General features: G+C 40.8%; 2 protein-coding genes across 3 annotated transcripts; both read right to left on the reverse strand.

Moving 5' to 3' along the window:
- Positions 1-40,337: 40,337 nt before the first annotated feature.
- On the reverse strand, positions 40,338-68,817 carry RHOBTB3 (Rho related BTB domain containing 3). Of its 2 annotated transcripts, none has more exons than XM_021546204.3 (12): positions 68,234-68,817; positions 67,872-68,088; positions 59,692-59,884; positions 57,724-57,875; positions 56,803-56,914; positions 55,667-56,035; positions 53,278-53,390; positions 51,630-51,741; positions 49,083-49,256; positions 47,743-47,909; positions 46,550-46,646; positions 40,338-43,920 (listed from the first exon to the last, which is right to left on the reverse strand). In XM_021546204.3, the coding sequence occupies exons 1-12, from the start codon at positions 68,635-68,637 to the stop codon at positions 43,805-43,807; spliced, it is 2,226 nt and encodes a 741-aa protein (XP_021401879.2). In that variant the 5' UTR covers positions 68,638-68,817; the 3' UTR covers positions 40,338-43,804. The 2 variants fall into 2 exon arrangements, with proteins under 2 accessions (XP_021401879.2, XP_021401880.2); XM_021546205.2 differs by having other exon boundaries at positions 68,195-68,336.
- Positions 68,818-95,715: 26,898 nt separating this feature from the next.
- Positions 95,716-98,515, reverse strand: RFESD (Rieske Fe-S domain containing). The gene is made up of 4 exons (XM_021546207.3): positions 98,333-98,515; positions 97,389-97,569; positions 97,264-97,298; positions 95,716-97,057 (listed from the first exon to the last, which is right to left on the reverse strand). Exons 1-4 carry the CDS (start codon positions 98,408-98,410, stop codon positions 96,764-96,766), a joined length of 588 nt encoding a protein of 195 aa, XP_021401882.1. The 5' UTR covers positions 98,411-98,515; the 3' UTR covers positions 95,716-96,763.
- Positions 98,516-144,179: the final 45,664 nt, after the last annotated feature.

Raw genomic sequence — 144,179 nt, forward strand, 5'->3', positions numbered from 1 at the left:
GAAGGGAATTCTCCCATGCAGTGCAAGATTTAGGCTCATTTTGATTCCCAGTCCTGCGCTGAGCTGGCTGGGCACAAAGCATCCCTAAGCACTGGTGCCTCCTCTCCAGGCTTCCTGCAATGCCTCTGTTGACAGGGTCCAGTCAGCCAGGCTGGGGGCAGGCTCAGCTGATGTTACAAAGCAATGCTGTCCAAAAGAAAAGAAGACAAAAGGCGAACCAGGAAGGATGTTTTAGTTCCCATGCTGAGTTCCTCACAGGCAGAGGCAGGATACCTCTGGTTCCAGAAAGATGCAGAAACAAGACACAAGGACATTATGTGCCCTTTAACTTAAGATCCAGGACCTTGCTATTGTAGGCCAATGTAGTCACCCCTTTATCCAGGTGTCTTCAGCTTGTTGGGATTTTCCCCCTGAGAGCAGCCTGGGAATGCTGCTTGCTGTCACAGGGCTTTGTTCCTCCCCGGAAATTCCACAGACTCACTTTGCTTCTTCCTTTCAAACACATAGCTTGGCTTAACTGCCAAGAGGATAAGCAGTGTAAGCCATTGGGGTTTAGGCCCAAGTGTTGTTCTCAAGAGCACTGAAATTCAGGGTTTCAGCAGCAAGACAAGAGCAGGCAGCTTGGCAGGCGTCCACCATCTCCAGCACTCCCCTGCCTTGCAAATTCCTCTGCTTCCTGTAGCCATTAGCTGAACTCCTGTTTTTCTGTGCAGCCTTCTCCTGTTACCCATGAGACTGGTACCTGATGCACTGAGGCATATTATGAGGAAGTCAGAATGAAATGATGGAGAAGAATTCCACGGAACCTGCTTTGCCCTCTTTGGAGCTTGCAACTGTCCGCAGCAGACATGGAGTTTGTGGTTCAGTGAGCTATGCGACCCAGAAAAGAAAAGACTAAGTTAGCTCAGGAAAACCAGGATCAATTACTCAGTTCCTGCAGGCCAGAAATAAGAGTGCAGCAAATGACTGAAAAATGCAGTACTATGCAGCACGTATCCACCATGGGCATGACAGAGATTTCAAACCCACATCCATGGAGGATTCTGACCCTACAGGTTTCCTACAAACCAAAGGGACTGGGTTTTTGCAAAGGCACCAGGAGCTCAGTGTTGGACAGAGAACTTTGTCAGGAGAAGGGCTGACTTGGGAGCTGGTAGAAGTGGAGAGAATGATGGGTGCACCCACACTGTGAGGGCTGCTCCAAGGCCACCCCCTGTCATGTACAGGATGTGGGCACTGCCCTGTGCAGAAGACATGTCCCTGCCATATTGCCAACACAAACGCTGCTCCAGTGTAATGCAAACACATATGGGTGATTTATTCCTCAGCATCTTTTCCCCACTAAAAAATTGTTCTTCCCTCAGTGAGCCCTACAGTTTGCAGGTTGATGTTAGCCATGCAGTAAATGGGCAGGCATTCCAATTTAGGGAATTAGTTTTAGTTAGAAGCACTGGTGGCCAAAGTACAGGGTGTGTGGGCTTGGTTTCTGTTCTGCATTACTCTTGGATCCTTTGAGCTATGGCATGTGCACTGCAAGCAGGTTTTGTGCTGCTTTGGGACAGTGTGTGCCCTATCAATGGAGTTCTTCTTGTCACCTGATGCTGTAAAGTCTGTGGACAAATGCAGGCATCCCTTTTTTTATCCCCTGCAATTGTAGGGTCTGCCAAGATGTGCAGGTGTCTTTTGTTTTTGCCTTCTTCTTATACATTCGGCCAATTGCTGCAAGTGTCCCTTTATTCCTTTTTGCTTGCATAGTCTGGGGACTTGTGCAAGTGGGTTCCTTTTCCATTTTTGTTTCCTGACCTGCAGACTCGAGCAGCACTGATCAAATGATGGAGTAAATCTATAGAGCAGTTGACAGGCATTTCTTGTTGGTGTCATCCTGCAAAGTTTTTAACAGCCTGACAGGTAAGTAAAAGTTTTTTTGCTGTGGCAGCATATTGACACAAAACTGGCATAAAGATGGCATATGTTTGGTAAAATTCCTGCCAACAGCTTCAGCTAAAAAGGGGGCATCTCTTGCCCAGCAGGGCATCCTTTTTTTTACTCTGTGCTTCTAGGGTCTGCAGACACATGCAAGTGTCTGTTTTTCTACCTTTTTCTTGTACAGTCTGTGAATTTGTGCAGGTGCTTGTTTGTTTGGTTTTTGGTTTTTTTTTTTTCCTGTTTTGCTGTACAGTCTGGGAACTTATGCAAGTGTCCTTTCATTCTCCATATTTACACAGTCTGCAAAGCATCACAGTCTGCAAATTCATGCAAGCATCCTTATTTTTCCATTTTAGTTGCATGATCTGGGAACTTTTGCAAGGTCCTTTTTTTCATCATTTCACTCCACGCTCTGGGCATTCTTACAAGTGGGTGATTTTTCCTTTTCTGTTTCATGGTCTGTGGACTGGAGCAGCATTGCTCAAAGGATGGCGTGAGTCCATAGAGCAGTTGGCAGCGCTTTTTCCTTGGCAGCCCTCGCCATACTGCCTGTGGCGCTGCCGGGCAGGCATCAGCAGCTGCGTCTTGGTCAGCATCGCCACCCCTTGGCTCCGTCTGTCACAACTCCGGCCCTGACTCCGCTTCTGTCTCATGGAGGACATGCACGACAGGGCGTTACCCCCGCCTCCTCTGTGGATTCGCCAGACCGAGCTCAGCCGTTCGACAGCATGGCCACCTGCCCCGAGCCACCGGTGCCCCGTTCAGATGGGAATGTCTGGGCCAGGGTGCTTGGGGGGACATAGCGGGGAGGTCGGGGACTGTTCCCAGCCCCGGCCCAAACGCCGACAGCCACGTCTTGCCTGCAGGAGGGCCTGCAGGTGCGATTCCGCTGGGTTACCTGCAGGCATGCGGTGCCTTCAGCACTGTCTACTTGGGGACGTGCCGGGTGGACAGCACCCCGGTGGGTGGTGGGGCTGGCGGGGGCTGGAGTAGGGGGAGGGCGGAGGAGAGGGAGGGCGTAGCTTGGCAGGGTGGGATATAAGCTCAGCCCGCTGGTTCGCAGGTGGCCACCAAATGTGTGTTGCGGGATCACATCCATCATTAGGGCGAGCTGGTGAGTGACTTGGGCTGGTGGCAGGAAACAGCACGCGACAGGCTGGGTAAGCCAAAGCCTGGGAGAGTGAAAGCCACCAGGACACCTGGAGGGAGAGCTGGTGTGAGCTCAGTGGAGGGCTCAGAGCATGCTGGGCTGGGTGAGGGCTTCCCAACCCCTGGCACAGCACCAGCCCCACTGATGGCATTGTGGTCTTCTTGCAGCCTGACGGAATCTTTGTGCCCCTGGAGATCGAGCTGCTGGACAAGGTGTCCACTGGGTTCCATGGTGTTGTTCAGCTCTTGGATTGGTGTCAGCTCCCTAAGAACTTGGTGATGGAGCACCCTGAGCAGTCTCAGGACCTGTTTGATTTCCTTCTGCCAGAGGAGGCGGCTTTCAGGGGTCACTTGCTGCTGTCCCCCGCCTCTCCCCGGCCCCCCGGGACCCTCCGGCTAGCTGTCCCCTCTTGGGGCCGGGGTTTTCTGCGGTCCCACTGCCCTGGGCTTACCAGGTAGCGGCTGGGTTAGCACGGTCCAAGCGGCAGTGTTGCCTCAGTCGCCGCTAGGGTTCGAGATAAAGAGACCAAGAGAGACCAATGGTATGCTTGTCCAGAGAGATTGTATTGCCTGAAGCATTGCAGGGACCAAAGGCCCCGGGCCACTGCCCAGATACAGTTTTTAAACAGCAAAATTAAGAGATAAGGTCTAAACAATGGGGATACTGTCCAGCTAAGGCACATCAGAATCACCCCAGGGGCCGGGTCCAATGGGAACTGCTCAGGGGTGGGGAGAAGGGGGGTTTACAGAGGATTGCTGAAGTGGAACTTTCCTGAAACAGTGGAGCATACATAAATGTATGTTTTCCCTCAGTCTCCCATTCCCAAGGCCTTTCTAAAACAATGGGGCATACATGAATGTATCTTTTCCTCAGTTTACCATTCCCAAGGCCTTTCTAAAAGAATCCTCCACACTACCATGCCAGCATGATAGCAACAGTGGTGCAGGGGCTGTTCCTCCAGGTGCTGGAGGCCATGCAATACTGCAGCAGCTGTGGGGTCCTGCACTTGGACATCAAACCAGAGAACATCCTCCTTGAACTGATTTCCATGGTATTGTTCAGTTCTTGGATTGGTGTCAGCCTGTAGCACTGACCTCCAAGATACAGTCTGCCCACACTTTGCAGATGAGCACACCCAGGGCTATGCTCTTGGTTGATCCCAGCATCTCGTGGCCCAACCTGGCTATGGCTCAGGGCATTCCCCTGTTTGCTGCCAGTCAGGGGCACACCTATGAGCCACAGAAATCTGCCTGTACAAGACAGAAGGAAAGATCAGAAGAACCATTCCACCTTCTCTCACTGCTAAACCAGTTCTTCTCTTCCTCATAAAGACAAAATGCAGTTTTTCTGTGCATCAGTGGCAGCTTAACACACCTGCAGAGCTGAAAGGCTTTTTCCCCTGCTGCTGTACTATAGGCAGATTTAGCAGCTTTACCTAAAATGGAGATCCATAGAGGGACCACAAGCAATTGACTTTGTGCCACTTAAACTCAAAGGTCACCACTCTTAGCAGACATAGATAGAAGAGACTCGCACACTCCCTGTTTGCTCTATTGATGCACACCTGGCCCGCACAGCTTTCCCTGATGGAGAATAACAACAGGGGACAGCTCCCTCACAGCCGTGCAGCCCAGAGATCTGCAGGGTGCCATCAGCACCCAGCTTCATAAGTGGCCAGTTCTGCTGGGATGGAAACCAACCACCAAATCCTCGCTTCAGTGGTGGCAGCAGCAGTGCCTGCATCTGATCCCTAGGTCTGGGTCTGGGCTGGACAAAGGACACACATGGCACACCGCCCCTGAAGGATGTGACTTTGGAAACATCCACCTACCACTGTCTCCTGTTGTTTGTGGTAGGGCCACACCAGCCTGAGGCACCAGGCAGCCCTCAATGCCACCTGGGACTGCAGATGACAGGTCCTGGCCTCTGGGACCAAACACAGGGAGGAAGTCACTCTCCAGATGGAGCTTGCAGACTGAAACGGCTGCTGTGAGCAGACACCTCAAAGGGCAGACAAATGAGACTCTCCTGCACTTTAGCTGTGCAACACAGCTACACAGCCCTGGGTAGACACCACAGAGTACAGGGACAACAGAAAGCACAAAAAGATGGACAAACCCAATCAAGCACAGAAACTTTTCATGATTGCTGGGCCCCAGACAACCCCAAAGATGCCATCACCCACCAGTCCTTTTCTGTTGACAAAAAGCAGGTCCAGCAGGTGCCTTGTCTCACTGGCCAGGGTCCTGCCAGGCTGTTTCCTCTCTGCTCTCTTGTACTGCCAGCAGACATGCTCACCTTCTTTATTCCACTTGCAGAGCCTTGTACCTATTAGCCATGGCCACGTGGGAGGTGGGAGCAGTCACAGAGGAGATGTGCAAGCTACACTGAGCAGGAACCAAAAGCCTCTATGTCCTCAGCTGAAAGCCGGTATCTCCACAGGATGTTTTGGCTGCCCTGCTCTTCACTGGATTTTGACTGGAAATGCAATTGCCCTTTCTTCCTCATCCAGAAATCCACAGCTGGGCAAAAGCTAGCCAATGGGCAGCTTTCCAAAGGCAGCATAGGCTGGAGCTGATAAAGGAAGGAGATAGTTGCCAATTCCAAACCACACCAGAATGCCCTTAAGAGGCACTTTGCATCTTTAAGAAAGAAGGCCCAATTCAGAAGTGAACGCAGAGCCTTATTGCATGGCTGACAAGGAAGAGAATTGTCCAACAGGCTTGAGGGTGTATAGGACTTCTATTGTGAGTTCAGCTCCAAGCTGCCTTTGGAGAAAGTAATCCTGAAGTGGTCCTGGTCATCTCTTCCGCTTCCTCAATTGCTTCACCACAAGTTTCCTTAATTTTCATTTTCAAAGCCCTTGGAGTGGGGATTTAGATGGCAGGGGCTCATGTGATCTGTAGAAGGAATAACAGAAGTACATTCATAGAAACAACAGCAGTATGAAACCAGCCTTACAGCCAGTCATTTTCTTGGGAGTATTTTATCTCAAATGACTGGTGAAAAGTCAAGAATCTAAAGGGAATCTAGGAAACCAAGTGTTCTGCTCAGTTTGGCCAAACTAGCACACATACCTTCTCTGAGTCATTGGCTAGGTTGCAGCCTTCTGCTGCTTGTGAAACAATCACTGCTTTTGTCTTTACTGTAGAGGGAATCTCAGGCAAAGCCCACCCACACCCAGCTGCCCTCAAAGGCAAAAGGAACTCCCCCAGTGCTCCCTGCCTTCATCCGAGCCCCACAATGACTTCTTACAGGAAGTCCAAAATGTCTCTCCCAACACCAAAGCGAGGAGGAACATGTGCTACAGCTCTTTCTGAGACACACACATTATAATACTCTGCTTGATTGGACAAAGAATGCATAGGACATTCTCAGCAGCTTCAGGTACCTCCTCAGCAGTCTGACAGCCAGCCCTCTCCCACAGCTCTAGCCTGGCTCTGCAGGGGGCTTCCCGTGGGACCTCCCTCCTTCTGACAGGAAGCTCTGGGTTTCCCATTCTCTTTGGGCCTGCAATGCCATACCTGCCTTCCTCAAACCTGTGCTCTGTTAGCCTCTCACCAGATCATTCCCTGAAGACACAAAGGTCTCTCCAGCACTGTTTACCAAGGGCCAGCTGAGAGACAATGCCACCCAGACAGACAGTGTCCAGAGAAACAAGGCCCGTAAGGAGCACAGAGGAGTTCAAAACAACACAGAAATTGTCTTTTCACTGCCTTTGCCTTTTGATTGGCTTTGCTTTGTACCTTTCTTGTACAGCTTGCATGATGGCAACTTCCTGCTTCATTTCAAGCGGCCTGTTCTGCTCCTTATTGGAAGGGAAATGAGGAGATTGAGAAGCCATGGGAGGAGACCATTGTATGAGAAACTACACCCCTTTTTCTGTCCATCAAGTTACTGTTCAGTCCCATGTTCTAGAAAGTTCATTGTTCTGTGTTTATTCACTGGCCCCTGTAAATTGTTATCCTCCCCCTGCCCCTCCATTGGTTGTTTCCTGATCACCCCATCCCTGCTTCTCCCCTTGCCTCTTCCCTGGTTGGCTCCCTTCCTCAGTTACCCCTCCCACCCTTTCCCAGTTACATACCCTAGACCCTCCCTCACTCGGGGCTTGCTTTTCTTTGCTGCCTCTGACCTCTTCGGCCTGTTCTGTTGATCCTCAATAAACAGCTGGAATTTCAAGCAGCTGGCCTCTCTTGCTTCACTGGTCATCCTTCATTACTACACCTGCACCTTCAGCGTGGCTGGCACCCAATGTGGGGCCAACTCGGACAGCTGACTGTCAGTTGTCTGGTCCCCCAAGAGCGTCTCCTTGGCACCAAGACTCTGTGAGCCTCTGTGCCTGGATTTAAGTGCTGTTTGGGCACAGCTCTAGGAGGAGCTGCCCCTTGGTTGTGCAAGGACTATTCTGCCTGGTCTGCTGGCAACTGCCTGGATTTCATCACTGGATGAGGGAGCCTTTGGTGAACCAGGAGGACCGGCAGAAGCTGACCAGCCCCCACAGAGTCCTTTCCTTTCGTGTGTGTGTCTACTTGGGTGAGTGCAGGATGCCAGGGGAGGGGCGGGGGGGCACACACACCCTCAGAGGCTTGTTTTGTTCAGTTCTTCCTTTGCTTTTTGGGGGGATTTTTGAGTGATGGGAATTCATCTATCCCTTACTCAGGGAGAGATATATCTCCAAGTTAAGGGTACCCTAGTTCAGGGAGATGTTTCATTTTCAAAAAGGGATTTGAAATATTTTGTTCATTTTCTGTTCAAATACTTCCTGGAGGTTACTCAGGAAGAGATCTTATCACCTCAGTTTTGGGGAAAAGTGGGAAAATGCATATATAGGGAACAACTAAATAGGAACTTTAGGGTGGGGAAATGTTATCCATTATTTCATTCAATTTTTAAGTTATTAAGAGAAAAGGAGGGAAATCAGGACCCCAGTTCACCCCAGTTTTCACATCCCTCCCTCTCCTTTCCTACCTCTTCTTCCCCTAAGGGTGGGAGAGGACACAGACCCTGCCTAAAGGCACAGGGCTGCCACCAGCTCCCTGCTGTCTCCTGTCTTCCCCTGTCCCTTACTCAGGCTGGTACTGGCCACACCAGTCTGAGCCCTGCCCACTCCTTTAATCCTGCAAACCCCTGTCCTAGTTCAGTCCCCAATTCTATCCCCAATTCTATCATTGCTATAGGACAAGATGGTGTCAGCCACATGGTTGGCTCCTCTATTTTGCAAGCTAACCCTGATCAGACTCAAAATGGTGTCCCTTCACTTCCACCCTCAGGTGTTCCCACCCTTTTGCCAACCATCTCCCAAGCATCGTGCTCCGCCCCCACGTCCTTCCCCTCCCACCTTGTCGATTATGTATGTGTCAAGACCTGCCTCCTCCTTTCCCTTGGCCCCTCCCCTGGGTGGGCCTTCAGGGGGTGGGACAGGCCTCCGGGAGGTCCACGCCCCTGTGGGTGGTTCGGGCCTTGCCTCTGACCATGCCCTTCCCCCCACTTCCAGTCCTCGCCCCATCGGAACCGGAAGTGGGTCTGGCCAGAAGCCGGCCATCTTGGCCTGCCGGGGCTCCAACCATTGGGCCCTACTGGTCAATTGGAGGCACCATGCTGCAATGTACCATAACTCATTCTCGGATGAGGATGAGGGCAGCAACTCCCCTGACTGCCATCAGACCGGGAGGAAGCTGCATTACTACACCTGCACCTCGAGTGTCTGGCGGATTGCAGGAGCTAGCCGCACTGACCAAGGAGTTTACTCTTGGAAGACGACCCTCAAGGCGACATCTGCCCATGAGGCCGTGGCTCCTTCTGTACCTCTGCCAGGAAATTTTCCCATTGTGCCAGCAGCTGCTGTGCCTCAAGTGCTGCTCTTCCAAATCCTGGTGAGGGGAGGAAGACACTTCTACATGAAGTGCCAGCCAAGCTCCCCAAATAATCAGTGGAAGCTTCATGCCTCGCACCATCCCCCACCTGAAAAGTGCACATAAGTAGTGACTTTGTGCCCTCCAGAAATGCTGTCCTAAGTAGAAATTCAAAAGGAGGATCAGCAGGTGGGAGAAAAGGAGATGCCACCTTCCTTTCCTGCTCTGATGGCTGCCTGTTTCCTGGCCTCTCTCGCCTTAGGATTTCTACCTGTTCTCAGTGGTTTGTTTCTCTAAGTGCTGAAGTGGTCCTTGACATCTCCTTTGCTTCCTGCATGACTTTGCTGCAGGGATGACAGCAATCAGGCTGTCAGAAGAGGCTTAAGAGAGGCTTCGCTGATTGGAGTAATGCATGCTGCCCAAAGGGATAAAGAAACAAAACAAACCTAATTAAAGGAGACCAAGGACAAATGAACCATTATTTGCCAAATTAAGTTCATAACAGGGTCGAGCTGGATTCCTGTAGCACCCAGAAATACACAAACATAGGACTGACGGCACCTTCAGCACATGAGCCTTCATGTCCAGGATGCTGCTAGCACAGGCAGACATAGCTGAGAACTGCACTAGTCCATTCCTCAAGGTGTCATCACTTGCTGGGATTTTTGTTCTGACAGCACTGTGGGATTGCTTCTTGCTGTCCAAAGGATTTGTTCCTTTCAGGAAACTCAACAGACTTATTCCAGCTCCTCTTTTTTACATACATGGGCTATTTGAGTATCCAAAAGAGATGTGGGGCATAAGACATTCCTCAAGAGACTCCGAAGGGCTCTGAAAAATATTGATCCCACGTGTTGTTCTCAGGACCACTGGACACACAGGTTTTCAGCAGCAAGCCAGGAGCAAGGACACAAGCAGCAGGGCGCAGATGTGCTCAGCTTGGGCTTGCAGAAAGAGTAGACTCTGCCTTGGCATGCCCCCCCCCCCCGCCACACCCCCGGCCCCCTGCCCCATTCTGGCTAGCATCTTCCTTCTCAGCAGGAACAGCTAAGGAAGTGGCATTGTCTGCCACAAAACCTGGCAGCAAAGCCGCGATTCTCATCTACTTGACTGGGCCAGGCAGCACATCTAATCTGGCACAACTACTGCTCAGCTGTCCCCGTTTGGCTGGCAAAATCCTCTGAGAGTGTGGCAGGAGGGACAAGCTGAGTGCCTTCAGATGCTCACTGTGAGCTCCCACACAGCCCCCCCCCTTTTCACAGACCAATCTAGAACCACTTGGCAGGAACTGCTTTTATTGTGTTCTTCAAGTCCCCATTCCTTGACATTACAATATTTCAGTTCCTTTGCTACCAGGTAAATCTGAATACACCACCTTGTGGAAACCCAGGGCACTGGGAATATTTCTCTGTCTGGTCTAGGGTGTCCTGACCCCCAGGGGAGCTTTGACTTTGACTCTGAATCATGGATAAAACTTCCAAAGCCTCGAGGTAAACTAAAAAGCACAAAAGTGTGAAATAGATTGTAGAGATTGTAGATAGTAATGTAGTATGTCACATGGGTGAGACATTTAGGTTTTAGGATTTTTAGTATGTTATAGATGGGTACAAGATGGAGGGTACAGGGTGTTGTCTCGAGTTCCTTTCTTCTTCTTCTTCCTCTTTCTTCTTGGGTTTAGGTGGTATTTTGTAATGGGGTAGAAAAATCCACATTGCGGGTCTTTAGGGGTTAGTTATTGGGTTAGAAAGAGAAATATTCTAGGTGTCACTTCTTAATTGGGTAGCTTAGTTTTTGATTAGACTTAAAAGTCCTTTAACAAGAGATTGTTTAATGTTTTTCTTCAAGCCAGGTCTTATAAGCTCTCAGAGATAAGCATTATACCCTTGATATCTCAGCTATCTCAGGTGGCATAAAATAAGCAGGATGGCTCCTATGACACTGTTGGAAATAAAAAGTATTAATAAAAGGTAAAAATAAAAAAGCTCTTTATAGAGAAAAGCCGAGTCAGGGCAAGAGGTTCTTGCTCCTGCTAAAACACTTCACAAAAGCAATTATTTCTTCTGTTCTCTTTCTAGTGAATTGCTTTGGTGGGACTTTTTGCCTTCTGTCCCCAGAGAGTTGCCCAGCTTGGGGCCTGCAAACTCACACCACCTGAGAGCAAAAGAGGGCCACAGAAATGACAAGAAGGAAGGGGCTGTCCTCTGAGGAATGGCTGTGAGAGTTGTACTTGTTTAGCCTGGAGAAGAGCAAGCCCCAGGGAGACCTTTCAGTATCTATAGGGTATTCTAAGAAAGATGGGGACATACCTTTTAGTGGGCCAATTTTAAGAGGACAAGGGTGAATGGTTTAAGCTAAAAGACTCCATTCAGATTGGCCCTAAGGAAGAAACTGCTTGTGAGAAGAGTGCTGAAACACTGGCACAGGCTCCCAGAGAGCTGGGAGAAGCCCCAAGCCTGGCAACATTCAAGGATGGGTCTCTGAGCAACCTGACCCACTTAAAGATGTCTTTGCCAGTGGCTGGGGTTTTGGACCAGATGACCTTCACTGGTCTCTTCTAACCTCAACCAGTCTTGGGTCCTACTTGGTTTTCATTGCAAAAGCACCCAGAGTGGATATTATGGGGGAACCTATCTGCAGCCATGGAGTTTGGCCAAGGAACAAACCCTAACATGGAACAGCTGTTTGGGTTGCAGCCACTTTGCCTTGTACCTGCAGAAGTTCCTCAGCAGAGCCTTGCCTGTCCATGTCCATCTGCAGGCAGCAGCCCAGAAATTCACACAAGCCAGAGGGCAGCCTGAGCTTGTGCAGATCTGGTACCCCTTGCTTGCCTATCAGGTAGTTAGCCTGAAGCAAAAGGATACATGAGACTATGTGATTCTTCCATATCCTTCAGTGCTCACCTAGAAACCATCTTTTAAGCTCTAGTCTGCGGTGTCAATTTCTTGCCTAGCAGATGGTTAGAGATGAGCCTTCTCTCCCAAAGGAGAAAAGGCTCCAGTGCAGCCCCAGCTATTCCAAGCTGCAACATATCTTCCCTTGACAGCTGATGTGAGCCCCGGGGATGTTTTTAGAAGTGGATCTTGGTGGAAGCACTCCAAGCTGTGGGCATGGGAATTTGTCTAACGGACACAGACCTTAAGGACGCCTCTCTCTGAGAAGATTTGCACCTTTCCCTGTCACTGGTTTCTCGAATATAGGGAGCCTCTCCTTTGGCCATTTCTATTCCCACAATGCCAAGGGACCAGGTGTCCACTTTGGGGCCATATGGCTCTCTTCTCACCACCTCAGTTGCCATCCAGCAAGTGATACCGACCATCGACCTCTGTTCAGGAGGCTGAGCAGAGCACAGAGGCCAAAATCAGCTGAGAAAAACAAACACTGCTTCAAGTAGGAAACCAAGGAAGAGGCTTCCTCACGCTTCATCTCAAAATGCAGTGCCGAACTGAGCTGGAAAAGCAGCAGGGCTCTCTTTCCTCAGGACTGCAGCCAAGGACATGGGCAATTGTCCACTTAGCAACCCCTCCATGATTCCCACCATGGCTTTTCTTCAGTTACCGGAACCTTTACACTGAAACTCTCTCCCTTTGGAGGGAACACACACACAAACCAAAGTTACTCTTGCTACCTTGTTGCTCTCTAGGCCACTCAGCATCTTACAGCTGCGCCCTGGGCTTACAGAGTGCTCCCGGCCCTCTCACCAGTGCCACTGCTGGGCATCTGGCAACCACTCAAAAGCATCCCCACACTGCCTCCCCAGAGTGCTGCGCCTGACCAAGAATGCCCACCCAGCTTGATGGAGCCATCCTGGCTCAGAATGATGTTGTCACTTTTGATGTCTCTGTGGATCACCTGGTTGCCATGAAGGAAAGCCAGGCCTTGCAGGCACTGGGTGAGGAAAAAGAAACAGGAGGCCAAAAGTTAGTCTGATCTTATTCCATCACACAGAAAAGGAGATTGCTCCTGAAGATTCACAGATCTCAAAGGAGCAGTGAGTGCTGGCAAGAGGAAGAGCTTGCTGCTGTGACACTAGGAGAGCAGGATCTTTCCAAGGGAAGGTATATTAACACTTGAGGGAGAAACATCAGTCATTGCTTGAGACTGTCCTCTGCAAATCCAGTCAGAATGATCCCTGCTGCAGTGGACATGCTCTCCCCGTCTGGAGGACAAATAATTGTTTGCCAAAAGAGAAAAAGTCCCTGCCTTGGGTAACAAGGGGATCAGTCAGGTGAGAGATTGGAGGACAAGGGTTATAGGGCTTCCTTGACAGCAGACTTGGAAGTAGCTCATTTATCAGTTTTCAGTAGCAAGCACTATGGTGGGTGCCATGCCATACTTTCAAGTTGAGACGGTGACAGATGAGTTTCTCTTTGGCTTTGCTGCTGGTTTAAAATTTGGACACCATCATCTTTGTGCTTACAGGCAAAGAAGGTATTGCAGAAAGGTTTTGGGCAAAGGCTTGGAGAGGCAAAGTGCAGAACAGAAAATATAAATGAAATTTAGACAGATTTCAACAATGGTATATAAGAGTAAAGAACAGACTATAGTAGGGGCAGGGACACTAGCAGGCAGATCAGTCCAGATGCTCTTTCTTCTCTGAAGCATAAGAGCAACACAGAAAGAAAGCTCTGAACATGGAACATGGAATCACTCACTTTGCAGCGTTTTCAAAGGACAAGCCTGTCCAAGCCATCCCAAACACAAGCAGTACCCCTTACCTCCCGACACAGCCATCCTTTTCATGCTGACCACATCAGCTAAGGAGCCTCCTTCCATATACTCCAACACCAGCAGGACAGTCTAATTAACAAGGTAGCTACAAGATTGAAAGCAACTGAGCGGAGCTGAATGTGCACAGCTAAATTGCTGTATGGAAGAAAAGACTACAGCTGAGTTTTGTTTCCAGGTCACTGGTAAATGAAGATGGAATCATGTGAAGACACACTCCACCTAGGCTATCCAGTGCTTGCAATCTGTATCATGTAAATGAGGAAGGCACATCTGTGGAAAAGGAGACAGCTTAGGTGGCAAGCAGGGGAAAATGGCAGTTTTGTGATGGCAAAGATAAATCTGGAAGCGGACACATCCCAGCAGCTGCTTCATCATCTTCATATACCAATTGCCCCATTAACTTCAGCAGCAAGGAGGCACAGTTTTCACAGCTTTTACTCAGAGCAGGTGGGTGCGCTGTACTGCCAACACCCTTTGGAAAACCTTGCAGAGAGGACAGTCACAAAGAGGAAAAACAATTTCAAACCTGGCAAATTATGTCTCTCCTAGCCTAGTCTTTTGGCATGCAAGGCAATGTAAAACAGTGGGAACAGTGCAAGGGAAATAATTTCTGTGATGTTTTCTTGGCACTTCTCCTCCAACACTTAGAAAAAATCACGCCCCAAAACAGCAAAACAACATGCAGCGAGTGAACATACATGCTGCTGGCTTAGTAAGAGAGCCAGGTTTCTGAGATCAATCTTCAAGTTATTTCTGCCAGGAAGCATTCATGGGGACAAAATACAATCTCCTCCCATGCCTTGTACAGGACTAGATTGATGCTAATTGAGAGATCAATTTTCTGCTAGAATACTTACCCTTCTAGGTAGGTGTGGGAGGTGGTCCCGAGAATAGCTCCCCTTGGGAGACCACAGTTGTGTGAAGGAGTCTGCTTTAGGATTCCTGCCTCTCCAATGTCCATCACATGTGGTGTCTTCCCTAGTTCATGTCAATCATTTTTTATGCCATCCCTCAGTTGTGGAAAGTATCCTGTTCTCTGTTTTCCCATTGGTTCCCTCCAGTTAACTACTCCTTCCCCTTGTTCTCATTGGGTCTGTTCATGTCACCTCATGCCTGCTCCTCCTCCAAGTCTCTTCCCAGGGTCCACATGTACCCTGACTCCTCCTGTCCTTTTCTGGTTCTATACCTTGACCCCTCCCCTGAAGGTGCTCTTGGAGCCAGCTCTCCTCTTTTGTGGTTGTCTGTCACTTTCTTGGTTTGCCTCACCCTTCAATAAACCCTTGAATTTGAATTGAAGCTATCCAAGTGTCATCCCGTCCTTCGGTGGAACAGTGAATTAAGCTATCGAGGGCTCCTGTTGACTGTCCTTACAGTGGTCCTCCCTGTGGGACAAAGGTCCAGGGCAGCCACAGGTAGGTGACAATATTGGGGTTCTTATTTTCATTCATGACCAGGATTTCCTTCAACACATCCTTGCAGCCCTGGCACTGGAGATTAAGTTGCTTTATGGCCACCTGCAATGACATTAAAAGCCATTAGGAGCAGACATTACAAGAGTCTCTTTCTCCGTGAACTCATGGGCCTGGATGCCTTGTCAGCTTGGTAGAAATGGACTCTAAACCATCAACCAAAAAATTCTAATAGCACTCTCTGCACCTGCAGACTTCTCAAACAGACTTTGTTTATCACTACTATCATCATTTACACATGTTTTGCAAGCCAAACTTGATTTTGCTCCTGTGAAGATAACTTGAAACTGGAAATACATTAGCATTTCTAGGGGCTTTGACCTGCATTTCAGAGATGGCTGCCATTCTTGATTGTGTGCCAAAATAAATACACACATACATGATGGGGAAAATCTGTCCAAAAAAGAACTCCAAGGCGACTCAAAGTAAAGTTACAATCCTAGCACATCCTAAGTTCTTCAGTTTGGGTTTTGCAACTCTGAAGAACAATCTTGAACATGGTTTAGACTTGAAATCATTTAGTGGATTTCAAAATGAATAACCCTTTCTGTGGTACGCTATGGATGTGCCCCAGGCTTAGGGGTTTCGGACACCACCTCGACCTCTTTCCAAGTGCAGTTCCTGAGAGCAGCACTGCAGGTGGATAAAGAACTAGGAGGAAGATGGAGTTGTATTTGCTGAGAGCCAAATATGAGAATTAAGGACTTTGAACTTACAGCCCCAAAGAGCAGCAGGACTCTCCAAGACACCACCATGTCTGTTCCGTACAAATAGCATCTCTGTAGTGGAATGTCTCTGACACAGGATCAACACAAGGTTGTATTATTTAAGGCTCTTCATCAATTTCTTCTCATTGGTCTGTGCATATGTGTATGTGTGTGTGAACTAGGTTCCCTAGGACTGAAAGGCAAAACTGTGCTCCAGACAAGATCTCTACTACTTTAGGTCTTGCATTATATTTTCAAACTGAACCATGTGATGGGAAACAATGGAAAATCCTTTCTGTGTCTGAACCTGGGCTTAAGAGGAACTGGGCTGGAATGAAGGCTCCTGCCATCAGCTAATCTATGTATATTTATGCAGAAAGTCCAAGCCAGCACATCGTTCTCTGAAAGACACACCACCTTCTTTGCATTCATTCAGGTAGGGATGAAGGACAAATTCTGTCCAAAATGCATTTTGCAGCCTGCCTCTGAACAGGCTGCTTCTGTGGAACAGCCTTTGCAGCAAAGTCAGTCAGCCCAAAGCTTTGGCCACAGATCATATCAGAAGGGAAAGCATTCAAGAACTGCAAAATCTGCATGGGCTGTTGGCACTAACTGCTCATCCTGTGGCAGCATCAAAGGCCTTATAAATGGTTCCAAACCCCCTTGAAACAGAACAGTGTCAAGAACAGAGAAGTTGTTCAGTGCTGAGAAGCAAAAAGCAACCCATGCAGGAGCTCTCTACTGCCTGCAGTGTCTCTAAAACACCAGGAGTTGTCTACTCTTCAGCCAATGGCACAGCAGCCCAGCAGCCTTCTGCCATGCAGAGTGTCCAAGAGAAAAGCTGGCTGCAACAGGAAGAAAAAGGGCTGCTACAAATCTGAAATGTACACACTAGATTATGCATGCGGGGGTTTTCTTTGCTGTTCTCTTGTTGTGTCTGTGCCTGTGGGGTGCCTTTCCAGGCAATGAAACATACAGTCCTGCTGGGTCTTCTCACTGCTCTCTTTTAATCCTACCTGTCAAACTCAGGCAACACCAAACAGCCTTTCTTATTTTCCTGACCACTGAAAATTGTTTTCAGCAAACTACTGTAAAGAAATGCTACTGGAAAGAAATGCTACTGAGAGCTGTTATCTGACAGCTGTCAGGTGGGAAACTGCTCTCTCAGGTTTTTCTTCCTTCATGAGTGTGGCAATATATCTTTGAATCATACAAAACCATGTCTCTTGGGAAAATAGGCAAACTGGTGCCACCTGTTTGAGGGCTAGCAGGAGGGCTTTTAGGTCCTGCTGCTTGAGGCAGGCAAGACATTGTCAGCATCCAATTATCTTTCATGATGTCTTGTACTGCCTCAGCACTGAGACAGGGACAATTTAAAGCCAGGGCCTGAAGATGCTTGTAGTTTGCCTGACTTCCTATGTGATACTGCACCACCAAAATACCTGGCCCATGGTTCTGTAGAAGTAAACATGGCTGCACTCACCCACTGCTAATATGTTTCCATCCAGTGTACTTCTTCTCTGGATCTCCCACACTCACCACACGCCCTGAAAGAAACAAAACGCAAGAAGCAAACTTCAAAACAGAGATCCTGACTTCCAGGAGATTTGAAACGCAGTTCCACTCTCTGGGGCTCTGAGCAATTTGGCTAACAATAAAATCAACAAGAACAACAACAACAGCAGCCCCAGCAAGTCCTGGCCTGCACAGAGTCTGATTCTCCACATTCCTTTGAAGGGTTGCCTTGAGGGGAAACTAAGCCCATGGAAAAACCATCAGAACAGAGACCAGAAAAGAACAGGCACCAAGCAAGTCGTTGTCATCTACAAATGGGAAGGTGTGCTGAAAAATCAGGACACTTCATTTTCTTGGGAAGAAACACTCTCTTGTGAGATTCAACAAAAGGTTTCATACTTCCAAAGTTTCAATGTACCCTGGGATCTGGATTAATTTTTATCAACAGCTGCTTTTTTCAGAGCAGAAAGAATATTGCAAAGGACAGGAGTGGACCTTCTCTACCTCTCAGCAATTTGCCAAAAGAATGCCTTGACATTTTTAGAGACCTATAACCAAGAACAATGGCTCTAAGAATTAGGACCCTCTTCATTTATGAGCAGGCTAAGTTCTGGAGACGACTTTGCCCATTCCCCATTTAGTGAAGAACTACAAGTCCTTGTCTTCAGCCTGGGGTGCAGCAGTCACTAGTAACTGGACTCAATCCCTTGAACACCACTCATGTGCCCCATCTTCCTAAATAGGTACAGCCAAGATGGGTAACAAGGACAACGCCACTCCTCAGGTTCTGCCGTGACAGAGACACCTGTACAAATGAGATGCTGATCCTTTCACGAGTCCAGGCGAAACTGCAGCAACAGGACAGCAGCTGAATCCTCACTGCTCAGGAAGGCTCCAGTCTCTGCAGTCACACCAGCTGTCAGTGGCAGGGGAGGTATGACAAAAAGCTTGGCAAAGCCCACAAATGGCCACTGACAGCCACTATGAAGAAACCAGAGCCAGACTGAGCCCTGTTACAAGGTGTTGACCCCACTCAAGACAGAACATGATTGTCTTTGACTTCAGACCTATGGAGGAGTAGATCAATCCATCTTTTGTCCCAACAGCTGATGGCAGACACTGAGTAAACAGGGCTCTGTTCTGTACATGACTGGTTATTCTCTGACTACACTGCACTGGCAGCTATTACCAGTTGCAAGAAGCAACTCAGTTGTACTGCAGAATCAGCAAGGCCTTGGTGTGTTTTCCTAGAGTACGATCTGTGCAGAGATTGAGGCCAATGCTTAGTATTCCAGGAGTATTTACCAGCTGGGCATTAGCAGTGACAACATGCCTGGTACCAGAGGAACATGCAGCAGAGGGGCTGCAGGCTTCATCCTGAGAATTGCCTGCAGGGCAGTTCTATTTGATTGTGCCACATAGATGTGTCTCTTTAATGCACCTTCCTAAGGATACAACTAAAATATCAAACAGGGATTGTAAAAAATGTATTCTGTTTTTCTTCTTTTGGGGCACTTTGGAAAGAACTCTTCCTCTCTGATTTCTTGAGATTGTTCTAAGAATATAATTTTTTAACTTTTAGGGCATACTGAAAATACCTCTTCCTCTCTTATTTGCGTTTTCACCTGATGTTCTTTTCAAGGAGGTCAGGCTAACCAAAGTGTAGGATTCTTATCAAAACCAGCTGTAGAAGGAATAGAAGTACTGAGTCATAAAAACAACACCAGCATTAAACCAGCCCCACAGCCAATCAATTTCACTGAAGTATTTAGTCTCCAATAGCTGGTGACAAGTCAGGAGTCTAAAGGGAATCTAGGAAGCCAACTGTTCTGATCATTTTGGCTAGACTAGCACACACATGTTCCCTTGGTCATTGGCTGGGTTGCAGGCTACTGCTGCTCAGGACACAATCCCTGCTTTTGTCTTTATTGTACAGAGAAGCTCAGGCAAAGCCCACCCATGCCCAGCTGCCCTCAAAGGCAAAAGGAATGCTTCAAGCACTCCCTGGTGCATCCAAGCACTACAGTGGCTCCTATAGGGAGTCCAAAATGTCTGTCTAACACCAAAGTGAGGAGGAACATGTGCTACAGCTGATGCTGAGGCACACACACTGTAATACACTGCTCGATTGCACAAGAAATCCCCAGGATGTACTCAGCAGCTTCAGGAACTGCTTCTGTCTCTCCTGGCTTGAGCAGGGCGAACTGCTCATGCTCAGGTTTTCAGGCTGCAGAGAGGAGGCTTCTTTGGAGAATACTGCTGCAGCAACAGCTTTGATGGCAGATCCTGCTTCCATCTGGGACAAGAAATTTGTTTGTGTCAGAAAGGTGCCTGGCAGAGATGCCCCAGACAGTGTTTCAAAGGCAAGCCCTTAGGAACAGCAATGGTGTTAGGCCACAAGCGGAGCTGTCAACTCTTCCGCCTCCAGTCAAACCCAAACAAGCAGTCAGAGGCTACAGCTTGTCACAGTCAGCCATAGTAGAGACTGCAAAAGGGAACAAACAACTTTACACTTCACTCCATTCTGAGGACTGCATTCACCATGGACAGGGACGACTTCTTCAGAATCTTTGTGAGTCACCATGCTCGTCTGAACAAACCCATCAAAAAACAAGGAGAGCACTAAGAGGCCAATAGAAATACATTCAGAGGATTGCTGGCCCACCGGCCAAAGCACTAGCCCTGCTGCCCAGGGCAGCAGCTGAGATTCAGCAGCCCTGTATGTGTTATTCTGATCAGCTGCCATGGAGACCACAGAGCATCATGGTCAGACACATTGACCCCATCCACCTGCTGCTCTTCAGGGGAAAGGCAACAAAAGCAGAGACCACTTGTTGCATGACTGCAGTGTCTCCTCCTCTTTCACTCACCTGCTTTTGTTCAGCCAGCCTGTACTGCAGCAGGACCTTGTGCATCCTTTCCATTTCTTCTTTGTGCTCTGCCTGCAGCTTGTCCTTGGTATTCTGTCAAGAGGAATCCTACTGGCATCTGCAGTCTCGCTCAGGTTTCCTATTCTGCACTCTTAAAAGCACTGGTGTTCAGCCACTTCCTTCTGCTTCTCTACTCAGCTCTAACCCTTCCATCCTAGCTATTCTTCCTGGTGCTCAGTGCTGGAGCCTGCCAAGCTCTGTACTTTCATTGCCTGCAATCATCCTTGCCTTCCCCTTTCCTGACATTCCCAGTTCATGCCCCCATCACTGCCCTTCCCTCTGCTACCTGGCTAGTCAGGCTCACCTGCCCATTCTACTGCTTCTCATTCAGCTCCTGCCTCAGCTGCTGTAGCTGCTGCTGGCTTTTGTTTAGATCTCCCTGCAGCCGGCACACCTTATCAAACAGAGCAACATTCTGGCACTGGAGCTGCACAGAAACAAAGAGAGGATGGCTTTGAAGGTCACACACACCACTTGTGTGGCAACCAAGATTGACGTGCTGACGCTTTCCAAAAGCAGTTTGTTCTCATTCCTGTATTTACCAAGGATCAGCTAAGAGACAATCCCAGACAGACAGACAGTGTCCAGAGAAGCAGTGCCCATAAGGAGCCCAGAGGAGTCCAAAACAACACACAAACCCTCTTTTCACACTCTGTGCCTCTTGACTGTCTCTGGTTCTTATCTTTTCTCATTCAGGTTGCATGATGGCAATTTACTGCTTCATCTCAAGCAGCCTTTTCTCCTGTCCCTTCTGTACCTCTGCCAGGAAGTTTGCCTGTTGCTCCAGCTGCTCCTGCACCTCCAAACTCTGTTGTTCCAGCTGTCTGTCCTTATGAGAGGAAGAGACACTCCAGATGAAGTCCCAGCAATGCTCCCCAAAGAACAAAACAGAAGCTTCATCCCTCCAACAATGCCTGCACCTGAAGAATCCACTCTAGTGGCTTTGTGCCCTCCAGCAGGTAAGAGGAGGGCCAACATGTGTAAAGAAAGGAGAGGTCATCTTCCTTCCCTGCTCTGATGGCTGCCTCTCTCCCTTTACTTGAAAAAAGTCCAGGACGGCTCTGTCTCCTTCACAGATACTGTCTTTTCAGAATGTGGTCTTCCACACACTTCCAACACAGAAAAGAGCTTGCGACTACTCCCCGTTGTAAAGTGGGCAAGAGTTAACTGCTATTTTACTTGAATGGTCTGGTTGTTCCCTTGATGGTACAGGTTGTATGGAGGCAGTACAAGTTGCTTTAAGTCCTGCAAAAAGGCAGAATTTTGACACTTGTGATAAGCAGATGTTGCATCCTAGAACACAGATGCTAAAGCAGGGATGCCTTGGGAGGAGACACCCCTTTAGGTCAGAGTGAGACAAAAAGATGCTCTCCCACAATTCCTTTGCCATTATATGTTCATTAAGCTACATCATCCCTGTTCGCCTCCCCAGTTCTAGAATGTTTCCCATTCCTGCTTTTCCTATTCGTCCCCATTCCTTACAACTCCTCCGCTGAATCCCAGCTAGTTGTCCCTTTGAAACCCCGCCTTTTTACCACCCCTATTCCCTCTACCCATTGACCCTCAGATCTGATTTTCTGCCTCCCTTGTCCCATAAAAAAATCTAGATCCTTCTTTTTTCTTAGTTCTTTTTTCCCTGAAGCCTTTCAGGATGTTGGCCAATAAATCGCAACTGGAACTACAAAGAAAGAACCCTCCCCCCTGTTTTTTAGCAGTCAACTTTCAAGATACAACATGTAGTGTGAGTGTCTGGCGCTTGCTGAGCTATCCCTTTCCTAGAGGAGATGCTCTTGGGAAGGCAGCAGCTTCTGCCGCACTGCTGCAAGTAGATCTTTAAAAAACCAAAGAACACCAACTGTGTGGGGTTGAAAAAGTCCTACAGAGTTTTGTTCACAGAATAAAGTACTTGGAAGAGCTGCATATATTAATAATAGGGCTCACATGAGCTTCTCTATAGTTGTCTGTCCCTGGTTTTAGACCTAGAGCATGGCTGGAATATCAATAGTCACAGTATATTCGGTGTAACTTGTAAGAAAAACTTTACTAAGAGTGTTTCATTTCCAGAAGTGCATTTGTCGACACAACTCAGCCCACATGAAAGTTCCCACATAAGCACCATCTTGCAACACATTACAGATTTCGGGAGGATCTGAATTATCCTCTCTCTCAGAAACTAGTGGCTCTCTACCTATCACAACAAATGCTTAAATCAAATTGGTGTCAAACCTGTTCTGGGCAGATCTGTTATTATCTCAACACCTAGTGCATGCTGGGTATCAATTAAGGCTGTGTAGTTTACAAATGGTGCTCTCCAGTTTAGTACTCCCACTAAAAACACTGCCACATCACTTCCACATCCCTTCCCTCCTCCAGCTGAAAGCACAAAAGGTGAAGATCACAGGTCGAGATAAGGACAGTTTACAGGAAACAGCAACGAGGTAAGAAAATTACCAGTAATAGCACTGATATAATAACTAAAGGTGTAAGAAAATAAATTAATTACACAGAAATGCCCTGACAATAAATACATGCAGGACTGCTCTGTCCACTACATTTTCTCAGCCAGAAGGGACTTCCTCCCCAAGAAGAGAGAGAGTCATGTCCCCCACTTCTGGCAAGGACATGAGGTGGTCCTGAAAGTAAGGTGTTACTGATTAACATCTGGGACCCAACCAAGCCCCATCCTGGATACTGCAAAAATTAACCCTGTCCTGGCTGAAACCAGGACCTCTCCTTCAGCCACACAAGTGTCTTCAACAATATCCTCTGAAGTGCCTTTGTCCACATTTTGCATCACCAGCTGGAGATCCTCATCAACAAGGGAGGTGAAAGAAGAAAAAAATGGCCTAGAGAAGAATATACACAGCTGAAATACCTTATGAAAAAAACTACAGTTAAGTTTTTTTCTAGGTCACTTGCAATTGAAGACAATATATTGGAGACATTCCTTTTTGGCTAAATACTACTTGGTGTGGGAATCCTTAATCAGAGGGTTTTGGGCAAATTGTGAAAGGCAGGTGTGGCTTTTGGGGGCCACTTGTGGCTGTCCCCCGTCCCTCCCCATCCCCCTGGGACCCCTCCAGCTAGCTGTCCCCGCAGGAGACTGGGGTTTGCTGCGATCCCACTGCTCTGGGCTTACCAGGCAGTGTCTGGGTTGGTGTGATCCAAGCAGCGGGGTGCCACAGTCGCCACAAGGACTCAGGATAAAGAGACAAAGAGAGGTCAGTTTGTATGCAGTCCAGAAAGATTGTCTTGCCTGAACGGTTCAGGGACAGAAGACCCTGGGCTGCTACCCAGATACAGTTTTTATACAGCAAAATTAAGAGATAAGGTCCAAACAATAGAGACAGTGTCCAGCCTGGGCACATCAGAATCACCCCATGGGTTAAGTCCAATGGGAATTGCTCAGGGGTGGGGAGATGGGGGTTACAGAAAAATGCTGAAGTGAAACTTTCTCAAAACAGTGGGGAAATACAGAAATTAATATTTTCTCAGTTTCTCATTCCCAAAGCCCTTCTAAAGCCCTTCCCCCACCAGGCCAGCGCAGTAGCAACACACTACTTCTCATTAACTTGCTAGAAACAGTTGCCCAGAAAAGCTTCCCCAGAATCCCCCTGAGCCCTGTTAGTTGTATTGTGGAAGAGCTCCAGTGTTCTGGAGCAGACACTCACTGCTTTGTAGTTTGCACTTCCTTGCAAAGGGAATCACTATTTTAGCACTCACTAAAAGGTAGACAGTCAAAAGCTAGACAGCCAGATCCTTTCATGACAAAATTTAGAGTAAATTAAGCTTTCCCCCAATTCTGGGGAGAACTACAAAGTCTTTAGAAGGCCTTCTGAGAAAGCCTCCCACTCTGCATTTTGGAAGTTGTCCTGTTTGACCCAGCAAACTGAGGAAATGACAGACTCTGCTGCGTCAGACTCTCCCGTGGAGGGAGCAGAACCCCTACAGGTTCCCTTGCAAAGGCTGCCGCTGTGGCTACAGACACCCCCTTTTTAGCTGAATGTCTTGACAGGAGCTTTACCAAACCAGTGGCACCGTAGTGCTCTTTCTGTTTCAAAATCAGGAACTCAGTCATTAAGAAACAGCAGGAACACATATAAAAGCCAGGTTTGGTTACACCCATGGAAAATCTCTACTTACATGCCAGGTTAGCCATGTAATAGCCAGAATAACAAATGCCATAAGCTGTGAAAAGTGCAGCAGTGAGTTCCTCAACCATTGTAGTACTGCTGTGCAAGTTTGCAGGCTGTGCTCCAACACTAAAAAAACAAGGCTCTTGTCAGTGTGCAGCTGCCCACTGACAAACGCCTCAACCAGGAGGATACTCCTGTCCTGAGCAAGCCTTAGGGCTGCTCTGACACTGAGGCCTTCCGTGCACCAAGACAACCTTCTGATGTCACCATGACCACATGGCAACCATGCCCTGACATCACAATGCAAGCACTCTATATTGGCCTGTGAATTTTGCAGAGCAATAACCAACCTTCCATACAGCAAATGCAAAATAGCCAGGGAAGTTCTCCTCTATCACAAAGCAGCACAAATTCACTTTGTGGGCCAAACCCTGTTGTTCAAGGGATCCAAGAGTAACTACAAGAGTTCCCCAAGCACCTACAACCTGTACCCCAACTGAGCACTCAGATGGGACCCAAGCAAAGGAAACTAGACCAAAAAAATGGCCCAAAGCATTGCACAGAACCAGGCGAGAAAGCGCTGTTGGCATAGCAGCTGAGGTAATTCCTAACAAATCTCCCCATGTATTTGCATGTGTATTGGATGTTCCCACTGCACTGTGGTCTCTTTCCCCTATCAGAGCTGGGCACATGTGGGAACAAGGCATGACAACTTGTGGGGAAACCAGAGGGTTTGTGGGGGCTGCCTTTCTCTGCACATATCCAGGCCACCTGCAGCACAGAACCTTGGACCCCCAAAAGGTAAATGCGGCTTTTGGGGGTCACTTGCTGCTGTCCCCCGCCCCTCCCCGGCCCCCCGGGGCCCTCTGGCTAGCTGTCCCCTCCGGGGACCGGGGTTTTCCGCGGTCCCGCTGCCCTGGGCTTACCAGGTAGCGGCTGGGTTAGCATGGTCCGAGCAGCGGTGTTGCCTCGGTTGCCGCTAGGATTTGAGATAAAGAGACCAAGAGAGACCAATGGTATGCTTGTCCAGATAGATTGTATTGCCTGAATGGTTGCACGGACCAAAGACCCCGGGCTATTGCTCAGATACAGTTATTAAACAGCAAAATTAAGAGATAAGGTCTAAACAATGGGGATACTGTTCAGCTAAGGCACATCAGAACCACCCCAGGGGCCAGGCCCAATGGGAGCTGCTCCGGGGTGGGGAGAAGGGGGTTTACAGAGGAATGCTGAAGCGGGACTTTCCCGAAACAGTGGAGCATACATAAAAGTATCTTTTCCCTCAGTCTCCCATTCCCAAGGCCTTTCTAAAACAATGGGGCATACATGAATGTATCCTTTTCCTCAGTTTACCATTCCCAAGGCCTTTCTAAAAGAATCCTCCACACTACCATGCCAGCATGATAGCAACAGGTAAACAAGATGGAAACAGATGGAAAAGGTTTCATTTTAACCGTTCTTTATGCTTCAATACAAATGACTAAAATGAAAGTTATCAAGCAGGGCCTGATCCACACAGCACAGGGTTAGAAATGAGGCATTGCTTTATTTCAGTGCTGAGTGCGTGGGGAATCACTTCCCTGAAACATGCACACCCATGTGTTTCTATCCATGGAACTAAGACACATTCTTACTTTGCTCAAACTCACAGGCCGAACATTGCCACAAAGTATTTGACATGTTTAAATTCCCCACAATTATTGACATTTAGCGAAGGGGTCTCTTGAGGGTCTCTGGTGGTCTTTTGGTGAACATCCCATTCCTCACATTCTCCTTCCATGGTTCAGAGCCTCCTAAAACCACTTTCTTCTCCTTGAATGAATTACAGCTACGTCCTCAGTAGGCCCACTCTTTATTCTCAAAGCTAAGATATCCACTTGCACACATTAATCACTGGTGTGAGGAAATGCAGGACTAAGCAATTTCTGTTAAAGTTTAAAGAATTCACAGGTTTTTGCAGGTAAACTAGTTCCCAACACCTCTAGTTCCTTTTCTGGGAATCAAGCACAAGCATTTTGTGATCAGAGCCCAAGGCCACCTCCAACTATCCTGTCACCCATCAGCCCTTCTCTCTTCACAAACAGCAGGTCCAGCAGTGCCTTCCCTCACTGGCTCAGCCACCATCTGTGTTATAGAAGTTCTCTATCACACACTCCATGAACATTCTGGACTTTTTACTTTCTGCTGCGCTCCATTGCCAGCAGACATTCCCACCTTTTTCCATACCCCTGCACCTCCTATCCATGGGCACCTGGGAAGGGGGGGCACTCACAGAAGCTGCACCCTCTGCACTGGGGAGGAACCAAACCCTCTCAAGTTACAGCTGCAGGCCTGTATCTGTACAGGATGCTCTGGCTGCCCCACTCCTCATGGACTTTTGGCTGGAAATGCAATTGCACTTTCTGCCTCAGGTAGAAATACCAGTGCATTCTTCTGTCAAATTGCTGCAAGATGGAGAAGATAGCAACACTTGGTAATATTCTTCCTGTTCTGAACTTGGCATCTATTCAGAGGAAATGATTCTAGATATCAAGGTGCATTTAATCTTAGCAGGTAGAATAGGAACCTTTTGTTGAATCTCATAGTGTTTATTCCCAGGAAAACAAAGGCTCTGTTATTTCCAGCTCTCCTTAATGTTTCTAGATGACAAACTTACTTGCCTTTGTAGCTGTTGTCTTCTGGTCTCTGTCTCCTCTGAATGTATCTCCCTGTACTTCCCTGTGTATCTGCTGTCAAGAGGTCTCTCTGTTCAAAGGATGCTAGAAAATCAGTCTCTGTACTGGCCACTTGTGCTGTGGAGCTGCCTGTCTTCTTGTTATTGTTCTTGTTCCTGTTGTTGTCAGCCAGCTTACCATAAAGGGCTCAGAGCCTCAAACAGTGGGACTGCCTTTTGTATCTCCTGGAAGCTGGGATCTCTGCTTTCAAGTGCGCATCTTGCATTTTGTTTCCCTCAGGGAGAATGACGAAGATGGAAAATCCCATTTTAAAATACATTGAACTGGAAAATATTGGCAGTGGTTGAGTCCAATAATGTTAATTTTACAAAACTATGCACCAGGTGTTTGATGGTGGAATATCCATCAAGTGTGAAGTCAGACAAGCTGCAAACATATTCAGACACTGGGGTTAGATTGTCAGTGCTGATCAGAATTTTTAAGTGTGTTCAGAAGGCATTGCCAAAAATATGTCCATGCTTCCAGTGTCCAGCAGGTCTTAGGCATTTACAGCAGAGATCTCCTGTGTGGGCTGTCTTTCTCTGAAAGATGTAAATGGCCTCTTCTTTCTTTGCTGCTATTTTGTTTGTAGGACTTTTGGAGATGTTTGTAGAGCACTTGACACTGCCACAGGAGGACAGGAAAATGTCAACAGCTGCCACAGACTCTGCTGCACTCAAGGGCTTTCACCTCTGGTTTGATAAGCTGGGGCTGGAGCTTTGGGTAGAGCTGTGCAGCAAAGGCACAAGAAGCGCAGACTGGTGCCAGCATGCAAATTGCACCTGGGACAGGCTTTGTCCTTCTCAGCTGCCAGAAGGAAGGCACAAAAGGCAGCAGTTCATTTCAGAGAAGGATGTGCTCACTCGCTCTCAAGTGCTAAAACAAAGGTGGTGCCTTTGAACATCTCACTGCTCTTTGGGGCTACAGCTTCAGAGTCCTGAATTCTCACTTCTGGCTGCCAGCAAATGCATCTGAAAGTTACTGGTAGTTCCCTAGCCACCTGTAGTGCTGCACTTGGGAACTGCACATAGGGAGAGATTTGCAAGGCGTCCCATTTAGCCCTAAGCCCTGCCCACAGCCCAAGATGTATCCACGGAGTATTAAGGCATGGATGACTGTTGCTTCTCTTTCAACTGCCACTTTGCTCTCGGGGGTCACTTGCTGCTGTCCCCCGCCCCTCCCCGGCCCCCCAGGACCCTCCGGCTAGCTGTCCCCTCTTGGGGCCGGGGTTTTCCGCGGTCCCGCTGCCCTGGGCTTACCAGGCAGCGTCTGGGTTAGCACGGTCCAAGCTGCGGGATTGCCTCAGTCGCCGCTAGGATTTGAGATAAAGAGACCAAGAGAGACCAATGGTATGCTTGTCCAGATAGATTGTATTGCCTGAAGCGTTGCAGGGACCAAAGGCCCTGGGCTATTGCCCAGATACAGTTTTATACAGCAAAATTAAGAGATAAGGTCTTAAACAATAGAGACAGTGTTTAGCTAAGGCACATCAGAACCACCCCAGGGGCCAGGCCCAATGGGAACTGCTCAGGGGTGGGGAGAAGGGGGTCTACAGAGGAATGCTGAAGCGGGACTTTCCTGAGACAGTGGAGCATACATAAAAGTATCTTTTCCCTCAGTCTCCCATTCCCAAGGCCTTTCTAAAACAATGGGGCATACATGAATGTATCCTTTTCCTCAGTTTACCATTCCCAAGGCCTTTCTAAAACCTTCCTCCACGCTACCATGCCAGCATGATAACTACATTTTTGAGATATTCTTTTTGGTGAAATGTACCTGGCCATTTGACTTATGGAGCTTGGTCAGAGCTGTTTTGAAGGTATATACTGATTTCCCCAGCAAAGCTGGCATTTAATGCTGAAATTTGTCCTTAGCAAGAAGATAACCAAATGAGGGCCAAAGGCTGGAATGGCATAGAAAAGGCAAAAAAACATGTTTTGATTGAATTGAGAGAAAGAACAACCATCTGTAAGGCTCCAATCCACTTGCTGAAAGGGCTTTTGAAGGGGGTTATTGTGGTTCTTGTACTCTGAGTTAAAGGCATGGGAGTAAAACCAAACAGATATTCTCAAGAGGTACAAAAAACTTTACCAGCAAACTAGAAAATCAGTGAGGTTTGGCAAAAGGTTTGGGATAACACTCAATCAACATAAAACACTTCTCAGAGCATTAACTTGACCCATTTCACTTCGTAAACTTTAAAAGTTTGATGTTAAGTTACTCAAAATGTTACAATAAGAGGGGAATTAGAAGAAGAAGAGAAAGAGAGAAAATATACAGCAAAGCACACACATAAATGAAAACTCCTGAGTTCCAACAGTGTTTAGATAGACATTTCAAGATGAAGGTAGCGTCAGGACATGTGGCCTCATGCTGAACCTTACATACCCCTCGGCTTTCATGGACCCAACCCCCCAGGTGGGACTTCTGGTCATTTGGCCACTCAGAAGCTGGGTCGGGGCTCCAGGCCTGGAGTGTGGGGCATTTCCTCCAGTGTGCCAATGAATGGTAGCTCAGCCATTTGGTTCAGCTGCAGGGGCCACACAAGCCAAGGATGATATTGGTAATACCAATAACTGCAGTGATTGTGTGCCAGAGCACCCCTTTCTGCACTTGGAAATGAGCTGAGTCAGTCATGGGATAAGGCAGGGCATTCCCCACGTGTGCCATTGTGCATTCCCTGTGCCCCGAGTGTGTTGCGTCCTGCTCCTCAGTGACATCCTGCCCATCCTGGAGCATGGAACTCCCTGTTTCTGAGGACACGTGGCCATTGTCACCAGCACACAGCAGGACTGGTCAGACCCTTCGATGGCTGGTTCAAGAGCAGAGGTGTCAGAGCAATAGCGAACGTTGTTCCAACTTGGTTGGTTCTAGCACATGTTGTTCAAGAGGCCGATCCACACATTGAGTGGAGGTAATTATTTACAGTTCTGTGCAGAAAAGGGAGGGCTCAGGGACAAATTCACAAAGCCAACACCACAAGAACCAGAGTGCCTTAGTATTCATTTTGGCAAAGAAAGGAATTAGTGTTCATTGACTGCAAGTTCCCTAGTTCTCTTCATAATTAGTATTCTGTCTGCTGTTGGGTAATGATCCTCTCACTTCTCATGTTCATTAGTCTGCAGGCTCAGTCGCTCCCTTCTTTTATGTCAATGGTTTCTTGAGTGGATGGCCATGGTCTGCCCCTGCTGGAATGGCCTTTTACCTCACAGGAGGTGATCCAGCACAGTTTCTGCATTTGCTTTATCAGTTTGTTTCCTTGGGGGTTCTGCCAAACGTCCTTGTGCTCATAAAGTCTCCATTCTTTGTGTCCACCATCAGGGGTACATCCTTCTTCCAAAGCCTTGTTAACCTCCCCTGTGTCTGAGGTAACTGAAGCCTGCCAAGCCCTCCACCTCAGCAAGACAATTCAGCCAAGAAGTAACCTGCCTTTCAAAGGCCTGGCCGTAACTTAGAGCTTGTTGGCTACTTCTTGTTTCATCTCCCTTCTTGTTGATGAGCCTTGAAAGCCACAAAGGACAAACATCAGAAAATCAAAGAACACATTTTCCTAACATCTATTTTGCATTTAGCAGATTTTTCAGCAGGATCAGTGGCTCTGTGGGAGCCAGAGCACCTGAGGCTGAGAGGGATGGTGGAGCAGTGGCCTGGGCATGATCCAGAGTGTTTCACAGGGCTCCAATCCACACTGCATTCTGCAGGGCCCCAACAGCACTACAATGCCCATCAGGGTGACCCAGAGGTCTCAGGACCAACAGGTGAGGAGCAAGTGTTGGGCTCTGTGGGTTGCCAGCGGGGGGGGTCTTGGCCATGGTGTTGGTGTCAGGTGCTGCTGACCCCACGGGACCTGTTGGGCAGGGCTGCAGCCCCACTGGTGCTCCAAGGGCCCTTTTGAGGCAGCTGCCCATGTGGAAGTGATTCACAGGCATGGCATGTAGGAGGCGCCAGTGGAAGTGGGATGTTGCCCATGTTGTGACATTCAGGAAATTCATGTTCTGGGAATGGCTTGTGGCCAAAATGCCTGTGTTTCTCATTGTTTTATATTTATACCAGAGTCATCAAAAGTGTAAGGATAAATGAAACCCTCAAACAGTAATTTTTTTAGAATTAGGAGTAGGCATCACTTTATTCCTGGCACTGGTGCATAGTGGAAAACTCCAGCTTACATGCACACCACTTTCAAAGCTTTTCCACTTATTGATACATTTTTAGCAAACAAAGAAATGACTGTTCATTGGTTCTAAATTACATCATTCTCCTCATTAATTATTATTCTATCTTGTCTTGGATATTGATGTCTCTTTTCATGTTCTAATTAGTCCACATTTTTCAGTCTGTTTATTATCTTTTTCTCAGACAAGTTGTTTTGAGTTCTGAGGCTGAAATATCTTTATTAGCTTCTTCTTTGTCTTCTGCTACATGTTCTTGGAGGGCTATAAAGTCTAGATTCCAGGTTTCTGTAAGGTTTTAAATTTTTACACCCTCAGGCTTTGTTCATTGAAGGTTATCAGGGTTACTTCAGCAAAACTAAAAGTTTGAGTGATCTAACAATCCAACAACAGACTGTGAAAAGACACTCAGCTGCCTTCTCTCTAAAACAGAAAATTGCAATGCTTAAGACTAATACACTGCTTGTAATCAATATACTGCTTATGATTAATGAAACAATTAATGACAAAGTTAATTAAAATAATAAATTAGGAAAGAAAAAGTGTGCTAAACAAGCAGTGAAAAGCTGCATAAGTAATCCAAGCTGATGAGTTTGGTACCTACATGATTTTTTCCCATTCTTCTATCAAATGCACAGATGCTCTTAGAGCATACTAATTTGTTAAGGTGACATGAAAGTGTTATAAATGAAAATTTATCCAGCCAAATTAATATGAAAAAATAAAATATTTATTTTGCAATCAATTTCTATCTAGCCAGCCACAAGGAAAGAACAGAGCCAAGCCTGGGGTCGGCCCTGGGTGTGCAACAAAGAGGTCAGCCTCAGCAGAGGTTTTCCTCTATGCCCACACACCTCCATCCTGGGACAAGTGGTTTTGATAGGGAAAATTCTGCCTGAGGCCAAGATTTCAGCCATCAGTCTTTTCTTCTATTCAGAGTCTATATGTTAATAAGATTTTCCTTTTTGCAATGAAGGAGAACAATTTGGTGTCCGGAGTTTGTTGAATCCCTTGATGAAATTTACAGGAATTTGGGAACACTGCATTCACATGTATCTGCCTGAGGATTTTCATGATGTCTATGATCAGCACCTGGGGTTCCGGTATCTCCCCAGACATGGCCCATCTCCTGGCGAGGTGTACCTTCTTACTTGTAAATTAGTTTCCACTATACACCCAGTCTCGCCTGCGAAGGTTGGGGGAATCCTAATATAAATGTGTATACTCTAACAAATATTCAATATCATATATATCATATTAGAAATGATGTGAATTATATCTACTACATATAACAAAAGGATGTGAAGTTCAGGTGATTCCCTATTCTTCTTGTCCAGCCACTGTCCTAAGCTCTGCCAGTAGTGATGATTGAAACAGAAATATTACTGGACTTTGTGCAAATGACAGCAACATGGATGAAACCTGCCAATCCTTCCTTGTTCTCATACTGCTTGATGGGATGCAGTTTGGAGCATTGAGGTCAAGGTTTGGACCTTAGATTATTGAAACTAATTAGACTAATTTGGACTTAAATTCCCTGCCTTGGTAGCTAATGTTTTGATTTTGGGATACCTAGGCACTGTCATTATCCTTTAAATTTAATTGGGAAATTGAAAGAAAATGACTGTGAGGAAGCCTCATAGAGAATTTCATAAGGTCATTATGGGAAACTTTGCTTGATTTAATTTTTTCGTCTTGGTTGTTAATAAGTGATTGTTGCCAGAACACTGTGTTAGGTTCTTTTCAAGGAAATTGAAAGGAAGTTATTGATGGAATCTTCCCCATGGATTCCATAATTTCCCACAAATCTCAATGATTCCATTGTTGTTCATTGAACTCAGCCTTTTTATGGAAACTCCAAATGCTATAAAACCTGGGCTGTGGTTTTCTGGAGTTCTGCTTTGAAGTGGGCTGTGAGTTCTCAGCATCCTAGCTGCAGAATTTCTTTCTTCAAAAGTTGTGGAAGTGGTGAAGACTGAAAACAACATTGAAAAGCTAAATAGAAATGCCCGGTTTCTGATGACAGGGACACATGCAGTACAACAGAGTTCAGCTGCTTTGTTAAACCTGTGTGTTTGTCTCTTGGAGGTTGACCTTGTAAAGTACAAGTTGGGTTTAGCTTGGAGGCAGGTGTGCAGATGCCTTTTACAAGTGGTGGTGTGCTTGTAAAGACAGGTGCTTTGACATGGTCTTTCCACATTTCTTCTGAACATACACATTGTACCTGCAAACCTTGGGAAGATTTGGAAGGATTTCTGCTTGAATCTATAAAGAGATGACCTGCTTTCTTCAGGAGCCAGTAACAAAATTCTCCCCAGCTAGCGCAGAAAAAAAATCTGTTCTGTGCTTTTAGTTGGGGCTTAGGCTGAAGCTTTCACGTGGATGGAGCCATGAGACCAAAAGCACTTTTGGAAATGAAATGCTCACAGCAAAGCTCTTCTTCCAAGTTGTATTAAGCATACTGTGACTATTGGTATTTATGTCCAGTTTTATCACCACTTTTACACTTCTTTTTATACTTCTGCTTTATCATGAAATGATTTTAATTCTAAAATCAACTAAACCAAGTGGAACATGACACAATGGCTGTTTCCTCAAGAATTAAGGCTTAGAGAGCTTAAAGATTGGCAAGGATGGCTGAGTTTTAACAGGACTTCTTTGTGTAAACAATGGCAATGGAAGATCCTTGCCTCAAAACCTCAAATGGAAAGCAGAGAGAAATTACCAACATCCTGAGTGCTCCTTCCTATTTTAGATCACTTTTCCTTATGGCAGCTCTTTTTATTATGATCATAATTCTTCAACATTTCTTTGGAAAGAGGGCTTTGAGGTTTTATGCACAATTATTCCTGAATGCTTTTGAAAAGAGGCAAAGGCAACAAGTGTAGGGCTGTTTCCAACCCCATCTTGCCTTGTTATTGAGGAGCACTCAGTTTTGGCTGCAGGTTATTGGAGCCTTAGTGCCAGTAAGCCCTGTAGAATGGAACTGGCTTTCTGCTGACAAGAGTGCAGACACTTATCCGAACCTTGGGCCTCTGGAACTGGAAGGGAAGTGGGGATAAAAAAATGGCATGAGAAGAATTTCAGCTTTCTTCTTTATTTCTTGTTAGAACTTCAATGTTGAACTCTCTCAAGCTGTTGTCTTTTGTAAAGCTGCATCTGTTGCTGCATGACTTGAATGGCTGTGCAGATGCCACTTCATGCTTTCAAATAAGAAAAGCTGAGCTGGGGCTAACATACTGGTAATGCACAATCTGTAGAAGAGAGTGACCATTCCCTCTTTCTAAACCCTGGGACTGGCTACTGTGGAGAAGGTTGTGTTTGCCCTAATATTAAATGTTATTGGTTCTTGTGAGTAATTTACTGTGAGAAGAAAGCTCTGAAGGACATTGCCAAGACTCTCCAATGGGATCTTTTAGCTTTTTAAATATCTCCTGATGAAGAGTGCCAAAATTCGTCTTTTCTGCAGGAAATGGAAAAGATACTTCCATTGCTGCCACATGATCTGCAACAAGCAACCAACCAGACTATTTGAGGTGAATAAAATAGCAATTAACTCTTAACACTCTCAGTGGGGTGCAGTGTCAAGCTCTTTCCTGTGCTGAAAGGATCATTTTCAGAAGGTTTTGTTGGGCCTCCAAGGTTCAGAGCAGGAATGAACACTGAGGTGGGTTAAGCCTGGACAGGCTCTCCCTCCCTGCAGTGGAGTTGCACAGGCTCAGCTGCAACAGTGGTGCTGCATCCTCTCATCGTATTTGCAGTGCAGGAGGGGAGGAAGAATTGTGTGTGTGTGGTATAAAACACTGGAAATTGCTCCCAGCTTGTCTTAGAGCAGTGATGTTGGCAAGAACAGTCAGGACTCCTGCAGCTCTGGGACTCTGGGACAACTGTGGCCTTTGGAGCAGATGTGGCAGGGCCCTGGGTCACACTGGATACAGCCAGGGATGCTCTGTGGAAGGCTGAGGGCAAGCCTGGCCCTGCAGGGGAGCACTGGAGTAAGGCCTGTGCTAGGGCTCTTTCTAGGAAATGTCACTGGGCAGAGGCCAGTAGTCCAAGCTACTGCTTCTCAGAAACCTCTCAAAATGTTGAACGGCATCTGTAGTTTTCAAACTTATCCTGCACAACAGTCAGGTTCATTTGGCCTGGGATGCATCTCTGGCATATGTTGTTGTCTGTCTCTACTGAATTTTAACTTGTTAAAAATTTATTGCTTGTAAATATTTATCTCAGGATGATTTGAAGGATTTATTTCCATGTGGATGGATATTTTGTTATTCAAAGAGAACCAGATCTTCAGGCTCAGAGAAGCAGAAGATTTGGTGTGACAGTGTTGGGATGTGGCATCTACGGTTCCCATTGCCACTTCATCTTGGATTTGTATCATGAGCTTGATAAACCTCACACCTGTTGATTTGAGGGAGAACGGGTTGAAGAAGGTTTGACTCCCATTGGTGGCTTTTAGTATTAGTGAGTTTTGCCCTCCTCAGGAGTAGATATTGTTTGGGTATTTCTTGTTGTAGTTTCAGACTTGTCTAGAGTTTGTTTTTGTGGCTGTATTACAAATGCCTCAGTTCCATGGTCAGTGATATAACTGCTGTCCACTAGAAGAATCAATTATCATTAACTCTGCTTTGCTGTTAGACAGACAAAAATGTAGCTCAAAAGTCAAATTCTGTGCACTCAACTCCATTAATGCAGTCCCTGACAAAAATATTTTGCAGATGAATTTTCACAAATAAATGTAACTTAATTTTTTCCTACATAGGAAGAGAATATAATTTAGTTTCCTGAAGTTGCTGTGTTTGTTTGTCATTTGACATTTCAAATGAGGGCAAATTTTTTCTAAATGTGCTCCACTTGCTAATAAAGAAAACCTTTACAATGTAAACTATTAATAACTAAGTGTCATAGAGATGTGGCAGATTCTCAGTTACCTGACTACACTCCCTTGAAACACATGAGCTTGAAAGTAGAATCTGTCAGTCATGATGTGGATTTGAAGCTTGCATGACTGACTTTGACATTTCCCTGTGCTTGATGTAAAATTACATGTGTGCTTTATGGTATAGAAATAAACTGGAATGTTCTCTTAGAGTTCACTCATAGAAAAATGGTCTCATTTTTTCCATTAGAAAATATGTAGACTTTGTCTCCTTGGAGCAATGCCAGTGCTACAAGGATGACTTCAATGCAGAGTATGAGGAATACAGGAATTTACATTCTCAGATTGATGAGACCATAAAGAAGTTCAGACAGTTACAGGAACAATGGAAGTCTTTGACTCCAGGCTCCAAAGCCTACCAGGTAAAGAAGGATAAAACCATGAAGATTGTGTGTCTTGGTTTGGAAAGACAGGTGTCTGCTAAGAAAGGCAGGAGCCTCCCCTGAAATGGAAAAGTGTGGACCCCATTCCCTCCAAATTGTTATAAATTTGAAATTAAGGGGAGTTCTCAGACAAAAATATGGGAGCAGGAATAACAGTTCTAAATTAGGAAAGAATATAATAAGATAAAATAAGCAATGCAGTAAACCAAAACAACACTGGCAAAGACAGAATAAAACCTGACACCCTGTTGGACGGGTATTGGTAGCAGTCCAATTGGAATTGTGGCTGCAGTCCTCTTGGAGTGTCAGGTGTGGTTCTGTTGGAGTAGTGATCCTGTAGAAAAAGGGTGTAGTTTTCCTCCAAAAAGGCAGTAGGAGAGGCAGCTCTTCCTCTGGAAAAATCCAGCACCGAAAAAATAGCTGTGCTGGTGGGCCAGAATCTCAAGACTATATGCAGGTAGTCTTCATATTTTCTTCATTTTTTTTCCCTTCATATCTTTTTCTTGAAGAATCTGGATCATCTTATCCTAGCAGATTATCAGCAGTTACAACAGGTATGTGTGACACCAGACCTGCAGGGTCATGGTAACTGCTGAGTCTGACTCAAGGATTTTTAAAGCAAAGGACATCAAATTCTAGGTTTTGCAAAAGTGTTTGCATGCCCTAATTTTCTTTTGCTTTCTCCTTCACAGGGTAGCCCCAGCTACTCTGAAATGAAGAGCAGGTGCCAGTAAAACAGAAGCTCCACAAAAAGCTGTCCCATATTCATAGCTGCATTTCTAAATTTGATCAGCAGTAAGTGGAGTACTGGCACCAGAAACTTGCTTCAGCAAGGAAACATCTATGAACTCTAGATTTTTATTTCAACTAAAAGGTTAGGTTGTTTAGGATTTTATAGATTAGTATTGGACAGTAAGTTATTTTAGCACTGAGCAGTACATAATTGCTTAAAAATGTAAGATTAGTTCAAAGAAGTTTAGTAAGTTTAAGAAGTTGAAAGATTATAGTATTGAATGTTAACAATAAAGAAATCTCCCTATTGGTAATTTCTTCTCTCATTGTTGCTTGTGTCGTATTTGTAGTAGGTTTTTTCTGGTCACTTCTTTTCTTCAAGTCTTAGGTTTGTCCACTGAAATAAATTGATCAGTATAGGATGGAAGCCCACTACCTCTACCATGAAGTTGTGCACGTTTTAAGAAAATATTGTAGCAAATGGAAATGCTTTATGATAAGTATAGGAGTGTTTTTGACCTTTCTTTTTAATGCAAGCTCTTTGCATAATGTGGTGAAAGGCGTAGAAGTTTGTACAACCCCGTCCCCAAATCACCTTGCTTTGGAGGGTTACAGAGGAGTGCACATGGGCTGCTCTAAGCTGTCAGCTGAAGCAGCTCCCAGGACTGCTTGTAAATCACAGCCTCAGCTTGTCAGTGAGCCAAGGAATATTCAGATCTTTGCAACAGTTTTGTCAAACACAGGGAGAAGTGTTGGAGGCAAGGTACTTCAATGAGTTTTAAAGAGAAATTCAATAATTATAGTTGCTGGAAAGCTGCTTTATATGGCCATTAAAAATTACTGTATGAGCTCAGGAGGCTTTGTGAAGCTTGGATCCAACTCTGTAAACTCACAGCTGGAGAACAAAGCAGGAGCATCCCTGAAGACCAGAAGGATGCTTGAGACCCCTGGGAGTGGGACAGGGCAGAAACCCTGCTGGTTTCACCAGAAGCCTGTCACCACTCCTCTGTCCCATGCCTGCTCACAGTTGGGATAACCTGTGGTTCAAAACAGATGTGAGCATCCCAGCTTGCAGGCTTCATGGAGTGGTCCCCACCCGCTGCTGCAGAGATTTTGGTGTAGGAAAAAGCAGAACTCATCAGGTTAATGAATAAAAAGATGTCCCAGTCTTTAGAAAGTCTTTCTATATGTACTGGAATATCCTTGGTCTTCAAAAGGATGGGTCTGCCATGGCCCAGGCTTGTCCAGCTGATTTCACTTGTTAACTGAGCATGGCTGAACATATAAAGGAATGTAGGTAGTTGTTGTTTTGCATTTACAGCATATAACGAGGCCTTCAATGTTTATCCTTTTGAGCAAAGAATAGTGAGAATTTAATGTCTTCAGCTTGGAGTTCCCAGGTGAATCTTCAGGTCACGTGGAAAGTCTTTCAGGTTAAAAAATCTAAAACAGTCTTTACCCTTACAGCCACAAAATAATCAGGGCTTGTTTTCCTCCACCAAGTCTGCTTCTCTGACACAAAGGGCTTGACCAGTAGCCTGCACAAGATGAAAATGGATTCTTGTTGTGCTCAGCCATTGTTTTCAGCTGTCCTTGAATAAGAAGCTGGGAGTGGAGCAGAACTGAGAAAAGGGATGGATCTCAATACTGGAGATTTGAGTGTTTTTCCCTACCACCTGACCTGAACCTCCTCCTCCTTTCCAAATGTGACAGCCACATATAGAGGCTAAGAATGGCTTCAAGACTTAATACGATACATGCTTTCATAATAGCTATTTTCATAATACTAACATTGATTGCGAAATACATGCAGTAAAAATTTAATTCTGTGAGGACATCACTTTACTGGAAAGTGAGAAGTACTAACCCAGAGAGGAAGAATAACTGCAAACCTTTTAAACTTAAAGCTGTCACCAGAATTCAGCCTTCCACCACAAACTACCCTCTGTACTTGGGCGAAGTGTTGCTGCCTTAGGTGTTTGCTTCTTTGTTTTCAATCTGAGGCTTTTGGAGCAGACTTGGACTAGCTGATACGTCTGTCTCTGTACTGACACCACTTTTTGCAGTGTTTTGTAAGAGATGCTGTGGACTTAAAAGGACAGCAAATACTGCATTACTTGCTCTCCACCAGCAGAGCTTCCTCTAATACCACTGCAGTGAAGCAGGCACAAACCGAGGTAACCCATCATGGCTGAATACCATGTCACAAGCCTGGAATGAGGATGCCATCTACAGCAAAGTTAGTGCCAATCCTCTACATGATTTCTAATTATCCACCTATCCATCCCTTCCCACAGTAAATTTCTTGCAATTCTGCACTTGCCACAAGATAGTAAAAATTTCATCAGACAAGCATTTAGGAAAGAGATGAGGAGGTTCCCACAGATTTACAGTAGTGTCAGTGAAGATGGGATAAGAGTCATAATAGTGTCCTTGTTGCCTCCTGTTTTCAGAACCACTGGAAAAGTCTGACAGGTAAAAAAAACATGCAGGGAGCCTACATATACTTACCTATAAAAAGGTATTCCCACAGAGCCTGGGTGGGGAACTGGCTGGATCAATGTTGGACCTTTAAAGACTGGTGATCCACTCCTGTCTGATGTCCCCTTCCTTGTTATCTTTCTTCCCTCTTTCTTCAATGCTTTGTAAACCAAACCCTTCCTCCCACTGCTACCTGAACACACTGGCTTTTTGGACACTGCATGCATCTTCCATCAGTGCTCAGTGCTGCTGTTGTGGCTCAGTGGGTGCTTAGCTGAGGATCTGGGTGTCCAAGGTGAGGCTGACCAACGTGGTCTAGTGGAAAGTGTCCCTACCCATGACAGGAGTGTTGGAACAAGATGATCTTTAAGTCTCTTGCCACCCAAGTCAATGGCTCTACCCAAGCCAGTATGGTTCTATGATACCAATAAGCTACAAAAAATATCACCAGTGTAACACTCAACTATGCTAATACATATCCATAAGTAATCACATGAGACCAATTAGAGATTTTTTTTTTAATTTTGTATCAAAAATTTTACATATTCAATCTAAAAATGTGTAATTTAGGTACACTAAAAGAAAAACATACAAGAGTTTCAGGACATGCCTAATAAAATAATTACTTTTTTTTCTAACAGTTTGGTTTTGTTTTCAAATCCACCACACCATGGCCTAAAGACAATAGCAAAAGTTTTATGACTATCATGTGGAAAACATTACTAGTGTAGAAAACTTTTTTTAATCTATAAGTTTAGTGCTAGTTTGGGACAAGAACACATATAGGACAGCAAAAATTAAGAGTGTAATCCATTATTCAAAAAATTATTTGTTAAAAGTTAATTTTGAGAGTTAGTTCTAATGACGGATTCAGGAGTAGCATCTCTACTTAAACTTAAGCCTAAATATATAATGTCAAATGCTATTGGTACTGCCTAGGGACATCCAAATTCACCACTGACCTCTTCCTTTGATCCCAATGCTGCCAGTGCCAGGGGAGTTTGGGAGGTGTTGGAATCAGTGCAAGCATTCCAGAAACATTTTATTTTTTCTAAACCACTTCCTTAAATAACTTTTTTTTTTTCCAATTGGCTCCTGATCTTTACTTTATACCATAGTATAAGGTAGGGGGTTTATATCAAAGCAGTTTTTACTTTATGCCATACACAATTATAAATAAATACCTAATTCAGTACTGCCCTAATTCCTGACTATCTGTGATGGATACAGTCGTAAAGCCTCCACTAAAACCAGCTAGGAATAGCAACTCACAAAACATCATTATCTACTTTCAGTCATGTTTCCAAATGCTAAAAAGGTTTAAAAATAGCTCTAAGATACATATATTTCTACAGAAAATCATCTTAGAGAATGAAAATAAGAATGTCTAGTAAGATTTCTTTTAAGACTTAAAATTTATCAGATGGTCTACATCTGCAAGTACAACATATCTGCACCAGATACAGGCAGCATTATGGGGCTACACAGTAAAATGGAAACTTGGTTTATTGTCTGAAAAGTGGTAAGCATCAATCTCTGAATCTCTGAATAAATACGAAATGTTTTTACCTGCATTACTTCTCTGTATAAAACCTGTAGCAATCACTGACTAAAATGCATAGTAGTAAAATATTTCTCTGGTTTGGATATAAAGTGTTTTATAATTTCATTAAGCCTATTTTTAAAATTTTTAAATTCTAATCTATAAAACATTTCCAGAAAATTAAAACCAGTACTTTCTTATGTATTATCTCTACACAAATAATTTCCTAGTGAAAAAACTGGGAAAGCTTTCAAAATATTAAAAATGCAGGACTACATGAAGCTTAGACCAACATTCACAGAGCTTTTGTGTCACTTTTACACAGGATGTCAGTATGAAGCATTTAATCCCCACTTTTGGTAATTGAGCTGGATTCTGGTAGAAGCACCCAAAGATGCTATCAGATGTCTGGACAAACTGTAGTTTAACTGTATGCACAAATTTTTCCATGACTTTAAGCTTCAAAAAACTTACTGAAATTTTATTCATATCTATCCAGTAATTTAATTTTTACTTAAATTTTTGGTAACTATATGACTATAAAAACTACTTTTTTCACATGCAAGTTCCATACATATTACTTTCCTGCTAATTTTTTTTGTTAAATGATTTCAGTTTTCTTTTATGATTTTGAAAAAGCATTATCATTCTGTATATTTTAGGCTCTATATGCAAGATGTAGATAGGTATATTAATCTTTTAAATAACTTTAGGATCTGCAGATGCAAAGTTTGGTTTTTTTTTGTTTTTGGTTTTTTTTTTTTTTTAATCATTCTTGCCTAAAACTAACCTTGGAATTCTGAGTCTGCAGCAGCCATCTGAGTCATAAACTCTTTTTTATTTTGTGTGTATACAAAAATAGGGAAAATATCACCAAAAAAAAAAGAAAAAAATCTCAGTGACTCCAGAATAGAATTTGAAAAGAACAATTTATCTATAAAATGGTATTGAAAAATATAACAATTCTTATACTTAAAAAAAAAAAAAGATTCAGCTCCAGCAATTTGTTTTTCCACCTTCTTCTCACAAGTGCAGTTTCTAGGTACATTTGATGTGGTAGAAATGCGACAGTCTCAGGCTACAAACCACATTACAAAGGTAGATGATAAACCAGAATTGAAAATACAAGAATGATAATGAGGCATCTAGTTCCTTGATTAGATTTTAGTTCTAGAAATGTACCTATGCTCAGGAAAAGGCTCAGTTCATTCTGGCATTAGCACATACTATGTACACACAAGTCAGCAGCATGACAAGTTATTTTGGTCAAGAAAATGCTAAATAGCAACTGCAAGGATCTTGTAAGTCATAATATTCTGTGTTTTTCTCTCGTATCTCAGAAAGGATCCACAGCTACGTTTGTCTCACATGGTGTAGCTCATGAGCACATGATGATAATTAAACTTGAACTTAATCCCTGCTGGGGAGGTTTGATCTCAAAGTTCCATCTCACAAAAGCCAACATCCGTGGCAGCACTTGCAAATCTGTGAGGGTCATCTCCTTCATGACCAGCACATCTAACATCTATTGTGGTGACTATGATTATTAGACACACTTTTCCCAAAAAAAGCCATTTTTGCTAGTGGCTTTTTGAGATTTTTGCTCAAACCCCAAGAAAGACTGTTAAGCCCTCTGCCTTTCTTCCCTGCCCATTAGTACCATACGGATATGCTCTGAGCATATGTAGTTTTCCCTCTCTTTATTCTTCATGGGGAAAAATACAACATGACCACACTAACAAAGATGGTGTTCTGAAGATTGTGAAAACAAGCTTTCTTCTACCTACTGGCAGGAAAAATCATGTCATTCTTTAGATATTTGGAGGCTCTAGAGAATACTGTGATGCAATGGCATTCCTCTGGAATTAAAACACTTAATCAAAGGGTTGTAACAGAACAACAGGCTTTCTCTGGAGTAATAAATTAATAGTAACTACAATCCTACCCATTATATTGTGAACTAATAAATGCTACAGAAAATTTTTGCATCCTGAAGTATATGAAAAAATTATGACCTGGCTTCTCAGCTTCCCTGCACTGTTACTGTAACCCTATGCTTCTATTATGCACAGATACACAAAACCAGTCTATTTTCAACAGATTCAGTTTAGCAGCCACAAATAACTATGAAAAACAATAAAATAAACAAAAAGGAAATTAGAAGGGGGAACAGATACCAGTCAGAGCACTGTCCTGTAATACATTTAATCCCCATGAATATGAAGTCCTTGTGCTTAAAATAAATCTTCAACATACATTTCTCAATGCTTCAAGGTAAAAATTAGAGTGATTTGTTAGCAAAACAAAGAACGTAATTCCCAGAGGAGGTTAGCATCAGGTTTCACTCTTTATGTGGTTTTTATATTCTAGATAATCCCCAATCTGAAATTTTGCAATTGAGATGCACTTTGTGTGTATTCAGCCTCTTTACATTACTGTGCAGTGGCATTTCTGAGAGTGGATATAGTTCCTGTAATCAGCAAGCTGCTTCAGGTACAAATTTGAAGGCCATCGGTGCATCTCTACAAAATTGCGCTCTTCCACTAGAAAAAGAAATAAAGGAATTATATATAATTTATAGATATAGAGCATATGTGCACAGGCTGCAAAAAAATATTTTAAAATAGATAAAAAACATGATTCAAGATATAAATACAGCTACAAAAGTAAAGGTAAGTGCTGACTGTTTTGCATTGAGCTCTGCTACGGCACAGAGATAAGAATTAACACAAAATGTTTCCTTGTTAGTAAGTTAGTAATAAAAAAGTTTTTTTGAAAAATGGAATACAATACTCATTAAGGAGAGCAAAGAGATATTTCTAAAGACAAGCATATTTTATCCCTAGAGGATAGTCATATGTGGTATGCAAGGATTTTTCTAAGCTGCAGAACTATAAAGCAGTATAAAGCTATAAAGGGTATATAAATTCCTGTACCAATAGTTTGATTTGAGATCAGTGAAGAAACCAAGGTGATGAGTGAAGCTAAGATTCAGTAAGATATTAATGTCCTATTGCATGTGCTTTTTATCACTGACAAAGTTGTATATGAGTCTTTTACCAATATTTTTTAGATTAATCTCCTCTACATTTGCAGAAAGATTCATTTTCATCCCCTTAAACCCAGATATTCCAGAGTCAGCTTGCATCCATTGCTCCTGGCTCCTGAGGGCTGCAGACCAAGACACAGCAGAGAAGCTCACAGCTGGGAGAGCCTGAGGGCAGGCAAACTGCACTAACCTGGGCACAAGGCAGGGCTTCAATCCTCAGGGGAATATCCTGCTAGTCAAATCTGATTTCTTCTATGGCAAAGTAACCCACCTAATTGATCAAGTGAAGCCAGTTGGTGTAATGTTTTTGGATGTCAATAAAGCTTCTGATACTGTTTCTCATGGGATCTTTCTTGACAAAATGTCCAGCCCATAGTAGGATAAACACATCGTGTGAAGGGTGAACAACTGGCTCACAGGCACAAAGGGTTACAATGACTGGGGTGACATCAGACTGGGGACCTGTCACTAATGGGGTTCCAAAGGCTTCCATCCTTGGTCCTGTGCTCTTCAACATCTTCATAAATTACCTGTATGGAGGACTGGAAACACTGAGCAAATTTGCAGATGCCAAAAATCTGGGAGGAACTGTTGACTTCCTCAAAGGCAGGGAGACCCTGCAGAGAGGCCTCAATAGATTAGAAGACTGGGTGATCACCAAGCATAGGAAGTTCAAAAAGGGAAAGTGCTGGACTCTGCACCTGGGATGGGACAACCCTGGATGTATGGACAGACTGAGGAATGAGATGTTGGATAGCAGTGCCCTGGAAAGTGCCCTGGGGGTTCTGGTCGATGACAAGTTGAGTCAGCAGTGCCCTGGCAGCCAGGAGTGACATTTGTGTCCTGAGGGCACCAGGCCCAGCATGGCCAGCCAGGCAAGGGAGGGGACTGTCCTGCTCTGCTGGCCACTGGGATGACACCTCCTCAAGTCTGGGGCAGACTGGGTGCTACAGTATAAGAATGACATTAAACTATTAGTGTGTCCAAAGAAGGGCAGTAAAGAGCTTTGAGTGGAAGCTGTGTGAGGAGCATCTGAGGGCACTTGGTCTGTTTGGCCTGGAGGAGATTGAGGAGAGACCTCAGTAGGGTCTGGAACTTCCTTGTGAGGGAAAGAAGAGAAGCAGAACAGAAAAGGAGGGGAAGACACTGATCTGTTCTCAGTGGTGACCAGTGAAAAAAGATCAGTGTCTGCCCCTCCTTTTCTGTGAGAGGATTGAAGGGTATGGCCTGAAGTTGTGTCAGGGAGGTTTAGGCTGGATTAGGGAAAGATTCTTCCCCAGTGTGTATTTGGGCACTGAACAGGCTCCCCAGGCCAATGATCATGGCACCAGCCTGACAGAGTTCATGAAGCTTTTGGAAAATACTCATGATTTCACTCTTGGGGATGGTGTTGTGCAGGACCAGGAGCTGCACTCATTGATCCTTGTGTGTTCTTCCAACTCAGCTAATTCTGCATTTCTGTGAAGGTCTCAGGTCTTGGAAAGCCCCTGGAGAGCCACTGCCTGCTGCTGTGTTGCTGTCCTAAACCTAAAGGTGATGAGGTGTCACAGGTCAAAGAAATGTATCCAGGTCAAAGAGATGCAACCCTCATCAGGGTGAAGGAAATCACACAGGCAATGAACAAAACTTTCTAGTTACACCACCAGAAGCAAATACAAATGTTTGGAAATATAAATACCAGATCCCTGGAAGAAGATGTATTTATTTATTTGAACAGGCCATCATTTTTTTATTTTATAAGATCTGCTGGAGCATACTGTAAGAATCCTATTTTTTTAAAGGAAAACCCCAGCACTTGAAGAAGTCTCAAAAATGACCCATTACCTTGATTTAAATTAGTAAGATAACATGAGGACATTGACATACGATGACCAAACTGTTCCAGCAAATTCAGTTATGGGTGGGAACCTGGCTATCCCAATAGGAACCATAAAAATAGTGATGCAGGGCTGGCTGTGTCATGTTGTATGCTGATCCCACAGCAGGATGGTGAAACATCCTGCTGAAATATCCTAAAGAAACCCTAATTATTTTCTCATGCACAAATGGTATTATCCAGAACATCACTTTTCATCTTGGAAAAATATAAAACATGTGTCTCTTCAAAATGAACAGAAAAATACCTGAAAGTTCTTGAAATTCAGGCTTTTGACTGAAGATGAGGTAGTTAGTGGCAATAAAATAAAGAAGCCAAGTTGAAAGGCAATCAGAATTGTGAAACTGTGGGAAGAAGGAAAAGACAAAACATCTAAAACATAACCACATCTCACATATAAAAATATTTTTCGTTTAAGCAATTTACTAAATAAAGTGTTGACTATGGAAGATAATGAAGGAAAAGTTATTTAATGGAAATACGTAAACAGGTGAACACCCAAGAACAAATTAACAAAGTCCCTCTCACAGAGATAGAAAAAACACCTGCGATATCATGCATCTTGGAAATTTTGACATCTGCACAGAGGCAGAGCTTCGCAGGACTGGAGGGAAGGAATGTGGCATGTTGGTTTTGTGGTCTCCTGTTTCAGCAGAAAATCCTATTTGATTAAGGCAATATTCTGCAATTTAGTTTTTGTTTTCCTCTTCTGTTTTTCAAATCTGCCTTTATTGTTTTTATTTTTTCAGCCTCTAATCTTTTCTTTTCCTGCTCTTTTGCATTTCTCTCAATATTCTATGCAGTTGGATCTCCTTTGTCACCTGCATGCCACATAATTTAGTTTTTTGACTAAAAGTAGAACGAGTGTTATCTTTACTTGCCTAAAACCCCTCTTTTCTGGAAGAAGCTGTAGTTAAGTTGAATTACTGCAGTGTGTCCATGATAAAGGAAATTCCACAGATGAGGGTGTGACTAGAGGATCTGGAGCCCAAATCTTATGGGAAGTAGCTGAAGGATGTGGGGATTTCATTCGGGGAAAAAAAAAAGCGGCTCTGGACGACCTTATCACTCTCTACAACTCCCTTGAAAGGAGGTTGTGGACAGGTGGGGGTCAGTCTCTGCTCCCAGATAAAAAGTGACGGCACAAGATGAAACAGCCTCAGGTTATGCCTGGGAGGTTTAGGTTGAATAGTAGGAAAAATTTCTTTGTGGTAAAGGTTGTCAAGCTCTGAAGCAGGCTTGTGTACAGTGGAGGCAATTCTATGATTAAAGGCTAAAAGATTCTTCTGGCCACCCTTGTGTCACCAGTTATCCCTAGTAAACAAATTTTATACCAATATGTTTCCTTGGAAACAGAAATTGCTCTAAATATTTTTTAAATTTCTAAAACAACTTATTAAATCAACATATATATTCTCATTTGATATATACAATAAGTACCTTAGCTTTTTTGAGCAAGCTAACAATACTGAGGCTTGTGGAAGCCAGTTCCCTGCTAGGCATGCTCTGAAGCTGCGTGATGATGTAAAGCTCACAAATGTGCTGGAGTCTCATCACTTGGTACATCTCTGCACAGATCAGCAGAGACATCGCTTGGAGAATATTGTCTGAAAACCAAGAAAACAAAAGTTACATGTATTTTACCTTTTTGACAAGATGACCAACACTACTTTCACCACATTGAATTTTAAATACCTAACAACAAACACAAAATCAGACTGCTGTGATCACCTTGTTTTATTTTTTTATTATCATAAATTTTTGTTTGCTGTATCCCCTTATTTTTCCAGATAAGATATTCAATTAAGAAGAAAAATGTGTTAAGAACTTTCTGGCAGATAGATGTAGAGAATTGCTGTCAATATTGTGGATCTTGAAGACGATGAGTCAAGTGCTGCTGATCTATTTAGAGTAACTGAGAATTAATGTGTGGATTTTGCTAAGTTCTCTTTCAGAAAAGCACTTTTATGATAAAAGAAAATATAGCCAAAGTCCAAAGACAGAAAAAGAGAGGCATTTTTTTTTTTAAATATAGCACAGTGGTTGCATTTTTAAACTGATAAACAAGGAAATATTAGGTGGAGTGAAAAGAGAAACATGAAATATCTAAGAACAAGCTAGAATAACTATTTCAAAAGAAAATAAAAGCAAAACTACATATTTTGATATGTAGTTTTATTCATTATATAAAGGAAAAATTAGTGACATTTAAATTATGTTTTAGATTTAGTATTCAGATTTCCTTCTCATAAGAAAGATAAAGATTGGGACATAAAGAATATTTTAGCTCAATTTTTCTTGCCAAACACTCCTGTTGGCATATTTTTTCTGGGCTTACATACACATAAGATAACCATGTGTATAAGTAAGGTATTCCTGCAGTTTAACCTTGTTTATTATAAACTCAGCTCTATGCATGTTCAAGAAGTGACAACTTTTAAATATAATGCAGAATCCAAACTAGAAAGCAGTAATGCTGTAATGTAAAAAGAAAATTATAAATACTATAATGGATCAGAAGTGAAATTGCAACTTCTTTGAGTCTTGTTTTGTGAGCACAAAACAAATAATTTTATTAGAAATATTTCTTCTATTTTACTTGTATAGGACAGATTTCTTTTTTTATTGCACAATACAAAAAAGTTATCTTTCTTGAGACATTGCACATTCAAATATTGGCATTTTTCAATTAAATAGGCACTGCTACATTACTCTTGATCAATGCCCTGCTATGGAAAAATAAGTTACAGATATAGAACTATATTTTACAGTTTCCTTACCTGGGCAGCAAGAATCAGTGTAAAGGTACTCTAAGAAGGACAGGAAAGTGTCTTTGGAAACCCCATACACTGGAACCAGAATGCTATTTGCTTCTAGATAATTGCCACTAAACATAGCTGCCATAACCTTACAGCGAGCCACCAGAACTGCCCTGTGGGCTGGTACAGTTGAACCTGCAGGATGCAAGACAAAAATAAATATACAATGACTTTATATAACACAGAAAGATCTTAATTTTAAAGCTCATGTCTTCTTAGGAGGTTTTCATCTCACTGAAAATGATTCAAGTGTTGAAAGTTGGCAATAACTAAGAACACACTCACTCCATACTAGTTAAGATGACTAATGAATAGTAAAATAAAACAAAATCAACAAACAAAAAAATTAATTAAACCAAAATGCAATAGACTAAACCAACTGATAATAATCTGTTCACACTAACTGAACCTCCAGCCCACTTCATAATATGAAGTGTTATGAATTGTTATGCAATAATTTCCAATATGAGTGATTCTATGAAGAGTCATTTATGTTTACCAGTAACCCTGCTGATAATTAATATTTGTACAGAATGACCACACAAAGCAGAAAAAGGCAAATTTTTCCAGATGAAATTCCATTGAGTTCAGTAAGTAAGTATAAATTTAACTAGGTTAAATACAGTGCCTAAGTGAATTTCATTAATTGTAGTCTCATGAAAAAAACACTGATGATTTTTTTCTAGAAATTTATTAATTTTCTACTATTTGCAAGTGAACTCTTTGCTTTACTACAGCATTTGGAAGACCTGGAGAGGCCAAAAGCCCAGGGTGGCAGAGGCCTTTCAGGCTGCAGAGTCCACCTGGACTGAGCAGTCCAGCTCAGTATGCAAGGAAGTGCCAAGCAAGTGCCAGTCAGGACAGTAACCAAAACCAAAATAAGCATTTGGAGTTGGATGTAAATGTTTTAATCAAAATTATAATAAACAGATCAAGTGACATGCAATATACTGTATGTACTTAGAAAGAAGTTAATTATATCTTTAACCACAACATTGACACCTGAGTAATTCTTTGAAGCCTTCTGGCATTTTTTGTCTTTTGTTCTGTTTCTACTCCCTGTACTTCTACTTTCAAAATGTCTAAGATGCATGCTATGTGTCCTCTATGTGCTTGTGAATGGACATTTATCGACTAGTTAAAATCTTCAGTCACATTCTATGTATTTACACAGACATAATGGGCTCCTGTTTTTCCTGGCTCTCATACTTCCCTAGGCTAGAAAACTCAAAGCAGTGCTAAGTATCTAAGAAATTGCTCAAAAACGTACAAATTTGTTTGTCTAGTTAAGATTACTGCCTTCATTTTCTCTTAGTAGTTATTTAATTTTGAAACAGTTACTCGAATTAGAGAAAAAAATTTGTCATCAATTATTAGAAAAACAGTTCACATTTTATTAGTGGATAAGCATGCTTTGTTAAAAATACTTGTCAACCCATTCAGAGATTTGGGTTTTCTTTCTCTAAAATATATAGTGTTGTTCTGGTTTCATCAGCTTTCCACAAAGACTTTCTCAGAAGAGGGACACTGAGGTGAGTTGTTCATGTCATTGAGCTCAAAATCAGTATTTTCCTCTCCTTTACAAAGATATTTTTGTGGCGTCTTTCCTAAGTGTTAAACAGAACACCTAGAAAGAGTCTGCTTGTCCTTCTGTGCTTATGTTTGAGGAGTTAATGCTTCATATTTGTCCCTGAGATATACATCTGAAAAGAATTAAAACATTATCTAATTCTAGAAGGCCATTTCTGCATGAAGGGTGAGTATGGACAGATGGAGAATAGTGTTAGCTTTTAAAAGCCATCTCATTTTTATTCTCACAAAAGTATGCAACACATTTCTCATACTGCATCTTTCATTGCAACAATGAACACATTTAATTTCCACACAAGACACTGAATCCTGACACTGCAGAACATCAGGCAGTGAAATGTGGTAGGTGTCAGTGGCACCAGATCTGCAGTTCACCAAACCCTGGTGGCAACGACAGTGAAGCAAGTCCCTGTCAGCTTCTGAGGGGACAAGGGCAATGTTGGCAGGAGCCAATAACCACCAAATCTGCTCTTTTCAATGGGGGCAACAAGCACAGAGATAAAGCTCAAGCCTTTCCCAGGTCTGATGTTAGGGAGAGCCCTTTAGTGTGTCCTAGTGCTTGTGCAGCTGGGAACAGGATTGAGATTAAAATAAAATAAAATAAAATACTGCAAAACACAATGGAGTAAACAAAAATATAATAAAAGAGAATAAAAAATAGTGTAAATCAGGGAGGGACAATGTTCCGTGACAGGGAGAGGGAATTCCTACAGGATCAGCCCACATGAACAGTGCTAGGAGTGGACACTGCTACAGGGCATCCATAGTGACAAGCTTTCCCTGCTTTCCACAGTGACAGCAAAGCACTCTTATTTCCTTAGTTTTGATGCTATGGAACATGGTCACCTCTATATCCTACATTTCTGAAGAGGGGAACAAGGATAAAGACTGGAGGCTAAGTGAGCAGAGGTACTGTACCTTGTATTTTGAAGATTACATCAGCTAGCACAGGTGTGTTGAAGAATAGCCTGAGAGAAGTATTATACAGACGTTTTATCTGGTGAGAGTTGCAGTCCTTTATAGTGTTTACCTGAAAAATAAATCGGTAATAAAGTGCTGTCATGTGTGGATGCCCACAGAACTAAATATTATGGGACATCATTCATATGGGAAAATAAACAACAGCTTCTGGCATGTGCATTCCTCTGCAATCACCTTTTGTCTTCTAATTTCCTATTCCAGGAAGTGCAGCATCTCTGAGGGGTCTCTTATCCCTCACAGTCACATCTCAGCTCTATTCTTGGTAATCTTGACCTCTGACAAAACTCCCCCACCTCCCTACAGGCAGGTCGGGCTTCATCAGTTTTCTGGAGTCCAAACCTTTGCATGCATTCCCTGTCCAGACCCAATGCTGCAGCAAAAGGTTTGAGGGCTCAGGGAGGAGTAGGGATGAGATACACATCCACCCCACAGTGTGATGTACAGAGGCAAGACAGCTGGAAGTTCCATGTTTATATTGCCCTGGAATTGCTTTGACAGAGGCAGGGGGAGCTCACAGGCTGGAGCACAGACTCCTCTTACAATAACCTGGTAGTGTTAAGACCCTCCAAGACCCAGTACTCTCAGTTAGTTCTTAGTTTTGTTTTTCTTACCTTAAAAATGTAATCTAAAGCTGCTAAAAGAAACAATATTAATCATGCTGCTAGATTGTGACAAGTGAAATTCAGATGAAGTTGAATTTATGGTTAAAATGCTAAATTTATAAATTCTTTAGTTTTACTAAGAAAAATCATAATTCCTTCCTTTTGGCCTCCAAAAAATGCTTAAATGTGAAATAAGAGTACCCTGAAAGCATAAAAAAAGAATAAAAGAAATGACAACAGTTCAGGCTCACTATCTTAAAAGTCTTCAGGCTCTCCAAGGCCAAACCTATAAATGTTTTAGCTGTGGGCTGGTAAGCCTAAGACAGAGCAGTCATAAGCTGAAAACAGTTCAGTGACTTTTTGATGTCTATATTGTATTGTTCCAAGAGAATCTGAGAGATTTGCCCTTCTAAATCAACAGAAATTATTAGAGCAAGTTCTATATTATGAGGGAATGTATATGCTCCAAGAAAAAATGTCTGTAAAAATGAATTCTATATTAAAACTAATTCTACATTGTGACTTTTTATTAACATAATAATATGTTACTTTTTTTGTGTGATCTTCTACTGAGTTACAGACAGTTTTCCAAACACAGAACTTACATGAGAAACCACCCCTGTGGATCTACTGTAGAATCCTAACTTTTGGCTTATGTTCAGGAGCAAATCTTTCCTGGGCAGCCTCTATTACATGGGAATTAGCAACCCATAATCATATTGACAGACAATGTTCAAAGCTGTGAATACGAGTAATCCTTTTAGAATACCTGCTATTGTGATTTTTACCAATTACATTAATTCTGCATGTTACATGTGGATCTCTGTGTATGTGCCTGCAAACAACACACTGAAAGCATTAAATACTACAGGCTGTTTGATCCAAAATGACTTTAAAACAAAGACTGACAAGAAAACCTTGCCTACAAAACAATCCCTCAAAAACTTAAGTAACTAATGGTGACCCAAGGGAGTTAGATGTACCTTCCCTGGAGTTTTCAGGATGAATTTTACTTTCTCAAGCACGTGTTCTATTTTATCTGGATCCTTCAGCTTCTTTCTTATGTCCTCTTCTAATAGTTCCCACTGGAAAGCACCTACCACAAAACCAGGGGGAGTTCAGATTATAAATCAGCATGGCACAGACCTCAGCAGGCAGAGGAAAAATGACATCAATGCCAAACACATCCTGCAGAAATGGTAGGGGGTTTGTACATAAATCACCCAGACCTTTGCTTTTAGGAAAGGGTACAATGCAATTTTTGCACATGAAATTTCCATGGTACTTTTTATAGTGCAACGAAGTACCAACAGACTAGAGCATCTCACTTGCTTTCACACTCAGTGTATTAATTACTTCCAGTTCAGTCACTACATATTGCAGGTAGAGATTCAGAAAAAAAAATCCTTAATGTTTCAATATTTATGGAATTTTTTTAACTTCTGCCTGTGCTGCTGGCTTCATTGTTCTACAGGGTTCTGAACTAGAAAAATTTAATGCACAGTTACATTCTCAGTCCTCATAGCTATAATCAGCACAAAGTTTGCAGTAGAATTATTCTTGCTTTCCCAGACAAAGCCATGACATTCACTGAAGTGTCTCAAAAGCTTTCTTGGAAAAATGAAGAGAGTAAAAACAAAGATAGTTTATCTTCATGCAGCTTGCTGGTGTAAGTCTCAGGTGCACCGTGGGACTTTGTGGAAATTTTCAGTTCTAATCCAGGACAAAAAGGAGACAGAAATAGATCAAGCTCAGTGACAAGCCCAACTCAGCACAGCCCTGAAGATGCTCTGCTGTCAAGAGGCTCAATCAGTCCCTACAACACACAGCATCCTCAGCTCAATTATCTCCCATCTATACCACACTGGATAAGGGTTTATAACCTCATGGGCATCATGTCACAGTCCTGAACAATCTGAAAACTCATGATTTGTTCTCTTCTCAGCCTGTACCTCAAGCACCTTCACGTCTCAGGGGCACCAAAAGCCACAATGACCCTCAGGCTGGGAGCTGAGAGTAAGGCAGAGCTCTGCCTACAACTGCACAGTTTCACAGCTCTTTGGCTGACAAAAAAGAAAGTAAAAAGGGAAAATTAGTGCACACAAGGCACTAGACACAAGCTGTAGATGGTAACAGATGAAGATATTTACAAAGATGTTTAGACAGGAGGAAAGGAGGCTCAGGGGTGAACTTGCCACCTTCTGGCCAACTGCCTGGAAGGAGGTTGTAGCCAGGCTGGGGACAGTCTCTTCTCCCAGGTAATAAGTGACAGAACAAGAGGAAACAGCCTCAAATTGCAACAGGGGAGGTTTAGATTCAATATCAGGAACACTTCTTCACCTAAAGGATTATCAAGCAGTGGAAAAAGTTCCCAAGGCAGTGGTAGGGTCACCATCCCTGGAGGCACTTCAAAGATGCGGCACACTGGGACATGATTTAAGTGATGGGCTTGGTTGGCAGTGATGGATTAATGGGTGGACTCGATAATCTTAAAGGTCTTTTCCAACCCAAATTATTAAATTATTCTATGAATTAAAAATACTGTATTTATCCCCTGCTGAAAATCCAGTTTTAATCCCCCATCCTTTCCTGCAATAAATAAGAACAAAAAAAAAAAATCTATTCAGGGATTTTTTTCAGTGAAAAACTTCTTCATCTGTTCTTTACGTTTGTTACTATTTTGGAAAGAACTGCCTTTGATGTACAAATTCCAACTGAAAGCTGAAAGATTCTCTAACAGGCTGAAAAATATTTCATGGAGAACAAACAGGCATTGGCTACTTCCAGAAAAAAACCCCAAATATTTCTGCTGAAGACTTTTAAGCAACATCTGAAAATCTAAAAAAATATCAGTGCCATTTTAATAGCTGGCATTAGGTAGATGAGGTCGCAGCCTGTACCAACTGGTAGCAAAAGTCATGCAACACATCAGAAGTCTTCACACTCCAGCCACTTATCACTGTTTTCTCTTCAGTTGCACCATACTCAGAATAAAAATTGAGTTTTCTTAAGTAACTCTGCACTCTTGCCCCTGTGTTTAGAACATGCAACCATTTGCATGTATTTTAAAAATCTAGGATCTGAAACTGACTCAAATGCCAAATTTTTTTGGCAAAATTTTGGATATTATTGATGCTAGCCTATGGACTAATTTAACTTAGGCCCATTAGATCTGGAATTACAATAATTTAAGTTTTTGTTATAGGTGATGGTTTTTTTCCATTGTGCATAGTAATCACAAGGGTTAAAATAGGTATGGAAACAAGGTGATGTATCATCTAGCGACAGCAAAGCCATGTTCCTTAGTGTGATGCATGTATTCCTTCATGAGACAATAGGAAATGAGTAGCCAGATCTGTTCCCAGCAGGTACCTGAATAGATGAAGTGGAGGATGTCTGGGAGACAAGAACAGAAGACAGAATCCTTCACCACTACCCTGACTGGTGGGACACAGGGTGGTACATCACGGAGGGAGGAGGGGAAGAGATCCCCCACCTCCACTGTGAAGAGGCTCTGTGCCAGCTGTATGATGAAGGTGTCATGGGTGTTGGATGGGCTCTTCACCCTGAAGAGTAGCATGAAGAGGTGGCTGACAGAGCAGAGGATGATCTTGTGAGCCTCTACCGCCATGCTGAGGTCCTCAGGGTAAAAGGCCACATCTGCACACTGGCAGCAGTAGAGCAGATTGTGCAGGTCTGCATTGTAGTGCGAGGCTTCGCCCTTCAGGATCGGCATCTTTTCTGCAAAAGAGCTCAGGTTGCAACCTTAGCAAGTGCTAACCACAGGACAATTGACCTTATTAGGTCAGTTTAATTTTTAAAGGAGATATTCAGTAAAAATATTTCTTATATGCTGTTTGAATATCTTGAGTAAAATTCTCTAAAAATGGAAATACTTAGTACAGTAAGTAAATTAAGAAACAGTTTAATGCTATGTGTCTGTCCTTTCATGAAAGTTACACTATAAAGAAACTTAGACTGTGTATTCCAAATCTAAGAGGTCTGAGCAAATTTTTAGAACATGGAAAAAGAGACAACTACAGATTTAGAGGTAACTACTTGTCAGTAATTTTTTTACTAAACAAATGCATCAGATGCTCAGAAATCACATAAAGGTGTGTACTTCTCTCCCTTGCTTTATGTGCAGCAAACAAAAACACTATTTGATTATACTGTAGAATAATAATTCATGTGCTAACAACTTTCTTTTGTAATTTGTCTGTTAAGATTTTATGTAAAGTTTTTATCAAGTCCAGCAGAAAACCATTCCTATTAGTTATATCTAAAATAAGCTAGAAATCCATTGCAAAGTTATATATTGCCATACAATTATCCCCAAGTAAATTGAATCATCACTAAAAGATGATGCAACATAATCAGAACAGCTGACAATAGATAGCACAGCTCATAGTAACAATTGTTACTAAAATATGTAGAAAAAATATTAATTGTGTAAAAAAAGTGACACACATAAGGAATTATACTAGGGACCAGATATCAATGATCACCTGGCTGTTCAAGCTGAGGTGGTTGGACTCGATGGCACTTCTGCATCTTTTTCCTTTTCTTCATTTTTTCAGATGACTTCCGATTCAAACTTTGGATTATAAAATATTCCAGCTAAGACAAGAAATATATATTTTTAAAACCCTTGTTATTTAATAACAACCTATACATCAAATTAAGGGGTATAACAGCTTCTGTATGCAGGGCTAAAGCTACTGACATTATTACCAGTCATCTGGGAGAGTCCCAAAACTCCTAACAAGAAGCTACCATATTTAAATAGAACTAGCACAATTTAAAAGACTATTTATTCAAATGATTGTGGTTAATTCTTGTGTATTTAATCTTCCTAGAATTGACAGACACAAAGATATTAAATTTACCAACCTGTTTAGATACTAATTGTATCTTGGGGAATGGTCTCATTTAGCTGGGTGTTATCCAGCAAGGAAAAAGGACAAGAATACAAGTGGAAAACTTACCGCAGTGTGTCAAATGGCTTCCCTAAATCTTCCTACTTAAAACCAGATTAACCTTGGTAATGCTAATTCAGATAGCATCATAGACTCATAGAATCATAGAATGGTTTGGCTTGGAAAGTACCTAGAAGACCACTGAGTTCCAATCCCCCTGCCATGGGCAGGGACACTTTCCACTAGATCAGGTTGCTCCAAGCCCCATCCAATGCAGTTAAGAATACTGCCAAGAATACAGCTCCCCTGACCATTCTGTTCCACTGTCTGACCACCCACACAGTGAAGAATTTCTTTCTAATATCTAACTTGAATTTTGCATTGGTGGGATCTTGGCACTTGGTGGTAGGGCCCATATGTGTGCCTCCCTTGGCTCTCTGAAGCTCTCACATCAGTCATGCATCTCATGCATGTTCCACCCTGTTTCCAAAACTGCAGATTCTCACTCACCACTCCTCCAAAATATTTCTGGATGTAGAAGTCATCAAGAGTGTGCAGTTCAAGGTAGGTGGCTCTGAGTTCTTTAGCAAGTTGAACTCCTTCGGAGGTTGTGACACAGCTCTTTCTGTCTGAAGTGCACAGGGGACAGGTGCAAGACACTCCTGGGGTAAAAAGTTATGAAAAAGAACCATTCTGGCCAAATAATGCAGAATTCTTAGATTCCTAAATAACTGTAAAGATATATTACTTAGAGGAGAACAAAGAGGGAAATTAAAACATAGGAATTTTATAATAAGAAATCTATAATTACAGAAAAAAAACACAGCTTCATATTAATCAATTCAAAATACTAGTCAATATACAAACCTCTGCATACATTACATTAGCATTACTTTATTGGTTTTGTTAAGGTGGAAGAGTCCAGCCAGACTTATGGATGCCAGATTTGGCTTTGGCTCAATACCTTTTCATGCCCAGGTCTTGTACTAGCCTTCAGGTGTTATCATTCATGAATGTCACCCTTAAACCTGTTGAATTATTGTGGCCTGTCCATGCAGGAAATACACACAGTAGTGAAAGAAGAAAATTTTCACTCCAGACCAAACCCTTGATGGGTTTGTATGTACTGCAGGATCTGATTAATTTACATGTATTTCACATATATTTTTAAAAAAAACAAAATAGGTACTTTTAAGATTATGCCATTTAAATGCTAAAAATCTTCTAGCCACACTGGGTCAGGTATGCTTAATGACAGTAAGAATATGCCAGCAATGGATGTGCTTTCAAATGTGCTGTGCATGCTCTGCGCTAATGTCCTCTGCCTAGACCTATAGATAACGTAATGAAACAGCTTTTTCTGTTGTTTTTTTAATAATTTGTTTTGTCAGCAGCATTTACCACTACAGAGGATTAATATCTTAGTAATCTGTATGAGCAAACTGCTGTATTCACAAATACCTCCGAGAAACAAAAAGGTTCTGTGTATACACAGCAGTTTGCTCTGACAGGTCCCAGGGCAAATCCAGAGTCCAGCCTGATGTCTCTCATGACCACATTATTTAGGGAGGAACACAGAAAAAACTAAGTGGAAAAAAAAAACCAAAAAAACCAAAAAAACTACTCAATTTGGTGACATCCTGTTCTTAAACACAAAGTGTAAGGAAATGCTTGGGGAATACAAACAATTTACAAAGACCTTGCCCTTAGAATGGGAGATTTATTACTCCTATATAAATCAGAGCATGAAAACTTTTGGTTGTGATCACTGAATTACTAAATGGAAAAAAATAAATATTTAACTGTTATGCAGCTCTTTAATTGTCCTATATCTGTCACTGAGCTAAAAGATTTATAAGTAGACCTTAGCAACACTGAGCATTCCATCCACAGAGGAAGTATATTTCATATGGATTAATATTTCTATGTATAGTACAAAAATAAATGTCTACATCTATGCTCATCATGTTTCTTACTCATTAAAAGGAGGGATGCTCAGAAACATTTATTTTAGTAAAGTATCATGAAGTAAAAGACAAGCTAGGATTGTGGTTTTCAGTCACTGTTTTAGGAAAAAGGTCCCAGAGAATTTCTAGGCTTTTCCTACCCACTCTCCACTGTTTTCAGAATGCAGGATATAATTTAAATCTCATACTCTAGGGATACTTTATACCCAAATATATGTTGCTTAATCCAAATTATTAGATTTAATCCTCATGTGTGGTGGCTCCACAAGAAGAGTCATTACAGAGGTCGAAGAAGGATATGTTGCCTTTCATCACTGGGGTTGACTAGGCACAGTGTTCTTGCCAGCACATCAGTCTAGAGGGCCAAAATACATATGCATATTACTGTCATCCTGACAGACTAATTGTTTCTGTTAGCAGCTTGGAAAAACAACCAGCTTCTACTGAAATTGCACTATACCCAACTTCCAAATGAGATTTTATCTGTTGTTACAGGAGGCTGGATACATACCATTTTTTCTTGCACCAATAGCAGAAATTATTACTGGAACTGAGCAGTGATTTAAGGCTTTTTTTACCATTGGCACATAACTGTCCTTCAGTTCTTGAAATGAAGTCTTGTCATTGACAGAATATTTAATCACAATAATATCAGCTCCTCCAATGAGCCTGCAGGAAGTATACCAGTCACTGTCAAATATATCCTAAAAAGAAAAAAAAACCACGAGTCAAGAATTTACTGTCTATAAAGAAAAAGATCAAATATTCTATATTCTTAATGCAAAACTCTATATAATTGTTTTTGTCTGATTAGATCTTATTTGAAGACATGCAACAATGAACAGACTTCCAGCTTTGTAATTTCCTTGTTTGGAGAGCAAATTGTTTGTTATAATAAATCACAAATATTTTCAATGAATTCAGGAATTCTGCAAGAAGAATTAAAAATAGGGTTTGTCAGGGAATATTCTTTTCAGGAAGAAGCTTTGCTGGTTTAATTACTTAATTTAAAATTGTTTCCTTTAGGAAATAAAAACACCTTCATTGGTAGAGGTTTTCAGCAACTCATACAAAAACTTATTAAGCACACCATTTTAGAGAAAGGGTTACACAGAATTATCCTATTTACCTATGAACTTTTAAATACAAACTTAATAATTCAGAGTGGTTTTTATTATAAGAGCTTCCACATAGCTTTACCAGGTGTTGATGTCTTCAGGATAAGCACTTCAATCACATACCTAAACTTTCTTTTTCAACTTCACATTCAAATTTTCACTTGAATGAAATGAAAACTCTGTGCTGAGGACTTAACTCTAAAATTGTTGGATATTCTGCTAATTTACAGCTGTGCTGTATCCACAAGCAATATACGGTTATTACTTGTGTATTTGTCATGGAACTGTGACTCTGTAATTTCTGCTTCACCAGAAGGTAGCTCATAAATACCAGGGGAAGCCTTGGCTTTGAATGTATGCTGAATTGAAAACTCTTGAGAGAAGTCTGGAACTGGTCCAGAGAACTGAAGAAAACCTCTGGAAACACAAAATGCCATTGCCTCTTAGAACAGAGAGACTTTTTTTGCCCTTCTGGTACTTAAAGGGGGCTTATAAGAAAGATGGGAATAAACTTTTCAGCAGGGCCTGTTGTAATAGGACAAGGGACAATGGTTTTAAACTAAAAGAGGGTAGATTTAGGTTGGACATAAGGCAGACATTTTTTACACAGAGGATGATGAGGCCCTGGCACAATTTGCCCTAAGAAGCTGTGAGTGCCCCATCCCTAGGGCAAGTTGGATGAGGCTCTGCGCAATCTGGTCTAGTGGAAGGTGTTCCTGCCCATGGCAGGAAAGAACTAGCAATTCTCAAGCACATGTTTGTGCAACCCATCCCCCATGGCAAAGGGGATGGAATGAGATGACCTCTAAGGTTCCTTCCAACCCAAATCATTCAATGATTCTGAGATTCTATGGGAGCCCTGCATAGCATGTGAGGCAAAACTAGAAGAACTTGGGACATTGAGGAAAAAAAATGGAAATTAGCAGTAATGAAATAAATACAATGTGAAAACAGAAATAAATGAGCAGAGAAGTGACAAAAGGGCACAAATCAAAGTTTGGGTAGTGGGGAGCAATTTGAGTTTTGTAAAGCAAGTCACAGAAATAAGAGCATTACAAATGGGAGTCAAGTACATAAATGATTAGTAATATCAAAAAGTGGTATGGCTTGTGTTGTCAACATAACTATTTTTGATCACTTCAAAAAGTTCATTGTTTAAAATCTGGTGAGGTAGCTACAATGCTCTTAACTACAAGAAGTAGCATGACCTTGCTGGAAGTGAAAGTCAGCAAGTATTTGCCTAAAGTGTCAGTTCACATCATTCCCAATTCAGGTCTTGACCTTACAAAGAAATAACTCAGGAAATAAATTACAGTACACATTCCCATTGATCTCTGTAAGAGGAATTTTTGTTCTGCAGTAAGTAAACCACAATTAACAATTTATCAGGAATATCTCTCACATGATTAACCATGTTGACAATAAAGTAGGTCAAGTGCACCACTCTCGATCTTTGTTTTTTTGAGACAACTTGGTCAGAAACTATTATAATACCAGACTTAGGACAGCCTCAATTAGCACTTAATACAATCATTTAGGCCCGGTTAATAATATAACATTTACACATAAATGCACATTTAGCACCTCTAGCAGTAGGACTACCAGCTACAATGCTTCAAAACAGCCACCTAGAAGGACATTTGGAAAACTTGAACACACAAGCAGGCAAAAATTGAGAATTTTCAAGGGACAGCTTTACTACACTTCAGTTGATGAAGATCTCAATGGAGAATTTTTAACAGACTTGTATACATTTAACACAATACAGGTTTAAAGGAAAAATACAATACAACCCCAAAAATAGCATAGAATATTTATCTGTTCTGTTCTGTTCTATTGGCAGACAGAAAGCACATCTGTTCCTTTGCAATTTCCTTCCACCTGTCCGTCTTCAAGATCAGCCCAGATTTGCACCTGCCCATCTCTACAAGATTGGAGACAATGGGTGGTATCATAAGCAAAGAGTAGAGCACAGGTGCACAAATACACTGTAACTGCACAGCTTTAAGCATGAGTAATAAAAAATTCTTATGGAAACTTCCTATGGAATTTACTATGTGTATTTTATATTGTTTGTATAATGGTTTTGTGATATGTTTGTATATTGTTTTTCACTCACTCCTTTGTACAGTGGAACTAAATCTCATGTGCCAGGAAAATTCTCCAAAAATATCTCTGACAGTGGGTTATTGGCACAAGGCATCCCTGAAACAAAGCATCTAGAGACTCCTTTATTATTGCTTTTAGAGACTCTTTCATGCAAAAATGATAGAGGGAATGTCATCAGATGAAGAACAGCCATTCAGATGCAGGAATAACCTTAATTTCAGGTTCCATCTATGAAATTTTTATAACAGCTACTCCTCATCATGCTTCCTGCTCTATTTCACAAGTCAGACATTGGCAAAAGGAAGAAGTATCTGCACAGCTAAGGTTATTTTATTATGATCTTATTACTATAATTTTAATTATATTTCTGTTGCTGTTCCACTCAGGACATATTAGGAAAAATCTTCATTCTTTCCTTGCACGCCTTCATTCTAAGTGTCTCATAACATATTCTTGCTGTTAGTAAATTATACTTCTCAAGATTAAATGTTGAAAATAAAGCTTTCAGAGGCACTTAAGATATGATTTTCCAAAAAAATCACATGATCCCTTAAGACAACAATACTTGCTTTGTCAAAAATGATTTATGACTGTCTTTCTCAATGGCAATGAAATTTCTCACACAAGTGCCCTTGCAATGCCCACATTCTTTCTGAAAGCTGCTCATAAGTGTCCCCATGTCCAACCATCCCAGCCCTGGGTCTGAGGCAGCAGCAATGCCAACTACTCTGTGGGGAAAATGGTGCCTGGACACCCCGTAGGAATGTTCTCTGGGGATTTCCCCAGTATCCAAGAGAACTGCATTGCGAACATTGGAGAGTTATCCTGTGGGATTCCTTAAAATCAGAGTGTTTGGGCATGTTGCAAAGGCAGGCCTCAGAGACAGCAGGATGGTGATTAGAGCTGAGCAGCAGCTATAAGATTTGTCAGCAGAAAAATTATACAAGAAGTAGAGAGAAAGGACAAATAGAACAATGGTCTGTGTATTAACGCTTGGGTAGAATAACTCCCTAAGTTGCAAAAAAGTATATCTAGTGAGATATTAAGAAGTTTTAAGCTGAATAATGGAGCTCTATGCATTGCATCTTAAGGCTTACAAACAAGTATTGTACTTGAAACAAGCAAGTATTGTTTTAACCAAAGGTATGTGTACATATGGTGGTTAGGTAAAACTGTCATTATGCTTTTGCTTTGTGTGATTAGTCAAAAAGCTTTTAAAATAAATTGCAACATGAGGTTCTTAGTCTGCTGCCTAAGATGTGAGCTACTGGCATCTTCCCATTGTCATAAGCATGTAATGAGACTAATGCTAAAAAATAAACAGCTTGAGACACATTCCTTAACAGTCCTGTCCTATTCATAATTCATACATAACCCCCCAACCAGCGATATTATTCCTCTCTATGATCCATTTACAGACCTGTTTCCCTTTCCATCACACTGATGTTCTCCACACCACATACAAGAACCTTCCTCGTTTTTTTTCAAGATTCCTCTGCAATTTCTTATCAGTCTGCAGCAGGGCAAATTTTTTGGGTGTACTCTCCATAACTTACTAGGCCCCTGAACTTACTCAGATAAGTAATCTGCAGCACAGATGGAAGTGTGCCCTTCAGAAATCCTCCTCAACATCCCCCTCATGAAACAAAGTAAGCTCATATTGGCCTTTAATATCCTCTCATAAATGAATTTAAAACTATTTTTCACCAGGATATGATCATTTGTTGTAAATTGCCACTTCAGGCACTCAAGCTTAAAAATGAGAAGGGATGACATACTGAAAAATGAAAAGTTACTAGCTGTCATTTTTTACTGAAGCAATAAATATGTCTAGATTTCTAAAAATAGCAAATAAAATCTGAAAGTGGCTCAGATTCCTGTACCTTTAGACATGATAAAGACTGGCCAGCCTTGGCAGAACAAGGAGCACAAGATTTATGATAAGAGGAAAAATCCAGAGAACAACACTATTGGTGATATCGGTGACATAAGAAAACTCACAGTGTTTGAGGGATTACTCCTGTTGGTACAGTAAATAACAAGAAAAAAAAAAACTAAAATATTCAGGGAAAGAGATTTTTGTAAGGCAGAATTAGAAAAAAAATTCACAGAACAGCTTCTTAAAATTGTAGTTAATATATTTAAGTAGCAGTTAATATATTTGTGTACTAGTGAACCTCATGGAGGTCTGCAGCTCTGTGCAAGGCTCTGAGCAGACACAGCAGAGCATCCACCCTTCTTCAAGTATCTCACCCAGTATAAGGCAATCTCCAAAACCCAGTTGCTCTATATGTATTGTATTTTTTAACATTTCTGTACTTGATAATGTCAGTAATTCTCTAGAAACTGAGCAGTTTTTATAAAATAGGGGAAAGCTAAAAAAATTCTGGGGGTATTGTTTCTCATAAGGGAAAATAAACCCAAACAAACCGAACAAAAGCCACAAAACTGAAACAAACAAACAAAACCAGGTGGGTCTTAGTAGAAAAAGTTAAAAAGGACAATAAGACCCCCAGGCTAGGACAGAAACACTCCCATATCCTAAGGGGATTGCTCCAAGTAAGAGAGGGGAGAACAAGAGTTACTTCAAGTAGGGAACACTTACAAAGGACTTTTTATTTTGCCATTTATTTTCTAGCACTGTAATTAAATGAATCAAAACATGAATTACGGCTTCTATGCTATGCTTAATTCTGGACTTGAGGAAGATGCACTTGCCATTAGATATTAAAAATTCTGTCTGCATTTTTTCTGCAGAAGCCTAAAAAAATTTAGGGTCAAGTGGAATTGTAAAATACAGGCAAGTCAACAAAATGGCATGTCAGACCTGAAGACTATCAAATCTAACACAGATTGTCAATTAAAGCAGTCTTTTTCAAAGCTAGTCTTAAAATTAATCTTGCAAATTTCTCCTTATGAGTTACTCGCTCCATACAGAGGTTTACCCCTCCAAAATTAGAAAAACGGGGACATTCTCAATATGCCTTATTATAGAGTAGCTTAAGCATGCATTAGCAACTGATCAGCTGTTAAAACCACAATATTTAGCAGAGATGTTAGCACACATGTGTCTTCCCTAGTTGCTTAGTTCCTGATGCCTTCTCTACCCTAGGTTTGCATTTTTGAGGAAACGTTTTGAGGCCGGGTGATTTGCAACAATGTTGGTGCACTGTGAGCCTGTCCCCTGCACACAGTACACAGCTCTGCCAGAGCAAGACATACTGGTACACCCAGAGAGTGACACACTGTCTACTGAGCACTTCACACTAAAGAGCAATCTGTCCTTGGAAACTCTGACATTTTGCCTTCAGATTTTGAAAAGTGTGGTGTTCCACTGCTATCTCTACAGCCCTGTGATATTATAAGGTCCCCAAAGTCAGCATTTACATCCTGCACCCTGCAATTGCCAGGGGAAGGAGAGCTCCTCACAACATGCTAGTTTGCATGCTGGCAATCATTAATTTATCTTTGTAATTTCCCAAAGACACCTGTCTTGCTGACCCTTCTGCAGACTCAGAAGGCTGAATAGTGTCCTGGGCTGACAGACAGGTGCAGACTGAAATGGAAGAAAATTAAACTGCACCACAATCTACTATGCAAAAGGATCCCCCCACTCACTGTGGAGCTGTACTCAGTAAAACCACATCAACACTGCATTTCCAGACTGATGGCTGTGGAGGACAAAGAGCAGCTGGGCACCCTTGAGTTTTGAGACTCACAGCTATCAGTGCATTCAGCTGCCAAGTTCATATCTAGGACCTTCTTGTCTTGATCATATGCATTTAATCTAGATAAGGTACAAATCCCAGGTAAAATGCAAATCTGCCTTGTGCTCAGATGGTGAAATACTGCAAGGCCCCCCCATACCACCACCTCTGTGCTTTGGTAACATGAAACATCAATCCTTTTTCTATGCAGAATATGGCTTGAAGCAACATCTGTCAACCTTTTGAATTGTTCTGTGCTGTTTCTCCAGGCTAGCAGCCCTGAACGAGCCACTGTGACATAGTGAATCTCAAGCACCCAGGCTGCGGGAAATGGTCCTGCTCTGCCTTACCCTACCAAGGACACTGCTTTATGCATGACAACCTGCTGCAGAGTCCAGTCCTGCTATCTGACATGTCTTCCATGAAGAGAAAAATGCTAATTTGTCCTCAACATTCTCAGTAATGTATATCCTGCCTCCTTTAGCTGATAGAGGGGAAAAAACTGAAGGCCTCAGAAATGCAATAACTCAGATAATAACAAGCTAACTTTTGAAGGGCAGAAATTACAAGGTCTTCAGAACGGAACAACCTTGTTCTGCAGAAAGCCAAATGCAATTAAAGCAATGTAAAAACTCATCAACTTTGTCTCCAGTCTATGTTCTTGCTTCTCCTTCTCCAGCTGCCCCCACTGCCTTACCCACCTCCTTTCATCCCTTTGAAACAGCCTTTGAAGCCCTACAGACTTCATTTATATTCAGATTTTACTCTTTGCTGCACTCCAGTGACTCCAGCAAACTGCATGTGTAGGTCACGTGCAGTTTCACAGATTAGAAACAGGATCCCCAGTCCATTCTGGCAAAAAAGAAATAAAGAGCAGCTAAACTGGATTGTTTCATTTTAAGATTGCTGGCTTCTGATAATTTCATGGAGCTGTTATGGCTCCTGCAGATTCTACAAAAGGTTTCCCTTACAGGAGTAGAAAAATCACTCAAAGGATAGAATTATAGTGCTGAAACTGATTATTGTTTTAATTTCTAAAAGCTGGTAAGCTGAGGGTTTTTTTTAAGTCTACTAAGTAGTCATTAAATATGTTTTAATTTAGATTATCAGTATAATTTCTTACATAATCATTGATCTGCTCACACTCCAAACTTACTTACAAAAGTAAGTTTTCTCACTTACTAACACAAGTGCCAACAACTTGCAACAGTGCCAGAATCTTTTTTATTTACTATCAGATAAAGGCAATAATGTTAATACGTGAGTATTCTTTGTAAGAGGAGTAAAATTACTCCCTACATGGTATTTGCAACCTATCGAAACTTTTAATCTGTCGTTTTTCACAGCTGGAAAACTTATTGCCTTTTTTTTACAGAAAAATAAAATGTCATTTTATTTTTGACAAATATTTGGAGAGAGAGTTTATGATGAAGTGTCACAAAGAAGGCATTCTTGTTTACCTCTAGATTATCTTTCACAAAATTTCCACTAAGCAAGAAGTTGAAAAAACCACCTTCTTACAGGGAAGGCCCAGCAGAGGTTTGTTTATGAGAACCTTTTTATAGCACCTTTGAGATTTCCCAGCATTTGCCTGGTTACATTTTTGAAGATTTATTACTAAATGCAATAATAAAACTACAAAAAAAAAAAAAAATCCCACAACAATGGCAACCATTTAAAATTAGGATATGCTTTCATTTTACTAAAACAGCTCACACTTTTAAGTGTAGTTAAAAAGAGTGAGATGGATCTTTTACCCAGACAGGACAGTCGTGTACCACCAGTCTGACATTTCCAAATACGCAGGCTTGATACTCAGTAAAAACTGGATTTCCAACGTGACTGGCAGACAAGCTGCTGTCGATCTGGGAAATGAGAGCACTTCTCCCGAGATAGCTCCAGATGAGACTCGGCTGCTGATTGTCCTCAGAAAAACCATCTCTTTCATTCCCAAAAGCTACAATATTAACCGACCTAAAATATAAATAATAAAGACAAAGTTGTGTTAACAAAGATGAAGGGAAAGAAAATAAAATCAAAACTAATATATTAATCCTTCTGAATCCTTTTCCCTCCTTACATTTTAACACCCTCCTGTAATCAACAGCAAAACACATACATGATCTCAAATCCAACAGCAGGGTGGGAGCAAAGCGGAAAAGAAACCTGGAAAGGCTGATTGCATTGCAAATCCCCAGCGGGTTTGGCTTGTTCAGCCTCGCTGCGGTGACCTCGGGGACTCCTGCCACATTCCCCCGGCTGTGGCCAGGCTGGATAACTCGGTGCTGGTTGCTCCGGGCGATGGACTGCAGCCGCACGCCGGAGCCACAGCAGCAGAAGCAGCAGGATCAGCAGCAGCGGCAAAAGCAGGATCGGAATCTGCAGCAGGATCGGGATCTGCAGCAGGATCGGGATCTGCAGCAGCAGCAGATGAGCAGCACCGCAGGCTGCGGTAGCCGCGGTGCTCCGGCGCTGTCGCGGAAGGCGATGTCGCGTCCGGCCGGGCGGTCCCGGCCATCGCATCCTGACGTCAGCCAGCCCCGCAGACGCTATGGCAGAGCGACATGACGTCTCGAGGGCAGGTACAGCCAGGTGAGCAGGGGCAGGGAAAGGCGATGGGGCAGAGCCGTGTCCCACCCCGCACGCCTTCTGTTGCCGCCCCGCAGGAACAGGACCAACATCCGCTCAGCAGGGGACGGTGCCACCGCTTCTCTGCACCAGGGGAGGGACCTGGGACTGCCGCAAAAAAAGGAGAGAACAGTGTAAACTTTCTCTTTTAAAGTATTTAAACTTTTTTTTCCATTACTATTTAAATAATATCTATCTTTTCAATAGTAGGCTGATTAGTAATACAATTTCTAAAATGCCACTCACGCCTTTTAGTGTTCATGTGATGTTTAAAGCACAGTTTTCCAAAAGGATGCTCTTCCATTGTAGTAAAACAAACACAAATCACAGAATGGTTTAAGTTGCAAGGGACCTCTGAAGATCACCTAGCCCAAAACCCAAAACGCAGGGTTACCTAAAGGAGTTACACAGGAAATATACCAAATCCATTCTAAAAATACTATTTGCTGTCACATACCACTGTATACACTAAAATAATAAAAAAAGAGTAAAAATATTTTAGGCATACTAGATAGTACACAAGACTCTGTGTTATGTGAACACATGCTGTTGTTAATCCCATGGGCAAGAACTCATTCAAAACAGGACTTGATACTATTATCAACAGAATAATTAATAGAGCTTTACTTGCAACAATCCATACTTTGAGAAAAGTACTATTCCACTATTTGCAAATTTAGGAGATGCCATTTGATGTCACTAACAAAGTTTTATATCGGTATAGTACTGAATGGCAAGACTGTTTTGATAAAAAAATATTATTATCTGCTAATGAATGCTAATTTATTACTTTTACTTTTATTATAAATTCTACAGGGACTACTGAAAAAGAAAAAAACCCAAAGAACAAAACAACAGATAATTTCCTAACCTGTTTGTTTTTGCACATTTTATCCCATCCTAGCTTCTGCTTTTCAATCTAGCTTTGCTCTAGAAAACTAAAAGACAAATGACAAGTTGAAGTTGTGGTTTTATTTCATCCTGGAAAATAGTTAGAATGCATATTTCATAGGTAAGTTTTAAAAAGTATCACAGTAAACCACTGTTTTTTTCCCCAGATGATCCTCTGACTGTGAAGTACCACTGTCCATATCCAAAGTCTCAGTGGTGCCCAAACCCTGGGTACATGATGTTGTGAGTCAACAGAGCATTCAACATTTTTCAACCATGACTATTTGTGTGCTTTTTAAAGGTCACTGAAGATCCCTTGGAATTCTTAAATTTATGCTTGTAGCAATCTACCTATCGAAAATGAGGAAACCTTTGCAAGAAAAGTTCTTCACATCACTAATGAGCCTGACCTGGTATAACTAAATGCATAGATAGTTAAATACATAAATAAATGTGAACATGCATATACAGACATAAATATGCATACACAGATTCATGTAGGCATATGTTTAAAATACATGCATGCATATTATAAATGCAACACACCCACATGTGCAGATGTGGACACATATATAGATGTAATACCAAGAAAAACTGAACTGGTAAATAAGGCAGTACTAATGAGGAGTGACCCAATTAACCCAAACTCCAATTAACATAGCTTATTCATTGCTTCAGACCTAGTCCTGCCCAGGGGTGACATGGGTAGGAGTACCAACTGAGATGGAGGGTCACAGAAAACATTTTTGTTTTCCTCTCACTTCCTTCAACCACCCAGGAAACTACTTAGGACTGACAGAAGTATCAGCTTTGGCAAAGTGTGCAGATTGTGGATGCAAGATACATCTCGGCTGATGAACAGCACTTAAAGCTTGCATACTAAAATACACAGAACTGTTTTAGTAACAGTTTTCCAGCAATCAGATGCCTGAAAACAATATTTAAAAAGCAAGCATTAAAATTGGAGAATGCTGTCTGTTCTGCTGTCAAAGTAGGTAAACTGTTTTTGCTTGCATTGCTCAGGGGTTGTGCAATGCATTTCAAATAAACAAACAAAACAAAACAGGAAAGGAAATTATTTAAACTTGGCAGGATAATAAATACCACAAATAGGGAAGTTGCTTGGCACCCCTACCCTAGATGCATTCTACAAGTTATACGGGCAATGCAAGGGAAAGCCGTAAAAGATTGTTTAACTGAGAGGATTACAGAGGATTGCTTGACTGTTCTCTCTTTGGCAATCAGAAAGCTGAATCCCCTCCTGTGATCAGCAAACCTTTTATCCAGCAGACATTTGCCATTGTTGCTAACAAAGACTAAACTGCAGAGAAGGGAGTCTTTGACAAGGTCCAGGAAACAATCACCTATTCGGTCCTGTGTAGTTTGCACTGGAACATTTTTTTTTCAAACCATTCTCGTTGTAGCTTTCTGGTGAGTACCTCAGATAAAGCACTGAAAACAAATACACAGTTGTTAATGACAAAGGGAAATGATATTTGCTAGTGCAAGGAGTAAAGTGCAAGCAAGTCAAGGAGGAGGATTTTTCCCTAGTGGAATCTGTAGCCTTACTTGCATTGATCCAGAATTATCTAGCCTATATTTTCAGGACAGTGAGGAGATTTAATGTACTTGAAGTCAAAGTCATTGCCAAACCTGCATATTAGCTGAATTGCACACTGCACAAAGCTCCTGCTGCTGCTGCTGATGCTGGTGTAGTCAGCTTTAGGTGCAAGAGAAAATGTGTTGCTCTAGAACAGGTAAATTTCCAGTTTTTTTTTTTTTCAAAGATAGAATATAATTCCAAATAACACTAATACACTTTGCTGTATAGACCTATTTCTCCTAATACTGGGAAAAAAAAATCCTGCAATAGGCTTGGTTTTACTGGTGCTTGTCCAGAGTAGACACGGCTGCTGCAGGATCTGCCAGCCAAGATCTGCTCTGACAAAGCACCAGCAAACAAAAATAAGGTTTTCTGTTGTAGCCATCTGCCACATCCCCACTAATAAAAGACATCTCTGTGTGTGTATGGGAAATGAATGGAAGGACAGTGCTCAGGACCAGTAGTATTTCTCAGCATAACTATGCCAGAAAAATCATGTAGTGTTGTTCAAACTTGGAAGCAATTTTTTAAAAAAAATTTCACACATAAATCACAGAATGGTTTGATTTAAAAAGGACCTTGAGGACCACCAAGCTCTACCCCACCCTGCACATTCAAGTCTGTTTCAGGGATGGCACAGGCACTTACAGTCAGAGCCCAATACCTCTCCAGCCCAACAGGTTTCACTGCTTTGTAGAGGTCACAGATGGAGGCATCAAGAAAAAACAGCTCAAATTCTAAGACTTTTGCATCAAGTTGTGGAAAGGCTATCCTTGGTCATATTCAAATTTCACTAAAGAAGTCCTTGCATAACCTTAGCCCTTTAGACATGTTTGGAGAGGAGGTTCAGTTAGATGGCCTCCAGAGGTCCCTTCTGACCTGAATTATCCCCTGACTGCATAAATCTCCTCCTTCCTGGAGAGTGACCACTAAGCCCTGTCCCTCACTTCCTCTTCTTATACCAGCTTTCAACTCCAAAACCAACCTCTCATCCAATCTTGTGGCAACTTATTTTCTTTACAAAGTTTAATAAGCTTTGCAAAAAGCTTCTCAAAGCTTTTTGAAAGTGCAAGAGGATTATTTTGCTCACATGACCTCCTTTATTGGCATACTTACCACCCTCCCTCCAGAAGCCAGTGATGCTGAACTTCACTGGAGCCTCTCCAACAGCTTCCCAAGAGACTGTGTTTATCCCTGGATCTCATTTTCTCAAAGACTGTGTCATCTCACCAGGAGTGGTAGCTGCTTCCACTGCTTTGGCATTACCCAGAGCTTGCTAAAAGAGTTTTTGAATATATGGTGGCCTCCTATGATACCCAGACCCCAGACACAATTTTTTTTCTTGCCAGTTTCTTATGACTGCTCTCAAAAATTTTATCTGATCCTGTCCATTAATTAACATATATTTTTACTACTTTTTTTTCTAAACTTAGTGAATGAGATCAAGTAATACCAGTGCTGATGCCACTACAATTTTTTGTCTTTTCTTTTATATAGTTTTTATTATTCTCAGTGCCCTTAGCATGCATACTTGTAATTCTTTAAATCTGATAATTTAGCATAGTCCTGGTATTCTGTTGGGCCACAAGACCAAACATCCTAAAGGACTCAGAGTTGGAGGCCAGAAATCCTACACTATCTTGAGAAATCTAGGTCCCCTCTAGAATACATCCTGTAAACTAGGATTAGGGCCATTGTGGGAATACTTCAGGACAAGGAGATATCATGCTATTCATTCAAGTCTCTCATTAGAGCATCTTTGATAGATATGCTAATTTACAAGGTGTATAAAGTTGTATATGAGATCTACTCTGTGTGTGCATTTCTGAGTATTCCACCTTGGAGGCGTGTCACACCATAAAAATCCTTATTCAATACCAAAGTAAAAACCCTGTATCCCTTAACCATGTCTGGCTCTTAATTTTAGTACCAAGGAATAAGCATCAGTACAACATTGAAACAGAAATATGAAGGGAGTGGGAAATTATCTATAAGAGGAGAAAGAGAAAGAAAAATATATGACACTTTTAAATTTAAAACCAGATCCATTTTGTGGCAGAACAGAGCTGTGCAAGCAACTAATAAGCTGTGGAAAGCTGCTAACCCTGTGAGGGTGAGATGTGGAAAACAAGAGCCAGGTCTGCTGCTGCAGATGTCCCACACAAGAATTGCTTGACAATCTTGTTGATTTTGGCAGTGAAAGAAACAAGGTCCTGTGCTATGAGGTGGGGACCCATCTCATGGGGTGCCTAAATGTCCCAACCTTCTTCAGAGGTGAAGGGCTGAAAGTACAACATGCTGCAGAAGAAACCCCTCTCACACTGGTGAAAATCCCCAGCAGATGCAGAGTTGCACCTTGCAGTTCTTATGTCATAATTTAATAAGTGTTACAAATTGCATTACAGTAAAGGTCAAAGGATCAAAAAAAAAAAAAAAGTAGTTCATATATTGTTTCTGCTATTCTAGAAAGGGAAGCCATTGCCACAAGGCAGACATACACCATTATGTCATGCAGAGGAGCATCACCTGACCCCAGCTTGCCCTGCTACCCCTCCCCATGCCTTGACTTGGACTTGAGCTGAGGCTGAGCTGCAGGGAGAGGTGGGCATGGAGCAAACACCACAAAGAATGGGGAAGTGGCACATGATCCTCACTAGAGAGCAGGGAAGGATCCCTTCTGGGGCTGCCTGGCCAGACATTCTGATCAAACCCCTTCAACAAATCTCTGCTGCCTGAGTGTCCTCTCCAAAAAGGCACTTAGAGAAGTACCACCCTGGCCAGAGATGCTGCTGTTATTTGGGGCCAAGGAAGGGATGGCATTCACTCAGCATTTTTTGAAAGTTCTGAGCTATTTTAATCCCCTGGAGAAGCACTTAAGACTGAGTGACCCAGCACAATAATTTTACAGGGAGAAGTGCTCAAACTGCTTTAATGTGCTCCTGCAGAAGCTCAGCCCTTTGTCTGCCTACATGCTTTTTCAATAATGTATAAGTTTCTAGTTTTTCTTACTAAAATCATGTTTCCACTTTTTCTTACTAAAAACATTGCAGATAATGTTCATTAGCTATGGTAAATGAAAATTATCTAATAATGTCAGCAAAACACATGAGTAAATATCCATTTTAAGAAGAGAAAACTAAAGAGAAAAGTAAAGAACAAAGACTATACATAGATTTACAAATATCTGCCATAGCCTCTATGCATTAAAAACAGTTATTCACTTACCAAAGTTGTAGGTCTCAATGAATCATAATCTTAATTTTTGTACAACTGCACTTTTCCAGAATCAAAAGACATAGTACATGGTTAATTAACTTTCATTATACAGGTGTTAAACATCTGCCATTGGATGATCGTTTCATAGTTAAAAAAAATTAAGAAAGCCCTTCAATTTACTAAACTTCACAGAGCCATTTCAGAGTTAGTCTTTCAATCAGCTGTTCCCTTTTAAATTTATTTTCCTAATTTCTTATTTTCCTTTCTGTTATGATTTCACTGCTATTTTCTAGGTTTCAGCAAAAGAGGATGAAAAGTGTGTTGTGAGAACTGAATATTCTTCATGGATTTGAATGTTATCCTTACTGCTTTGAGAAATTAACTTAATTTTAGCTTTGTAGCCTCTTGAATTATCCTGCACCCTCATATTACTTACTTCAGAGGGGCAGCCTCTCTCAGAGGTGTTTGGCTGCTTAAGCCTTTGCTGCATCATAATTCTCTATGTGGTATGATATGTAACTTCCTAAGAAAGCACATAAATAAATGTGTCTTTGTAAATGAGTTATTCATGTTCAGCTTTTCATCCACCAGCATCTATCAGCATCCATCATTCTCCACAGGGCTTCTTCCAAGGATTTCTTCCCCACGTCTGTGCTCACACCTGGGTTTGCCCTGGCGCAGGTGCAGCACCAGCAGCTGGCCTTGTTGAACCTCATGAGGTTGTCATGGGCCCAGTAATCAAGTTTGAACAGGTGCCTCTGGGTGGGTCCCATCCTTCTGTTGTGCCAACTGTACCAACCTGTTTGGTGTCATCTGCAAAAGTGCTGAGGGTCCACTAAATCCCACTGTCTATGTCAAAACAACAAAAGCACTAAAGTGCACTGGCTCCAAGACACAACCTTGAGGAGTGCAACTTGTTATCAGCCTCCACCTGGACACTGGGCCATGGACCACAACTCTGTCTGCATCCACTCAGCCAATTCCTTATCCATCAAGCAGTCCACCCATGCCCACCAGTTGCATATCTCCCTAATCTGGACATGAGGATGCCATGTGGGACTGTGTTAAAGGCCTTACAGAAGTTTAGGGAGATGACACTAGTCAGTCTTCCCTTGTCAGTCCTTGCAGTCACTACATGACAGAAGGCCACCAGATTGGTCAGTAGTCCCTTTATTCCCTTTTTAAAAATAGAAATGATGCTTTCATTATCACAGTCACTGGGGACTTTGCCTGGCTGCTGTGACTTTACAAACATCACAAAAGTGTCCTGGCAACAATATCATAATCAGCACTGGGATGGATCTCACCAGGTCCCATAGGCTTATGGCCATTCATTTCAATCAGGTGGTCTTGAACCTGCTTTTGGCTGGCAATGGGGGTGATTTCACTTCACCAACTCCCACCTGCAGCCTTAGGGTATCAAGAGACACAGGAAACCTGATAGCCGGTGAAGTGGGAGGCAAAGAACTCACTGAGAACCTCAGCCTTCTCTCTATCTGCTGTTGCCAGTTCTCTCTTCTCATTTATCGGGGGTACACTGTCCTTGGCTGTTTTTCCCAGCTGATATCCTTATGAATCCCTTTTTGTCATGCTTCACACCCCTTTCCAAGCCCTGTTTCATTTTTACCTTGTCTTTCCTGAGCCCATCCTTACATATCCAAACAGTATCCCTGTACCCTCCCCAGGTCACCAGTTCCTGCTCCCACTGGCAGTGTCTTCCTCTTACTCCTCAGTTTCAGGAGAAGATCCTTGCTTATCTGTGGTTATCCATCTTGCTTGGTTCTTTACATGTTAGCTTGGAAAGGTCTTCTGCTTCAAGAATAGTCTCTTAAAAGAGTTGCCAGCTCTGATCAAGTCCTCTGCTCTTAAGGACAGATTCCAGCATCTTCACCTGCTCACATCAAAACCTTGTTCTCAGCCCAAAAGCCTGAAAATTTGTGAAGCAGTCCCCTACACAGAAGACTGTAGGTGTGGAGATGCTCTTCCAGCAGCTTCTTCTTTCCCAGCAGCACTCACTGGAGAGAAGAGGCTGCCAGGGACTGCTGAGCACCCAGATTCTGGTGGGACAGAAAGACTGCAGGGGGTTTGTGTGGAGACATCTTTTCCATCAACTCCATATGGCTTTCAATAGGAGGCCTCATCATACTGGCTGGGATCAGCAGGTTTGGCTCCACACAGATGGCTGGGTTGCTGAGATCTCCCTGCTGGTGGCTGCTTTGTGACCAGTGTGCTGGACAAGGGCCAACAGCCACTTGAGAAGGAAGAGATTGGCCACAAGCAACTCCTCAGCCATCCAGAGAGAGCAGGAACACAGGGTCAACAAGTTGTCCATGTGCAACTCCCTATTTGAAAGTGGCACGAGGCAAGGGGGAGGCAGCAGCTCCGCTGAACCACTGATTTACATGTGCTACAATACTCCTCATCCTAAAACTTCTGGGGTTTTTGTTGTTTGTTTGGGTTTTTTTTTGTTTTGTTTTGTTTTGTTTGTTTGGTTTTTTTTTTTGTTTTCCATTGGAATCTAGATTATCAAGCTCTGAAAAGGACGAATATCTGAAGGAAGACAGGATCTGGAAGATACCTCATTTACAATTCACCACTCACTGCCTCCTGGCAGACAGACCTTTGTTTACTCAGAAACCTTGCCTAATTTGCATATATATGCATAGCCATGTAACATAGCTCCCCTTAATCCTAAAAAAAATAAACCCATGACTATTGTGCATTCCCAGGTAGCACAGGGTGCCATGCCAAGATCCCTTCTCAGCAGTAAGCATCACATATGCCCCACACTCAGCAGGATGGGACACAGCTGCAGTCAGCTCAGATGTGCACTGCTGGGCTAGAAAAGACCTTACAAGGAGGAAGAGAAGCTTGTTTTGGAAACTCAATTCTCCATTATTCCATTTCTCTGGATGTGAGGAAACTTGGAGATGGGTGATACATGAAAGATCTTGAGAGTGATTTCTGTTAGCAGTATTCACTCATAATTAATGTTTATATCACTCCTGAGGTATAGAGATGACATTGCAGAGCATGTCATCCAGCAGTTTAAAACTAAACATCAGAAGTTTGTCAATGTGAAGTTGCATTTATTTTTTTTTTTTAATTTCAGCTGGAACAATTCTGTCTAAATAAATTGATGTTCTTCCCACCTGCAACTCTTGTAGAAAGGGACTTGGAGGAGTATGACAGTGACAAATGATATTCCTTCCTCCTTTCCTCCACCATCTTTGATGGGCAACTAATGCATTCCAGAGATGGGAGAGCAGAGATGTTTGGCTTTGGTGCAGATCTGCCTGCAAAAGTGTGTAAAATGCTGTTGGAGGGTGGGACAACTGGAATCATGAAGTTGCAGGCAGCTTCTGAATGTACTGAATGGATTCTCATACCACCACCCCCCACCCACTAAGAATGCCAGAATAGAGACAAAACCCCTTAAAGTGTCTCCATAGGTGCTTTGTTCCTTTGTTATTGTGCATTCCACAAGGCCAAAGACTGTAAACCTGTGTTTGCAGCTGAACCTGCTGGTACAAAAACCCTTTAGACACAGCTGTCAAGCAAATCTGAGACTTAGCAGACTGTAGTAGATAGGGACAGGCGAACGGAAGATTTCGGGATGTGACGAAAAGAAAGACCCCCATCTCCCTCTCACCCTTCAACATGTCATCCATTACCCCAAAGAATGTAACCACACCTAACCAAGTAGTCTTCCACTCCTGACTAACCCTAGAGACCCTGCCAACCCCCCCTGACGTAGCAGAGTCCCCCAAGACTATTTAAACCCATGAGATAAGATAATACAGGTTTTCGACTGTCCACCACATTGGTGTCCTGCGTGTGTCGTTAGCCCGAGTGGCCCAGGGGAGACTGGGCTGCCGTGCTGTTCCTTACAACCAGGTCTCCGTTGTCTTCCATGAAGGCAACAGCAGACCAAGCGGTGGGGTGAGTTCTGCAAAGCCAGGGACAGGGAGGCCTGGGGAGCTTTCTAAAAAGCTGCCTTATACAGGTAAGGAGAGGGTAAATATGTCACAGCTGTGGTAACAAGACAGCCTGTCACCACTGTGGGAGAGCAGAACTGCTGCTCTGCAAAAGGGGCAGCCACCATGTGCTTCATTGTTTATCTGTCATCTCAGGAAGGAAACTTAGAACAGCTCTGGTTTTGTCCCATTTGAACTTCAAAAGACAAGAAGTCAAGATTTATTTTCTTTAGCCTTAGGGAAATTTTAGGTTCCTTCTTGTTTCTGTTTTGCAGTAGGGAGGTGTGGGGAGAGTGTTTGGGTAAATGTCAAAACCACATTTAGTATTTTTATTGTTTCATTTAGAGAATTGGCACTTTTTTAAATAGAAGAATAATATTCTATACCAAAACAAGGAAACATTTCAAATGTTTATTTCTGCTTCAGTTTCACAGACATCAGGCTATTAAAAAACAATAGGAAAAGTAACCAGAATATCACATCACATAAAATCACAAAATCACAGAAAGTGTCCCTCTTTAAGGGACTCTTATAGAGTATCTAGTTCCAATAACTCTACCACGGGCAGGGATGTCACCCACTAGACCTGCTCATACAAAGCCCCATCCATGCTGGCCTTGAACATTTCCAGGGTTGGGGCAGCCACAGCTTCTCTGGGCACCTGTGTCTGGGCCTTGTCACCTCATAGGGAAGAATTTCTTCCCAATACCTAATCTAAACCTGCCCCTTGTCAGTTTGAAGCAATTCCCCCTTGTCTTGTCACTCCATGACCTTGTCAAAAGTCCCTCTCCAGCACTCTTTGGAGTACCTTTACAGACTGAAAGGGACTCTAAGATCTCCCCAGAACCTTCTCTTCTCCAGGCTGAACAACTCCAACTCTCTCAGCCTGTCTCCATAGTGGAGGGGTTCCAGTCTCAGATCATCTTTGTGGCCTTCTCTGGACCAGTTCCAACAGATCCACATTCGTCTTTTGTGGGACACCACAGCTGGATGCAGCACTGCAGGTAGGGTCTCACCGGAGTGCAGGTGTGGAATCACTTCCCTCAATCTGCTGCCACACTGCTTTTTCTGCTCCAGGACATTTTTGGCTTTCTGGGCTGTTTGAGCTCATCGCCAGCTCATCTTGAGCTTCTCATCTCCCAGCACCCCAAGTCCTTCTTCTCTGGGCTGCTCTCCACCATCCTCTGCCCTGCCTGTATTTGTGCCTCGCATTGCCCTGATCCAGGTGCAGGATCTTGCATATCCATTCAGTTAACATCAAACCTCCATTCTGCTTAGCACAATAAAACTGATAATGACAATTGGTGTGGACACCTGCACCTCCAAACTTATTGTTAGCTTCAGGTAGTCTTTCAGTACTGAGTCTCATAAAAAATGCCATGAGCACTGCAAGGTGACACAGCCTTCAGAGAAGTGCTGCTGATCATGAGCATCCTTGGTGGTGTGCTGGTCTCCTCGGTGCTGAGCCAATGCCATGCCAGGAATACTCAAGGCCTTATAATAAATGTAAGGAAGACCATCTCTTCACTGTTCTTCTGTGCTTTCCTGGGCCAAAACAAAACTACAGAAGTATTCAGTTTTTCCTGGAACAATTTGTGCCAAATAAACATGTAATTTTTTTTTGCGGGGGGGCAGTAAGGAGTGGGATGTTCAGCACACACTATAATAAAAAAATAGTTCTGCCTTCAATGTGAATCTTAGATGTTAATAGAAATCAAGGAAGGGCGTATGTGTATAACTTACATACATACATTAAAAAAATCAGAAAAACTTCAGGTGCAGCCAACCTATCTTAGTAGGGGGAAAATCTTAATCATTTTTTCTACTGTAGTGACTACCTTAATAAAGAGGGGTCACCTTTACTGGTAATCTCTGCATAATCTGGATCCTTAACCACAGGTGCAGCAAAAATTAATTGTAATTTGAACAGTTAAGTTAATTAATAATTAAATAAATAATTTAATCACAGTTTGTTGGTTGGTTTGTTTATTTGTTTTAAAAAGATGCATATTTTACTTCCAGGTAGAAAAATTATTCCTGGAGTTGTCTTCATAAGCCTTGGATTTCTAACTACTATTGTTGGCAACAATAAACCATACTCCTCTGACATCTTTCAGGAGAACAATTCCGCTGCTCAGGTAGTGTTTGTCAGGGAACTCTCTTAATTTCATGGAGGAATAGTCACAAAAGGGCTAATTAGGACATCTGCACTGATTTTCCAGTTTTTTTTTACCTACAGGCAAAACTGTCACTTTCATATTTAGTCTACTTCAGTAGTTTACAGATGGCAGAGGCTGAAAACTATGCTCAACTCTTCATTTAGCTAAAAAATCTACTTAATGAAATCCATGGGTTTGCATGAATAAATGCCACATCAAAAACCGCATTTTCAGAATAGAGTTTGAAGAAGTGACCCAATTCATCACACCCCCTGAAGCCTCACTGACTCCTGCCTCTCTCAGCAGGGTGCTTGCTCACCTGCTGGTGCAGCTGGCTGAATTTGCTGGCTGAGCAGAAAACCATGACCCCGGACACCTTGGGTACAGCTGTGACTGGGTCTGCAGTAGCAGGAGCTCTTGCAGGGCTCTGCCAGCCAAGGGCAGCCTCCCCCCACACATACAGAGGCTGAAGGACCTCTCCACTGATATTATTATTTCCATTCCACATCCCCTGCTTCCCCCAGTAACCTTGGAAAGAAGTTGCCAAGCCAGTGGGGCAGAGTGATGAGGGATTGGTGAACGTTGACTCTCACAGTCCATGTTTGTACCAGCAGTAAGGGAACCAGATACTTCTGACCATTTCATGAATCAGAGATGCAATATTCAGAACTGATTTCATTCCTGTGAAAAACTGCATTGACTTGTTTGTTCATCAAAAGTATGAAATTAGGATAAAAGGGTGGGGGGGGCGGGTTGGGGCATGGAATTTGCAGGCTTGGGCAAGGCTGGTAACCGCAAACAAAGATTGTGAAAGATCTTGTAGGACTTGCTGGAACTGATAACCCCAGAGGAAGGAGACCCATGACCCCCACTTGTGAAACCCATTGTTGCTGGAACTGATAACCGCAGCAGAAGGAGACCCATGACCCCCACTTGTGCTGGATAAAAAGGGACTGAAGAGAAGGAAGGTTGTCAGCTTTTAGCGGAACACTGATTCCCCAGCTGCATCCAGCGCTGTTTTCTTGCTATCGCTTGCTGTAATTAATAAAATTATTAATTGATCTTAAAAGGCTGAATCAAATTATTTGCCTCAATTTATAACAAATTTGGTGCCATGACTCGGATTGGAACACCCAGAGAGGAGGTCTCCTAAGGAGGCGCCCCACTGCCTTTGCTTTAACAGTGGCCTTACGGGGACACTCCTCCCCGGACTCCGACCGACAAACCTAAAATCTGATAGCAAGCAAAGAACTGCCAGTGACCCCCTTAAGCTTTGTGCACGAAGCCCCAGGCGAAGATACCTGATGGTGTAAGTATTTTCCAAAGGACCTGGTCTCTGGAGGAGGCCTGTTCTGGGAGAATGGGACCGCCTGGTCGGGGGTCGGGGATCCTGGAGTGTGACGGGTGTGATGTATGAGAGGGGAGCCAGCAGCTCAGACTCCCCACGCAAGTGCGGACCTCATAGTAGTGCGGTTCCCATATCCGGCGATGGACTGGGCCACGAATTGAGGGAAGCAAGTGTGTGTGTGAGAGAAGGCACTCCAGAAGATGGGTCAGAGGAAAAGCAAGCCTGCTGAACCCATGGGTGGGTGAATCCCTGTAAAACTTCCCCATATTTCAGAGGATAGTCCATTAGGCTTAATGATTAAATATTGGAATGCCTTTCCTTCTAGGAAGGGAAAAGATGAAGTAAAAATGGCTCATTACTGCATGGAAGTTTTGGGGGGGGGGGAAACAAATAAGAAGAGATGCAATCCATGTTAGGGATTTTGTTTTCTGCAGAAGAAAAGAGAATGATTAGGGAAACGGGCATGAGAATCTGGGATGATGAACATCAACAGGGACCATTAGCAGATATTAAATGGCCCCTATAGAATCCCCAGTGGAATAAACATCGTACCCATATGGGCGATTTGTGAAATATAATAATACAGGGAATAAGGAAGGCTGTCCCTCATGGACAGAATGTACAAAAGGTATTCAAGGAACAACAAAAGAGAGATGAAGATCTAACTGAGTGGTTGGAGAGGCTGAGAAAAGCCTTTCAGTTATATTCAGGAGTGGACCCTAACACTCCTGAAGGAGAGACACTGTTGAAAGTTCATTTTGTGGTAAACTCGTGGGTAGATATTTGAAAGAAGTTGGAAAATTTAGAAGGGTGGCAAGCAAGAGGGCTGGATGAGTTACTGTGGGAGGCTCAGAAGGTTTATGTTAGGAGGGAGGATTAGAACTACAAGAAGCAGTCTAAGATTATGTTAGCAGCTGTAAAGGAAGGACAGAAGCAATCTCCCCAAAGAAGGGGTGGTGGTCACCCAGGAGGTTTGAGGGGACCTGGTCGACAGGTGCATGAAGGAAGACAAGGTGGAGGAGATAGAATTGTTTGCTTTTACTGTGGGAAAAAGAGACATATGAAGCAGGAATGCTGACAAAGGATGGTTGATGAAGGGCAGTTTAAGGAAGATTTGGGGTGTCAGGGGCTCTATCTGCTGCGGACAAGAGAAAGAACAGAGCCCCTGGTAAAATTAAAAATAAGTCCCCAGCAGCAAGAATATGAGTTCCTTGTGGACTCAGGGGCAGAAAGATCGATCGTCCAGACCCTTCCCCAAGGGTGTAAGATTTCATCTGAAATAATACAGGTGATTAGAGCCAAAGTGGAACCCTTTAGAGTACCTATAATCAAGGATGTACTCTTAGAAAGTAACTCCAAATTAGGAATTGGGTTGTTTTTATTAGTAGCAGAAGCAGATTATAATTTACTGGGAAGGGATTTGATGATTGAATTGGGAATAGGGATAGAGATTAATAAGGGAGAACTAACAGTAAAATTGTGTCCTCTCCGGGCTGAGGATGAGAAAAAGATTAATCCAGAGGTTTGGTACACCCCTGATAGTGTAGGAAAATTAAATATTGAACCCTTTGAAGTAACTATTAGGAACCCAGAGATACCTGTCAGAATTAGGCAATATCCTATATCTAAGAAGGGGAGGCAAGGACTGAAATCAGAAATAAAAAGGCCTTAAAAAAAAAAAAAAGACTTTTAGAACCCTATATGTCCCCTTTTAATACCCCCATTTTACAATGGATCGAAAATTTTAGTAGAAAAGTTAAATTTTTATATGAAAAATTAACTAATGATGGATTATTGAAATGGAGCACCAATGATGAAGATCAATTAGAGATATTAAAAACTGAACTAGTCAATGCTCCAGTCCTTAGCATTCCAGATTTGAAGAGATCATTTTACTTATTTATTAATGTAAATGATGGAGTAGCATATAGTGTATTAGCTCAGGATTGGGCTGGAGAAAAAAAAAAAAAACCCAACAAAAAAAACCCACCACCACAAACTTACAGGTGATAGTGGCCACTGCTCTCCTGGTAGAGGAAGCTGGGAAGATAACCTTTAGAAGTGAGCTAAAAATCTTATCTCCCTATAACATTAATGGAATTTTGCAACAGAAGGCCAACAAATAGCTAACGGATGCCAGATTCCTAAAGTATAAAGGCATCCTAGTCTCCTCTCCTAAGTTAAGAAACAATGGGCCTGAAAAACCCAGCCCAGTTTTTTTTATATAAAGAACCAATTACAGAACTAACACATGATTACCTCCAACAGATAGAGGAACAAACAAAAATAAGGCCAGATCTTGAGGAAGAAAATCTAAAAGAAGGGGCTCAATTATATGTAGATAAGTTCTCTCAAGTTCTGAAAAAAAAAAAAAAAAAAAAAAAAAAAATCCAGGTATGCTATAATAGATGAGAAAACATTTAAGACAGTAGAATCTAGTACCCTTAGCCCCAGCTGGTCAACCCAAGCATGCAAATTATATGCTGTGCTTAAAGCTCTAAATTTATTGAAAGGAAAAAGTGGGACTATTTTTACTAATTCTAAATATGCCTATGAAGTAGTTCATACTTTTAGTAAAATATGAGAAGAAAGAAGACCACAAGAACTGCGATACAGATGGTCGAGAAAGAGTGGACACATGCCAGTCGAGTTAAAAGTCTGGCCACCACGGATGACCAGTGGAAAGTAGATAGCCAGCCTAGGAATTTGAAGGTTACCATTAAGAAAAATTGATGAACTCTGTGTGCATCATTTAAGTCGATCGCAAAGGAAAACAAAAAGGGATATAATTACCTACTTATTAGTAATTATTTAGTAGTTTATAATAAGGTAGATTATAATTATTATCCTTTCGTATGTGTTAGTAATTATTTAATGATTATTTGATAATTTGTAATAAAGTAGATTGTGATTGTTATCCTTTTAGGTGCTCTGCATGTAAAATTTGCCAAAAACGGTGGCAGGTCCATTGCTAAAGGGGGAGGCTGCCAACTGGGGTCTGAACAGAAATTGTGTTAAAATCAAGAAAATTGAAAAATCAGTAGATTTGTTTGGAGTCTGAAGACTGGTAAAAAAATATACACCAAAGGAGTGCATCAGGAAACTTTTGTTTCCATATTAACGAACCCACTCCATTTGTTGCCCAAATTCTAAAAAAGTGTTGTCAGAGGGAACTAAAGGGGGTCCCGTGTGACCCACCCCCGGTCAAAGTTTAAAATAGGGAACAGTACGAGGTTAGGCGGGAGCAGGAGAAAGGATGCCTAAGCAAATACCGCTGCTGCCAAGAAGCTAATTCACCTCGTGGCTTGAAGCACCTGAGTCGGCGAGCGAGGCAGAGGGGAAAAAGCCAGATCCCCCCCCAGATAGAATAATGCTAAAATGCTCCAACTATTGCCAACTGAGTACTAGGCTCCCCCAGACGACCGATCTGATTGCCTCTGAAACACCAGAAAGGCAACAAACCCAAGAGGGGAAAACAAGATATTATGCAATAAAAACAAGATCAGGACCCCACCTAAGATAAGTAGAAAATAATTTGTTCACTGTGATATGCTCGATTACCTTGGTTTGCATAAGAATGTACTAATGTGTCTTTGAAATGCTTATTTGCTTACAAGGTGATAAGGAGGTTGAGATTAGAGTCCTGGGTGTGTATATCTGGTCTGCTTGCTGTATCTCAAAAGAAGAGACTTAGAAGCTATCACAACGACCAGACTCAGACTACATCTGGAGAGTCATGCCTGCAAGGAGAAGGGGGGGGATAAAAGGAAGGTTGGGACAGAACATTTTTGCGCGCCGTTGGTGGAGCAGGAGACTCCCCGGCCGGCCAGCGCTGTGCTTTGCCTGCCTTACTCGCTTGCTATTTTCAATAAAATTGCTTTATTGGATTAAGACACTTCAAATTGCCGTGTCACAATTTATAACAATTTGGTGCCGTGACTCGGATGGAGAAGTAGATCAGTCGCTACGGGACGATCGGGAGGCGCCCCGCCCTTATGGCGGCCCGGCTGCCCCAGGCTTTCTGATCACTCTCCACCGACTAACCTAAATTGAGTAACGGGCAAAGGACAACCGGTTACCCCTGTAATCTTTGTGCACGAAGAACCAGCGAAGACGCAGGACGCGTGAGTATAGGCCAGTTTCCCGCTCGGTTTGGGGTGGTTTTCCCGGAGTGCTGTGTGTGAGAGGTCTCGTGGAGACCAAGTGAGTGCGGACTCTGTATTAGTGCGTTTTCCATTCCCCGCGAGGGGCTGGGCCACGAACCAGGGGAGCACGTGTGTGAGAAATTGAGTGCACTCCGGAAGATGGGACAGAGGAAAAGCAAGCCCTCTGGTCCCATGGGAGAGGGGACCCATGCTAAACTTCCCCAGATTCCCAAGCCCCTTGGGTTTGATGATAATTAATTGGGATGCTTTCCCATCTAGAAAAGGGAAAGACAAAGTTAAAATGATACATTATTGTATGGAAGTGTGCGGGAAGGGCCTAACCCTAATTCCCATGCAAGGAATGTAGAACAAAGGGAGAATCGGGAGCAGAGTTATATTTCTAGGGAAGGAAAAGGAAGAGGTCGTGAAATTGTCTGCTTCTACTATGGAAAGAAGGGACATATGAAGAGGGGATGCAAACAACGGATAGCGGATGAGAATGCCTTTAAGGAAGATTAGGGGTGTCAAGGGCTCTATTTGTTGGGGAAGAAACATCATAAGGAGCCCTTGGTAAAGCTTAAAGTGGGACCCCAACAACAAGAGATGGAATTTTTAGTAGATACCGGGGCTGAAAGATCCACGGTGCAAGCCTTGCCGCTTGGATGTAAAAAGTCATCTGACACTGTACATGTAATTGGGGCAAAAGGAGAGCCCTTTGAGGTATCTGTTATCAAGGATGTGATGGTAGAAACTGATTCCAAATGTGGTATAAGTTCTTTACTACTGGTACCTGAAGCAGATTACAATTTATTAGGGAGAGATCTAATAATAGAATTGGGTATTAATTTAGAAGTTGTAAATAAAGAATTACAGATAAAGCTCTGCCCTTTAAGGGTGGAGGATGAAAAGAAAATTAATCCTGAGGTGTGGTATACCCCAGAAACTGTGGGGAAATTGCAGATTAAGCCTTTCTCAGTGGAAATGAGTGATTCTGGCAAACCCGTAAGAATAAAACAATACCCTATCCCTAGAGAGGGAAAATTAGGACTAAAACCTGAAATAGATAGGTTATTGGAAAAAGGGCTTTTAGAGCCCTGTATGTCTCCCTTCAATACTCCCATCCTGCCTGTAAAGAAGTCAGATGGGTCCTACAGATTGGTGCACGATTTAAGAGAAATAAATAAGAGGACTTTGGCCTGGTTTCCAGTAGTTGCAAATCCATAAAAAGATTTAAAGGTAATTGAATCCGGACCACTAAGTAACTCCTGGTCTGCACAAGCTTGTGAATTATATGCAGTACTCAGGGCTTTAAGGTTATTAAAAGGAAAAATTGGAACAATATACACAGACTCTAAATATGCATATGGGATAGTGCACACATTTGGAAAATTTGGGAAGAAAGGGGACTTATAAACTCACAGGGAAAAGATCTAATTCATCAAGAGCTAATTGTCCAAGTTTTAAATGCCTTAAGGGGCCCGGCTCAAATTGCTGTGGTCCACTTAAGGGGACACCAGAGAGGATTGGACTTTAGAAACAGGGGAAATAATTTAGCTGACCAAGAAGCCAAGAAAGCAGCCCTACGAACTCGGGGGGACATGGGGCAGAGCGACACTGTATCTGTGGACTCCCCCAAAGAAAAATGGCAAATATATAGTTTTACCACTCAAGAAAAGGAAAAATTACAAAAGATGGGAATTGAGGAGGGGTCTGAAGGGCAATGGAAGCTCCCAGATGGGAGAACTGTTTTACCTAAAAGCAAGGCCTCAGAAATTTTGCAAAGATTGCATGACCAGACTCATTGGGGAACTCAGGCATTAGTAGATCAATTTGCCACTAAATATATGAATATTGGAATCTATGATTTGGTTAAAAGAGTAGTGGGAGATTGTCTGATCTGTCAAAAAGTAAACAGAAAACATCTTAGAGAAAGGCCCATGGGAGGAAGGGAATTAGCTCACAGGCCTTTTGCCAAAATACAAATAGACTTCACTGAATTGCCTAAAGTGGGTAGATATAAATATTAATAGACTTCACTGAATTGCCTAAAGTGGGTAGATATAAATATTTGTTAGTAATAGTAGATCATCTCACCCATTTTGTAGAAGCTTACCCCACTACTCGGACTACTGCTCAGACAGTGGTCAGAATATTATTAGAAGAAATAATCCCTAGATATGGGATAGTAAAAACAATAGATTCTGATAGGGGACCCCACATGCCATATGATTTGGAGGAACCCCGAGACCACCCCCAGTTGAAGGACTATAAAATAACCTCATATATTATTGCCTTAATGAAACGTCGCAATGAACTTTGGGAAAAAGGAATCATTACGCAAAGACCCCCTTTAGATTTAAAAATACTTAAAATATACCCAGGAGACTATGTGTTAATAAAATCCTGGAAAGAATCTACACTAACCCCACAATGGGAAGGTCCTTATCTTGTGTTACACACTACAGAAACTGCAATTCGGACTGCAGAAAGAGGATGGACACATGCCAGTCGAGTAAAAGGACCAGTTAACAACACTGTGTGGCAAGTAACCAGTCCTCCCGGGAACCTGAACTTGAAGTTACAGAGAAACTAATGGACTCTTATCAGATTGAATACACATCAGACTTATATTACTTAGATAGTGGACTAATTAGTAATTCAAGTGTTAGAGTAAAGTGTAAAAATGAAAATTGTAATTGCTATCCTTTTGTATGCTATATCTGTAAGGTGTGTGGGGAACGGTGGTGGTCACATTGCAACAGAGGGTATCCTCCACGAGGAACTTGCAATTCCTGTTGGAACGTACAAAGAGAGATTACAGCTTGGGTACTGACATGTAAAGTGACTAGAGGGGAAATCCGATTAGAATCTAAAGAGTGGTGGGAAATTTTCTCAAAGGGCATTCACCCAGACTATTACTGCTACCATACAAACGAGCCGAGCCCATTTGTGGCAGAGATCATAGAAGGCCTTTGTAAGAAAGACCTAAAAGGGGTCAGTTGTACCGCACCAGAGGTAAAAGATCAGAATTGGCGTTCTTATTGCATGCGGCAAGGCACCAGAGGGCATAAATCCCCTCCTGAAGAATACTCTTGCTGCCGAGAAGATGGTACACCCTGTGGCTCGAAGCACCCGAGTCGACGGGTGAGGCAGAGGAGTAAACAGCTGTGGAGGAAGGAGCCCTCAGGATAGAATACGCAAGCAATATTTGCAGAACTACCCCGGGACTGGGAGTAACAAAGGCAGAAATAGTTTTTGGGCTCAAGGGTATTTTGGTGATAACCAGCTAATAGAGGGAAAGAAGTCACAAGGGTATAATTGTTGCAGTGTGAGAAACCAGACCCCACATGCCACTTGCTTACTGCTTGTGATTTTCCTTTGTATATCTTGTAATACTGCGTAAGTAACAACTCATGAACCTTTCAAGTGGACTTTAGGAAGATGGGAGGATTCACGAGTTATAAGGAGCAATACTACAGCTGTAGCTCCCACTTTCCAGTTACCTGTGGCATCCTTAAGTACTCATTGGGGTTCCCATTGGGTTTCATCGTTTTATATGTGTCCTGCTTCGAATCCTGGTAAAGGGTATTGCAATAGTCCTGGACAATATTACTGTGCATATTGGGGTTGTGAAACAATAGCTAGTACATGGGACCCCCCACTCCTGATCCATACATTAAGGTGGTCTAGAAGCCAGATGGTTGTATTCCTCCCGGCTACTAGACAGGTCATAAACCCCCAGAAAATATTTGCAGGAATATACAAATTACTGCATTAAGGCCAGAGGATAGTATATGGTTAATTAGAAAAACTTGGGGCGTTCGTTTATATTCGGCTGATTTTAGCAATTTTGGTAGCTTAATATTTATAAGGAAGGAAATTGTGCCCCCTGATCCTGAACCTGTAGGGCCAAACCCAGTGTTATTAGAAAAGGAGGTTGTTTTAGCCAACCAAACAAAAGAAAGGGATCAGACCCAGAATAAAATTCAGAATGAAAACACTTCAGGAGACAAACAGGAAAAAACCCAAGAGGGTAATATACTCTGGAAGGTTATGAAAGCGAGTTATGGTGTCCTAAATAGAACCAACCCAAAACTGACGGAAGACTGTTGGCTGTGCTATAATTTAAGACCCCCATTTTATGAAGCCATAGGGGTCACTGCAAAGCCCAGAAGAGTGAATGGAACTAATCCAAATCAGTGTTTGTAGAAAAAGGGTAAAGAGACAACACCGGGGCTTACCTTGGCTCAGGTAACAGGGAAAGGGAGATGCATAAGAAAAATCCCAACACAAAGAGAATACCTTTGTGGAGTAATAGAAACAGGTGAAAAGAAACCGGCTGACTGGCTATTGCCAGCAGCTAACACTAAGTGGGTATGTAACACTCTGGCTGTCACACCGTGCATCTCACTGAAACTGTTTAATCCAAGCCAAGACTACTGCATCCAGGTAACGATTATGCCCAGAATTACCTACCATACAAGTGATTACATATATGAACAACAAACTGTGCCAGAACACCATCTAATGAAAAGGGAACCCCTCACTGCCCTAACTATTGCAACTCTCCTTACCATCGGGGGAATAGGAGCTGGAACTGGGGTGGCATCCCTAGTAAATCAACAAAAGGAATTTAAAGCATTAAGAATTTCAGTAGATGAAGATCTGAGTAAAATTGAGCAGGCCATCGATGGATTAGTAAAATCATTAAGGTCCCTATCTAAAGTGGTGTTACAGAACAGAAGGGGTTTAGACTTGCTATTATTACAACAAGGGGGATTGTGTGTAGCCCTAAAGGAGGAATGCTGTGCATACGCTGATCATACTGGAGTTGTTACAGACACCATGGCAGAATTAAGGAGAAGATTAGAGCAGAGAAAGAGGGAAAGAGAGGCACAGCAAGGTTGGTATGAATCATGGTTCACTCAATCTCCTTGGTTAACTACCTTGTTATCCACCCTTGCAGGACCTCTGATACTGATAATATTGGGACTGACCTTTGGGCCATGCATCTTCAATAAGGCAATAAAAATAGTGAAAGGACGCTTAGAGGCAGCACATTTAATGCTCATTAGGGCAAAATATGAACCCATACACGATGTAGATGAGACCCTAATACTAAGTCACCAAGAGTTACAAAGATTCAGTGAACAAAATAAAGATGAACAAGAAAAAGGGGGGAATTAAGATAAGTAGAAAATAATTTGTTCACTGTGATATGCTCGATTACCTTGGTTTGCATAAGAATGTACTAATGTGTCTTTGAAATGCTTATTTGCTTACAAGGTGATAAGGAGGTTGAGATTAGAGTCCTGGGTGTGTATATCTGGTCTGCTTGCTGTATCTCAAAAGAAGAGACTTAGAAGCTATCACAACGACCAGACTCAGACTACATCTGGAGAGTCACGCCTGCAAGGAGAAGGGGGGGGATAAAAGGAAGGTTGGGACAGAACATTTTTGCGCGCCGTTGGTGGAGCAGGAGACTCCCCGGCCGGCCAGCGCTGTGCTTTGCCTGCCTTACTCGCTTGCTATTTTCAATAAAATTGCTTTATTGGATTAAGACACTTCAAATTGCCGTGTCACAATTTATAACACCACCCTTATTGGCAAATTATTAATATGTTAATGCTTTGTACTGTATACCAAAGAGAGTGTTCCCCAGCTTTGCACCAACCCTTTAAGTAGACAATAACTGGAGTAAATAGTAGAGTAATTCAGAGTCAGATAACATCCAGACCCCCTAGTTTTACCCATGGTTATGCAAACTAGCCCCTGTAGAGCCCTGTTTTAATAACGTAGAATTTTATATGTGTCCAGCATCAAACCCAGGGAAAGGGTATTGCAATTACCCTAGGGAGTATTTCTGTAGGTACTGAGAGTGCAAAACAATAGCCTCAAACTGGCAAACAGCAGGAGATAAAATTACAATAGTAAAAAGAAATTTGAAGGCAGCACACCTAATGCTGATCAAAGCCAAATATGAAACTCTCCCCAGAAATCCTGAAGTAAGAGAAACTTTAATTCTAGCCCACCAAGAAGTAAAACGATTTGATGAACAAAATGATAAAAGAGAAAATGGGCGAATGTGAAAAACTGTATTGACTTGTTTGTTCATCAAAAGTATGAAATTAGGATAAAAGGGTGGGGGGGGGGGGGTCGGGGCATGGAATTTGCAGGCTTGGGCAAGGCTGGTAACCGCAAACAAAGATTGTGAAAGATCTTGCAAGACTTGCTGGAACTGATAACCCCAGAGGAAGGAGGCCCATCACCCCCACTTGTGAAACCCATTGTTGCTGGAACTGATAACCGCAGCAGAAGGAGACCCATCACCCCCACTTGTGCTGGATAAAAAGGGACTAAAGAGAAGGAAGGTTGTCAGCTTTTGGCGGAACACTGATTCCCCAGCTGCATCCAGCGCTGTTTTCTTGCTATCACTTGCTGTAATTAATAAAATTATTAATTGATCTTAAAAGGCTGAATCAAATTATTTGCCTCAATTTATAACAATTCCAACATTAAGTATAAAATTTGGAACTGCATGAAGCTATTGAAAAGGAGCTTCAATGGTAAAAGACTGTTTTAAAAATTGCTTTCATACAGAATGAACACTTTTTCTGTGCACTGCCATCCTGCAAACTATTCTCCCCCAAGTTATATGCTCCCTAATGAACTTCTCAGTCTCAATTTAACAGCACGTTTTACATTGAAGAGGTCCTTAATTTAATGTGCAGTCAGAGGAGCATTGCAAAACAAGGCACTATAAATAGAAGGAAGAGGACAGCACCCAGCCCTACAGCCAACACCATTTAATCAGGGTTTGCAGTGCAGGCACATCTGGTTAAGTCTCACAGTGCACTTCAAACTACTATGTAGTTTTCATCAGTCTTTCTTGGAAAGATGATTCCATGATAGCATAACATAGTTTATTTATTGCCTTCAAGCTGCTTACTTATTCTAGAAACTGAATACCTTGTAGAATAATCACTAAAATTTTCCTTCCAAAGCACAGAACATATTTCTCTGCTCCCTGCCTGACTGGTCTGTGATGAAAAACAGATGGTATTTGTTCATTTGTCAAATTCAACTAAATATCCCTCTCTGCAAACAAACAAAACACTCTTCTGGAATGGCTTGGTTGATTGCTGTCATTAACACACCTCTCTAGGAAGTGGTAATTATCCAGCAATTGACTCACTGACCTCGTGCCCACAGCTACTCATTCCTTCTCCTCTTCACTATGCCTTAAATGCCGCCTTATCATCATTGCCTTGACTTAACCACTCCTGTCTCCCTCCTTGTGCTTTCCCTGTCTTCATGCACTCTCACCAGTAGAACTAGGAACTTCAAAAGGGCTGGAAAGATAAAAGACTCAGACTGTTCAACTATAGGACATTAAATATTTACATTATTTTCAAATTAAGTGCATAGTCTAGCACATCAAAGCTCAGAATAGTCCATGTAATTTTTTTAAAGGTAGCGACTTTAATATGGTGAAGACTTTGTTCTTTGCTTTTAAAAATAATAAAAAAAAAGAGGTAAGAAAAAAGAAGAAAGAGGAACAAAGAAAAGAGAAATAAATGAAAAAGGAAAAAGGGGAAAGCAGAAAAATGAAAGGGTAAAATAAAATAAAAAGGGCTATGCCTTTTTTAATGTTCAGCTCTTTATTAAAAAGATCAGCTGGGCAGGGGGTCTGACATGGCAATCACCCCCACTGTTGTAGTTTTTCCAGGTAGCAAAGAGTGAGGAGGCGTGCAGAATCTATTGCTGAAGTCCAGAAGCAGCTGTCGCCTCTCCTTTCCTTGTGGTAACACCAGGAAAAATCTTGTCTCTTTGTTCCTGATTTCCCCAGCCCACTCTAGTCTAATCTTCTGTAGGTTATGGTGACAGATCAAACGTCGATCGGGGGATTTGTTTTACTCTTCCTCAGCCAGCGTATTGTACCTGTCCAGCCCCTTCAGCTGTGTTTAGTTCTTCATTTAGGGGGTGTCCTTATGCCCTGAAACACGTGCCCATGGTTCCATGGGTTTCCCTATTTGCATCTCAGTCCTAGAATGGCAGCGTGGGTGGGGTGGGGGGGGGGGGGGGTAGGTGATCTTCCAGGTAGTTTAGAGAAAACAAACAGAGCAATTAGCTAATTAACATTTCAGTATTAGTACTCAGCTCAAGCCAGCAGTGTCCCAGTATTGCCATGGGAACCAGGAAGGCTCTTTTGTTCAATACAGTGAGTTAATAATTTTCTGTTCCTTCTATGATCATCAACAGGGAAATCGAGGGGAATGAAATCTAATGGACAAACTTTAGATTTTAAATTAATGCAACCTTCCTGGGAAAGAGCACTTAAGTAAAAAAAGAGACAAAATAACCCTAAACTCTTTCAGATAGTTATGTATGAGAAGTACTGAAGAAAAAGGATTTACCTATGCCTGGACATGCAGTTGCATTTATTTAATATGAGTAAGTGTAAGCTCGTGATTAAACACTTTTATGAATTTTAGCCAGTAAATTCAATTCTGCAGAATCCTGAGCACTCTTCCACTAGTATCAACATGTCCATGAAGTTTTCAAATAAAGCTTCCTATTTCCATCATTCTTCTAAACATCATACACATTTGTTCGCATCATATGCATAATGTTCAGAGTTAATGCTTTCTTAAACTGAAAATCTTTACTAATTTAAAGAGTCAATTTCTACTAATGCACTATTTCAAGAAAAGTCAATAAAAATACTATCTCAGCAACCACATGAGTTAATGCAGGTACATCTGAAGGTCTTGCAATACTCTCCTTTTATATCATCCATGTCTTTTATTAGGACACAACGTCAAGTTTAGTGTCAGGTGTAGGTAGCTGGGTGAGGAGGGAGGGAAGAGCAGCAATTCTCCATCCCCCTGACACCACCCAAGCCCCTTGGGGCACCAGCTGGGGTAGTTGGCAGGAAGGCAGCTGCTCCACCTTCCTGCCTTCTACCTGGTGGCTTCAAGAGGAGAAGCTGACATATCCATTGTGCAAACAAATTGTAATAAAAAACCCCAACAAATCACAGAACTGGTCAGTACAAACCAGCATTTTCTAGCAGATAATCAAGATGTGATTCACCTGAAGGAAGCCAGTCATTTGCATCTGATAATTGGCACTGGCTGGCTGAGTGGTCAGGGAAAGGAAGAGAAGGAGGAGGAAGAGGAGGATGACAAGAAAAGCATTTCTGTTCTAGTTCTGTTCTGTTCTAGTTCTTGTAAAATGCAGAACTGGGGTAGGTTAGCTCAACAGCACTTTCAAGGTGCCACTTTTCTCTGTCAGCTGCAAAAACCATGTTAAGGTGGCATGACCAGAGGAAGTTTCCTCTCATTGAAGCTGTAGTGAAATTATTTGATTGTGTACTTTGCTTTATTTGTTGTGATCAATGCAGTACAAATTTTCCTTTGACTCTTCCCTCTGCCTCACTACTTCTAAACACATTTGTATCAACAATAGTGTTGACACAGGCCTAATTACCAGTGACATACATTAAAAGCTGCAACCACAAAAGAAGCTTAGAAATGAAGAGCAGGCATTTCAAACTGAACCTGGCTATGAATGAACTTTGCAAAAAAACCCAACAAATCACATAAAAAACCCACACTGAAGAATTGCAGCCATGCAGGATGGTGTATTTAAAAGAAGTGTAGGTGTGGCATTTGGGGACAAGGTTTAGTGGTAGGCTTGGCAGTGCTGATTTAATGGTTGGTCTTAGAGGTATTTTCCAGCCTCAGTGATTCTTTGATGCTCTGTGTTCACAAGGCATCTCTGCACTCCAGAGGCTGAACAGCAGAACCCACCACATCCTGGAGTGCAGCAGAGCTTAGAGAGAAACTTCCTTGGAAGGGTTTCTTGGGGCAGATCTGATATTGGACAGCAAATATACAGAGCAAAACACAGGTTTTGCCTCTACACAGAAAGCACTTTTTTTCCCAAATGAATGTAGAAAAATGTGGTTACAATAAAGAAAAACAAGTAAACAAGGGCTATTAGTTCACAAATCACACCAAACAGCTCCCTCTTTAACCAACAGAACCAGGAAGAACAAGCCATGCATAACATTATTCGATGAACTAACAAGAGGAGTTCAGTGAGAAGAAGGAAAAGAAATACATCTATATACTCAAGGTAGTAATGCACAAATAGGCATAAAAGAGTTGACAAAAGTATTCTGAAGCCTTGTGCTTCCCTTTGTGGCATTTAAATAGCTAGATAAATAGCTAGCGATCACACAAATATCTCAAAAGTTAAAATTTCCATGACATTTTTACTACAGGCATTAGAAATATAAACTGTTAAGTACATAAAGATAACCTTTACACCTGACTATTGACTTTTAATTATGTAGTAAGTTTCATAAGCCGTAGTATACTATATCCCCTTTATACATTAAAATACTTCTATCAAAATATCAAATATTGTAAGGCACTCTGCTGTAAATAATTTTTTTGAAATGCAAGTGCAAAAAAATTCCTCAGCACAAAATCAGTCACATTTCTGACACTGCAGGGCTTCTTATCTTACTCATTTCTATATATTTCAATGATTTAACATAGCAATATTAGAATAGAATTCAGAGACAATCTTCATAGCACAGTACATTTTTATTTCCCAATAAAGATTCTTCATTTGTTGCATTCCCCAGGATTCTGCTGTCTGGCCACGACCTATTCTGTGACTTCTGAGTGGTTTTGTTTTCCCATAGCTAATTCACCACCATTTTTGTACTTTTCAGCAAAATAATCAGAGTCAAAGCTCACGGACAAATCTAGAGGACTCACATAAACATTTCCACTGTCTATTGTGACCTTGTGAATCCTTTGTTTGACTCCTTTTGATTGCCACTTTGGTGTTGGTGATGGCTCCAGAGGATTTATTCCTTCGTACAATCCTTCTCCTGTTTCCAAGGTAATTTTAAACTTATGCCAAGGACAAACAATACATGCTTGTCCATCAATATCCTGCAGGAAGAAGATGAAGAAAAGATAGCAAGTAATCCTCTGGGACAAAAGGTATGTTTGGTAATTTGGCTGTATGGCTGTCTGAGATTATATGTATATGACTGGTTTTTTTCCTATGTAATATTCAGATAAAAGCATTACAAAATTTCCTTTGGAGTTTTCACATGACTCTATACCTCTGCATTATTTTTATTTTGCTTACATACCTCTATTTCTCCAAGATATAAAGGGCCTCCTTCATCTGAAACACGGCAGAATACGATATTAATTTATGCAGCAGATTTTATGCTTAATTCTAACAACATGCAGATCATGCAGGCAAATATCTTACGGTAGCAGCGAGAATCCAGAGCATGAAATTTCCCCTCATGGTAGAAAACAACAATTTCTCTACCATTGATTTTGGCTGTTATTCTTTGGGACTTCTTTATGTCCTCTTCTTTGCCAATGAGTATAAGACAATCTGGCTCCATTTCAGCTCCTCGTGTGCTTGAGCTGTGTGAATCCACATCCTTAAAACACGTGGAAAAACAAATGATAAGGTCACTTGTAAAGAAATTCCCATTTATATTTCATGTGAGGAGAGGGAGAAAAGGTTTCAGCGAATGACTATCAACTTGCAGAGGTAGAAAAGTGCAAAAGCTTGGTTCAGTTAGTATGTTCAGTTAGTGTGTGCACTAACAGAACTGACAGGACAAAGAAAAACAGCTGCTGGAAACCAGATACCTCAAAGCTCAGGCAAGATAAACTCTCAATCACTATTTGTTTACACCTAATCCACTTTTGGTCCTCAAAATCCACATGAAACAAATATAAGGATGGCAAATGTAAAATACTATACAGTACAGGTATGCCACAGGTAACATTTACATGTAAATCCATTACTTTTACATAATATTATGGCTAGAAATATAAAGTTATTTAAATCAATAAAATATTATTCTGCAAAGGAAAGAAAACATTTTTTATTGAGAAGCTGTATTCAGCCTGACATTTCTAGCAAAGGTTCCTGCCTTTCCTTCCCTTCCTTTACATATTTCAAACATGTAACTGACTTTCCCTCTCACAAGAGAGAATATAAGCAGTTTTATGAAAGCAACCTTCCCATTAAATTTGCTTACAATTAGCTACTGTGTTCCAGTTCTTCCCGAATTCCCAATACAACCTTGCTTCCACAGAAAAATAAAGCTAAAACAGGTATTTATAAACACAGAAAGGGGAACCATGGGCAGGGGGAGGAGGGGGTATCTCTGGCTGCAGGGGGATGCACTGTACCTTTGGTCCATACCAGATTGCAATGGAGATGAGAAAGCAGATGAAGAAATGAAGGCTGAGGATGATGAGGTCCAGCATTACCTCCCTTCACGGTCTGTCACCACTGCCGTGCCTTATTCCTATATATCACTTGGTGCTTCTCAGACCCTCTTTAAGTACAAGCAGGAAGCAATGGGGCCAGGCCCTGGAGCACCCTATGACAGGACTTTACAGGTTCAATGCATCAGCAACAGCCTCTGCCAGGGCTGATAAGAGCCAGGGACATGCTGGGGCTGGCCTGATAAGAGAAGAGCAGAGCTTCCAATTCCCCCTGTTGCTGTCCTCACTGTGAGCCCAGTACTGCTGCCTGCTCCCAAAACCCTGCTCAGAGCCGCACATAGCCATGTGAGGATCCTGGCTATCCTCAAGATCAACAAATGCAAGTTTCCCCATAAGCCACCATGCTGGGAAGACCAGTTTAAGCGCCAGTGTGGCATTTCCAAGACCAGTGGTTAACTGATCTGATCTTAACTGCTCAGACCAACTCCCTGCTTTTCAGTTTAAGGAACTGCCATCCAGTCTTATCCAGAAAGTGAAATGTCACTGCCAGACTCACAGGATGATCCAGTAAGGCATTCACACTTAGTTTTTTCAAGAGATAAGCAAGTTAACCACAGGAGCCAGAGTAGGAAATTCCCAGTTTTTGCTATCAGCATTTGGCTGTCTCTCCCTATAAACTTTCCAAATTGGCAAAGATACTAAGATGCAGAAGCCTATAATTAAAACCTCACTTATTAAGATGCCTCTAAAAAACCCTGTGTATATAAATGCGTGCATCTCTAGAAAGAAGAAACACACACATATGTATTTGTGTACACACATATCTGTTTATATGTATTATAACACACCTAACTTCCAGCTCATTTAGCAATGACTTCTTACACTTAGCTTGGAAATTGCACAAATAAATTATCCGGGCTCCCATTCTGAACCTTGGCTGAGACCATTAGCAGCATGGCCTAAATTATGCAAGCAATCAGTAGCCAAAAAGTTTCTTTCACAGCTGATACTCAAAGGCTTATCTACCAACAAATGTAGATGTCGTGGTTTGACATGGAAAAAGAATTTTTCCGGAAGGAAGAGGTCAGTTTGGATATTGACCAATTGAAGGTGGACACGCCTCTGAGAACACAGAGGGGTTAAAAGCAGAATTCCCAGGAGAACTCGCTCTCTTTGGTTCTGATCAGCCACAGTGCAGCCTGTCCCCTGCCCGGCCGTGGCTGGTGGGGAGGGGAAAGGCCCATGGACTGATTGAGGTGGGCCAAGGGTGGAGGGACTGGAACCGGGCTGGCCCCTGCAGATGGAAGGGTGGAGAAATCTGGGATGTCTCTGTTCCCCTCCAGAGTGTCTCTCTCTCAAGATCAGCAGTTCACCGCAGGGAAGGAGAAGAGCGAGGGGGGGGGCCCACAAGGTGCCCAGCTGCCTGTGGGAGCCGGAGAATCCGGGCAGAGAGCCAGCCAGGGAGTCGGGACTTTTAACCCTTCCTGAGAAATGAAAGCTTTGTGAAATTTTTCTCCTCCTCAGTTTGAAAGAGAGGAAGAGAGACAGCTTGGACCCTGGGATGTTATAAGGAGAAATTCTAGGTGGGAGAAGATGAGGAGTGGCTTTTTGGCTGGACTTTTTTCCTTGTTGGCCACAAACTGAACCAATTTTTCTCCTTCAAGAGAGACTGTATTTTAGGAGGATGCCAGTGAGCCAAGAGACCTGCTTCAGCTGGGAAAAGACAGAAGTGGAGCGAACAGAGAAAAGTTAGGGGGTTTGTGGTGGTGCCCCCTGTCTTCAAAGAAGGAGAAGAGAAGAAGATCTCTGTTCTTGGACCCTCGGCCCCAGGGGAAAATGGGGGGAACTGTGGTCACAAAAAATGAAAAACTGAACTGTTGTTTTTTTCCCACTCTTGGCAGGGCATCCTTGAAAGGCAAAATCCTAAAAGCAGTCTGCCTGTCCAGGCACTGGTGGTGAGAGCACTGTGCATAGAAAGGAGAAGGGTCACCATGGCAAGCTTTTCTCTGGGCGGTGCCATGTGTGACATGGAAACACAGGATGTTCCAGCTGTGTTTCTTGGGGGTTCTGTGGCACAGGAGAGACTCCTGTTCCCTCAATGGACTGAGTATTGATTGTCTGGAGGGTGGAAACCTGATTGGAGTCCAGATTGTGTCTCATTGTGGTTTGTTGGAGTTGGGTGGTGGGAGGAGGAATGCTTTGCAAGATTTTCATTTTGATCTTCGTGTGTGTGGTTTTTTTCCCCTTGCTTTTTTTCTTTTATAGTAGTAGCTTAATAAAGTTTTTTTTCTGTTATTAAGCTTGGGCCTGCTTTACTCTGTTCTCGATTCCATTTCACAGCATTCAATTGAGAGATTGCATATTCATGGGGGCACTGGCATTGTGCCAGAGTCAAACCATGACAAGTAGACTAAGGACTACATTGGCACATCAGGGGCCCTCCAAAAGAAAACCCTCAAGGCAACTTTCTGCCCTTTAAAAATATGAAAGGGTCACATCACCTCCTCACAGATCCCAAGACAGAATCCTGAACCTTCGGAGCAACTTGAGTTGTGGAAGCGAGCACACTTCAGTTAGTAAGAGAAAAGTTTATTTCAAGGTTTATGCAGAGTAAGTTAGCCTTCTAACAGCTTTTCCTGATATTTTCTTAAGAGTTTGGCTGCTTTAATATTTTCTGAGTCACTCCAGACAGCATGGATGGAATTGTTCCTGCTGCCAAGTGCCACCTGAGGGGAACAGCCAAGAGGTTTGTGGGCAGCGTACGCATTCCTTCTCCAGCTGGAAACAGAGCTATATTTGTGAATTGTGGCAATTCACTGCTGTACCCTGCTCTGAATAATTTTCCCCTATTTTGGATAAAAGGAAAAATATCCCTGCTGTGGGGCACATTTTATTTTATTATTTATTTAATTTAAATTATTTATTTTATTTATTCCCTTCTATATTTCCATGTCAAACTTAAAGAAGCGGGTAATGTCAACAGGATGACAGTTGCTACAAATATTGCCCAGACATTATTCTCATTCAGAACCCGAGCTTTTGTTACCATTACAAAGTCTTACCAATATTTTGGTCATATTTGTGGATTTTGGGATATTTCATTCAGGAATAAAATTTGCCAGTCTGAGATTATATTTTTGGTCGTATTGCTGCTGTTGGGTATTTTTTGGTAGTTGCTATTGTTTAAACCCACCAGAAGCCTATGCTTGTGACCATTTCAGTTCAAGCAGCTGGTGCAATTCTTGCATTAGTTAATTAATGAGCTGCACAGACTGATAGGAGATGGTAACAGGCACACTGCAATGGGATGTATATGTCTAAAACCTGCCCTGCTTATGGCAAAAGGTTTCTAAAACATTATAATAGTTATTCCTGCCTGGTGTGTTTTAAAGTAGAGCAATGAAGTCCCTTGCTCTGTATCCTCCTCATTTAGCTCTATTGCTGTTCATAAGATTTTTAACTACACTCACTGAACCCGCTGATTTTTTTCTTTTTTTCGTCATTTTCACATTACAAATAAACCCTATACATTTCTGTGATGCGAGATCTGTGTAGTCAGGTAAGAGCAACGTTTACAGCTGTGATGCTTACAGCTGGTATCAATTGTGTTATCAAAGCCCTCAGCACACTGATGACAGCTATGTATACAAAAACAATTGACAAACCAAAGCAGGTGGCATGAAAAGCTCGGTAGCTGCTTTTTAAGTAATAATGGTGAAGCATAAACCACCCCCACCCTGGGCAGAAAGGGTCTGTAAAGAATATTCACAAGGCACTTGTGCCAGCCTCCAACCCTTGTGCAGGATTACATCTACTTTGGCCATTTCTGAGAAATATTTTGAACTTAATCCCAGTGGCAGGGTGTAGGTAGCTTGGTAGGAAGTTTTCATGTTTAAATTCTTGGAGTTCTTCACTTTTTTCCTCCAAATTGCTCATCAGAAGAGGCCTGCCTAAAAATCAAAACAATTTCTTCTTCCTGCTCTTGGTGGCAGCATTTTCCAGGCTGTGAAGGCTTGGCCACTGCAGAGGACTCCTCAAGGTTCCTCTGACAGCTGATACCTAATACAATTCACAGGTCCCTTGTTCATATTATTTTCCTCCAAATGCCCTCATCTTTTTATGATCCTTCTTAAAAGATAAAGTCAAAAAAGCAGAATCAATACCCTGAGTATTCACTGCAGTTAATAAAACAGCTGCCTCTTTTATCTTACAAACACCACTCTTTTAAATCATACCCACACATCATACATTTCCTTTTTCACCACATCATGTAGTTGGTTAATGCTCTGTTTCAATTTCTCTAAAATTTCCAGGTGTATTGCACTTTTTTTTGAACTTAAAAAATGCAGCCTAGACAGTTTTCGTTCACCATTTTAGTGTTTTTTCCTTTCCTTTTTGTTTTGACTTCAAACTTTGATTATTTTACCCGATTGATTTCAAATATTTTCTCCAGCTAATCAAGACTCCTTTGGATTTTAGCCTATTCTCAGGAGGACCGGTAGCTCCTCCAGGATGCATATTGTCAGGTTTAATAATATAAAAGTGCACACTCCTGCATTCAATTACTTCCCAAAAAAACCCCAAACAGCACTATATTGAATCCTTGAAGAGAAATTATATTATTTGGAAAAAAGGCACAGAGTAAAGAACAAGAGTTTTAAAACTTACCATGTATATAGGTACTTGATATAAATAGTTGGAAGACAAAGCTACTCAGATTTTATATCCTATTTACAACTGGATAACCAGCTCAAAATATTTGAGAAGAGACAAGCAGATAAATCTTTTGTTCTACTTTTAGAAAATCAAAGTGAAACAATACAGGATTTTTCACTGGCTTTCACTGCCACAAGTGCAGTTTTATCTCCTATTCCATGTTCTCTCCAGAAACTACAGTTTACACACAACAGTTCTGAAAGGGCAAGTTTTGCAGTCTGTATTGCAAAGAATGTTTTCTTGAGTAGTAGCATAAAAGATCTCAGATAAATCTTCAACAATGACTCATCTAATGTTAGTTTCAATAAGATTCGTCTTCTACATGTTTTATCACAGGTCACTTCAAAAATTTACTATTAATATTAATTTCCATGTGTGTTTAGTAATTCAATGTCAGTCTTATTTCTTTAATTCTCTGTCTTATAATGAATACCTGTATATCCAAGTAGGTTAAGAGCTATACCCATTATAATATCTTATTATTATGTTATTACATATTATCCTGCTTGTCCAGATCAATTGTATGTTTCCTATATGGAGTCTTTATCACATTTCTTCCACATGACCTTTCACAATGGAAGTTTCTTTGATAAGCTAATGAACCTGCCATTCTGTCAGGTTTGATATTATTTCTAGATGCATTTGCACCATCACTTCTATAGTAAACTGTTAGGCATAACTACTAGCAAAGATTGTTGTTATCTTAGCCTCCTTTTTTAACAACAAATAATTCTGAATCAAACAATTCCCTGCAGTTTTGTGGATGACAGTAGCAGTAATAAGTAAATTGTCTTTGTAGGAAGCCAAATTATCTCACAGAGCTGAAAATATATCTTGTGCCACAAGAAAAAGATACTTTCAAAATATTCCTTACAACTTCTGTACCAGTGAGGGACTGTGCAAACCCCAGGGATCCTGGTTTCCACTCCTAGAGGGTTGGAAAATCCACTCTGTGTCACAGAAGACAGCCCAAAGCCTTCAGCCCAGATTAATGTACAGTCACCAAGGAGATGCACAGGTCTGCCTTCCAGTGAAGTGTGGAGGGGACTGAACAACAGCCATGAAACATGTCAAAAGGCAATGATGCACTATAGGTAAATCTATTATAAGAATTTTTGTGTTGTTTTTAGCATAACTATTAACAGTGATTTCAACAGCAGCAAAAGAGAACATCAGAAGGCCTGACACTACATTCAGGATGAAGGACTTCTGACAGTATCCACTTTATATATAATCAGTGGAAGTTTGTCCTTCCCATGCCTACATCCCTATAGAATCCTTAGTTCCTGTGAGGATTTTTTTTCCCCTCATAAAATGTGGAAGAGTAATTAAGTGTCTTTAAAATTATTTCATAATTCTAACATTTCTGGGAAAAAAAACCCTGGCTTTTTAATTCAAGAATCTCCTCTTAGAATGCAAGGAAGTTCTTGTTATCTCAAATCAAAAATGTACTGTAAAAGTAATGTAAATTAAGACCAGTTTGCACTATCATTTTTATGTAGGAAGACCTTACTGCAAACTAGAAGGAATTCTGAATGCCCAATTTATCCTTTCTCCTAAACTGTCAACAATATGCTGCTAAGGAAGACTTCAAGAGTAAATTTACTGTTTAGTCTATGCACAACAGCACATCATCCATGCCCTAAACAGCACATCATCCATGCCCCTAAATTTTTCTCTCCCTCCAGCTCTGCTTTATTAGTCTGTCCCATTTGCAACTATTTCCATAATTTCAGTCAACACTTCGTCCTCTTGTTAGCTCTTTAGTTAATTCCTTAGTTCCCCTTGCATGAGTCACATAAAACATGCCATGTTTTACTGCAGTTACTGTGCCTCTGACTGCTTCTTTTGATTACTTTTCAGAGTGCTCTGACTTCATCTTGGAAAAGATTCAAAAGCTATCCAGTTATTTGTCTTATAGACTGGGTAAGCAACATCCATATGACTTATTCCCAGGCCTTTTTTTCTTCCCCTACCTGGCAAAGACCAGCCTATGAGTATTTTTATTTAATCAGAACAATACCTACCAAGCATGCCATCTGTCCCTGTACATACAGCATAATAAAATACTTTCAGTTTTATCACTTCCTGCTCCGAGAACTCTCTTGTGCAATTCTTGGTGTACAGTGAGTAATAATCTACTGGGTGCACCTCTGCAACCACTTAGGCATTATAATAGCTTTATAAATTACATAAAGGTAAGAAGAAAGGACAATATTTTAGCAACTAAATTTGACATATTTTTCAAAAATCACAAAAACGCCCAAAACTAAACTAAAAAATCAGATTAAATTTAAAACCTTTTATCATAAATTTGCAGTTTTCAGTCTGTGGTCCAAGAAACACCAGATGCTCATCTGTTACACAGCACTGTTACCTCCTTCATGTTCTCCCTCTGCTTCCACAGATATCAAGCTATTTTAAAAGATGACTGCAAAAATTAGCTGGAAACAAAGCCTAGGAGCCAGAAATTTATACTTCGTCAGGTCATGTCTTTTTTAAGAGAGGTACTGCAGAATAATCTCCCACAATTTTACTCTACAGAAAGTACAGAAACAGTGGCATAGCATCTCGTTAACTGTAGCATAACTATAAACCATAAAGATTGGGCATTATGTGAGACTACAAAACAATATGGAAATTCACTTAGTCTAGACAGGTCTTCAGGACAGTGCCTGACAGATCTTGACACCTTGATAGAAAGAATTCAGTACTTCAGACCAATTTAATAGTACTCTTTTTTTACAGGTGTCAATCCATTTAGTTATAAAGAAATGTAAGATAATAAGGTTGCTTGTCTGTGGTAATTCAGGGCTATGAAAGAAGCCAAATGCCCTGAAAAAGTGTCAGCTTATGCAAAATGCAGAGGACCATCTGCTCAACATCACAAGCATATTTTGTTGGTACTCTGTTCTGTATTACCTCCCAAGCAGACTTACAATTTAATTCAAGTTCTTCATCAATGCACTCAAAAGAGAGACTGATTTTTGTTATTTTCAAAACACAGTTGCACACCAGAAGAGCCCGCAAATAGTAAATGGTGGTTCACATACTGGGAATGTGTCAATAGTGGTGGAAAGGACCTCAGCAATCTGTGGAGTTTATGTATTCTAACTGGAATAAGGATGACAAAAATTTAACAGACATGTTATAACTCTGTCTGTGACCTAAAAAAAAAGGAACCCCTGCTTTCCAAGACACATGTAACCTAGCAATTACCACCTAGAAGATTTTCCTTCATGTCCAAGCTAGATTTTGCTTTTTACAAGTATTTCCCCCACATGCTCTCCTTATCCCCAAAAACTTCTCACCATTCCTAGAAGAAAAGAACCACAACCTTATTACAATGACATTCGCATTTCTCAGTATTCATTTGTATATCCTTGTTTCCAAGTATTTCTGGTTTTATTGCACACAGAGATTTTACAGTTCTGTAATAGAAAAAGCCAGGAGTTGCATAAATTCCATAAGTTGATTTTTTGTTTTAAGTATATATAATTTATTTTCAAACCTAATATTTAATTCTTCAGCAGCAGAGAATGTTGATGCCTTTTTGCAGTGAAAGCTGTTGTAAGCTGTTTATATTTTAGTAGATAGTGGTGCCTGAAGACATGATGTGAGACAGAATAAAAAACATCCACTACTTTGGAATTTACTTCTTAGCAAGTATTATTAGTTTTCCATATAACAGGCGTTTTCTGTACTCTGAAAGCACTGAAAAGTTACAGCAGCACAGAAAAGCTTAACAGAAAAAAGAAATATCTGTTGTTCTTACTGCTTCCATTCAATGTTCATATATTCACAATACACCTCAGACAGAATTATTACATAAATTGACACTTCTAACAAGCACCATGCAGACTGTTCTAAACCATGAACTTCAGATTGGTACTGAAAAAAAAAATATACAGCTAAGTATAGTAACAATTTCCTTCTGTTTAATATCAGCAAAAAGCCTATGTGGTTCTGACTGTGGGGCCTTGGGAGAATGTGAGGGCACAGGATACAAGCAAAGAGGTGACATTTGAGCACAGACTTCTGGCCCACATCTGCTTCTTCCCAGCTTTACCATCCCTGTCTCTTCTCTGCTGATACTTCCACATGCCTTCTCTCACTCCACCTTTGTCCTGAAGTAAAGATTACTAAATATTGCAAGCATCCTGCCACCCCTGCTCAAAGAAAGAATTTTGGTAGAAAATTTGGCCATGTGGAACTTCACAAACTGGCCTCTCCTCCCCTCCTCTCCCCTCCCCTCCCCTCCCCTCCCCTCCCCTCCCCTCCCCTCCCCTCCCCTCCCCTCCCCTCCCCTCCCCTCCCCTCCCCTCCCCTCCCCTCCCCTCCCCTCCCCTCCCCTCCCCTCCCCTCCCCTCCCCTATGTGTTTTATATCTTATAAATAAGTTCAAAGTGAAGAAAAAAACAGATTGGTGTGTATTATTCTTTTCATGTTTGGAGGTTTTTTTTTTCCTGACTTAGGCACTATAGTTCAACCATCTTCATGCCTTTCTCACTTCTGACACGATTTACATTTATTAGGTTTATCTTGACTTAATGTCAAACTAGATGAATCTACTGGAGATAGTAATAAAGACATAGTGCTCCGCATGAAGGACAGGTAAAATATTCGTGGTGGTTTACATGTCATTGGAACTGAAGGTATTCCAAGAATACTTTTGATATCTTCCACCGGGTATGTATTTACTTTATACAGCAATCACTTTATTTGTTATATTAATTAGCTATGATGATTAGATATGGGATTAAGTTAGGATCCTATACAGCTGCCATGGGATAAATGAACATTAATTTATAAATTTTTTCACTTTACTGAGAGGGAAAATGAGAGAATGCTTATTGTTGGTAAGGTAATTTAGAGTGAACTGCATTGTACAGTATTGGTATCAATTTACTGACATTTTAAGTGTTTCTAATAAGACATTAACCTTGGAATTATTTACTTAGCATATCACATAAGGTAAGCAGGCAGTAACTGTTTCCATCACTAGCTATGAGTTTTATTCTTTTAAAAGTTGATGTTTTGCATGGGAGTAGGTGAAGAGCTGCAAAATAAAAGTATTTTTCCTTAGTTTGCAAATGTCTGAAGGCAGCTCTCATTTGTTCTATATTCTTTTGAACCTCCATCATTAGAAGCAGCTTGGAACTTTAACTCAGCCATTTATGATAGAACATCAAACAATCAAATGGAAATACATGAAAAACACATGTTTATAAAAAGCACCCACACATGCAAAAACAACTCTAATGGTGCTCATCATATCTTATGTAAATCCGAACAAAACTTAGATTTTTTATGTGTTTCCACTGCACTATCATATTAAATCTGGTGGTAACAAATTGATCAAGAATAAAAATTTTAATAAAGCAATGCATTGAACATGACATACTCTATTAATTTAGAAATTCAGTTTTTATTGACTTCAGTTTTCTACTTCTTATTTTTCCCCCAGCTGAACTTCGAAAAGGGCACTTTTGACCTTTCTTTTGTGTCTATTCAACACTTTGTAAATTAGTTGCATATGTACATTTCCTTGTGTTTTTGCATGTAGATGATGGAATGTAAGTGTGGGAGAGTTCTCCTATGTTTTCACGAAAATGGGGTTTTAGAAATGCAGCCTTGGTACAGGAAATGTATTTGACTGCAAGTTGTTTGATTTAGTTATCTACAAATTATGCAGATAGGTGAGCAGGTAAGGGGCAATCTTTGCGTCATTTGCAAAATTAGAACCTATATCCTGAAAATTTTTTATCTTGCTCTTTTTCTTTCTCCTCTACAGGTAATTGAAAATATACTTGCTTTTATCATCTAACTGAAGTTTACAGCTGTAATCTTGCACTCTGTGAGTTGGACTCCTTTTGTGGAGATGTGGAAGTGCTGCAGGATCTGTGTTCTGGTGTTTCTCCTCTTTCCTTGCTCTTTTCCTCCCAAGTGTTTGGAAAACAAGAATTCAGATAGCTTTAAGACTTACTGAGACTTTGAATATCTCAAGCTCTATTGAAGCTTTCATGAAAATACAGCATGCCACTATTAGATTTTTGGCAATTATAAAATTATCTTCCCCCTTAGTTCACTTAAAGGCATTTAAAAAGTAATGTTTAAACCACAATGTCATGCAGTCAAGTATTAGAAAAGACTAGTCTGAGTGTCATGTACACATACATTCTCATGTTTATTCAAATTTTTTGTGTTTATTAACAATAGCTTTTTCACATTAATCTGAAAAATTGTTGCTTTTTAGCATTAGAAACATTTTAAGAGTAGGTGTTATAGTTTGATTATATAAAAACTCCTTAGTGAAAAAAGCAAAATGGAAGAGCTAACTGAAGTTCTTTGAATGAAATTCATTTGTAAACATAAAAAGTACCATGTATATCCACTGCAGTTCTTTGTGTGATTAAATCAATGTAAGTTAGTGTACTGTATGTTCACAGATGGCAACTGAATGTTATTGTTTTCTGGATGTGTCTGTTTTATGGGAATCTGACTGCCAGACAGCAAGAAAATCCCTCTGTATTCTCTGGATGTCTGTTTTGTGTTAAATACAATTAAAAATATTATCTTAAACACAAAAATTCAAAACACAGAAGAAAACAACAGATGAAAAAATAGCTTCTACTTTATAGAAATTTATGACTTTGTTTGATTATGTAAAATTTTAGAATATTAGTCAGGATTGTTTTGTTTGCCAAGCCTAAACTCTATTTAGCAACGTGGGAGAAACTAATTTGATTTGTATTTTGCTTTTTTGTGTTATGTGAAACTGGAGATTTAGAATGGTTTTCAAAGTGAATTTACTAGTCTTTTTTTAAATTTATTTTTTATATACCATTATTATTCCAGAGGATATAGATGTGATTTTCCCATCAGTAAAAAAAAAATAGTAGGGCTTTTTAAATATCAAAACAGCCTCATTATATATTTTAAAAAGATTGAACAAAGATATTTTACTTCTTTTGCAGCTGCTAATTCATCACACCTTATCTTTACACACAAGATTTGACCATAAAACCAGTAATTTCCTTTATCCATCATGTCATATTTTAAGACATGCTAAAAATAACACATTGAAAGGCAGGATATCGTGTTTTCAACATTTGGATTATATTAACCTTGTGGTCTCCTTTCATTGCAAAGGTGTAATGTTGGTTTCCCTAAGCTCAGAGCTCTGTTAGAAGAACTGCATCCAAGCTTGCTTACCAGAATAATGTAAATACTACTTAATGTCCTTGGAATTTCTTATTGCAATTGCTGTTACTTCATATGTCTACTGGATTCAGCTTTTTTTTTTTTTTTTTTTTTTTTTTTTTTTTTTTTTTCAATAGTGAGCACTGATTCATTTGCATTAGAAAAATCCCACACAGCTTTAATTTTTTAATTTAATGGTAGCAGAAACTTTTCAACAGTCTTATTTAAAAGTCCTGAGACTAACTGTATTATTATGAAACAAACTTGGAGCAGAAACCTTTTGTAGACAGAAGGAAAACTTGCTGAGAAACAAGACTTCTTTCTTCTTGGTTATAGTCTGAAAATCTTACTGTGCTGGCTGTGAGTCTGTATCAGTAGAGGTGGCAAATGCATTGTTGTGCATTTGGTCACAACCTCAGCTTTGGATTTGCTGACAGTCACATCACAGAAATCATTTACTCCTTGCTGTGTGTTAGAACTGCCTGTTGCACACCTCTCTGAAAGGCAACCAGGGCTTTCTTGCAGCTTTATTAGATACAACAGAAGTTTGCACTTTAGACTCACAGACTAAAGTGCAAACTTCTGCTGTATCTAATGAAGCTGCAAGAATTTTTGTTTGTGTTAATTTAACACAGTGCTGTAGGTGACAAATAACTAAGTGAATTTGAATATTTTTTCCCAGTGCATCACTAGTATGGAGTGAATTTATGTAGTCTCTGTGCAGTTGTCCATGGTGTTAATAATGCCAAGATCGTGGGTTCAACCTCCATATGGGACATTCATTTAAGAGTCAGACTCAATTATCCTGTGGGTCCCTTTCAACTCAGAGTATTCTATGATTCTGTGAATCTCTTGCAAGAAGGTTAGCTATGATTGCCTATGTTATGCATCAAGAAGGAGGTACTGACATGCCCAAAACATGCTCCAGACCTCTGAACAAAAAGATATAACTTGAGAAATATAGAAGTAAATCATAGTGGTGAAGAATTGTAGAGCCAACAGAGCCTGTCTAATAGTTAAGTGCTACCAGAATTAGCTCAGCAGCAATCTTGAACAGAAAGAAAGAGACGGTGGATTAAAAATATGCTCTATGATACCACTCTCAGAAACTACATAAAAATTAAGAAAATGATTAATTGTGAAACATTTTTTTCCCCTTTTGCTTGATAATATGACGTGTCATAAAAGCAGCAAGGCTTTTATCAGACATTTATGAAATGTGGAAGACTGTCCTGCTTGAAGGAAAGGAGGTGAAACTAAAACTTGACTATGATCGGGAAGATTAATTAAGCACTCATTGCCCAATTTTTGTGGGAAAAATATCCCATACTTTACAGCTTTATAAAATATAGAATATCTGAAATTATTTTGCATCATATATCATATACTACACACATAAAAAGAATTTCAATGTTATAACTGCAGGTTACTTACTCTATAGCTCCTTATTTCAAGCTGTTCTTCCACAACTTATTTACACTGTATCTAATAATACACAATGTCTCATATATGAATAAATGCAAACAGAAAGAAAATTGTAAAAACACACTACAGAGGTACAGAATACTAAAGAGATACTAAACAGAATTAGTTTTTCTGTAATTAGGACTATGCCACCTCTGGATGATCTTTAATCCCAACATATGAGAGATACATATTACTGTGATTTCTCTAGTGATGCTCACTGTTGTTTTCTTGTCAGTTTTAATAGCAAAACAACTGGACAGGCTAAATTGAAATGATCTATCCTCTCAGAACTTCATTGTAGAAAATAGCAGGCTCCGGCATGGTGTAGATGAATTGAGGCAAGAGATATCTGAAGTTTGGGGAAAGAGGTTTATTGGGGTGCAGAAAGGTCCTGCCTTGTGCTCCTAGACACAGCATGTGGCAGGGCTTGAGAGGGTGGGGGAGAGGAGAGACAAAAGGATGCTCAAGGAGAGGGGAAGCTCCAAGAGAGGGGAGGAAGTTCCAAGAGGAGGGAGAAGGTTCCAAGAGAGCGTGTGGCCCCTCTAAGCCCCCTTTTCAAGGAGCTTCAAGGTGGGTTGGAACAAGGCTCGGGCCAGTGGGGTTACAGGCACTTGATGTTTTAGGGGATGGTACAGGTGCAGAGTGAACCATACATCTTTTGGGGGGTGAGATGGAACAGTCTGCTTGACCCCAGGACCCATCCGTAGGCAGGGGTGTTGTCTGGCTAGCTGGGAGAACTGTTCTGAGAATGACTTTTATGAGGTCACTCCCTCTGCCCTGCACTCTGTCTTCTGCCTCCTCCTCCTTTCTTCTGTTAAACAAGAACAAGTGTTATCCTGTATGTTCTCATCCCATTCTTGCTTAAAGAATATTTTTTAATACTTGAGCTAATACTCTAAGTGACCAGATGTTATCCTCCTTAGTCTGTGAAATAGTTTATCTGGAAAATACAAGACTGTGATCTGTATTCACTGAGGGGGCAGAAAGGTATTGTTTGAAGATTGAGAGGAAAGTGCAGAATCTGAGAACAGTTTCACTTCACACTTTTGGTTTTGAATTCTATCCATGTTTATAGTCCTTTTTTTCTGAAGTTTGTAGAATTTAGTTTCTTTAATTAATACATATACTTTCTGCATACATTACATGGAAGTAACTTTCTGTGATGACTTCTAGCTGCATCAGTGAAATAACAATTAACCCATGTTGAAGCAGTTTGTAAAGGAGGACTGTCTCTCATGGGAGGGATCCTATCCTGGAGCAGGGGAAGAGTCTGACAAGTCATATCACTTGAAAGAGAGGGAAGAGCAACTCAGGGAATCAGAGCAGAAACTACCCTTGAGCCCATGGTGAAGTCCATGGTGAGACAGGCTGTCCTGCAGTTCACACATGTTGGGGGGGATTGTAATGGAAATACCTTTAAACTGTTGTAACCTATGTTTTGAGTTGCATATTATGAAAACTACTACAGCTGGAAACCCTTGCTGGAGCCAGACTAAGAGAAAAGGGAAATGTTCATTGCAATGTTGAATTCTGCATCCTGGCCCAAAGGGATCAGGGGTGAAGAATGTAATGGAATGAAGAAAGTAATGGAAATACATCATGGTTGAAAGCCATAATTTGAGTTACATGTTACAAGATTGTAACAGGAACAACCTGAGCCACTGGAGGAGAAGCCTTAAAAAAACAATGCAAATTACAGCAGAGACCTGAGATGACCTCAGTGCCCAGGAACTCCAAGAAACATACCACCTCTCCCATCTTGAGAGACCACTTTAACCACTGGAGCCCAAAGTCATGGACTAAATGAATTCAAAAGACTTTTTGTGAACATTTGTGGATATTTTACAGATATTTTGCAGGGGCGATACATAGGTCCAAGGTAGTGATATCTATGTATTGTATTAAAGAACAGGAAGAGGGAGCACGGTTAATGACGATGTATTGAATCGTGTGGGACCTCATCATAATATAAATGGTATGGAATTAAGGTGACATAAAATTATGGTTTTGTTTATGTAGAGTTAATCTTCCACACAGTAGCTAGTACAGGGCTGTATTTTAGAGTTTTGCTGAAAGCAGTGTTGATGTTTTCATTATTGCAGAGCAGGGTTTACCCAGAGCCAAGGCTTTCTTGGCTCCTCACCCAACCCACTCGTGACCAGGCTGGAAATGGAAGAATAGCTGGGAGGGACACAGCCAGGACATCTGACCACAACTGAACAAAGGAAAATTCAAGCCCTATGGTTTGTATGTAGCACATAAAGCTGTGGGGACAAGAAAGAAAAAAAGAGGAGGGAGACATTTGTAGTGATGGTGTTTGTTTATCCAAGTAAGTGCTACACAGGATGGGGCCCTGCTCTCCTAGAGATGGCTGAACACCTGCCTGCCTGTGGGAAGCAGTGATTCCTCATTTTGCTTTACTTGTGCATATAGTTTTTGCTTCACTTCTATGTATAGTTTTTGCTTTCCCTTTTAAACTGACTTTATCTCAACTCTAGGGTTTTCTCAGTTTTACTCTTCTGATTCTATCCCCAGTCCCACTGAGGCAGATGGAGTGAGCACTTGTGTGATACTTGATTGTTGGCTTGGGATAAATCATGACATGGGAATAATATTTATTGTGGTGAATCTAAGACAGATAAAGGTGATTCCTGAATGCCTGATAAAAGTACTGATGAGTTGCAAGCGGTACATTTCAGATGCAGTTAAGCCTTTCCTTAACGTTTCACCGATGTCATCTCAGTTACAGACCCTGATGAGGATGCTGCTTTTCAGGGGTCCCAACTTCAGTGACTACCAAGCCTCATGATGATGATGAATAGGAGACATGGGGTTTGCCATACCTAAGATAGGGTGTTTAGGAGATAGGCATCCCAACGTTCAGCACAGAGGGCTTCTACTTCTCAAGGTTTCAGACTGGAACATTAGTAAAGCTGAATTTAGACAACAGTGTATGACAGCAACTACTGTTCACGATCAGATGGTTAAATGGTAAAAAGAAATAGTTTGACTGTGATAAACATAATATTGCAGCACAAACCACCTCTGAGCCCATTTAAACCACTCAAGATACATCTGTGCTTTAAAGTTCTTGAAAGATGATGATCTTGTTTAATTTAATTACTTACCATTAAGCAGCTTACTTCTGCTTGTGGACAGAAGATATTTTGGTCTTTATTTATGCTTTAATTTTTAATAGCAGCCATTTACCAATTTCAAACATATTTACCTAGAACTGTACCCAAAGGGAAATATACCTATTTAATTGCTATTAGTATCTGTAATGCCTGATTCACTTATAATAATATGCTAGTAAGGCTGTAATTTACTATTAGGATTGACATAAAGAAAGAAGAGTGGGTGACATAATTTTAATAAAATTCTAAATATTTGCAAATGGAATTAAAGGATAGTGCAAGTAATATTAATTCATTGTATGTCTTCTTCAAGCAGAGACTAAATTCTACTTGATTTTCTACTGTTTGGTTTCATTTATGTCTGGACTAGAGTATGCAAAGTAAAGGTAGTACACTAGAATACATAGTGCATGTAACAATGGCTTATAAATTTGGTTTGGTATGTGAAATGGGATGAAAAATATGTCATGGTGCCTAAGTAATTTTTTTGTGCGTTTATTTTCATAAAACATAATTATTCAGCTATTAATAGTTAATGGGATTACTATGTTTATGTACTGGCAGCATAAGGGAATTGTTAAATATTTCAACTGAACTCAAACTTTCTATGTAGAAATTAGTAAGAAGGAAGAAGGAAAAAGATCCAGCAACTAAATGTAATATATAGCAATATATCTTAAGTAAAGGTTGTGTGTTTGGTGAGATAATGACAATTTTTATTTATTTACAATGTTATGCTACAGTACTGTGTTTGTTTCTGTTGTGACTTGCCACAAAGGCAAAAAGCACCTTTTCACCACAAAGTGGAATATTTTGTGAAGCAAGTAATTTAACTGAGTTGCAGGAAAGAAAAATACATTCGCTTTTCAACAAGCAATTAAAAATTTTGTTCTATTTGGGAATAAAGGCTGCTCTAAAAAACATCCATCACCCTCTGAATATTGTATGTACTATATGGGTAATGTGATAACTAATTGATCTTATTTTCTTGGTTTCAGTGAAACAATTTATATTGGAAAGCCAGTCTGGTAAATGCTTGTGAACTGTAGGCTAGTATAAATCATTAAGCAGTCTGATAAAAAATGTTTTGTATGAACTTATCAGGTGAGAGTCTACAAACTTACAGGTCATATTTTTTCTTAAATTATGTAAAGCCTCACACTGTGCCAAGTTAATGTATCTTTCCTAGGAATAATGACTTGCTGCATGAAAATAAATCAGAACTTCATTTCCAGCCAGCACAATTTTGCGCCCAGAAAAAGAAATTAAGCACGAATAAATGGTTACTTTCCCCCCACTCTTGATTAATAGGATATCCTGACTGAACATGCCACAAACCCTTTTTGTATTGCAAAACAAGACTTTTTTTTTTTTTTTCTGTGGAATTTTGAAAGATTCAGTATTATAAACCAGGACTGGGAATATACATTCCTTAATGATATAAATCAGAATGGCTTATTTAAAGGCACAGGTTCATTTATGTTTTAATGTCAAACCTGTGATTTTTCAGTTATACTATAGTTTTAACTTCACTTGTAAGAAATAAAAAACAGAAATTAGATAAGTACTCTTTGCAGTGTTTCCTTACTTTGGATTATGTGCTACCTCTGTGGAAGGAAGTATTCTTTTGAGAATTAGTAAAATTAGTGTAGTTTTGTGACTAGCATGGAAAGAGTTGATAATTAATTCTCTACATCTCAGAACTGATTCCACCTTCTGATATGGCCACAACTGACAAACTTGCTGGCAATTTCAGAAGGGAAGCCCGGTATTCAATAAGCAGTCAAGGCAAACACTTGCTCCAGCAGAAGATTCCTTTGCATCTGGCAGGAGACATATTGGTGAGGAGCCGAGCAGAAGTTGGTAGTATGTGAGAAAGCTGTCTGCCAAGGTCTAAAATGCTTCTAACCAAAGCCTAGAACCTCTAAAAATGTCTGAGAGACATTTTGAGTTCCCACAGTAGTACATCTTTTTTGTGTTTAGCAGCAGAGAAAAGTTAATGCTAATTCAGGTTGTTACCTTTCTTGGGTTAAATCTGTGGTGCCATTTGCAGATAGGGCCATGTGAAAACATGTGGTGTTAGTATGCAGCTCACAGTAAAATATCTCATCAGACAATTCATGCAATTGATATTTACAGAAATCAGCAAGCATGATGATCAGTAAATAATGAACTTTCCATCATATTAAAGAGTCTACAGACACTTATCCTATGCTTGTCTCACAGTTTGTGAAGAAACAACACCTCAAACCATAATAGTTAGATGATACCAGGATGCAAGAATCCTTTGGATGTTTCTAGAGTCCTCTTAAAACAGGTTTTCATTTGAAAAAGGTAGGAAATATTAATTTCCATCCCTTTTATAAGAACAGGAATTCCCTGCAAAGGTAAATCTGTTACCCAAGTCAATTCACAGTTGAGTGACTCTGACCAAATTAGTGGCTTATGTGGTTCCCTTTGAGTATATTTACTATAGCAACATCTAAAAAACCAGTTGTCTGAGTTTGTGTGTGAGATAAATCCATTTCTTTATATTTCCAAGATATTTCTGATTCCAGCTCACTCACATCCTTTTTATGTGAAATTTAGATAGCATGCATCTATTCCTTACCCTTCCTTCAGACTCCTTTGTTCTTTTCTCTCCCTCTACCCAAGCATATAACACTCAGATATGTGCCTTTGGTGTATATTTTTTTTCAGTGGCAAAAATAATTATATTGATAAATCAGTCAAGAGAAATACCTGTACAATTTGCAATAACTCTATTTGCTAGAAGTATTTAAAGGAATTCAACTACAGCTTCTCACCTATTTTCTTTATTTCTCCTAGCTGATGTTTTCCAGGATGCTTGCTGTATTAAAAACATGTGTTTGCAATAATAATAGTCTGCACTTTGTTCCAAGAAAACTGAAAACATATATAAGAAAGATGACTTAGTATTCTGTAGCTTCTATGGGGAACAAAATAGTGAATGCTTGTGTGTGAGCATAGTATAAAAGTTAGCTCATGTGTTTATTTAATAGCAAGGAAATAGTTACTGAGTATTTTCCATACCAACAAAACAGATAAGTGTGCTGTGTTTAATTGACTGGAAGTCATTAAGAGTGCTTTGTGGCTGGTAGGAAGTTTTATTCTTGATTCAGCTGTTCTCCCATGCAGCCTATTGCAAAGAACACAATAATACACTCCAACTTTGTAGTCTGGAGCCACATGCCTAACTCCACTACCCTCAAAAGTAAAAAAAACAACTTTGGGTATCAGTGGGAAGGCAAATAATGTCTCACATTTTTCTCAGAATTTCTGTCACAAATGTGGAAAGATGAAAGCTGATTTTGATGACTGCAAGATGGTGGAATGTCTTAATGTACAGAATAAACCACGTATTTTTAGTAACAAATCAAGGCCATATTTTCCAGGGAATATATGCTGACTGCATTCACCAAAGAAATGCATGGGTCCTTTTTCTTTAATGCTTTTTCTTTCTCTAAGCCATAGTCATATTTACAATTACTTGTAATATTTTGGGAAAAAAAAAGATGTGCACATGTAGGGAATAGAGAAAAGAAAAGATGATTTTCATTAGAAGTTGTCAGAAATGAGAATACTTAAACCAAAACAAAAGCTTTCTACTAAAAAAAGGTAATGCATGTATTTTTTTATATAAGAAGGCAAAATTTTTAAACTTTGTTTTTTGTTAGCCTGCATTACTCCCTACACAGACTTTTTGCTTTCCTAAATCACTTTGAATATTTAAAAGATAATTCTAAATTTAATTGCACAAACTTAATATTCAGGCCTTTTGATAGCAGTCTATAAACACCAGTTCTTTCCTCCATAGGATTTGCATTATCCTATGTCCCATAGGTTTGTGTTTTATGGATGTTAGAGCATTTATTCTACAGGTATATGTTGTTTTACATATATTTTAGGAGATAACAAATTATATTGGCTGTAAGGAAAAATTTCTTAAAAATTACCCCGCCAATTCAGCATAAGATTTTAAGTTTCATTTAGAAAACCTCAACTATCAAACAGTGAACTCCTCCCTTCTCCTCAGAATAACTCAATAACCCAAACTGCATCAATGCTTTGTCTGTCTGCTGTTTTCCAGGTTGATTTAGTGTAGGCCCAGTTAAGCTACACTTCCATTGCAGCAGTGATGTTTCTTAGTAAGTTCAGTTTTTTCTCTAATACATGCTATTTTTTTCTGCTGACACTGTCAATATCCCTTCACCCAGACTGACTCACAGCATGGTATTTCCTTGGCAGTAAGGGGCATAGGATCTTTGTTCCTCTAGCTGGGCCCCTCAATTGTAGCTTTATCAGTATGGGAGAGAGTGTACATAATTACAATTGCAACCAAGCCAATAAAGCAAGCCTTTCTGCTTTCTTTAGGTAGGCCTTGGTTAAAGGATGGGAAATTTGAGTTCTGAATTACCTTTCAAATTTGGATTTTTCTTTTACTCTCTGCCTGGTATAGATGGAGAAGTCCTCTGACCTCAAGTCATAAGCCTACCAGAAGTGAACATAAGTTTTCTTTCATTACTTTCTTCTTCTCAGGGTGCCAGGTACTGTTGCAGAAGATAGATAAATATAATTATTCATAAATAATACAGCCAGGATGAGAACAGTTCTCCCAGCTAGCTGGACAATGCCCCTGCCTATGGATGGGTCCAGGGGTCAAATGGACTGTTCCATCTCACCCCCCAAAAGATGTATGGTTCACCCTGCACCTGTATCCCTCCCCTAAACTAAAACATCAAGTGCCTGTAACCCCATTGGCCCAAGCCTTGTTCCAGCCCACTTTGAAGCCCCTTGAAAAGGGGGCTTAGAGGGGCCACACGGTCTCTTGGAATTTCCTCCCCTCTCTTGGAGCTTCCCCTCTCTTGGATCTTCCCCTCTCCTAAAGCATCCTTTTGTCTCTCCTCTCCCCCACCTCCTTAAGCCTCGCCACGTGCTGCGTCTGGGAGCTTGAGGCAGGACCTTTCTCCATCCCTAATAAACCTTATACCCCAAGAGCAGCCTTCAGCGATCTCTCTTCTCAATCCATCTACACCGTCCTGGAGCAGGCAGCAATTGTTACAAGGTACCTTGAACAAATCATTGATTTCTCCTGACAACTGGCAAGTGAATACTTAGGCAAGTTTCCTGTGACAGATATGCTGCAGGCTTTGAAACACACAGGAACACTAAAACGCATGTTTTGTGGTACTGGCAATGCAGTCTAGAATGAATTCAGCTCCATGCTACAAGCAGTATTCATATGAATGTTTATTTTGTGAAAAACTTGGATAATTTTGTTCAACTAGTCTGACAAAAGCCTGTGTTAGGGCTCTACTTTGAGAAGTAAACATCAAAATATGTCATATAAAAATGTCCACATGAGCGGCACAGTTCATATTTGGCTGTTGAAATGCAGTACTAAAAGTTATATTATGTGTATTTAGAAATTGTGGCCATCAAAAATTTTACATTTTATAATAAAATTAAAACTAAAAAGTATAAGTTGGTAAATAGTAATATTGCAATTTCCATTTAATGTGCAATAAGTGTTTCATTGTTGAATGAAGCATTCTGATAGACTTTCATGGATGTTGCAGTGAACATCACTGTAAATGATATATATTTCTGAAATGTATTTTGTGAGAACAAAATTTGTTGTTGATTGGTTTTGTATAGAGATTACATTTGTGAGCTGACTCATTACAAGATCTGCAACATTAATGAGGTACCTACCTTGTGTGGAGTTCAGTAGCTGTGTAAAATTTTTTCTAAGAGCTCTGCCATGAGAGGCCTGGTTGTAGAAGTCTCTGTATAATCAAATTTTGGTTCAAGGCATCAGAATAAATCCAGTCTGAACTAAAATCTCAAAGAGAATATAGGATAGATGCTATGTGATCATGTGAATAAGAAATTTTGTGGTAGATATTATAAAAGCAAGGAAAAAGGACTTGGATTACTTTTAGTAAAATAGTCCAAAATATGCAGTGTAACTTGAACCTAATTTTTCAGGAGTTCACAGAGCCTTATAAGAACAGAGAGGCAGCCCAAGAATCATATGAATACAGAATGTAGCAATAATCAGACCACATATATGAAGGCAGGAGGATTAGTTCAAGGTGGAATGGGATGAAATCACAAAGAATGGAAGGCTAGCCTGCTTGAGCTGTTCATATCTGAAATTCAAAACAGACTTGAGAGAAAAGTGAATAAAGCAGAGATCACTGAACTTAAAGTGAACCGAACCAAATGAGATTCTTATGTCTCTAAGAGCCAGCTGATGAAATCTTTAAATACATGAATGCTCTTTTAAATTTAAGTGCAGCTGTGACTGCTTAGTGGTTTTGCTAGCTAGCAAGTACTATGTGCATTTATTGATATATACAAATTAATTTGCTAAAGGAAACAAATAATGGATAAGTGTTCCCATTTCTCAAGACACAGCCTTTTGGCTGCTGCCTGAGTCCCTTTCTAATGAACTAGCACGAGGCTAAGGTTAGTGTTATAATTAGGTGATTACAATCTTTGGCTGTTTAATTGAATATGACTTTGTGCAAATATTTTGTAACCAGGCTGTTGAAACTTGCTAGGTACACATTTCTGGGAAGAGCATGTAAACTTGGGAAATGATAGTTTTGATCTTTGAGATTTTCTGTTCTTTGAAGTTTTTCTCTAAAGTCAATGCAATACAATTGTTAATTTAATGCAGCAGAGTGGGAAAATAATCTTAAATCAGGGAGTATTAATATACAAAACATTCTAGCTTTTCATATATCTCCTAAATTTAGTAATCCTCCTTTTTCTAAAAAAAAGCTCTTTTAGGAGACTTTTTTTTTTCTGAACTATTAGGAACTCCACAGTAACCATCTGTGTTTTTTCACCTGTGTGCTTTAGCTTAGTCTCCTTTCATTCTCCATTTTTTAACCTTTTTGTTCACTTTGAGAGGTATGTTTTATTCTATACTTAGGAACATTATTGAAAATATAGTTGTCTGTTTGTTAAAACTCTGATTACCACTGCTCTCTTCCCGAAGTTTCCTCTCTGAGACCTCTATTGCCGTGATTCCAGAGCTTCTTATTGCAATGATGATTTTCAGAAATACTGTCATGAGTCTAGCAAATATTATTTCCAATGTGTGAAACATATAAGCAAGACCTCTTAAATGCAGGGTTTCCAAAGTCTGAAGTCAGGAACCTCAGAGATCTTTCACTGTTGTTTTTTTTAATCTCTCCATGTTTGTGATCTTAAATATGTTATATAAGTACTTGATTTTTCTAGAAATATCTCTCATCTTCTCTTAATGATATATATGGCAATACTCAAGTAGTTTTTAACACTAGGAGTTTCTGGGGTACCTCTTGAGCATGAAAATCTTGTTTTCAGGGATATGTTTATTTAGTCAGAATTTTGAAAAGGCCTGTGGACTTGGGAGGAAGACACAATCTAATCTTATTCTTTACTACTGTGTAAAGGGAATACTCAGTGTACTCCATAATAAAGCAGTGGTAGGGACAGGGGTATTTCTATAGTTATTTGCTCCAATTCAGATGTTAGAGGTTAATAATTTGTGATGTGGATAAAATAGAGTTAAGCAAATGCATTGTTTAGATTTCAGGGAGACACAATTCTGTTTCACTTTCAAGGGGATGTGAAAAATATATTTTTCTCCCTACGAAATTCTAAATGGGTCTTTCACTTTTAAACTATGTCTTGCTGGAACAAAAATTAACTTGGTCATAGCTTAGAAAAAATAATTGACTGCTGTCTAATGTGATTCAGCAGGTTGCAATCCTGAAATAGATTCTCTTTCAGTTCTCTGTTGCTCTCTTTCCAGCAGACAAATCTCTGTCTTCATGGTAAAAGGCATCACACTTCTATTTCAGGGAAAAATCCACACTTCTGGGACCAAAAGGATATGCTCTCCTATATGTGTTTATCAAACTGTATCCAAACAGCTGCATTTTAAGAAATGTGGCCCTCTAGAGCTAGTGGCAACACCTGTTGATTAGCAGTAAGTCTTCAAAATAGGGTTTGTTGCATTCTTTTTTGCTTCAGAATAGTAGAATCTAAGTTTCAGTGTAAATATAATTGAGCTATTGCAAACAAGAGAGAGCCTGCCTCTTTTATAGGAAGTTCCCTGTGTTGGTTCACTGAGTTTTTCCTTCAGAAGGTTTTTTTTTAGATGTAGCCAGAATTACTTCAGTTTTACCAGTTTTACTATATGCTTGTTACATTTTTTAAAATTTTCTGTCTGCTCAGTGATGGTGAACAATGTTATCACTTTGTCTTGTAAACTGTATTTTCTATTCTTGCATCAAAATTATGACTGGATTTGAAGCTGAACAAATGTTTTCCTAGTCAACAAATACTTGTTTCTTTTCTCTTAAAGAAAACAGATTAGTAAATTGACAGAACATTTTGGCAGAAACATTCTTCTAAATCTGATTAAATTGCTGTGTTTTGCCTTGAAAGTGTTACTAAAAGTATTAAATTTTCCAAGTGAGTGAACCAGTGTTATAACCTATCTTTATGCACTTTCCACATATTTTCATATGAAATGGTGATAAAATCTGTGCAACTGAAGAAAAGGAGGGTTTGGAAAAAAAAGGGATGAAATAAGAAAGAGAGAGAGAGAGAGGGAGAAAAATCTTTAATTCACCACTTTACCTTGTATATTCAAGAGCATATTGGTTGGAAATGCACGAAACAACTTTCATAAGAGGTGTATAAGCAAGGCTATTCTTTATAGCAAGGCTATTCCTTTCCTGAGATGCCTTTCTGCTGTACTGAAACGCTATTTTGCATCTGAATTAGGCTTTCCAAATGGAAAATCATTCACAGCTGGACATTTTCAAAAAAGTATTTTATTTTATACAATATATTATGTTTCTGAAGTAGAAAATTGCACAATTACTACCTGAATAGCTTTACTAACCTAGATTTAAATATTACTGACGTGAAGTATAGGCTTTTTTCACCCACCTTCGTATCTGAATATTTAAAAGAGAAGATTATGCTCACATATAATGTTCCATCAGGAGATTTTTCAGTCTGCTGACATTTACTATATATCTTAAGATGAAATTCTATTGATTACTGCTTACACAAATAGGAGGTAGTGGAATCCTGATAACTTGGTGTTTCTAGTATACACAGTGCCTGCATTACCTCGGCTGGCATCTAGGAATGTGTCTAGCAGGACATGACTGACTATAATGTAATTATTTGGGGTAGGCTTTTTTCCCCCCTTGACTCCCAATTATTTTTTTAACTTGGTGTATAAATAATTATATGAGATTATATAACAATAACAATTGTCATAACAATTAATGCATCTAATTTTTCTGTTATTTGCAATATCACTATATTTTCTGTTTCCATCTTTCACATTTGCCTGGTGCTAATGTGGGAATTTCCCTACACACTCTACTCTGTGTAGAGTGGGTAACTGATTCTGTAAGTTACCCACTCTACACAGCATTAAATGCTTTAGACAGGTTTAATTTTTGCTCATATACTATTTTTGAAATGTTTAATTGACAGAAATACTGAATGTTTTAAGAATTGCATGGATTTGATATAGAAGCTCTTCAGCCACTCCAGGGGAAAGCTAATTGGTTGGGTAAGAATGGATAACTGAAATTTGCTTCATTCCTCTTCAACCCTTTTGCAATGATAGTTTAGTGAAGTTCAAAAGGCAAAGAGCACAGTTTTATCTGTAAGCTAAGGATTGTCCCTTTTCAGTAATCACCTTTTCACCCCTAATATATCTGTTGTGTAAATAAAAACACATAGTTTATTTGGGAGAAATAGAATAGAGGCTGCCTTAAGAAGGTGTTTCCCAGACTTTAGGGTAGGAAGATAAAAATTTTCTTCTCCATGTAAGTAATGCCCTTAAATTACAGCATGTGAACCTGGTCACTTCTGAAAAATAGTCAAATAGTCTGACATGCTGAATTCTGATTTTTTATTCATTTGTATGTGCCTACTACCATTTCAGATGCCCACAGTTTTCTGAGACAACAGTACAGGGGTAACATATAAGACACTGGAACTGTGAAGAAGAGTGCTTTTCTGGTTGGCATTTGAAGGCTGATAAAACTATATCTGAAATGGCACCAAACATATGTGATTGATTTTAAAGAGATCTTCATATCTAATATTTTATTAACCTAGTGTCTTGCTTTTTTATTTTAATGTTTTGATTGACAGGAAAGTTAATTGCTAGGTGGAAGTAAAATTTTTGTTGTTTTATTCAGAAGCAGCTCTGTACTTTAGATGTCACTGCAGGAAGAAAACTGCCTGAGCCATGAGGGTCAACCATAAAGTTTCTGAATCCTGCCCATATCTGATCCTCTTTTCAAGAGGGATCTGCAGAAATTGTCTATATGGAGATAGGTGGGGGATGAGAGTTAGAAAATACAAATCTTTCTTTCCTTTGACCTTATGTCTTTCCATAACTCTTCATTTGAATGCTGTCTTATTAGGAACTCATTTTTATGAAGCAGAGAAAAATTATTAAAGTATATTTTATCCTTTCCTTAGAAATACAAAGACATACACACACACACACACACACACACATATATATAGTGTAAATTTGTGATGGTGGAGGCCCAGAGCATCACCTGACTTCAAATGAACAGCAGTTTGCTGCTTAGCAGAGACTGATATTCTCCTGGGATCCATAGCAGTCAAAAGTGCTAAGGGTAGGAATAGCTAAAGAGGTGCTAATGCAGTGCTAAAATTAGATCCACTAAAATCTCCTACATATCAGCAGGATATTTTAATGATTACTTGGGGCTTGAAATCATATGAATGAAGACATTTAGTTGGTTTTTTTTTTTTTCTTCAGGCTGCACATAGACAGATCAAGATTTTTTCTGCCTGGCATTTGAGCAAGAACAAGATTGCATTGGTTTGTAATAGACACTGCAAATGTAACCTTTGCTGGCAATGACAAGGCTTTTTTTCTAGAGATATTCTTGTTAGCTGTGCTTATCTGAATGTGTTAGCAGCTGACTCATGAAAAGGTACTTACTGTTAGCTGCAAAGTAGTTTTCTAAATTGAACATGTAACTCTTAAGGATTTTCTGCCTAAAGACAAAGGTCATAAAAAGGTCTGCAAGTCCTGAAATCTTTTTTTACTGCCTCAGAATAGGAAGTCACAGAAATATTGATCTTGGATTTGCAGTCAGATTTCATTCTTTACAGAAATGAATTTCATTCCAGTTCAGAATCTCCCTATGCTGTTACAGCATAGCCATATGAGTAATTAAAATAATGAATTGTGAGTGTTGCTGACTCTTCAGGTAGGATGAGATCATCTTACAGTGTAACAGATTGGAGAAAACCATGAAGGTGCCTTGGAATGGAAAGCTGCATAAATATCCTGATTTATGAGGATATTTATAAATATATATATATGTATAAAATAAATATATTTTACAAAGAAAATTCCTCTGGAAATTTAATTTAAGATTCATCAATAGTCCTTGGTGTATGGGCAGGTATCATGTATTCATATCTCCAAGGAGCTGCTTCATATTTCCAAAGGGCTGCTCTCAGCATAGATTATAATTTCCTTGCACTTTCATTCCCTTCTGGATGAATCTTGCATTCTCTGCTGCAAATACTCCAAAATACTTTTTTTTTTTTTTTTTTTTTTTTCTGTAGTGAGCTGTGTTTATTAGAGACTGATTTATGTTTAAGAGGTTATTTGCAATTCTCTATCAATCTGTCCCTGCACCTGACTCCCCAGCCTTTTAAGTATTGATGTAGTATTGAAGTCAAGGTAAACTGTAGCTGCTAAATATTGAAATATCATTACAAGGAGTAGAACTCCTCTAAATACTCACATTTCCAAGCTGAAGTGCATCTACACCAATGCACATGGTATGGGTAACAGGAGAAGCTGAAAGCTGTGGTACAGCAGTAAAGCCATGGTGTAGCTGCCATCATGGAGAAATGGAGTGATGACTTCCATGACTGCAAATAAGCTCCTCAGAATGGACGGGCAAGGCATGAGGGATGACTCTGTACATTAGGGAGAGTTTTTACTGTATAGGACATGGAAGTTTGGGACAAACTGATCAAGGAAAACCAGTTTTTGGTTGAGCTGGATTTTAATAAATTATAACCCTGAGCTGTTTGTTCATATTATCTGTCATTAATGTGAGCTCTGTTGCCTTTACCCTGTGTAGACTTCTTACTAAGTAAGGCTCCATGGCATAGGATGTATTTCAACTAGAGGAAGGCTGTCTGAAATGTATTTTCTGAAGACTACATAGACAAGAACTTCAAGACAAAGAAGGAGAGTAAAGTGGCATGACCTCCTTAGATTTTTCTTTTCTTTGGGTTATGTGTTTGTTTTTTCCCCCATATATTTGGCTATGAAATTAGTTTAATATGTGAAATAGTTCATGTTTCTGTTTTTCAAGACTTCACTGTTTCTCACTTTAAAGAATCCTTATGGAAATCACTTTAAATAAGATCACTGACTTTAGCAGGCAAATAATGAGTTTCATGTCTCAAAATACAGTTCTGCATAATAACTGTAAGTCAATTCACTTGGTTTTCTCTGTTTTAGTTGTTATAAATCTAATCAATAACATGAATAATATATTGCTTTTGATCAGTTCTATGTATTGACTCTTAGGTGTATATCTGAACATCTCTTTTGTCAAAACACAGGATACTGATCCTACATGTTTATCATCTGAAATGTTTATAAATAAAATTGGCTGAAGGTACATGGTCAACACAGCACAGCTGAACATAGGCTGTTTTTCAGTCTGCATTCTACTTCTGTGAGGAAACTTTGTAAAAATAACAAGCCTGCATCAACACCTCAGCATGTATAAAACATATCCACAGTTACTAGGTTTCAAGTCCTGACACATTTTTCTGTAGTTCTTACTATGTGTGTCTGCTTCCTGCTATACTCCTTGGATTACTTAAGTGTGCCAGTGAAGCGCACAGCTGTTGTTGCCTTACCTCATTAGCATGCATTTATTATTTGTTTTCTGTGTAATTACTATCCTGGAACAGTACAAAATTGCATTAGATGTTAGAATTCTAGGTGTCAAGATAAAAATTACAGCTTATTTATTCTTCACAGTAGCTGACATTTTCATTGCCTGTCATCTGGATCTGCTAGATAAGATGAATTATAAAACTCCTTAGGGCAAGGCCAAATGATTTTTAAAGATCTTAAAAAGAAAAGGGATCTTCTCCTGTTTTGTGCATGTAAGTTCTGACTATGTGTGGTTTTGGAGAAATTAATTTCACCTTGGACATTCTCAAGTTTGTGTTCAATTTTTTGCATCAAACTTTTGTTAAAGTACAGTTTGAATTGGTACTTGAATGTCTACTTTTGGACCAAAGGTAGATTTTGAATTTGAATCTTACAAATGTATTGGGGAGTATAATGTCACAAACAAACATTTAGATATTGTTTATATTATTGTGAAATACTATGAGTTTTGATCTTTGGGGTGGGAAAGGTTTGGGATGCAGTTATGTTCTGATATAACTGCTTTATGGTGTCTTAGCTGTAGAAGCAGAGTAAAATGATAATAAAAAGTGAGAAGTCTGGTTTTTGTCAGAAAATTGAAAATTGTGCCCATGGAAATGGAAGGAATATAAATTATGGTAAGTTATATTTGAAATAACATTTAATCATTCAGGCAGTGAATATTTTTGAATACTTAATTGCTCTAAGCATAAAAATACATAATAAAAATATTTTCAAACATATAAAAAACTGGAAGCATGCCCTTTACTCAATAAGGCTGATAGAAGTCTGGCTTATAAAAGTGAGAATTGAGGTTAATACTGATAAAATCTACAAGTTTTCTTCATATTTGTGCACATTAGTCTTAAATAGGCACATCATTAGAAAAAAAATTTGAGCAAAATAGGATAGTAATAAATTTTCAGAGCAAGTTTTCACCCAAGGGGTCTAGAGTGAGTCATTACCAATTTTATGATAAAACCTGTTCCTTAAATCCTGAAGAAAAAGGAAGTAAATGAGAACAAGTTTTAAAGGAGGGCTTCAAAAAGCTAACTGGGCATCTGCAGGCCATTATAGCTTACTTCTATATCAGTCATACTGGCAGAAACTATAAGAAAGGATAGACAATATATAGGAAATAAATGTGGCAAGTCACACCTTGCATTTCTGCTGGTGTGCTTTAAGTCTTACCATCAAACAAAGATGAGGGCAGTTGGTTGGTAGAACATTGGATTTGCAGAAAAATGATAATTAATTACTGAGTTGAAATAAGGAAACTAGTGATAAGTTTCCACTTTGAATATATGCTATCAGTGGTATTTCTTGATTACCTTTGCAGACAACAATCCTATTTGATGCTTATCTTCAGAAAACTTCTAGAAATTGGGTGAAAAATGAGATGGCAAGGCTTCGACATTACACCTCTATGCAAGGTCAGGAAGAATTGCAAAAGATTGTCAATAACAAATGAGTAATGAAGTGCCAGCTAATATCTAAAGTCAATAAATATGAAGCAATACAGATGCCAAGACAATCTTGACTGTAGACATAATGAATTGTCTTGCAATTAGTGGTCCCCCATTCCTGAGTCTATATTCGATGTAACTGTGAACAGCACTCTGAAACATTCATTTTGTTTCTTCACAGCAGTGAGAAAGGTACATGAGGTGTTTACAGCAGAGTGGAGATAGAGAACAAAGCAATGTGGCATCACACAACTAGCACATAGTCTGCAGACATTTTAAAGTGAGCATACTACGAGAAATTCAATCTTAGAAACATTTTAATGGAACTAGGGACAGTAGAGAATGAAATTGGAATAATCAAAAGTAATCAGATATTTACAGAGAATGTAAAAGGGTCTACGTTTTCTCACTATAGAAAAGTGATGATGGCAGGTGGTTTTGATAGCTGTACATGTAATCACAAATTTTATGGTCAGAGTGAATAGGCAGTTACTGTTCACTGTTTTTCATGACAACATATATGCAACATCCAGTGTAGCTACTTTACATGCAATAAAAAATAAACTGAAGTGATGCTATTGAAGTGTGGAATTAATTGCTAAGTAAGAGCCTATAAACAGATTTAAAAAGTCATAAGAAAAAATTGTGAAAGAAAATGTCAATCCAAAGGATTGAAATCTGTAGCTTATGTTTCAAACAGATGAATGAAATGGAGAGGATGTTGTCAGCACAAGATAAACATCACCTATCCCCCTTTTTTTTTATGCACTGCAATAAGATGCAAATGAAATTACTGTTCTTAATATTTTAAAACCTTGTTTTATTATTATTTTTATTGTTGCTGTTCTTGTTAATTATTATTATAAGACAGCATGTCCCTTGACACTAAATAAAGTGCCAGAATAGCGTTGACTCAAGCCCTATATAATAACTGTACTCTTTACCTCTCCACTGAATAGTCAAAAACAAAACCCAAGGCTGCTGCTGTACCTGTGTGGAGCAGGTTTACTACTCTTTAAACATTTACCAAGGTTGGGAACTGTCTGAAACATTTCCACAGAATTTGTTAATTACTGTTCAATATTGTATTGCGGTAAGGATCCTTCAAGTATGAATAAGTTGTATTCCTCTTCTTCCATATTCCTGCCAGGAAGCAGCCATATTCTACATTAGAAGACAGTTTTTGTGTGATCTGAGATTTGTAGATTTTTGCTTGGGATTAACACTATATGATGAAATCTAACATAAACCCTATCACTCCAGTTTGCTGTGTACGACTAGATTTTTGAACATTGCATAATATATATTCCAAAATAGCTTTGGTATATTATATGTTCTCAATTAAAATATTTTTTGGTATGTCAATTAAAATTTTCAACAACACCAAACTTTATTAAAGTTACTCTAGTGCCACAGTGAAATTTAAAAATAATTTTAATAATGAAAAAATTTCCCATATTTTAAGCATCATTATGAACAATATGTTATAATAAATGCGTTCTTAAAGCAGGTGAAAGTATAGGTTTGAAGTTAACATTTTTTTTTACTTGAATGGAAAAATTGTGCCTTCTCTTATGCCAGCCTTAGAGAAGAATGTTCTGCCTAAGTGGTGATAAACCAGCTTGAACTCTACCCTGCTTGCAAAAGTTACTGGCTGGAGCAGTTACCACATGGAGAAGGGTGGGTCATAATGTTTTTGGTGTTGAAGACTATTGAGACCAGTCTGATTCTTTAATCCCCAATTTATACATTCTGAGGAAGTGAAGAACAAAGTTTCCTGACAGAATGTGGCAGATGTGACAGACCTGATAAAGGAACCATCTCATGACAGGAACTGATATCTTATCTGAAGTGGCTGACTGATGTGCTGCTGAACTGACAGAGCTGGCTTAGAAACCTATGACTCACCATCAATCCCAGTCCTACTTTCTAAGAGCAAGATCTTCAAATACACCTCTTCTAAGGGGCATGTGTGGAGATTCCTCCTTGCAGGGAGAACTCAAGGTTACTCCTTGAGTAAGAGCTATTTTTCCATGGTCATTGGTATGGGTGAGTATCATCAATCCCTACTCAATAACTATGATTTTAATATCATTTTTTCAATATTACTTTTAAAAAATGTGCATTGAGTTGCACGTATACATAAACTTTGACAAAGTCTGGGGCTAGGATTAGATCCAGCTGCACCTAGGCTCCTCTCTCAGAAGTGTAGAAAACAGAGCAGTCCTTTCTGTACCTCATGACTTAAAGGGGAATCTCCCTTATAACAACTGTCTAAAATTTCCATTTTGTCTGCAATGAGCCCCTTATAGAAAACAACAGATAGTAAATGTAGGTCAAGGATACTCTTTTAAATTTATGTTGAAAATGTACTAACAATGACATTCTCCCAGGAAAGCCCAGTGGTTTAAATACGTGGATTTCTGTGTCTGTTTTGGTGATCTGCTGTATGTTCCTTTTTGCATATGCCATGGACTATTGTCATAGAGGCAAGAGGCACCTGTACTATCACTCTATGTATGAATCAATCAAATGGATTGAATGTAGTCATGGGCTGGAGTGTGATTGAGGGTCCCAGTCCCAGACAAGAAATATTTGGTACAGGCTCCAAAGAAGGTAAAGTTACAAGAAGAAAAAGAAAGAAGCTGAATTTGGAAGAATAGATGGAAATTATGCTCATGCAAGACCCATATCTGCCTAACGTAATGTAAATTAAGAAACTAATAGTGTCTTCAGAGGATAGGGCTGGTGACATATGGGGTCATCTTAATGACTATGATGAAGGAAAAGAAAACTTCTTTTTTTCCCTCCATTTCTTCTAAATATGGGTATAGACCCATCATTAAAGCACATACACTTATATTCCAGTTGGTCACCAATGACAGTTGATAAAATTTCCAATAGATACAGGTGCACAATATTCAAACCCAACACATGATACTAAAAAGATGGTGGTGTGACCCAGAAAGAAAGGAATTAAAGTCAGTGAAGTAAATGGAATGCATGTTATTCACCAAAATACAGAAGTTAATTTATGGTTCTGGGGCCAGAAGCACAAACTCTCTATTTGCTTTGTAATTAAAGAACATAACAAAAATATTTGGGGGTTTGATATTTTGACTTGGTGCTTTGCAGATGGCACCACGTGGCTCTTCAGTACAAGTTCCAATCACAACCCTGGAAGAAACTGTGAGGCTACAGTGCAGATACTCCAACCAGTTCCTGCACTGCTGATTCAAAAATTACCTATGTTCCATAATATAGGATTTCTGCCATCTGTGCTGTGGAACAAAATAGATTTTCTGATGTAATAGCAGCCTTAGAAAAATGGCAGAATATTTCCATAACCCACTTCCCATGCAATTCGTGGCCAGTTCAAAATTCAGATGGGAGACAGCACCTAATTAGCCAGTACCTTAATGTCATACAGTTCCAATAATGGCTGCAATATCCAATATTACAACTTACAGAAATTGCCCTTTCATACACTAGAAACAGCCTGTGCAAATCAGAGGACCAGTTAATTTAATAGAAGCATTCCTAGAGGGGATTGCTGCTCCAGAAGGAGTTGCACAAATACCTTTGGTCAGAAAATGGTCTGCCTATTTGACAATTAACCAAAGAACATACAAGAGTTTCCAAATTGCAGATGACTTTCAATTCAGATCTACTGGCGCTACAACAACTTAATAAATTGTTGCCAATTTTAAATGCACCTCTCCTCACCAAAGAAACACCAAAGAAATTTAGTTCACTGATGCCTCAGCAAAAAGGCAGCACCAAAGAAACACCAAAGAAATTTAGTTCACTGATGCCTCAGCAAAAAGGCAGTATAAGGCTGCTGCATGAATCATTGCAGCTGGCAAAAAAAAACCCCAAAAACAAGGATGTGGTGGATGTATCACACAAGCAGGAGTATAAGGACCATGGTTTTGCAGCACCAAAAGGAGCAAAAATCATATATGTAAACTTCTATAAAACAGGTTAAAAATGGACCCAAAATGCAAGTGAATTTATTAAAATTACAAAAACAAAAATAGGAACTCCTTAAACCCCAAGTTCTTCAGCTGGGAGAATGGCTTCAATAAATTTTGTGTTACACAGGTAAAAAACTACATTATTTTGTTGTATAGAGAAATGCTTGGCCCAGAGACAGAGTTCCTGCATAGTGGATTTTTAATTCTTCCTAATAGGGTGATCTGCTAGGAGTCTCCCCTACAAAATTGTCTTTATTTTCCCTTGCAACACTCCAGAGGATGCCAGGCAAAGGTTCTGTGTTCATGTTAGTCCAAAGCTAACATAATGCTGTTTCTCCAAATCAGTGGTTGAAGAACCCTAGAGTGATTGTGATCTAAAACGCATGTTAGGTGCACCAGGAATGTTGGAACTCTGATGGGAGAAATTGGAATCTTTCCACCACTATCAATACTAATACTAAATACTAAATACTAATACTAATACTAATATCAATATCAATATCTCTGCAATTAAGTCTACCTGCTCACCATTCCTGAATTAATGTTTGAGTGAATTATACAGAATGATTCACTTTTCACATGGGAAAAACCCTGTCCTGTCCAAAATTATCCAGGAGAGGTGTTTTGACAGTACCTAATGCTTCAGTATACACTATATGTCCTATAATTGTGCTGGGATAAAATTACTATTGAAATGTCCTCTATCCATTAGTTCCTAGTTTATGGGCCCAACTAGATGGGAACAAACATTGGTGTTGATGCATGGGTTGAATGTGAACAAGAAAGAATTATTTGTGAAAATAGTACCATTAAGTCCCAAGACACTTGTCTTGACACTGAGCAATTTATTTGTCACTTTAAAATACATCCTTATGAAACCCCTGAGACTATAGTCATATATAGTGGAAATGGATGTGTTTGTATGAGGACCTATTTTGAATCTATATTTACAGACAGCACCAGTGTAGAAATGCGTAATCACTGAAATACCCAAAATTGTAATCTTACTGAAATTGTGGAATATGATTTCAACTACTGAGCTCCTGTCACAATCTACTGCCGCGCTCCCGCCCCGGTTCCCTTTGTTTCAGCCCCGGCTAGCTCTTCTCTGGGGCGAGAGTGGGCAATGGAGGCACCCTCCGCCGCTCCCTGCTGGGGTTTGGAGAGTGCCTTTGTGGGTTCTGGGCAGCGCTAGCAAGCCTCGCGGTGGTAAATGAAGAGCGGATCCTGCTGGGGGCTAAGTCCAAGTTTATTGTAGCCCAACGGGGCCAAATATCCTAGAACGATGCCAGCCAACAGGAACAAGCACAAGGTGCTTGCACTGGCTTATAAACTGTAAGGGAGGGGTATCCAACAACCAATGGGGATAGGGATAGGGGGTGGCTCCGGGATGGGGTAATACAGCGTGGTCCAATGGGGGAAGGATATGGGGGGAGCCCCAGGTTCTCGCCCAATCACCCGGTGCCCTGAGTAGAAGCTTCTGGATGGATGGGAAGGGGCACTGAGTGATAGACAAGGCACCCGGGGGGGGTAAAATGCCTCTTTCAGGGTGATGGATAGATACTGGGAAGGCGGGAAGGGAGGACAAGGCGGGAAAACTGGGGATAAACCAAGTTGCACACGGGGGTACAAAGGAATAAACCAATACATAATACAGGGATAATAAAACATCCAAATAACGCAACTCCACAATCTACCAATAGCTACAATCTAACTATAGATTGTTTCAAATGTCCCTGCCTATTTACATTGGAATGAGACTCACTTTTAAAATAATACAATTGCAATATGATCACTTCAGTACATTGCTGAAGAGAATCCAGAGCAGCAAAGTATCTCGATTAACTCTATCTTCACAAAGTAAAGATACACCATGTCCTAGCAAGACTGGAATGGGATGGTGTGTGAGAGATGGTCCAAAGTTTCCTGCATTTGCCTCATGACTGTCGCAAGGACCCTGAAGACCCCTGACAGGAGTTTTGGCCTGGCCGAGGTGGATGTGGAAACTTGCCAAGTGACTGTTTGCAGGTGCACTCGCTGTGCTTCTACAGAACAGTGCTCTGAACAGGATCTGAAGCAGTGGCTTGTTCCTGCATGCCTGCACCTCCTTCACAGACCAAGGGTCTCTTCACAATGGCCCATCAATCTTTCCCACCTTCTGGCCAGATGCCACGTGCTTTGGATAAAGGCTATATAAACTGTGACTTTTTGGGAAGACTTTGGTTATCCCCCACGGACAACGGCGAATCCATGTGGCTGGACCATTAAGGATTTCATCTTGATGGTAGCAGGTATATTCCTCTTTCCCTCTTCTCTCTCTATTCTTTATTTCCTTTTTCTGTCCCCTCTATCGCATTTTCTCTTGGCACTCTATAATAAAGGTACATTTTTGTGATTAAACTGATAGTCCCCTGCTGTTTGCTCTTTTGCACTTTTGGTATCGGTTAATGAACCACCATGACACCCTGCACAAGCGGATTGTGACAGATGGAGAACATAATTTGTGGGGCATCAGCAACAGGAACTTTAAATCTAAAGCTTCATCCAATTGTAGTTTTGCTAGCTCTAACATTATGCTTATTGCTTAAAATAATTTTATATGTGAAAGTCTGGTAAATCATGAAGCAAATGCTCCTTATTCATTATAACAAATATCCCTATAATATAATTAATTGTAATATTTTATACTAAAAGCTATTTGCTTACTTTGGGTCTGCAAGTGTGCAAACAGTATATAATTAACATTAATTTTGGCACTTAAACTAAACAGTTTATCAAATAATTGGACTCTCACCACTGATCTGCCATGTACTAGAGGCAAGAGGTAACTGTACTATGTCTTTGTGAATCAATTAAGTAGATTGACTGTGTTTGTCAACTAAATAGTTGGTAAAGACTTCAAAGGATGTACAGTCCTGAGTGGCAGCTGGGCCAATAAAGCCTCAAAGAAACCTAAAGAGGAACACAGTGACTTTGTGAAAATCAATGCACATGATAGTGGAACACAAATCATAGAGTTAAGGGGTGTTTTTTCTAAGATTACTTTATAAAGAAACAAAAAAAATAATTGTGGGCGCAGGGAGATTTATTCACACCCTTCCTATTGTAAGCAATTTGACCATAAGCCAGACACTTTATCCCATAAATAAAATGACATAAGTGAACCTTCTTTGCGATCTCCTTGCCGGTCACTGTAGCTGGATGGAGGTGATCTCCCCTGGAGCTGGGATGACTCTCAAGGTTGATCCTCAAGGCAGAGAGACCTTTTGACAATGATAGATCTTTGCATGAGCCCAGTTCAGAATTCTTTCTCAATTGCAACTGGACTGCACTCCAAGTGACTCTGCTTGAGCCTCAGAACAAAAAGCACAAGGAAAGGGAGATATGTTTTAGTCTGCATCTCACCTGTTGTCACTGGGTGACTGAATAGCACTAGCCTGAGAGAGCTGACTTCTTCAGTAGTTTTGTGGGGGCTTTTTTCTGCCTGAAAGCCATTCTAGGATTTTACAGCATGGGCCAGGTAATAAAATACTCAATGAAATCAGATTCTGAAATAACAGACTTCAGCAACTGGCAAATCAGGTAATAAGCAAATGAAATACCTTGGAAATAACTCAGAACTGAACAGAAGGCTTATAATTTCACTTTACAGTGGCACACACGAATGAGTAAACAGTTGATTTAGATCAATAGCATGTCAATGAGGTTAAGAGCAATACTGCAAAGAGTAGTCTGTAGGAGTCAAGCATCATGTTTTTCAACAAGCTACCTCATTAAGTTTATTGAATAGACATACTGGGAATATACATTAAAGGCACCTGCAAGTCGGATATTAGTTTTACCCTTAGAATGAAATTACATTCATGGTTTTAGTTATATGTTCTCATCATCCATGACTGTGATGCATGCAGTATATTAAAATTCATATTACAAGCTCCAAAGGATTTTTGTGTTGTAGGCCTATATAGTTGTTATACTCCCTAAAACATGAATCCTTGTTTGTCCTTTTGCAGTTGCATGAAACTGCCTCAGATTCATCTCTGTCATGATCTTCAAATATCAAGGCCATATTTTCCTTGTATGAACAACAAGTAGTTCAGCACCTTGAAAACAAAACTACACCACCTTACCTTTTTTTTTGTACTTGATTATGGTAACAAAAAGTTGGCAGTGTTAAGAGCATGAGCAAAGAGAAGAAATGGTTTGAGCCTCTCCTGAGACCCTGGGAAACATCTCAATGGTAAATCTTAATACGTTTTTCTTTCCAAAAAGATGTATGCTCATGCTTTTTTCTTCTCTTCCTGGGTTTGTGAATAGCTGTATAGGTCTATGACAAATGAAAGTCTATTTATCTAGCTGCTGTGTTACTTGTCAAAGTAACTTAAAGAAATGAAAAGTAGACTGAAGACAAATAGAACAAGACTAAGTTGCTTAAAGTGATGTGATTTTTGAAAAGTGCTGTATTTGCAACAGCTTTTATGGAAGCTTTCAAACATGCATGTAATTATTTCTGTTTCTTGTACATTTTCCTTCATTTTTTATAGCTTTCATATTTCTACCATATAAAGTATATTGGAAGTAAAGTAACTATTTTTTTCTGGGATTTTTTTTCCAGATAGGCAGTATTTTTTTTTTCTATATTCAAGTTTTCTTTTGACTTTCTTATGAATTGGTCAATGGAAGTTAGAAGTCTTTACATACATCTACAATGAGGGGAAGACTCTCTGGAAATATAGACACAACTGTGATGCAACAGATTTTTTGCTGCCCAGTTAGTGCAGAGCAGTAGTATCTTCAGGTAAGTGCTGATGACACCCAGTTTAGAAATGACCGCCTAATTCAGTGTGGTGGTTTAATGTAGGTTTGGTTTTTAACTGGGGAGGAGGGGTCCACGACCTGTGGAAGTAGTTCCCTGTGGGCACCTGGCGGAACCAATCAGCTGACTAATTTTAAAGACTGACACCTGGTTAAGCCACTTAAAAGAGCAGGATACACCTCTGAAAACACATTTAAGGCTGGGCAAGCCTGTGAAAAGCTCTCTTGCTTCCGGCCTTTGAACAGGTAACTGGGTGGTGGCTGAGCTGGCCCCACATGGCCCATGCAGCCTGGTGAGGCTGGACCTGGCAGGCTCTGCTGCAGCACTGGCCCCTTTCTGGGAAGCCTGCCAGGCCCCATCTTGGCAGGGCAGCTGGGGCTCCTTCCCTGCAGGGCTGGGCCCCTTCCTGGTGGACCCTGCCCATCCTCAGGAGCAAAGACCAGTGCCAGGAGTGTCCCTGTGGCTGGCACTGGAGGTGGCCCCAAGGCTGGGAGCAGCCACATGGCCCAGACTGCTCAGCCAAAATCAACAAGGCCAGGGAAGTGTGCAACCGTGGTTATCTTGGCATGGCTTGCAATGGGTTTTGTTTGCTTAGCTACTTTTAGCCAGCCATACTGTGGACAGAAGAACAAAAGCATTGTCAGCTTTTCTTTCTTTTTGGCGTCCTGCATGAAGAGAAGGCAGGTGGTGCCAGCAGCCAGCATGACTTGCAGTGTTGGTGGCAACCACGTAACCAATAGAGAGGCACAGCGAGCGATTTCCCTGATGCAGAGCCTGGATGAGATCAACCTTTCAATTCTTTAAAACTTTATAAAAATTGTTTCAATTGATAAAGCTTGAGAATAAATGAACCTACCAATTGTCTCATGAATCAGGAAAAAAGAAAGGGTGGAGACATGTAAAGAAAACAACATGAGACACTGAGGTCAGTGAAGAAAGAGTCAAATTCTAGATGGGAGGAGATGAAAGAGATGCCTTAGTCTTGGCTGAAATTCTCTTGTAAGGCTATGGTGAAGATATAATTGATACGTCAGACTTTTTTCCCTGTTATTCATGGAATGCACTGGGGGGATGTAGCATTCTAACTAACTAAAGCTGTTAGCAGAAGCAGCAGTATTTAAATAAGCAGATGTTGCAGTAGCTGTGATCCAATAAGAAGCTTGAACAGAGAGTGATGAGAAAGATGAGAAACTTTACCCCAGAGATAGAAGAAGAAAACCTTTTCTCCCAGAGATAAAAGAAGAAAATTTATGTTTCTATACTAGAACAGCTCATCCTTAAAATTGTACCCCAGTAAGCTGAAATGACTGATGGTGCTAGTTATGAGGAAAACTACCAAAATGTGTGAGGGACTTCATGACTACAGATTTCTTGGTGGCTGCTGATTTGCTGTGATGTTAAAGCCATGAACAACATGTTTCTTATGGAGATGTTTCAACAGCATGGCAAGAGAGACTCCTCTCCCTAAGATAATTAAAGAAAAACTATTTTAGAAGTGCTAAACTGACTGAAGAGGTCCCAGGTTTTGTCTCTTTATGTTGTCAGAGGGAAACAAAAGAGGGTTTAAGAGGAGAAGTGTTCTGAAGGTTAAATCTGTTTTTCTTATTATGTTTCTTTTAATTCTGTAAATAAAGTTTTCTTTACACCCTTTAAAGTTCAAACCTGCTTTTCTCCTCCTCCTAATCATTATCTCACAGCAGAAAATGAGTAAATAATTCCAGTAGGTGCATTAGCATTTGGCCAGTGCCACTACACTAATTAGTCATTGGCCAGGAAACTCAGATTAGTGAACCAAAACCACTATACTTAATTAGTGCTTCTGTCTGGTTTACAAAACTGCTACACTCAGATGTCAAAGTTGGTATTGGTGGTATTGTTTTCTTCCCATGGACAGTTGAAGGACCTATGCTTCTTAATCAGGTCCATGAAGTTAATTACAAGTTTACATATGTGGTAAGCATTTAATAATGAGTTACAAAATGGATTTGGTTTCTGTGATGAATTACAGTTGCTCCTGAAATTTCAGCCATGATACAGCTTCATATGATGTGAGTGGTAAAATAGAAATTAATGAAAAGGCTGAAGAAAATACAGCTACCTAATGTGACATTTTTCAAAAGGGCTTTATGAAGGGTTGTATGAAAGCAGGCTTTAATTTAACTTGTATCGAGGGTCTTTGCATGAAAGGCAGCATTATGATCATCACTGCTGTTCAGATAAAGCTCCTTCAGAAGCCAAAGTAAATGTTTTGAAGAAAGACTATTATCATTTCATTGTTGGAAAAGATGTTAAATTTCAAAATCTACTAGGGATTTATTTTGTGTGTGTGTGTGTGAGTGTTTTGTTTTGGGTTTTTTTTTTTTTTTGGTTTGATTTGATTTTGCTTGGCTTTGATTTTGGTGGGGTTTTTTTTTGTTTGTTTGGTTTTTTTTTTTTTTTTGCTTGGCTTTTTTGGTTTTAATATTTCCTATTTATTTGTTTTCCCTAAATAAACTTTTAGTTTTTAGAAAATAAGAATATTTCAAAGAATTTTAATATTTTGGTTTGTTAGGTTTTTGGTTGCTTTTTAAATTATTGTTTCCTTGTGAAGAACACTGCCTGATTCTTTCCAGAAGGTGATCTATTTTATGGATTTATTTTATTCTAAAGAATAGAACCTTAGTGTTTCTGCAAGTACATGACTGATTGTTTTCTTCTCCAACTCATGTGCTGTAACAAGTTTAATGATACCATTTAATTTAGGGTTATTGTGCTACATAAGTTTAACAAGCCCATTTGCTTATAGCAGGGCGAGCATTGCTTTCATGAACTCTTTAAAATATACATTGTGTCAAAGCACTGTAATTAATCTCTGCCACTGGTTCTGTATCATCAAAAGCATACTTTAGATCTATGTGATCCAAAAGAAATCCAGTTTTATTTTACTGAGATCAGTTAAAATTAATCCTATTACAATGCTTTGTCAGCCACAGGTAACCTCAATTTATTCCATGATGAAAAGTTAAATTTATCTGTATTTTTTAGACAATCTTATACATCCCATTTGGTGGTTTTTGTTTTTTTTTTTTTTTTTTTTTTTTTTTTTTTTGTTTTTGTTTTTGTTTTTTTGTTTTGTTTTGTTTTGTTTTGTTTGTCTTTACTATTATTTTCCCCTTTGTAGCTATTTTATATACTGTTTGTTACAGCAATCATGTAAGGGCAGTGTGTGCTGTGGAGGTTGGGTGCTGGAAGTGGTTGGTTCAATCCTTGCTTTATACTGGTCACATGAACATAAGGGGTTGTCTAGAATGAAAGTCACTCTCATTTTCTTAAGACTTACATGAGGGCATATGTCATTCAAAAGTGGCAAACATGAAGCAGGTTTGTGTATTGATTGCTGCAGCACTCAAATTTAAATATTCATTACATTTCAGTTGAATCTTTAAATCACAACCTCGATGCATTTATAAAATATTCAATTAGAAGATGCATAAAACACATGAACTACATGAATTCTACAGTTACTTATACTTCATATGTTTGAAAAATGTGGTCTTGTACATCAGAATAGGTTTCAATATGAAGTAAGTATCAGATTTGAGCATTCTGGTATATTGATTTACAGAACAGATTATCTCTAACACCAGATCTGAGTAAATTACTTTGACAGGATCTTTCTATAGCTGTAATGTTGCTTTTGTGTACTTGATGTTATTTACTATAAACCTCCTACCTGCTAACTAAAAGCTTTTGTGACAACATGCTTTAATCTTAAAAGATAAATTTGGGTTCTGATAGTCTGATGTAGAATAAGTATAAAACAAGCATTTACACAACATACATCTTCCTGAGAAACACTTTTTAACTGTTTTGCATAGAACTGATTCTTGTGGAAATGCACCTACACATCTGTGCAATATGTACCTTTCCAGGTAGAAGGAAACCCCATGTTTTCCAGACTTTTTGAAGTGTCTATAAATGTGTCATGATTTGGTATGTTTGCATGCTTCAAATGCTGAAATTCTCATGGGCAAGTGGATTGTGAGGGGTTACCACTTGGGTATTTGTCATTAATGAATAGTACTGCCTATATACAGAGAAGTGAAGAAAAGATGTAGTGAGGGCTCTCCCATGCAATTGTTTTCATACAAATTTACATCACTTACATCAACAAAGATTTCATCTTAAGGATCTTGTGGAACAATAGAGATGAGGATTTATTTTCTTCCCGGCTGCCTACAGGAGCTGGCCAAGTGCCAACCTTCAGGTACATTTTAGTGGTGGTTCTGTCAGCTATGAATATTTTTTAAAATTTCACTTTCAGATGCTTTACTTTGTAAATGATATTATATTTGTTGACTGTGGACAACATCAATGTGATATTTATTTATGTTTTCCACCCAATAAGTCTACCACATCATAAAACTTTATTGCCAAAGTACAAAAGCATCAAAAATTGAATGCTGGAAAAGGAAAAGGGGTCAATAGTTTCAGCCATTAATATCAGAGTTGAGGGTGTTGTGTAAAGAAGCATAAATTATATATATTTCTCTTTCATGTGGCTTGTGACAATCACAGTTCTAAAACTGGAATTTGACAACTTTCATCAGTAGTGACAATTCATTACTGCACATAAAATTGAATAACTGGTAACTGAAACCATGAAACCTGCAATGTTTTATGTTCAAGCTGTTTTTCCCTCTATAGTATACCTTACTTGATTGTGTATGCTTTAAACAAATGATGCTCTCTTACCAAAACCCATTTTTAAGAGTATTTAATACTTTCACTCCTTTTTCCAGTTATATGTATTTTGATACTTTTGTAGTTAAATATTTTATCTCTATGGCAATGAAAGTCTTTTAAATTAAATTTTGTGGAAGCTGTAGTTATCATGCTGGCATGGTAGCGTGGAGGAAGGTTTTAGAAAGGCCTTGGGAATGGTAAACTGAGGTAAAGGATACATTCATGTATGCCCCATTGTATTAGAAAGGCCTTGGGAATGGTAAACTGAGGTAAAAGATACATTTATGTATGCTCCACTGTTTTGGGAAAGTCCCGCTTCAGCATTCCTCTGTAGACCCCCTTCTCCCCACCCCTGAGCAGCTCCTATTGGACCTGGCCCCTGGGGTGGTTCTGATGTGCCTTAGATGAACACTGTCTCTATTGTTTAAGACCTTATCTCTTAATTTTTCTGTATAAAACTGTATCTGGGCAATAGCCCGGGGCCTTTGGTCCCTGCAATGCTTCAGGCAATACAATCTCTCTGGACAAGCATACCCTTGGTCTCTCTTGGTCTCTTTATCTCGAATCCTAGCGGCGACTGAGGCAACGCCGCAGCTCGGACCGTGCTAACCCAGACGCTGCCTGGTAAGCCCAGGGCAGTGGGACTGCGGAAAACCCCGGCCCCCGGAGGGGACAGCTAGCCGGAGGGTCCCGGGGGGCCGGGGAGGGGTGGGGACAGCAGCGAGGAACCCCCGAGAGCAAAGTGGCGGTCAAAAGAGAAGCAACAGAAGCCACTGAGCTTCAGTTCTTAATGTGTTCTTCAAAATTGCAAAGCATACAAGTTTCAAGCCTGAACATACAGTACTAAGATGTATGTGGGTTGTTTCCTGCCCTGTCCCCTCTTAACTTAAAGAATATTATCTTGCATTTTATCTTGTGCACTTCAGGGTGAGGAGAGGTGACTGGACACCTGACATTCATTAGCAGTATTGATGCCAAGATGATTTTTTGTCTTTTCTTTTATATACATTTTTTACAACTTTTATGTATCTTCAGTATTCTTTGCATGCCTACTTGTAATTCCTTAAGTCTGATAACTTAGCATAGTGCTATTATTCTGTTAGGCCAGGAGACCAAACATCCTAGAGGCCTCGTAGTAGGGGGCTGGAAAATCCTATGCTACCTTAAGGAAATTGAGGCCCCCTCTAGAACATATCCTGTAAACTAGAGATTTGGCCGATCCAGGGGAGAATTCCTCAGATGGGGGAATAGTACGCCATTCATCCAGGCCTCACGTTGGGGCATGCT

The sequence above is a fragment of the Lonchura striata genome, chromosome Z (genome assembly GCF_046129695.1).
Source record: "Lonchura striata isolate bLonStr1 chromosome Z, bLonStr1.mat, whole genome shotgun sequence".
Lineage (NCBI taxonomy): Eukaryota > Metazoa > Chordata > Aves > Passeriformes > Estrildidae > Lonchura > Lonchura striata.

What these genes read in the sequence shown, in the direction of transcription:
- RHOBTB3 (XM_021546204.3), bottom strand. Translation starts at nt 68,637, where the DNA reads ATGCGATGGCCGGGACCGCCCGGCCGGACGCGACATCGCCTTCCGCGA. An exon ending in ACCTCAGCTTGAACAGCCAG is followed by an intron (nt 56,036 to 56,802) that starts GTGATCATTGAT and finishes GCTCTTTTGCAG; the next exon opens with AAAAGATGCCGATCCTGAAG. An exon ending in CACTGATTCTTGCTGCCCAG is followed by an intron (nt 47,910 to 49,082) that starts GTAAGGAAACTG and finishes CTTGGTTTTCAG; the next exon opens with ACAATATTCTCCAAGCGATG.
- RFESD (XM_021546207.3), bottom strand. Translation starts at nt 98,410, where the DNA reads ATGCTGGACCTCATCATCCTCAGCCTTCATTTCTTCATCTGCTTTCTC. An exon ending in TCTGGATTCTCGCTGCTACC is followed by an intron (nt 97,299 to 97,388) that starts GTAAGATATTTG and finishes GCCGTGTTTCAG; the next exon opens with ATGAAGGAGGCCCTTTATAT. An exon ending in TATATCTTGGAGAAATAGAG is followed by an intron (nt 97,058 to 97,263) that starts GTATGTAAGCAA and finishes TTCTTCCTGCAG; the next exon opens with GATATTGATGGACAAGCATG.